General features: G+C 38.2%; 6 protein-coding genes across 23 annotated transcripts in view; 2 read left to right on the top strand and 4 right to left on the bottom strand.

Annotated features, from left to right (window-relative positions):
* Positions 1–36,417: 36,417 nt before the first annotated feature.
* LOC149845714 (uncharacterized) lies at positions 36,418–40,880 on the top strand. The gene is made up of 6 exons (XM_089989119.1): positions 36,418–37,494; positions 37,591–37,852; positions 38,083–38,136; positions 38,461–39,302; positions 40,074–40,349; positions 40,686–40,880. Exons 1-6 carry the CDS (start codon positions 36,418–36,420, stop codon positions 40,878–40,880), a joined length of 2,706 nt encoding a protein of 901 aa, XP_089845245.1.
* A 36,179-nt stretch (positions 40,881–77,059) lies between these two features.
* Positions 77,060–132,463, bottom strand: LOC149845711 (pentatricopeptide repeat-containing protein At1g74630-like). 13 transcript variants are annotated; one of them, XR_016430207.1, is made up of 6 exons: positions 131,989–132,463; positions 131,826–131,890; positions 124,840–124,896; positions 121,341–121,530; positions 119,413–119,463; positions 106,753–107,402 (listed from the first exon to the last, which is right to left on the bottom strand). XR_016430207.1 is itself a non-coding variant. In XM_089995931.1 (4 exons), exon 4 carries the CDS (start codon positions 131,329–131,331, stop codon positions 129,415–129,417), a length of 1,917 nt encoding a protein of 638 aa, XP_089852057.1. In that variant the 5' UTR covers positions 131,332–131,503; positions 131,596–131,630; positions 131,826–131,906; positions 131,989–132,463; the 3' UTR covers positions 129,314–129,414. The 13 variants fall into 13 exon arrangements, 3 of the variants coding, with proteins under 3 accessions (XP_089852057.1, XP_089852056.1, XP_089852058.1); XR_016430212.1 differs by lacking the exons at positions 106,753–107,402; positions 119,413–119,463; positions 121,341–121,530 and adding exons at positions 77,060–77,467; positions 121,663–121,793; XR_016430208.1 differs by lacking the exons at positions 106,753–107,402; positions 119,413–119,463 and adding an exon at positions 106,294–106,547.
* Positions 80,043–87,332, bottom strand: LOC149845713 (pentatricopeptide repeat-containing protein At1g74630-like). 6 transcript variants are annotated; one of them, XM_089995938.1, is made up of 5 exons: positions 87,072–87,332; positions 82,554–82,618; positions 82,324–82,358; positions 82,121–82,232; positions 80,043–82,027 (listed from the first exon to the last, which is right to left on the bottom strand). In XM_089995938.1, exons 4-5 carry the CDS (start codon positions 82,124–82,126, stop codon positions 80,234–80,236), a joined length of 1,800 nt encoding a protein of 599 aa, XP_089852064.1. In that variant the 5' UTR covers positions 82,127–82,232; positions 82,324–82,358; positions 82,554–82,618; positions 87,072–87,332; the 3' UTR covers positions 80,043–80,233. The 6 variants fall into 6 exon arrangements, with proteins under 6 accessions (XP_089852064.1, XP_089852059.1, XP_089852060.1 ...); XM_089995933.1 differs by having other exon boundaries at positions 80,043–82,232; XM_089995934.1 differs by having other exon boundaries at positions 80,043–82,232; positions 82,324–82,351.
* Positions 99,542–103,596, bottom strand: LOC149845712 (uncharacterized). The gene is made up of 8 exons (XM_089995939.1): positions 103,253–103,596; positions 102,091–102,172; positions 101,885–102,014; positions 101,676–101,805; positions 101,266–101,592; positions 101,079–101,183; positions 100,631–100,984; positions 99,542–99,730 (listed from the first exon to the last, which is right to left on the bottom strand). The coding sequence occupies exons 2-8, from the start codon at positions 102,167–102,169 to the stop codon at positions 99,644–99,646; spliced, it is 1,212 nt and encodes a 403-aa protein (XP_089852065.1). The 5' UTR covers positions 102,170–102,172; positions 103,253–103,596; the 3' UTR covers positions 99,542–99,643.
* Positions 132,464–134,563: 2,100 nt separating the features above from the next.
* LOC149845710 (Pentatricopeptide repeat (PPR) superfamily protein) lies at positions 134,564–136,981 on the top strand. Its single transcript, XM_089989109.1, has one exon. The coding sequence runs from the start codon at positions 134,564–134,566 to the stop codon at positions 136,979–136,981; it is 2,418 nt and encodes an 805-aa protein (XP_089845235.1).
* A 1,677-nt stretch (positions 136,982–138,658) lies between these two features.
* Positions 138,659–144,179, bottom strand: part of LOC149845709 (uncharacterized) — an 8,576-nt gene continuing 3,055 nt past the window's right edge. Inside the window, exons 2-7 of the mRNA XM_089995929.1 lie at positions 144,146–144,179; positions 142,842–143,050; positions 142,709–142,757; positions 142,515–142,604; positions 142,303–142,365; positions 138,659–140,768 (exon numbers count right to left, since the gene is read on the bottom strand). The exon at positions 144,146–144,179 is cut by the window's right edge and continues 275 nt beyond it. Coding sequence (XP_089852055.1) covers positions 139,122–140,768; positions 142,303–142,365; positions 142,515–142,604; positions 142,709–142,757; positions 142,842–143,050; positions 144,146–144,179 — 2,092 coding nt within the window. The 3' untranslated portion in view covers positions 138,659–139,121. The remainder of the gene's footprint in view (positions 140,769–142,302; positions 142,366–142,514; positions 142,605–142,708; positions 142,758–142,841; positions 143,051–144,145) is intronic.

Below are 144,179 nucleotides of genomic sequence, written 5' to 3'. Positions count from 1 at the left end.
GAGCAATGCAAGGGTTGATCTTTTGAATAAAAAGATTTGAAATCCATTTTGGAAGATAAGATCAATACAAGGATTGATCTTTGGAATATAAAGGTTTTGAAATCCACTTTGAAAGATAAGGGTTGATCTATAAAGATTTGAAATCCATTTTGAAAGATAAGACCAACACAAAGGTTGATCTTTGAATATAAAGATTTAAAATCCATTTTGAAAGATAAGATCAACACAAGGATTGATCTTTGAATATAAAAGTTTAAAATTCATTTTGGAAGATAAGACCAACATAAGGGTTGATCTTTCAATATAATGGTTTGAAAAACTTATTTTTGACGACATGATCAACACGAGGGTTGATTTTTTGTCAAAGGTTAGACCAAGGAATATTTGAACTCCTTGGTCATAACGAAGATTTTTAAAATTTCATGATTTTTGAAAAAGCCCTCATAGGTAATATCATTTCTCTCATGAATGATTTCAGGATTGCCCCGCATTCTGAAAAAGAACGGGAATTAAAATGCCCCAGTATGGCAAAAAGAAAAGATATAAAGGAAATTAACATTTCATTTGATAAGCAAAGGTTTGATAACAACTGAATATTTACAAGAACTTGAAAAAGAAAAGGACTCATAGAAGACTGGGCTGACTAGCCCCTACAAGACAACTGACAAAAAGAGACGAAAGCAAACAAAACTTTGGCTTTATCAATTCTTTGAGTGGTCCCAGAATGGTTCTGTCAGGACTGCTGGCTGCTTTTCTTCCTCGTCCTCTATCAGCTCACTTCTGTCGATGCAGTCTTGTATCATGTGCTTGAGGACGAAACAGTGTTCTGTGTCGTGCCCCGTTGTTCTATGGTATTTGCAAAATTGGTCCTTGAATTTTCCCAACATTACAGGAGGATCTGCGATTTTAGGGAGTTTGATCATCCCGTGCTTCAAAAGGTAATTCATAATCACTTCTAAACTCTCAGATAACGGAGTGAAGACTCGATCTTTCTCCCACTTGATGTACTTGGGCTTCTCTTGAAGATCACCCTTTTGCTGAAGGCCAATTAGAAGCGGCTTATTATTGTTTTTAAAGGATCCCTCCTTCTGCCCCTTGTTCTGGTCTACTCTCGGACCACTGCCACTGTTGTTCTTGTTTCCCTTGCTGCCGCTGCCAAGATTATTGCAAGAGGTATCAACTGAATGAGCAAACTGCGCCTTCTTCTTTTGGTCTTGGACATTCTTGACCAGAGGCATGCCCTCGTACAGTCCGCTTTCTATTCCTGCTTCGAGCCATTCAGCTCGCTCAATTAACTTGATGAAGGATTTCGCTGGGGAAGTGGCGATGAGGCTCCTTATGGGCTGAGAGAAATTGTTGAGGATCACCTGCAATGTGTGTTCCTCAAGAATAGGTACCTTCATCTTATTACAGGTGCTTCTCCACCTGTGAATGAAATCACCTGCTCTTTCAGTCTCTCCTTGCTTCAGGTTGTAAAGATGATTTAATGTAGGTGAGGCTTCAGTGTTGAATAAGAAGCGCTCGATGAACAAATTTACTACTTTATCGAACTCTCGTAGTTCGATAGGATTTACATGGTCAGTATACCATCTGGCTGCTACACCCTCCAAACTGCGGGGAAAACAGATGAACAGAGCCCTGTTATCTTTCCTAAAACGGCTGCACTCTGCATAAAATGTGGCCAAGTGGGCTTTAGGGTTGCCAGTCCCGTCAAATTTGAGAAACTTACGGGGAAGATTCTCCAAGTTATCGTTCCCATCTAGACCATCATAGAAACCTTCGCCGGTGTAGGTCTGCTTGCCCTTACCCTTGGCTTGAATATCCTTAATAGCTCGATTCATCTCCTTCATTTGCTTGCTCATCAGGTCCTCTGCTGGAGCCCCAGACTTGGGCTTGTTGACGGATTCAGGCTCTTCTGCAGCTATCTTTACAGTCTGTCTCGGAGGATTCCGTTTGTAGACAATCTGCTCTTCCTCTTCCGATTCTTCCTCGACTGACTCTGATTCCTCAGAAGTAGTGTCTGGCTGCGCCTTCTTCCTGATGATTCTGACTTGCTTTTTCACAGGCTTCTTCTTCAGCTTGCTTTTAGGAACTGCCTCTTTCAGCTTGGCCTCGGCTTGCTCTGACATCATCCTTGCCATCATCTTTTGGAACATGTCATACATAGCGGGGTCGATGTCATCTTTCTTGTTCTGACCCTGTCCCCTGACTGATTTAGGAGAGCTCATCTCTTCCGCCTCACTGTCGCTGAGTTGAGGATCTGTTTCTTTTCCCGCTCTTGTTGTAACTATTTTCGGATATCAGTGATCTCTCTGTAGAGGAAAGAGGAGGTTTTTTAGACCAGAGAAACTTTTGGAGAAGTTTTGACAAGAGGGAGGGTTTAGGTTGAAATCTAAACAATTGTATCCCATTACTAGGGATCGAGTCACCACAAAATTTGTGACAATTGCGTTGTTTACTCCACGAGGGAGAGTAACCAACTAAAATATGAAAGAAAATACCATTTTGAAAAGGATATCTCTTGACGAAAAGAGATTTTTATGAAAATATAAAAAACATAAAAAATGGAATTTGAGAATAAATGGTAAGGATTTAAAATTTGAAGAACTTGCAGGCAGGATCAGAAGAATTTTTGAAGAAATGTAGAAGAAGAAGAAAAAGAGAGAAAAAATACACCTGGGTTTTAAAACAAAGGAGATATTTTGAAAATATATACCCAGGTTTTTGGAAAATATAAGGAAGATATATATAAAATATCATACAATCACAGATATACAAGCAAGGATGCACAAATAGCACTCCCTAAAGCTGACTCTATATGCAATATTTGAAATGGCTGATAGGACCTTAATCCTAACTCTAAGATTTATATCATCTGATTTCAATCAAGGTACGCTGATATACTCAAGTCGAAGCTCAAAGTACGTGGCATATAAGATATCTCTTTGGTTTTAAGGCAATGGCTTCCCCAATATCCTTGAGCACCTACCGATATACCTCGGACTATGGCCCTTAGGTACGTGGTAGGGGGCGCGAACCCAAATAAGTGGTCCAGTTGTGAGGCTCTCTCCCGAACTATGGTTCAGTGAGACAGCCCAGCAACGTGAGGACCGGGACAATATAGGTAGGGATGTTTTCAAAATATGATCAACATGCAATAAAATCAGAAGGCTCTAATGCAAGTCTTAAAGAGATAGATTTAAATAAAGAGAAGCATACACTTGCATACATTGTTTGCATTCAATCCCTAGAATTGAGGAGAGTTGTATTTAAGACCTAAGTCTAATGTGAGCATGGAATAATCTCCTCAATATAGTCCTACCAAACCATACTTAGATCCTATATGCAATGATGTCAGCTTAGGACAAAATCTAGGCTTCCTAAGGTTTGCATGAAAATGTAGCTGACATATGTTAAAATAAAGACTTAGATTATATAAAAGCAAAGCAAAGCAAAGGCATCAATTCGACCAGACGAAGACGAGGTCCCATCACGGTCGCCAAAACTGTGATCATCGCAAAATTTTTCCTCTCTTGTGGTTTCTCTTTCTTCCTTCTCTTTTCCTTTTCCAACCTCTATTTTCCTCCTTTTTGAAGGGAGAAGAATAAAAGAAAGAAAAGAAAGAGAGAAGAGGAACTCTTTTGTGCGGTCTCACTTGACCTTGATTTGAAAATATTTAGAAATTTAACTTGCCTCCGTTTTGAAAATTTGCGGGAAAATGGAGAGACGGGATTCGCTCGTCGGTACGAGGTTCGACCGTTCCTGGCGCCTTTACCAGGGGTAATCAAACCAAGGATCGAATCTATGCCTTTTGCTTTGCCTAAATATAATCTAAGAATTTATTCTAACTCTAAATGCACAAAGAATCATGCTTGTGCAATGCAAGAATGTATGCTCCTTTTGAAAGATGTTTTGAAAATTTCCAAGTATTCTGAGATGAACTTGGTAAAAAAATGAAGAAGTGATTGAATTTAAGTTAGAGCTTGAGATAGATCAGAGAAGTTCTAAGTTTTTGGAGTAAATCAGGATTTGGAAGAATAAATGAGAAAGAATGACTTGAAGCTTTGAAATGAAAGGAAATGAAGTTTCAAAGTCAAAATCGACTTTGAATTTGGTTTTGAATTTAGAAAAGGAAATAAATACTTGAGATGGAATTGAATTTATATTTTTAAGTTTGGAATGGATCTGAGATAATCATATGGTATTTAAGAATAGAAATGGATTTAGGTTGTTCAGATGAGATCTGAAAATGTAATTGGATTTGAAATCTAGAATTGAGAATGGAATTGGATCTTAAAATGGATTTAAGATCTGAAATCTGAGATTCAATATAGAGTTGGGTTCTGGATCCTAAAATAGATTTGGATCTGAAGTCTGAGATCCAAAGTGGAATTGGATTCTGGACCCTAAAATGGATTTGGATCTGAAGTCTGAGATCCAAGATGGAAGTTGAATTCTGGATCCTAAAATGGAATTGGATCTGAAGTCTGAGATCCAAAAGTGGATTTGGATTCTGGATCCTAAAATGGAATTGGATCTAAAGTCTATGATCCAATGTAGAGTTGGACTCTGGACCCTAAGATGGATTTTGGATCTGAAGCCTAGGATCTAAAGTGGAGTTGGATTCTGGATCCTAAAATGAAATTCGATCTGAAGTCTGAAATCCAAAGTAGAATTGGGTTTTGGATCCTAAAATGGATTTGGATCTTGAAAGTCTAAATGGTACTTTCGAAGATGGATTTGGGTTTTTGAAAACCCAGATTGAATTTAAAATTTAGGAAAGGTCAAGTTTTGAGATTCAGAATCAATCTCAAACTTTGACTTTGGTTTTTTGAAGATGAACTTAGATTTGAATTTGAAGATGAATCAGAAGTTTCAAAGTTAATTTGAACTTTGAAATTTCATTTAGATTTTTGAATTTTGGATATACAAATGGATTTCAAAGTCAAATTGGACTTTGAATTTGAAGTTAGAAATTGAAATTTGGATATACAAATGAATTTCAAAGTCAAATTAGACCTTGAATTTTGAAGTTTGAATTTGGGATATACAAATAAATTTCAAAGTCAAATTTGGACTTTGAATTTAAAGTTAGAATCTGAAAATGATATCTGAATTTACGAGAGTTGAAAATTGATTTGAGAAGTGAAGAAGATATCTGAAGGAAATCACTTGGATTTTATGAAAAGGAATTTTGAAAATGTGATGTAATTCTATCCTAAATGATGAATGAATTAAAAGATTTTTGAAATTGGATTTGAAAATCATATTTCATTCTTTTCATGAATTGAAATAAGATTGAAAATATAATACATCCTTGACTATGGTCATTGAATGTATTATATAATAATCTATATTTAAATTCAAGTAAAGAATAAAACGTATTTTGGTGCTTTTATAGAGTTTAAAATGAAATTAACTCTCAATATACCCTGACTATGGCCATTGGTATATATTTTGAGCCAATTTTAAGTTAAACTCTAATAAAAGAAAGAAATATTTGAAAATATGATGATTTTTAAAAAGGATCCAGTGTGGATCCAGTGTTATTTTATAAAAGATAAAAATTCTAAGTTTTGTTTACATCCTGACTATGGCCATTGATGTAAATCATCAACTTAGGATTAATTTACCTCTTACGAAATGGTGCACGTGTCATTCGTGTTCCCATTTGTGAGATTTTGGAAAATAAAGGTAAAAAGTATGAAAATAAGCAATTTATAATGCTCATTCATTCTATCTAAAGCAGAAAATGTAATATTTCATTAAGATCTAACTATTACAATACACCCAAATTGAATTTACAACTTCCAATGGTGATATCTTCCGCATATTCCCTGGTTTTGGTTCGGCAGATTTCAAGTTTCACAACAACCCAGAAGTCCTGATTGTGAGTCCACAAGGCATCCGATCTCGGCTCAACATGCCATATGTTGCCACAGTAAGTTTAGAAACTTAGAATGAATTTTACAAGTACTTTGCAGATGGCAGAGATTATTGGGACCTTCTGAATACCCTTTACTCCAGCGTTCCCTGAATAATCTGGTTCTCCTCTCGAATTGCTCATTTCACAAACATGCCAGTAAAAGAGTTACTGATGGTTGCAATACTTGTTGCCAATCGTCTTATGAAGGCATAACATCCTTAGTTTTGGAGGAATCCTGAAGGAGGAAAGTAGAATCTTCTTCTGTGGAGGGGGAAGGAACACCAGGGGAAGAAGGGATCGAGTAGAAGAGAAAGATGCGCATGGAAGGGTAGGAGATGGATGCGTGAAGGAGAAGAAGGTGATGCGGTGGTGAAGAAGCGGGGGTTTCGAAGACTCCTGTGCGATCTCCTTTTAAAGACGAAGAAGAGAATTCCAGAAACGAGCTGTTGGAGATGGAGGGTCATCCAACGGGAGAGAGGCGATGGAGGGTGCGAACAGGAGTGGCCGTTATAAATTTTCTAAAATTCCCTACAGGGGTCTCCTTTTCAGGTTTTTCTAAAAAAATGGTTTTTATTTTCAAAAAGAGATTTCAAGAGAGGGTTTTTTTAAAAAAAAGGTTTAAAAAGGAACGTAGATTGCATATTTTCTGAAATTTTTGGATTTTTGATTTTATTATTTTTTGTTCTTTTCTTTTTAAACATATATTTGTAAAAAACAAAACTCAAAAACTAAGAAAATTAATACTAATTTTACAAAATTTCAAAATATTCATAAGAGAAAGGTTTTTCTGAAAGATCAGGGTTATTTTGGGGAAAGTTTCTTCAGAAGAATGGGTTTGAACCCAGGTTTTGAGAAAATGTTCGAGTTTTGACACTCGAATCGAGAAATACAATGTGATGGATCCAAACGGATGTCGAATGGACTATCCGAGCTATTTAAAGGCTATTTTTGGTATTTTCTATAATTTTAATTTAAAATTTAAACAATGAGACTCGGATTTGGATCTGGACAATGGATCCAGATCCGAAATCAATTTAAACATATAAAATAAATTTAATTTCAGTAAAACTTGAGAAATGAACTGGAATTTATATTCAAAAGTGGCTTAATTTCTCAGAAAATGATATTAAGGGCAAAAAGGGAATATTTAAAAGATTTTGAAAAATTTGGGGTGTTTACAATACACTAATAATCCTGGTCATCAACATTGAAATGTAGTGAACAAGATTCTTAGATATCTAAAACATACTTTAGACTATGGAATTCACTATACCGAGTTTCTTGCTATTATTGAAGGGTATAGTGATGCAAGTTGAAATACCGATTTTGAAGATTCCAAGTCTACGAGTGGATGGGTTTTTACCCTTGGTGGAGGAGCAGTTGCATGAGGGTCTAAGAAACAGACCTGTATAACTCATTCTACAATGGAATCTGAGTTTATTGCTTTGGCATCTGCCTGTAGAGAAGCTAAATGACTTAAGAATATGCTAGTGGATATTCCACTAGGTGAGAAGCCTATACCTGCTATTTCAATGTTTTGTGATAGCCAATCAGCTATATGTAAAGCAGGTAATATGAAATACAATGGGAAGTCTAGACATATTAGTCTAAGAAACAGTTTTATAAGACAAATGATTGATGACAATATTATTTCATTGAAATATGTGAAGTCATGTCAAAATTTGGCAGACCCATTTACGAAAGGCCTTTTGAGAGATGTCATCAATAAAACATCGAGGGGAATGAGAATTAAGCCAATTAAGTCATCACCTAAGGATACCCAACCTAAAGCGTTGGAGATCCCACATGCATAGGTTCAATGGGAAACAAATTGGTGAATGACAGATATTGAGCATATTTATGTAAGCCGATTACTGATGTGTGCTCATGAGCTGTAACTAATATGAGGGTTGAGTTAATAGCTCTTAATGAGTTTGTAGGCCTTAAGGCTAGGGTGTGTGTTACAGCACACCTAGACAAACTCACCTATATGAGTGTAGAAATGTGAGCCGTTTCTTATGAGAATTGACAATTCTCTAGAGCACTCATGAATCCAGGAAAGCACAAGGCTCTAAATGTGCCAACATGAAATCCACACAATCGAACTTTTGGAAACCTATGTATGATTGAAAACTTCGTTAACAATATAAGGAGCTAAGTTCAAGGTAAGTCCACTTAGCACCTTGGTTAATTTAGGTTTTCTTTTAAATAGTGGGGGTTCAAGTCATGCAGACACTCTCACTAATGCATAAGTTTCTATACAAGCCAAATATATTTTAAAACTAGTGGAGGATTGTTAAGAAAGTTTTAAAATATTAATGATTACTACCAAAAGTGTTTTGAAAAAGTTTAGTACCATATCTAAGAGAGAAAAGTTTTTCAAGAGGTTTAAATAGAGAGTTTGTTATCTATTCTTTACTTTGGTAAGCTTTGATTCTTTAGGTGGATTGCAGACGTTGTTGCGCATCGTGCAACAACGGACGCGCCGTTCGCGCACACGCGCGCGCGTGCGTGCGGAAGGGTGCTTGAGGCGCAATGTGGTGTTTTGATGGCGTACTTTGCACGCTTGCAGCGGTGCGAGGTGCTTATGAGGTGCAAATATCCGTTTTGACTTTTCAGTTTTGAGTTATTTGGCCGTTTGAAAAGCTTTAAGTTGCATGCATATCGAGTTAATGTTGCATTGTGACTGTTGGGCGGTTTTGGAGGCCTTTGATTGACAGTCAAAGGTGGGTGACCGTTCAGATACTTTTTCGTCCTATTTTCAAACCGTCAGATTTATGACCATTAATCTCATTTATCGCAAAACGTTTTGGTCTATCTAAAAGTTTATAAATATCTTCTATTTTCGTCTTTTGAGAGATACGAATTTTCTGACTCTCCAAAATCTTTTTCTTCCTTCTTCTCGATTTGGCTTGCAGAGTACAAGTGTGGTAGAGATCATTTGTCCTTGCGAAGCAGTGACTCTCTGGAGGTTCAAGCCTAGTTATATCCTGGGAACTCAGTTGCATCAAACCCCTTTTCGCATCTTCGGACTTCCCGGAGTGGGGTGATTGAAGTTCTAAAGATAGCGATCTTAAGAACGTGCCTCTAGGCTTGAGATATCTTTTCTGAAATCCATTTTCACAAGGTTGGAATAACAGAAACATGCATAGCCAAGCTGATCAGCCTCAAACCTTCCCTGGTTTTGCAGGCCTTGGCAGTAATCCCTGGATGGGGGGCATGCCAGATATTGTTCATGGAGTTCCTGGGATGGGCATGCTGAACCCACCAGATGGTTTGTCGAACCTACCTGGTGGGCTTGGTGGATGGCCTGGTATGCTGAATCCACCTGGGCTTAGTGTTGGTGGATGACCTGGCATGCTGAACCCACCTGGGGTTGGACATGGAGCAGGGTTTAGCACGTTAAACCCACCTACACTAAGTGGGCCTGTTACCTTCCCTGGCTTCGGAGGTGTGTCTGGCATGGTGGGTGCCATTCCACATCCCACTCAGCATGGTGGTGAGCAGAGAGCAGCTTCCCATGATCGTGTCGTGTCTGTTATGAGTATTTGAGTGTGTGTAATGTTGCCTGTGGCTGTGAGTGCAGTTTGTTGCATGGGTGGTCTTGGTAGTTCAGTCTGGTTTGTGCTATTTGGTATGCTTTGCAATGGTCAGTGCTTGGTGTGTGCAGTTGGTGTCAAAACGTTCTATGATGAGGATGGCATCTCTGCTGCGATATAGTATGTTTTGTTACATCTCTCTCTCTCTCTCTACAGCGTTAGGGATGGAGAAAAAGTTGAGTAACTCGTGGCTCGGCTCAAGAAAAGCTCATTGACATTTGCAAAATAGGCTTGACAAGCCAACCACAAGTAGCTCGTGAAGCATTACCCAGCCAAGCATGAACAAGGGGTACTTGACTCATATGAGCTCATCAAATAAATTATATAACGTCATACATACACATTTAATGATGTAGCACACTTGATTCTTATTCGATTGGGAACGAAGCCCTTTGAGTTCTTGGTTCCTAGCGTGTAGGGATGGCAGTGGACCGGGGTGGGGACGAGGGACAAGGTCTCATCTTAAAATTCCGCCCTCCATCCCCGCTTGCATCTTCACACGGGTTTTGATTTTAACCTCCATCCCCTTTTCATGTCCTCTATCCCTGGTCCAAACGGGGCAAAGTGGGGGCAGGGCCCGATTTCAACCTGGTCCACTGCCATCCCTAAAGGCATTTTAGTTATTTTACTAACAGGGGCGGGGCGGGAGAAAGTGTAAGTCCATCCCTGCACGGGTTTTAATTCTAACCTTCATCCCCATTTCATGTCCTCCATCCCCAGTCCAAACGGGGCAAGGTGGGGCGGGCCCCCGTTTTCCCCCAGTCCACTGCCATCCCTACTAGTGTGTTCAACATGAAATCAAACAAGCCTAGATCGGCTCAGCTCATCTAGCTCTGCTCATTATAAGCTCCAGCTCAGCTCCATTTGTTGGCCTAAACTGCTGAACTCAGCTCATTTACATCAACATTAGACCCAGACAGAGATTGAAACCCAGTTCCATTTAACATCCTTAAATGCTGGAAGACAGCGAACACCATATTCGTAGATAGATTCTTTCATTCCTCTAATATTCATAATACATGGAAAAACCTAACTTCAGATGCTTTTAAGAAAATAAAGACGGATCAATTTTGCTAAGTAATTTCCTTTGGGAAAGCAAGAAAAGAACTCCAAGCAAGTCCAATTCATTTTTCTATCCGGTGACGCACAATATATATGAGACAATATTCACTATATTTCCCTTTTTCCTTTGGCTAACACTCTTTGGAGGCATATGTTACCATAGTCACCTGTATCGCGCATTCATGGTAATTTATCAGAGCACGTGTTTCTCATTCTCAAAAAGTGAATTTTCTTGAGAAAATATCAGGCAAATCTAAAAAATATAAGAAATAATAGGTTTTGTAGCATTTTTCTTGCAAAAATATAAAGAAACAGCTTGAAGAGGTTTTAAAATACAAGAGAAACAAAAAAAGTTACTAAAATTTATTGTACCATCCTTGCAAATGGCACATTTTTCGAAATACCTAGCAATTTGACAAAATCTCCGGCATATCTAAAATTTTGATTCTCAAATTTTTAAGACATTTTTACCCCTTTGCAAATACAAATGTGTGAGAACATTCATGTGCAAATGTCAAGACATTCAGCCTTTAGCAATGCTTTTAAAGCATTGGCACTTCAAAACTTCGCTAAAACCAATTGAAAAAGTATGATGGGTGCGTCCCCACAAGTGCTTTTAGCGGCATTTTGAAACACCGCTAAAGGTGTAAGTAAAACCGAGACCTAATTTAGCGATGCTTCAAAAGTGCTGCTAAAACATCATTTTTGTGTTTTAAATCACTTTTGCATATTTTTGTGTGTTGACCATCCATTGGTCACCACGTGTGTGCTCCATTTAAGTAGCTATGGATCAAACAACTACAATTGTTTCGCAAATGTGAGAGCATAGTTGTAAAGGTCCCCAAATGTGTGAACCTCCTTTAACTAAATACTCTGACATTCGCATGCGAATGTTCTCACATTTACGAACATTCTCATAAAAAAATGGCAAAGGAAGGGGGACATTCGCAAATACAATATGACATTCACAACTCATACTTTTAAAAGTAGTATAATATTTGAGAATGTCTTACTGCTCGTGTTTTTTTTTTAAGGTTTGCAGATTTTGGGAACATTCGCAAGTAAGAGTTGTGAAGGTCATACTGTATTTGTAGAAGGGTAAAAATGTCTTAAAATTAAGAATCAAAATTATGGATATGCAGGAGATTTTGTCAAATTATTAGGTATTTTGGAAAATACACCATTTTACAAGGACAATACAATCATTTTCCAAAAAAGATACTTAAACTATATAAAAAAATGTTTTTTAAAAATATCGAGAATATCTCAAGAAAATATCATGATATTTTAGGTTTTGGCAATATGTTAAAATCTCAAAAAAAAATATTGGCTGAACTTGAAAATTTGACAATATCACGTTATATTTCAAAATATTTGTGATATCGATAACTATGTCTATTACACACCCAACCATGTGAGGCATCTTTCCCGTGAATGTCATGCCATGCTCACCATGGGGGTGGTTTGATCCCATTTTCATACGTAAACATAGATTTTGCATAATATGTAGACCCCACCACATATTTCCTACGTGAGAGTTTGTTTCACCCCTATGGGAAAGAGGGGTGTTTCCCCTAGGAAGTGAAACTATTGTGGTTTTAGGGTCCAAACACAAATTTAAAAAGATGTTCTAATTTGACAAGGTCTCAAAGAGGGAATATAAAAAAGCAATTAATCACAAGACAAGAAGATTTGCATGCACTCTAACAAACCAGTGGATTAGCGACGACCTAAATCCGTCGTTAATCTGCAGCTAATCCATCGCTAACCAGATTAGCGACGGCTTAGCATCGGAGTAGCGACATATATCTTTCATCGCAAATTTTTTTACGCTAATAAGCGACGGCATATATCCGTCGCCCGTTCTGTCGCTACGTAGCGACATACTGTATCTGTGGCCAGTTTCGTCGCTAAGTTGCGATAGAATAACGAATGACAACTTCCATCGCAAGGTCGTCGTTACTAAACAACGACTTTGGTTTGGCAACGGATTTACTTCCGTCGTTAATCCATCGCTAACTTTAATGGTAATAATAAATAGCGACAAATATATCCATCGCTAATCCGTCGCAAACAAGGAAAAAAATTATTTGAAAATTAAATATCGAGAAAAAATTTCTCGTGCTACAATTTATATTTACTGTACAATTTATATTTCCTGTGAATAAAAAACAAAGTACACATAAAAATACATATAAAAGGAAACTAAAACAATTAATCGTTTCACTTTCAAATTCGCAAGTTTTAATTATTTACAATTCAACATTTACATTTTTGAAACAAAAATAAAGTAGAACAAATCCAACACATTAATCTAATCATCACCAAGATTTTGTGCGTCTTCTTGTCCATTGCCTTGATCTGTCCATTCAGCTCCACTACGTTGATTATCGCCAGCAACCTACACAAGAAAAGAAATGTCAATATTAATAAACAAAATATATTGAAATAAATTATACACTATATGTGATTCTATCATGAATGATATGTGTTCTAAGACAGTAAAAAAACTCTATATGTAAGTATATCATGTTCATATGTGTTCTAAGGCAGTCAGAAAAACTCTATATGTGATTCTACCATGCTCATATGTGCTCTAAGGCATGCAAAAAGCTGTATATGTGATTCTATCATGCTCATGTGTTCTAAGGCAGTCAAAAAACTGAATATGTGATTATAGCATGCTCATATGTGTTCTAAGGCAGTCAAAAAACTGAATATGTGATTATAGCATGCTCATATGTGTTCTAAGGCAGTAAAAAAACTTTATATGTAATTTTATCATGCTCATATGTGCTCTAAGGCAGGCAAAAAACTTTATGTGATTTTATCATGCTCATATGTGTTATAATGCTGTCAAAAAACTGAATATGTGATTATATCGTGCTCATATGTGTTCTAAGGTAGTAAGAAAAACTCTATATATGATTCTACCATGCTTATATATGCTCTAAGGCAGACAAAAAGCTGTATATGTGATTCTATCATGCTCATATGTGTTCTAAGGCAGTCAAAAAACTGAATATGTGATTATAGCATGCTCATGTGTTCTAAGGCAGTACAAAAAACTTTATATGTGATTCTATCATGCTCATATGTGCTCTAATGCAAACAAAAAACTTTATATGTGATTCTATCATGCTCATATGTGTTCTAAGGCAGTCAGAAAACTCTATATGTGATTCTACCATGCTCATATGTGCTCTAAGGCAGGAAAAAACTGTATATGTGATTTTGTCATGCTCATATGTGTTGTAAGGCAGTCGAAAAACTGAATATATAATTATATTATGCTCATATGTGTTCTAAGGCAGTCAAAAAAACTGTATATGTGATTCTATCATGCTCATATGTGCTCTAAGGCAGGCAAAAACTTTATATATGATTCTATCATGCTCATATGTGTTCTAAGGCAAGCAAAAAAATGTATATGTGATTATATCATGCTCATATGTGTTCTAAAGCAGTAAAAAAAATCTATATGTGATTCTACTATGCTCATATGTGCTCTAAGGCAGTAAAAAGTTGTATATGTGATACTACCATGCTCGTGTTGTGTATGTGTTCAAAGGCAGTAAAATATTATACTTAAATAAATTATATTCAATGCACCTAAGTTAAGACAATCAAAGTTATATGAAATTTAACGATATGTAATATATCACATGAAACTTTCATACCTGAGAAACACCTGCAATCGAAGTTCCTTTGTTCAGCAAAAAACTGTTGAACTCAGCTCGGAGAACGTCGGCAATGGTTTCATAGAAGTAGTCACACATTGTGTCCTTAACGATCTGGCATACATCATCACCGAAAAAAAAAGGATGCATGGAGCTTATATCGACGGAAAAAGTCTGTGAGTCGTGACTGGAGGAAGCAACGACAGGTGAAGTATTCATATTACTCCCAAATCCGAACACATGACCCTTTTTAGGTTCACCTGCTGCAGTTGCCCATGCTGCAGGATCAAATGATGGATGCTGAGTAGAGTCATCGCCATATCGCTCTACCATCTGTTGCTCATATGCCTCCTAAAAAATGTTTACAGTATGCATTAATAATTAAGAATTATAATGTTTATGATAACGTGTATATTACAATGATTATTAATAGAATAAATACATACCGTTGTCGTTCTCGCCTTCTCTAATACGAAGTCTTTTGTGGTCTTCCGTTTACGTGTTTCAACAAACACATCCTTATATGGTACAATGCCTCATTTTTCTGCTTCCTGCGAAATTAAATGATAAAAGATTTAGTTAACAGGTTTGCAACAATACTTGTAAAATTAATAATATATATTGATGAGTTACCATTTTCTTTAGGTGGCTCCCAAAAGTCTTAGATCCACCTGTGTGTAGATGGACTTCGGACATTTTCGCTCGATTTTGTGCAGCCTTCGCAGAGTGATTTCGAAATGCATCCCCCGCCCACTTATCGCACATTCCCTTCCAATAATCTCTCCTGATAGTAATAGGGTCATGACCCTTCCACAGTAGTGGATCATCTATTCCGCCAGATATTTTTTTTGTAGCAGTCTTCATATTGTGCAGCATGTCTGCAAATCGATTGACAGTCACCCTCTGTCACACCTTCCTTGCATCATGTTCCTCCACCGTAGTCGTAAAGCGACTTGAAGCCTATATATATTTTCAGAAAGTTAGTAGACATGACTATAAAAAAAAAATTAAATATGAAACACATTACCTATGACAAACAACTGTATACCGTGAATGAAGACTACAATCTGTCTATCACCTCTTTTGGATACTCTTTTCATTTAGCAACCGATCCTGGTAGATGTTGAAGAAGTGAATTCCTAATCTCGCGTACTACTTCTTGTGGCTCAAACCTCATGCTGCACATGAATTGGTACACAGTAAATATCAATATAAAATATTTATAAGATATGTAATAAGTGAAAACGAAATACTTACGATCGATTATCAATATACACTATTCGAATGAGTCTTCTTGTGCCAGACTGAGAAGACTTTGCATCATGTATTGCCTCCTGACTTGTATGATCAACTGGTGTAGGTGGGTCATGTACAGGTGAAACATCATCTGTAAAAAAAACGTTAGAAATTCTCAAAATTAATCAAGCATCCAATTAGTTAAATGATATACCTATCACAGGAGCCCGTGAAGATGAAGGTTGGGCCTGGCTACTATTGGATGAACGACCACTGTAAGCTCCACGAATCATATTCTAACAAATAAAAAATGTCATATAATACATTCAAATAATTCACATGAAGTATTACAATACAATCAAATAATTCAAATTATTGGAATACTTGCAAATCATTCACATCAATGCAATACATTCAAATCATTCACATCAAGTATTGCAATACATTCAAATCATTTGCATCAGGTATTACAATACATTCAAATAATTTAAATCATTCACATCAAGTATTGCAATACATTCAAATCATTCGCATCAAGTATTACAATACATTCAAATAATTCAAATCATTCACATCAAGTATTGCAATACATTCAAATCATTCGCATCAAGTATTACAATACATTCAAATAATTCAAATCATTCACATCAAGTATTACAATACAACTCATTCATTTGCATCAAGTATTACAATACATTCAAATAATTTAAATCATTCACATCGAGTATTGCAATACATTCAAATAGAGGTTTGTATTACAAGATTTTGCTCACTAGCTTGAGAATTCTTCCTCATCACTTGTTTGACTTTCATATTATTCTTCTTCTTCTTCTTCTTCATTGTTTGCCCATCCACTTGGTATATCATTTGGATCGCATTCTTCTATGAATGTTTCATCGACAAATGGAGATATGACATGCATATCATGCGCAACATCGTGACCATAAGAGAAGTCATAGATATCATTTGATTGATAGTAATCACTGTCTTCAGCTAATTTGTCTTCATGTAACTGATCATACTCAAGGTATAGTTTGGACTTCACCTTGCAAACTGCCCACCATTCGTTTCAATCTGACTTTTTTGTACTCAGATATGAAGTATAATAAACTTGTTGAGCTTGCGAGGCAAATATGAATGGTTCATATGTTTCAAACCTTGATTTATAATTCACCTCCACAATGTCTGAGGCTTTGTCGAGTCTTGTTGCAGTTGGATCAAACCAATGACACTTGAATAAAGTTACCCTATTATTTATGCCTAAGTAAGTCAACTCCATTATTTCCTCTATAACACTGTAGTAATCATGTTCATTTTCACCGTAGCTGCTACCATTGACACACACGCCACTATTCATCATTGATTTGTTTATACCGTAATCTTTTGTATGGAATCAATAATCATTTACGATGTACCCGTTGTAACATTGCACAACTTTGGTCGGACCATTTTCTAAATCACATATTCTTTGATCTTTAACATCACCATGACGGACCTACACACAAACATAAACAATGATTGTAATCACGACCAATTAAGTAACTTAGTATTGTTTACAAGTACACAATTTATGTTAGCGTCCTTACAAACTGTTTCAATCACTCCACAAACTTAGTTCCACGTTCTTTCTGTACTTCTGCATCAGTGAGATGCGAAACTTATCTTCGCAACTCCAGATCAAATCGTCTGCAAACCACAAATACTTATATTACCGAACCATGTATGCACATATAGAATATAAAAGGATTTATAATTGTGTTGCGTCTACATATAATTACTCGATGTATGGGTCGATCACTGAGCAATTAAAAAGAATATAGATATGTGTTGTGTCTTGCTCTCGATCTGTCAAGAGTCTTGATCGGCAACTACCAAATGCATGCCCAAGCCCAAGTGGTTGAAATATCGACAGCTTGTCAGCTACAGTTACTTGTTCTCCATCATCGTTACGAGGCGGGCATGTGTAACGTGTTAGAATGTGAGGTTCAAATTACATAGATAAGAAATTTGAAATCTTTTCTAAAGTGTACGCCTCACAAATAAAGTCTTCTACTTTTACTTTATTACAAACCTTTTTTTTAGGTCAAACATGCATCTGTCAAAAATATACATTTCAAATTTGAAATATCTGTCATTGAAAAGACAAGTATAAGAAAACATATATCTTTCAAATGGGTACATCCATCGATATTGCACAGAGACACCAACTCTTAGTTCATATGGCAAATGTATGATCAAATATTTTATAACATCGAAAAATGTTGGCGGAAAAATACAATTTCTCATCTTTGGGCAACATACTCTTTATAATCATGCACAAACGGTCAAAACATGATTGACTCAAATTATACTCGGACTTCAAATTCATTAGTTGAAGAACTACAGACAAGATAGTGTGACTCTCACAACCGTTCCAAAGTGGCTCGTCAGCATCTTTAAGTAAATCATAAAATCTACTAGCTGCATCGTTTGGTGATTCTTCATCTACTGCAGTTCTTACATCACTAGAACTTATAGTAGAACTCAGTTATGTTCTTGCGACATCAAATATCAAATCCATATATGGATTATCGTGCACCACATTCACCCGTGCATCAAAATTGTTTCTAAATTCTTCGCTATGAAACGTCTAATTCTGATAATCACTCACAAAACCCTTCATGTATAGGTGATGTCTAATGTCATGGGGTTCTACAAATCGATTATTCTTACAAATCTTGCATGAACACCTAATCTGACCTGTGTGATCCACTGTACTGACACTTGCCGTTGCAAATTCAATAAAACTTTCAACATCATCTATATATTCATGCGATAACTTATTGTCAACTATCCTACAGTACATTCATTCACGGTTTGCAGTCATTTTGTCGTATGATGTCACGAATAGTATCCTAACCAGTTAAAAGTGAACCATCAGAATGTTATGATGAAGAAAATATCAAATTTATCATGTAATATATGATGTCATACAATCACAAGAATTATGATGCATGCATTGATAACTTAATATTTCATGTGCAAACTATTCATGACACGATACATTTATTTGAAGCATTCTTTCATTATACAATTTCACATTGAAGTCTTAATCAAACTGAAAGTAACTACATGCAAGCATGGATACAATCACATCAAACATTGCAATACATCGAAATCATTCATATTAAACAAATGTCAAACATGTACCTGCAGCAAACACACTTCAATATCCCGCTAACTACTATCATGCCTAGCATAGAATCCGTACTTCAAAAATAAGAACACTTTTATTCTCATACATTAAAATCATGCTCAGCATGATCTCCAAACTTCAATAAAGCAGTCCTAAATATCAACAATTAAGTGAGTGCGTGAACAATAAAGTGTTACATCCAATAAATTAAATAACATGTGATGTGTTTGTATCACTTACTCACCACGGGTATTTACCTGATTTGCATTGTTTGTCACTTACTTACCATGGGTGGTGGGGCACAAGCGGGTTCCGTTGAGAAATCTGCAAGAGACATTATGTTAAAATGAAGTCACCACCTACCGAAAAAAAAAACGAAGCATGGTCGCCCTCCTGCCGGAAAAGCAGGGGGTTGGGGGGCAACCCCCTGCCCGAATAAAAAACGGCAGGAGGGCGTCCCCCTACCGAATAAAAAAATGAGGCATGAGAGCAACCCCTACCGAAAAAAACAAACGAGGCAGGGGTCACCCCCTGCCAAAAAAAAAAAGGCACGGGGGCAACCCTCTGCTCGAATAAAAAAATAAGGCAGGGGCGACCCCCTGCCAAAAAAAAAATTAGGTACGGGGGCGACCCTCTGCCCGAATAAAAAAACGAGGTAGGGGGGCGACCCCTGCCGGAAAAAAAAAACGAGGCAGGGGGTCGACCCCCTGCCGAAAAAAAAAGTGGGAGGGCGACCCCTTGCCGGAAAAGCAGGGGCCACCCCCTGTCCGAATAAAAAAACGAGGCAGGGGGGTCGACTCCTGCCTGAATAAAATGAGGCAGGGGGTCCACACCCCCTGTCGAGAAAAACAAAACGCGGCAGGGGTCGCCCACCTGCCGGAAAAAAACAAATGAGGCAGGAGGGTCGACCCCCTGCCGGAAAAACCAAAATGCGACAGGGGGCGACCCACTAGAACGCGGCAGGGGGTCGCCCCCTGCTGAAAAAAACCAAATACGGCAGGGGGCGACCCCCTGCCAGAAAAAATAAAACGAACACAGCAGAGGGCGACCCCCTGCCGAAAAAAATAGAACGCGGCAGTGGGTGACACTCCTGCCGGAACAAAAATAGAAGGGGCAGGCGGGGGGCGACCCCCTGCTGGAAAAAAAAATTACCTGCGGTGGGCGGGGTGCGACGGGCGACGGTCGGGGAGTGCGTCGATCGGCGGGCCGGGCAGAACGAGGGGTGACGGGCCAGGAGTGCGCCGGGCGGCGGAGGAAGGCGTTGGGGACGGAGGAAGGCGTCGAGCGGTAGAGGGCGGCGTCGGGAGGGCGGGAGAGAGGAAACAGGAAAAGAGGGAAAAGGGCTTTAGTTAGGGATTTACGCGAAAATTAGCAACGGCTTTGGCGACAAAATTATTCTGTCGCCAAGCCATCATAAATTTACAGGAGCCTTTAGCGACGAAATATTTCTGTCGCTGATGTCGTCTCTAAGTAGCAACAAAAATCGTTTGTCGCCAAATATGTCGCTAATCATCGTGTGTCTTGCGACAAAAATGTGTTGTTGCTAATCCGTCGCTACGTAATGACGGATTTAGCGACGGAAGGTTTTTGGCCGCTACATCCATCAATATTACAAATCTTAGCGACAGAATAAATTCTCGCTAATCTGACACAAAGTTGCGACGAAAAAAATCCGTCGCTACGTCGCATTTTTCTTGTAGTGATGGTTCGAAGATGTGCCTACTTCCACGAAAAGAGTTTGAGATGCTCTTATTAATGAGAAACAATAATTGTACAAAAGAAATATGCAAAACCATAAAAGAGGAACAATAACACTTATTATCTAATTCACCAATAGGATCGATGTGTGCAGCCCAATCTCCCTCTTTCAATCACCTATATGTGCAGCCAAGGAAAATCCTCTATGCTAGTCTTCAATGGAGAAACTACTCTTGCACCTAGGGGTATCAACGGGTCGGGTTTGGTTCGAACCCAAGTGGAACTAGACTTGGACCAAATTTTCGAGTATGGTATCGGGTCCAGACTCGGGTCTAATCGAGTCTACTATAAGAGATAAGAGAAACCATACTTAGACCTGATAAGAACTACATGAACTAAACTCAGACCATACCTGGTAAAATAATATTTTTTAGCATTTTTACATTGAAAAATTATGTGTCTTAATCAAAACTTGGGTCGGCCCGAGTCAGGTATAAAATTCACAAACTATACCCGGGTCCATGTATTAATCAAACCTTTGAGTACGAACCCAAGTCTTAATCGGGTCTTTTTATTTGTCGTTGTACCGGGACCCTATAGGATTTGGTCTGGGTCGAATCCGGGTAAACTCGACTAGTTGACACCCCTACTTGCACCCAATGGCTTCTTCTCTCTCTTGACTCTCTTTTTTTTCTCACCCTCACAATGCCAACATCATACAAAACATGATATGTTTCCTCTCTCTAACATGTACTTTCCTTAATGTACAAGGAAAGTCAACAAAAGAAAAAGCAAATTAGAGTCTACACATGATGTGGCTTGAGGGTCCCATAATTGACTAATTCAAGCCACATCATCACAATCTCCATATTGGCTTGAATGTCTATAGTCGTTCAATCATCTCTCTCACCCTCTCCATAGGGCCAACAATGTCGAACTTGAGATGTTTATCAAGTCCAGGCAATACCTTTCAGCAGTCACTTGTTTCATCATCATATCTGCAGGTTCTCTCTGGTAGGAATCTTCTTTAATTGAATTTTCTCATTTTTAATGATCTCACAAATTTTATGGTATCGGATCTTAATATGCTTTGACCTTGGGTGATATATCGAATTATGAGCCAAGTCAATTGCAATCCTGTTATCAGGATGCACAGATACCTTCTCTTGTGACATGCCTAGTTCATTAACCACACCCTTCAACCAGACAAATTATTTTGTTGCCTCAATTGTTGCCATATATTCTGCTTCAGTCGTAGATAAAATAATGATGCCTTGCATAATGCATCTCCAACTGATAGGTTCACCACTAAAATAAACACATAATCTGTCAATGAACGTCTCCTATCAAAGTCACCCGCATAGTCAGAGAACATATCCAACCAATAAACCTTCACCTTTATCCTTTTGAAACAATAACCCAGTGTTTGTAATACTTATCAAATAGTGCATAATCTATTTGATTGCATCCCAATGAGCCTTACCTAGATGAGCTATATACCTACTAACAACACTTATCACAAGTGCAATATATACTAAAATTTAGAAAATACCCTTAATCGACTAGAGTGATTCTAGTCGATTTGAAGGGTTTGAGCCAAACACGTTCTAAACACTAATGCGCACTACCCTAAACTATCAGGATGAATTAACCTAATGTATACTATCTAAATAAAACCTAAATTCATGCTGAAAATCTAATTTTAATCGCAAATTAATAAACTAATGAACTATTCAAAGCTAATCATCAATAGGCATGTACCTAATCCTATTAATTCTTAACACCCTAGCTTACGAAGCCAACACGATGCTAAGCTATGCAATTCTATCACGTGCTAATTTACTGCAAAATTTTACATCAAAACTACTAAAAACCTGCTGCTACACACCCTCCAACCGAGTATCACTAAATACACTAACTACCTAACTCGGTTAGCAAGGAAACAAAACCATCTACCTTTAACTACCACTCAAACTACTTACATGCATCCGAAATTACAAAACATACCTAATGCCACCTAGCTGATCTAAATACAACAGGAAACCAATCACTGTAATTTTTGCTAAAACAGAGATTACGCAACGACGCTAATCCATACTATTTGCTGCAAAAACACCCAAACATATTGGAAAAAATTCCAATCAGAAGTGGATACTAAGAAAAACACCTACATTAGTAGCTACATTGTAAATTAATTCACCAACTACAATGATCGAATCTATGATGGATTTACTGCAAATGCTTAATAGAAACACAGAGAACTATTGTGTTGATCCATTTTGTGCACGACACCAAAAATCGGGTAGCATCAATCTACCCAATTTTTGTCTCTTGAATGCCTTTCAATCCAAAACAATGGTCAACAATCCTACAGTACTAAACTAATTTAACATATGTAACAACTCATTAATCTAGGTTGTTATAATGAACTAGAGTCTACAGCAAATGGCTCCAGCTGGTTTGAGCACTAACAATGAAACAAACATGCTATGACGAAATCCAAAAGGCTGAGCAATACTAACCAAAATTGTTTAACTCGACTTACAATGTCGGTTTAATCATTAACACCCTAAGCTACGACTGAGACAAAAAAATAGAAAAACACAGTCAAAGAAAAGAAAACATGTTGGGTGCTACACTAGAAGAAAGGGATGCGAAGAAAACTTATCGGGGGCCGGCCGGCAATCCGAGGAATGAAGTGGCACGAAAAGAGTGGTTCACGATGAGGAGAAATGTCTCCCACGCTGCTGGAAGTTCCGATTGCCACAAGATGTTGTTGCTGCAACTGATTTGGCTGCAGCCACCTGTAGACGCTGAGTGGTGAGAAGAAGAAACCAATTAGAATCCGATCACCCGCTGATTGCAAACGACACAACCAATGGATCAAGCATTCCACGCTGTTGAACCTGCACAGCACAACAAGCAACCGTTAATGTTAGGGGAAGAAAGGGAAGCAGAAGAAAGCACGGTAAGGAAGGAGTGTTGGGATTCCACGGTTGAGACAGCCAACCAATGGCGATAGAGGGTTGTGAAGAAGAAGAAGGAGAAGAGCTGAAGGGGAAGGAGGAGAAAACACAGAGGAAGAAGGAGAGGAAGGGAAGGGGAGAGTTGGGTGACGCCTTTCCTCGGACATGAACAATCGTGAATAGGGTTTTTTCATGTTTTTAAAGCCAAAACTTGTGTTTTGGAAAATTCCAAAACTAGGATTAAAAATCAAATATTTGTTAGGCGCCTATTTTGGAGGGGGTTTTCAGCAAAGGTTTTAAAAAAAATGAATTTGGGGTTGAAGTGGGTTGGATCCTAAGGTTTTTGCCCAGATCCAAGGCCTAGAATGGTCGTTTGGATCCAAATTAACTCATTTCGCCTTGAGGTTCGACCTGTTTCACTAAAAATGTTATATCTCTCTCGTTTTAAGTCTGATTCAAACGAATTTCGAACCATAGCTCAATGACATCTAAATGCATCTAAGTGAGGGTTCTAAACCTATAAATGATGCATTTTTGTAATAAAAATATATTATAATTACGAGTAATTTACGCATCATCAAAGTACTTTCTTTTGGAACACTCATTTGCACCCAATAATCTTTTATCCTTTGAAAGTTCCACCTAGTCTCATGTATGATTCTTATGCAAAGAATGCGTCTCATCTTTCATAGCATCCAACCACTTTGCATTGTTCTCAGTTTCAATGGCCTCTTGATAAGTGTACGAATTTCTATATTCAACTGAAAGTGCGTAAGCAATTACATCATCTTCTCTATAGCGAATAGGTGACTGAATTTTTCTTTTCGGTCTATAATTTGCAATCGAATATAGAGGTACCTCTTGATGTGAAACATCATCTCATGAATATGCTTGTGATGGTTATTCTCTAAATATTTCTTCATTCTTTTTGTTTTGTCCCTCTAGCTCTACCTGCACCGAAGCTCTATCACATTTTTTCTTATCTTCGGCTTTACTTCTATTTGCCTTCAACATGGAGTTCTCATTGAAGACCACATCATGACTAAGAATGATCCTTTTGGCAACAAGATCTCAAAGTTTGTAGTCCTTAACACTTTTCTCATAGCCCATAAAAATACATTGACGAGACTTGGGATCTAACTTAGTGCACTATCCATTCTGCACATGAACATATGCAGAACACCAAAAAATCTTCAAATTCGAATAATCTATAGGCTTGCAACTTCATACCTCTTTTGGAGTCTTCAAATCTTCATGTGTTGTAGTAGGTGATCTATTAATTATGTTGTTGTATTAACTGTCTCAACCCAAAACTCATTGCCAATATTTGCACACAATCTTATGCATTTGGCCCTCTCTAGCTGTTGAGGAGTCCTAGGAGTATTAAAGTGTCTCATGATCTCTTCTTTCTTGAAGAAGCTCTTGAACTCATAAGAAGTAAGTTCGCCCTCCATTATCTGATCTTAGGTACTTGTTATATTTTGTAATTTGTTTTTCTACCCCTACCTTTCATTTTTTACATTTCATAAATACCTTCAACTTGTACTTTAGAAAGTACACCCAGACCTTATGAGAGTAGTCATCTATGAATGACACAAAATACTCTGCACCACCTTTGGACTTCACTGGGGTGGGTTCACATACATTTGAATATATGTACTGAAGACAATACATGCTCTTATGCACACTTGTCTAAAATTTGTCCATGCATTGCTTGCCCAGAACACAATACTTGCAAAAAACTAACATGATTTTATTTTATGCAATAAATTCTTTTTATGCAATTCAAGCATGTCTTTCTTAGTCAAGTGACCAAGTCTCATATGACAAAAATTAATGTTGTCTTCCTCCACAAAAGATGACATAATAGCAACCCCGACTATAGCTTTGCTAATAAATCGATATAGGTTATTGATTTTTCTCCCTTCATCAATACAAAAGCACCTTTTGTAACTTTCAAAATCACATTAGTTGCATTAAATATGCAACCTTTAGAATCTAATGCACCTAAAAATATGAGATTCTTTTATAACTTCGGTACATGTCTCATATCAGAAAGAGTATAAATAGCCTCATCAAACATCTTTATCTTCATACTACCAATTCCTATAGTCCTTCTCCATGAAAACGGTACCACCATTCAATAAGGTATAGGAATCAAATACACTTTTATTGGGGCACATATGAAAAAAACATCCAGATTCTAAAATCTATGAATCAAAAAAAGAATTCATACATGAAGAAACTAAAAAACTTTCTCAAATTGACAATTGCTTGATCGAAATCTTTTGTTTTTACTTTCTTGGGTTTTTCTTGGAGTTTTTGACACTCTTTCATAAAGTGTCAACTTCTTGCAATAATGATATCTCAATTTAGATTTGTTCCTTGATTTGGACCTGCTACAACATGATGATTGCACACATTCCTTAGGTCGACCACTACTTTCATTCATAGTCTTCATAATCAACCCTTCACTTTTTTGACCATTTAAAGAAGCCTTATCAAGCATCTCATTCGAAAGCAATGCAGTACTAACATCATCAAATTTGATACTTTGTTTTTCATATAAAAGTGTGGTCTTCAAACTCGCATATTTAGGGGTAAAAGACTTTAAAAGAACTAGGGATTTGTCATCTCCTTTAAACACTATATCCATACTCATAAGATGACTCACAAATTAGGTGATCATGAACACTATGTCTTCCTTCATCTGAAACTCATAAAGTTGTTTTCAATACAACTTATTAGGTAAGGACTTGGTCATATATAAACTCTTTAATTTTTCTCATAACTCTTTGGTCGATTCAATTTTAAGAACATTATACATTATATTATTAGAAAGACACAGTCTGATTGTGCTTGCAACACTAAAATTGAACTACTCACAATCTTTATCACTTATTGTGGATGTTAAATTGATAATTTGTTGCCCATTAGCTGCCACCACTGGTTTCATTGGTTTACCTTATAGAGCTTTGTATAAACTTTGTTGTATCAAAAGATCCTTCACACTTGATATCTTTAGGGTCATACTAAATCCACCTAAAAAAATATGGTTCTGATATGAGCTTGTTGTGGTTTTAAGGCTTAAATACAAATCCAAAAAGATATTTGAATCCGATAAGGACTCAAAGAGGGAATACAAATTACTCAAAGTAAGCAAAGAAGCAATAAATCACAACACAAGAAGATTTACGTAGTTGGATGATGTGCCTACGTTCATATGGCGAGTTCGAGATGATCTTATTAATGATAAACAATCATTGTACAAGAGAAATATGCAAAACCACAAAAGATGAACAATATCACTTATCATTCGACTCACCAATGGGATCAATTTGTGCAACACAATCTCTCTCTTTTAATCACCTATATCTGCAGCCAACGAAACTCCTCTATGTTGGTCTTCAATGAAAGAACAACCCTTGCACCCAATGGCTTCTTCTCTCTATTGTCTTTCTTTTTCTTCTCACCAAAACCAACCTTCACAATGCGACCACCATACAAAATGTGAGAGGCTTTCTCTCTCTTATGTACTTTCCTTAATGTACAAGGAAAGACAATAAAACAAAAACAAAATAGAGCCCCATGAAAACCATATACATGACATGGCATGAGGGTCCCATAATGGACCAATTCAAGCCACATCATCACAATACAAACACTCCATTTAGGTAAGATGTGAAACTCCATTAGTTGCGCTATGATATCTACCCCAACTCACTATGATCATACTACATGACATACCATATTGCTCTCTATTTTTCAAACTCAAAACCATCAACAGTTATATTATCCACCTTGCTTTTATCATCTCGTCTCTACTAGCAAGATATTGTGAACCAACCAATAAAGAAAAAGATCTTTTATGCGTACATTGATGCCTTCATAATTTCATAGCTACCTTATGATTTTTCAAGGACCAATAAAGATAAAACACTTGAGTAGGTTTATCTCAAAATCAGTATCATCAACCCTGAATTGGTTGATTCAAATTGATGCCTAATTTACCTGAATTGTTTGGAAAATAATTCATAGCCCGAGATGATTCTTACAATATTGCTCAAAATGCCCAAGTCCACTACCCCAGACCAGAACCCAAACTGAGTTCCTAAACAGGCAGGTTGGTGCTAGACCAAGCCTAATCAAAACCAGATCACTTGGCATATTGTTGGTTAAACATACAGAGTTCCAAACAGGGTTATAGTGAAGCACCAAGCCCCTAAATACTCATGGCTTTGAAACTATTCAAGGGAATAGTGATAAAACTATAGAAGAGGCTTACCTACCTTGGTGGTAGAGGTGGCTAATGGGCCGGTTCGATCCATTAACCGGAGTGGAATCGGCCCGTTGGAACTCGGTCCGGCACGGCCCAAGAACTACAGTAACAATCCAGGCCTATAACATCCCTAAAAAATCTAACCTTTTAAAACTTTCTCAAATCTAAAATTTTTAGAAAAAATTAAAACTTTTTATTTATTAAAAACAATTCCCATGATTCTCGAAAGTAATATACCAACCAACTCGTTTATAGTCACATCCCAACCGTTTCAAATACTAGACGGTCCACCTGAGCGCAAGCACGAGTGTATGTTAGCCTCCTAGTATCAGATCCAATATGGGATCATCTATAAACACAACTCGATTGAGTTTATTACTCTATGGATTCTCATATGTGAAAAAGATGTGAAAGACAAAATGTATCAAAATTTAAGATAATTGAGGAGTTACGTAAAGATTTAAAGTTCCAAATCATATGCAGAAACATAGTAGAAATGAAATGACAGGATTTAGAAATATTCTCATTCCAAAATATTATACTTCTTCAAATGTAAGGATCCAGACGAAAAGTTAAATTTGCATAAGTTTATAACCATCCCAAAAATTTGCCTGGTCCCTCCAGGAATCATAGTAGGCAAGAGTGAAGCTTTCAGATGTACAACAACCCGCACTTTGCTTCAATCCTCTACGAGATTATCTGTAATATTATAGGGTATCAACCATATACCCGTAGAAAACAAAAAACTAAACTTGAAGAATGCAAATCAAGTTGAATGATGTAATAAGTATAATTTCCATCATTTTATAAATGAGAGTTAAGAGAATCCACATCACAACATAAAGATGATATTCAATCACATATGCTACCATTTATTCCATAGCATTTGTAATTACATCATTTGTATACATGAAAACTCAAAATCATTCTCATTTTAATTTATGGCATTCAATTTCATAACCATTCATATCCATGATAATCATTTGCATAAATATATGAAAACTAACAATTCATAGGATACTTCAAAGTGAAGTAAAAATGCAATCTATCATGCAACACAACCATTCAGTTTCTTCATGCTCAAAAGAAAATGCTCATGTCTAACTTTTGACTAAGGCTTGCTTTATTTTAATTATGAATTCACATGTCTATTCTCAGAACATTTATGCACTTTGTATTCAAATATAATAATAGAACATATCCTATCTTGACTCTGCCTGTGTGCCTCGCATACACAAGCACTTCACATGCATCAACCAAGCCCTTCGCTTGTAACAGGTCAAATCACATGACCAATCATAATCATATTTTTTTCATTTACATGTAATAAATTCATATGCAATAATCATGCAAAACCTTAGAAGTCTCTACATGTTCACAATATATGATTATGCATATGAAATCAGTTATCCTAAAAATCTAATTAATTGTTCCTCTTACTTATTCAAACTCATCTGGTATAATAAAGAGTATAGACATCCATAAACAACTATAACAATATTTATTATTCTATATATTTTATTAGCCCTCGTATAGCTTAATTGGTTCTTTTCTGAGCAATTCAACCCTGCAATGCAATGGTTGGGAGAATGAACCTATGGTCCCAGGTCTTGGCCTAAGCCAAATCAAAATCGTCGACAAAAAATTATGCATGCATCCCTAACTCTGCAGAGTTGTGGTACTACCACTTAGGAATCATTTATAGATTAGTCCTCTAACCTTCGTGGGATAGGGACAAGAGGCGCCTTCAACCCTCGAAAATACATGTCCTGTAAGGCTTGTACCGCCATTCTCTCTTCCAAGAGAATACAAGATCGGGACGGACCCAGCCATCTCAGACAGCCCGACCTTATCGATGCCTCAAATGGACCCATGGTCTGGGGTTATCTTTATTATTAAGTCATAGGTCAAAGTCAAACATTATAATCTCACCAGATAACTCTCTCATGCCCTCATGCATGAATATCAAAGTATATGTCACTTGCATAATTCAAATTTACATGCTCTCATGCATAATATCAAAGTCTATGTCACTTCATAATTCAAACTTACATGCTCTCATACATTATATCAAAGTCTATGTCACTTACATAATTCAAACTTACATATAGGGATGACAGTGGACCGAGGGTAAGCGGGGTCCCGCCCCGCCTCGCCCCGTTTGGACCGGGAATGAACGGTATGAAACGGGGATGGAGGCGAGGACGAAGGTTAAAATCCATCCCCGTCCGGGGATGGACGTGCACTTTTCCCCGCCCCGTCCCTGCCTCGACCACTTTTCCCCGCAATATCCCTGCCCCGCCTCATCCCCGTTTGAACCGAGGATGGAGGATAAAATTCATTCCCCGTCGATGATGGAAGCAGGGGTGGAGGATAAAATCTTGAGGCAGGGCGGGGGGGTGGAGACCTTGTCCCCCGCCCCACTGCCATCCCTACTTACATACTCTGATGCGTGATTCAATTCTAACGTGATTTCATGCATAATTTGATTTCAACATGCTTAAGACAAGATGCTCTCACATGAGCTATTATGCATGCATAGATAATTCTACTATTTCATGCACAAAATACATCACAGATATACAGAAAAATACAATCATATTTATAAGCATGATAGATTCATTTTAAGCATATTTTAATGATATAATTTTTACATGCATGGCAGGCTAAAAAAAATAACATCATGCAAGCATTTAATGCAGTCAATTCAAACATGGTAATACATTCAACCATTTATTTCACAACAATGTTAAACATGTACCTACAGCAAATACACTTTAATATCATGCTAACTATAATCATGACTAGCATGGTCTCCCAACTATAAAAATCATTTTTTTTCTTATACATTCAAATCATGCTCATTCAAATCATGCTTAGCATGATCTTCGAACTATAATTGTCAACAATTCTAGATATCCACAATTAAGTGAGTGTCTGAGCAAGAGAGTGTTGCAGTCAAGAAAGTAATTAACCTGCGATGTGCTTGCACCACTACTTACCATTTGCATGCTTTTGCATTTGTATTTTTTCTTCTCTTTGCATGACATTTCTAGCCGCATGTGATGTTTGGCATTAAGCATCGCACAATTTGCTCAGCTACGCACTTGTAACACACATTTATATTGACAATACAATACAATTCTAAACATTTTCTAGCAATGTAACTGTGCTACGAATTCAGTGCTAACTTTTAAAACTAACTTTTAGATTTCTATCATACAACATGAATTACATTCTAAAATTTTAGTTTGAATCCTTCATTTTCGATGCAACAAAAAGTAAAACGAAACTCGAGATCCTGAAGGTTCAATGCAATCCACATGACACAATATAATTGTTCCTCACCGAGAGAGAGCATTACAACTGCACACACAATGACAACTTATCGAATCTCGCTCTCGCATATGAGCGACAAAAATAAAAAATGTGAATCGGTAAACCGATTTGCAAAAATAAAAAAGTAATATGCCAACAAGTTCAAAGCAAATTGGACAGTCGTGTGGAGTAATCCCACGGCTGCACGTAGACCAAAGCATAGCTCCTCATGATGGCACAAAAGCTGAGGCATTCGGTTTCAAAAGGAATTTCGTATTCCTTTGGGAATACAAACCTAGATGGGGAAATCAAAACAAGACTGTCGTTAAAAATAAGAGATGTTCATGCTTTAGTGCAATGGCAACCTTGCATGATTCCCAATATCAGGAATCGAATGCGCAGGCTATGCAGTGAAGACAGCAAGACTCGGCTAGCATATTAAAAATAAAAAGAAACTCAGCAAATACAAATTTACTTTAACGCATACAAGTAATTTGGTCCATTATCAACATGAAAAGAAAATGATCCCAATTGGTTGGGCTTGGATTTCTAAGCAAACACGTATTCGTGATTTGCGAAACCCTGATTAGGGTCACGCGGCTAAGAAACAGAAAAACAATCTAAATGATTTTTTTATGAAGCAATGAAACCTCCCCCGACTGGGGGCCGTTTCCCAGCGGTATAGGGGTCTGGCCACCTATGGTGGTCTGAATCCTACGAAAATGGGGCAACTGAACCCCAAAAAACAAAAAAAAAAAATGCTAAACGGGCGTGCATTGCTAAACAGAGGGAAGAGAAAGAACAAAAATATTCAGACAAGGTGTAGCGGCTCACCAGGGTTCACCGACGTCGGTGGTGAAGCCGCAGTAGAGGCTATTCGCTTGCTGCACAGGGAGGGCGAGGCCAGGCAGTCCTGCGGCTTCAGATGTCGGAGTCAAAGGGTCATGTAATGGTGGCCAAACTCAGTGGCCGACGGCAATAAGGGTCGTAGTAGTGGTGGCCTCCGGTCGGTTCTCGGACGAAGGGGAAACACAGGAGAAAAAGGGAAGAGGGGGAAAGAAGAAGGGAAGGAGGAAGAGAGAATGTCGGCAAGGTAGAGGTCGGCGACGACACCCAGCTCCGACCGATCTTTGAACGGGAAAGGAAGGAGGAGGAGGATGGCTTGGGAGGCTGCGTGAAGGAGAAGATGAAATGGGGGAAAGAAAAGCTCGTTTAGGGCTTTTACGAGTTAACGTCGGGTTTGGTTCGACCTGACCCGAGGAACAAAAAGAAAAAAAAAAAACACACAAAAAAAGCATTCTTAAATTAAGACTAAATTTTTTTTTAATGAAATGGGTAAAATAAAACTAAGGATTAAATTATTTGGTGGCTAATAATCTTATTTTAGACAAAAAAATTTATTTTAAAGATAATATTCTATTAAATTAAAATATTTCTAAAACTAATTTTATGAATAAAATACCCTTTTTATGAAATTATTCTAAGAACCATTAAAATATTTTTTGTTAAGTTCGAAACACCTCAAAAATACCTAAATGGGTTTGTAACTCATTAAAATGATTAAATTGAATATTTTAGTAATATTTTATTTATAGCAATGATTAAACTGACCATTTTACCCTTCTTTGTCAAAAAGATAAAATTAAGTATATAAAACACACAAAATTGACAATAAAAGATAGAAACATATTTTTATTTCAAAATAAGGCAATTCCTTTATTTATTTTCTCTTAAAAATGTACAGGTTTTACAGGGCCCAACTCGTGAATCATGTACTGGGTGATGTCGGTTTCACTCCTCTGCCCAAAAACTCGTTATGACCCAGAACAACCTGCAAACCCGCCTCAATCCGTCCAATGAACCGTATCAGTTATAAAATGGCTACTTTCAGGTTTTTCCAAAAAAAACCTCCCAATAGCTATAAACAGCTAGTTTGAGAGAGGGGTTAGTTGTAATATTTATAATTTTATATTTTTTCTTTTTAATTTTAATTTTAATTTTAATTTTAATTTTAATTTGTAATCTACTTGTAAATTTTTTTCATAGTGAAATTTTGGACTTTCATCTTGTGATTTTTTTCCTTCCAGGATTTTAACTAAAATCATGGTGTCCATTTTTTTTTTTTTGAATTTTTTTCAATTCTGCCAGTTCGGTCTATTCAATCCGTGAATCAGCCCTCGTAAGCCCAGCCCAACCGTGCTGATTCCACTGGGCAGGTGCGGTTTGGCCTTCTCACAAACGGTCTGGTTCAATAAACCGGCCCGTTTCAGCTGGTCTGGTTCATGAACCAGGCCATTAATGGGCCTGAACCGGTGGGCCGCATGCTGGTTCAGGCTCGTCTGCCACCTCTACTCGGTGGTTAGGACTAATTGCGATCACCCATTGTACTCGGGCCTCCTATGTTCGGCTCCCAGTGAGGTTGTACCATGATTAACCTGTGAATATGCCTTGTGGGAAAGGTTACCACGGCTGGGGAATGGTGAGGGGTTGAACCAGGAGTTAGTGTAATAACTACGAAAATTAGGGAGATTCGGGTCTTGGATCCCTTCACTGGATCCAAATACAGTAGGCAGTAAGGTACGAATTATATGGGTCGGGTCAAATTCACTGTGGACCCAAATAGATCCACTTAAGGTTTTTGCCCAAGTGGTGTTAGTTCGGACTCACGTCAATGGATTCACATTAAAAATTACCGGGTTGAATGGGTTCATAGCATAGTACAGACCCGGATCCACTTTTGAGTGGATCTGGTACGGTGGGTTATTTGAAATCGGAACAGTTTGGGGGTTGTTGCTTTCCTTATTTAATTTATTCTCTGGAAAAAAAAACATTGATGTTTTTTATCGTATTCATTTGCTTGATAGAATGTACTTTATTTTCTCGATTAGAATTATTTTTCTTAATCATATTTGACGTTGTGATGAACAACTTTTCTTGATCTTGTATCTGTTTTTTTTATCTATAACTGTCTGCATTTACTTGTTCATCTACCTGCAAATGATAACAAATCGGAAATGATAAGTCACCGTATACATCTTTCTTTTCGGTTCATGGGTGGTTCTTGAGAATACAAACGTATTAATAGTTCCAAATATTGGCAATGCTGGGTGAAATATATATACTTATATATATTATCAACTACGCCCACACCTTTCTTGATTGACCTGTTGTATGGGCATTATGTTAACACAGATTGTTTGCTACGGTTTCGTCAATTTTTGTTCTATGCATGATTGAATTGAATCCTTTAATTTTGATTTACTGAAGATATTGATTCCCTGTTGACATACAATGGTAGTTCCAGAATTAGTTTATTTTTCATATCCAGTAGTGGTTAATTCCATCAGTTTATCTTAGCAGTAGGTAGTGAATCATGTCAGTCCATTAGTGACCTGCATATTGGTACATTGGAGCCATTATTACTTCTCATCTTAAATGGTTTATGATGGATTATTAAATATGGCTGAAACAGCAACTCTTGCCAATTGTGCTATCTGTTTCTTTGGAAATTGTTTATTACGGTATTGCACTTCTATGTATGAAATGTTATATTTCTGAACTAATTCCGTGTTCAACTGCCTTCTATATGGAACAAGTGACAACACAAAGTAGTTTACCACAAATTTCAAAATAGCTTAATGGTTATTTTTGAAAAGATATCTAGCTGGAAATAAATTTGGTTAGAACAAACTCTTAAGGTACATGATACCTCTGTTAACAAAGCAATTGGGTCATATTTATCAGATAGATACGTATGATATGGGGAATAATGAACATATCACGGGACAAGAAAATTGGGTATCAATCTTTGAGGGTGTGTGTATTACTAAAAAAAAAGGGTTAATGTTATGGCAATGATTAGAAGTTGTGAAAATGTTCTAAACTTCTGGAAAATAACTAAATTAATAAAACCCAATTAATCAATTGAGACCTACCTTGGAGAGGGTGGGTGGTACAAGACTTTGAGGACTTGTGTTTGGTGTCGAGCGTGAAGCAGCTCGTGGGTCCCCGTCCTCGGAGTTAGGGACCAGGACTACCTATGTGTTCTAGGGGGTAGTTTCACATCTTCTGCAGAAGTTAGGGATGCATCATGTCTTGAGTTGAGCCCTTGGGAGATTCTTTCGACTGTTGGTCACTCCCTTGGGGATTCAGTCTCCGTTAGAATGTTCGGGTTAATAAGTTACCTGTAATAATATACCATCGAACATTCTCTTCTGAGATGGTCACCTGTGCTCGTGTGTACCCACTGGATAAGATAATTAAACATCATGTTAGAAGAGTTAGGCGTCACAACTAGTGGAGATACTAGAGAGATATATGGAAGTGGTATTTCATATGCTTTATATTATCAACTTGTAAATTAGTAAAATTCTTAACTTGGTTGATACAAGGTAATTAAATTGTTATAGGAAAATGTACATGTTATTACATTGACTGTGGCATACCTCACCTGCTTATCAATGTTGCATATTTGTTATTGTTATATAACTGCTCACCTGCTCATGTACATGAATTTAGATATTTGTTACATAATGCTTACCTGTCTTGACATACACTAAAGATCAACCATGACACTCATACCACACACTCGATTCACGATATACTTGCACTATCAGTATAGAATTTCTGCTTAGATGTGGTAGTCTAATTCTTATTCGATTTTAACATTTTCAGGTCTGGAGTAGTCACCACAAGCGGTTACAGGAGAGGTTTCAACATCGGTTTGATCTACTGGTTTCCTGGCCAACTTGTAACTGATATGCCATCAGTGATTCGTTCTTTGTAAACATACTTTTGTAAAGTTCATGAACTGAAGTGAAATAAAGAATGTGTCGATTGTTTGAAGATCTTTTTACCTGTATCTCTCCATTCATTTAACCATGATTTATAAAATGATTTCGTTGTATAAAAAAAAATATTCTAGTGTTTCTGGGTTAAGTTTTTGGGGTGTTACAGTTATGGTATCAGTGCCGAGAACAGTACATCAAGCATCGAGGTCGAGCCACTTCCTGCAAGCGTTTTGTGAGTATATATATCTATGAATATATTTTTGGCTAGTATTGTGGGCATGATGCTAAGTAGTGTAACTTGATGAGTACAACTCTATTAAAGATTGACATATACTGTTATTTTTGTTAGATTTCTGAAAGATGTATCGGCGAAAGCAAAACTATTCTGACTCGCCCGACAAGTGGCAAGAACAAAGGGATTTTATGATGGATGCTCTTAACAACTTAGCGCAGACCTTGGATGTGCAAGTGCGGGTCTAGACAGAGATGGTTGCTACTACAAGTGCACGTCATGACCCCGAGATCGTGACATATGAGAAGTTCTTGAAGCTAAATCCGCCATCATTCGCTGGGGAAGCCGATCCAGAATGTGCCGACAATTGGATTGCCGAGATCGAGAAAGCCTTTAGAGTTCTGCCGGTTCCAGGCGACAGACAAACTGACTTTGGTACATACTGATTGATCGGGGATGCACAGAAATGGTGGGATACGGCTCGCACGGTTCAGTTCGCAGACATGGACATCATACCTTGGGAAAGGATTTCGGAAGGTCTTTTTGGAAACCTACTTTCCACAACATGCTCGCGATAGGAAGCGTCAAGAGTTCCTGGAACTGACTCAGGGTAATATAAGTCTGGTTGAGTATACTACTCATTTTTGCAGTTTGGAGCGATATTACCCGAACCTGTTCGGAAATGACAAAGCACGAGCAACTAAGTACGTTCGTGATCTTAAAGACGGGTTGCGAGTAAAAGTAATGACTAGCATGCCATCCACTTTTGCCTCGGCTATTGAAGCAACCACGACCTTGAATGAGGAATGGGAGCGATCTCGAAAGGATCTGGGTGGCATGTCTGGCAAAAGGGGGGTTTCCACACAGCAACAAACTGGTGGCAAGAAATATCAGTCACCACAGAAAAAACAACATATCTCGGGTGGAGATCGTCCTCCACAACATCGGGGACAGAACAAAGCATGTTCTAAGTGCAACCGATCTCACAATGGGCAACCTTGTCCTCGGGACACCGACGCATGTTTATACTGTGGCAAAATGGGCCACTATATCCGGCAGTGCCATAAGAAGACCGCTGACATGCAGAAGAGACAAGGTGGGGCTGCACCGCAACAATCTTCACCATCACAACCTACACCTCCATCGAATGTTCAAAAGCGAGTACCAGGACGGGTTTACGCTACTACTGCGGAAGAACTCAATAACACGAAATTGGTACAAGGTACAGTAATGGTCGGTGGTCATGTTGCACTAGTATTGTTTGATTGTGGTGCCACACATTCATTCATCTCTATTGAGTTTGCAAAACATTTAGGTGCACATACTGAAACTCTAAAATATGCTTTGGATGTGTACAACCCTATCGGATATAACTCCATATGCATAAATTTCATTCCTGAGGTAGCTATTGTGTTAGAAGGACAAATCTTTAATGTTGACTTAATCATTCTCGATATGACGGAGTTTGATGTTAGACTGGGAATGGATTGGTCATTTGAGCATTATGCTGAGATTTTATGTCGCCAAGGGAAGGTAATTTTGAACAGACCAGAGCATCCAAAGGTTGAGTTCCGACTCTCCCGACGGGTGGCAACCTCCAAAACTATATCGATATTAAAGGTTTAAAAGTATTTAAGGCAAGGAGGCAGAGCATTTTTGGTGAATATACTTTCCGGTGAATCAAAATCCATTCCTTTAGAAGAACTGGAAGTGGTGCGTGAATTTCCAGATGTATTTCCGGATGAATTGCCAGGATTACCTCCACGACGTGAGGTAGATTTTCAAATTGAGTTGGTGCCTGGGACTGCACCCATTTTGAAAGCACCATATCGCATGGCTCCGACAGAGTTAGAGGAACTGAAGAAGCAACTCCAAGAATTAATGGAACAGGGTTTTATCAGACCAAGTGTATCACCTTGGGGGCGCCAATTCTTTTCGTGAAAAAGAAGGATGGTTCCATGAGACTTTGTATAGACTATCGTCTGTTGAATGAGGCTACAATTAAAAACAAATATCCACTACCACGTATCGAGGATTTGTTCGATCAATTGTAGAAAGCTAAGGTATTTTCTAAGATTGACCTCAGATCTGGATATCATCAACTGCGGATTAGGAGTGAAGATATTCCAAAGACAGTTTTCCGGACTAGGTATGGTCACTACGAATTTGTAGTAATGCCTTTTGGACTTACGAGAGAATCGTTTATGGTGGTTTGGACATATTCGGCGAAGGCCTAATGATGCTCCAGTTAGAAGGTTGGAGAAATGGGAAAATATATTAGTTAAAAGAGGTCGGGGTAGGCCTAAGAAGACTTGGATGTAGATGATAGGAAAGGATATGAATGCTTTGAACCTCACCGAGGACATGGCATTGGATAGAAATGATTGGAGGAAAAGGATTCATGTGGAAGACCCAAAATGAATTTCTTTTTTTGGTTCATATCGCTGACCCCAATTGTTTTGGGATGAAGGCGTAGTTGTTGTTTGTGTTGTTGTTGTTTGCCTTTTGGACTTACGAATGCTCCTGCGGCATTTATGAAGATGATGAATAGGCTATTTCACGCTTATTTGGATACTTTTATGATTGTTTTTATTGATGACATTCTCATATATTCGGAGACTGCAGAACAACACAAAGATCATCTTAGAATAGTGTTGGAGACTCTCAGAAAACATAAACTGTTTGCAAAATTTTCTAAATGTGAATTTTGGCTGGAGAAGGTTATGTTTTTAGGTCATGTTATATCCCGTGATGGTGTATCTGTGGACCCGATGAAGGTTGAGGCTGTATTGAGTTGGAGTCAACCAAAGAATGTTGGTGACATTAGAAGTTTTCTTGGTCTGGCTGGTTACTATAGAAGATTTATTCAGGATTTTTCACAGATTGCTATGCCTATGACCAAGTTACTAAGGAAAGGAATTAAATTTGAATGGACGGACGAATGTGAAGAGAGTTTTCAGATACTAAAGAAGAAACTTACAACTGCTCCAGTCTTAGTGTTACCAACAGGTCAGGGTGGTTTTGTAGTCTACTCGGATGTGTCAAGAACAGGACTGAGATGCGTTCTGATGCAAAATGGGAAGGTAATAGCTTACGCTTCTCGCCAACTTAAGAACCACAAGCGTAATTATCCAACCCATGATCTTGAGTTAGCAGCAGCGGTTTTTGCCTTAAAGATGTGGCAACATTACTTGTATGGAGAGACGTTTGAAGTATTCACAGATCATAAAAGTCTTAAATATCTCTTTTCTCAGAAAAAGTTAAACATGCGACAACGACGATGGCTGGAATTTATAAAAGATTATGATTTTTCAATTTCCTATCATCCTAGAAGAGCAAATGTTGTAGCTGACTCTTTAAGTCGCAAAAAAAAGGGTGCACTGTCCAGTTTAGTGAGTAAACGATGGAACTTAATGGAAGCATTTATTGACTGGAAGTCGTACGAAAGCGACAAAGGAAACATCAGACTATCAAATCTAGTGGTTCTTTCTGAGATCCTTACTAGAATTATTGATGTTCAGAAGGAGGATCCACAATACGAGAAGTTTAGAATGTTGGCCCAACAAGGAACCTCACACTTTACCTTGAAAGAGGATGAAAGTATTTGGATGAAAAAGCGACTTTGGGTTCCTAGCAATCTCGAGTTGAGAGGAAAATTGTTAGAAGAAGCACATAAAACCAAATACACCATACACCCAGGGAGTACGAAAATGTTTAAAGATTTACAAAGGGGGTATTGGTGGAATGGTATGAAACATGAGGTTGCAAGTTATGTATCAAGGTGTCTGACTTGTCAGCAGGTCAAGATGGAACATCAGAAACCTGGAGAAATGATGCAGCAACTGGAGATTCCTCAATGGAAGTGGGAAGAGATCACTATGGATTTTGTGGTGGGTTTGCCCAAAACACGAAGACACCATGATGCTATTTGGGTAATAGTGGATCGACTTACAAAATCAGCTCATTTCCTACCCATAAGGATCGCCCAATCTCTGGAGAGTCTAGCAGATCTATATATTCGAGAGGTTGTTCGGCTACATGGGGTACCTGTATCGATCATATCGGATCGTGACCCCAGGTTCACTTCTCGGTTTTGGAGTCAGTTACAACAGGCTTTGGGTACCAAGTTGAAGCTGAGTACCGCCTTTCATCCCCAGACCGATGGTCAATCAGAAAGGACTATTCAAACGCTCAAAGACATGCTGCGAGCATGTATGCTGGATTGGAAGGGCGAATGGGATAAGCATGTGGTTTTGGCTGAGTATGCTTATAATAACAGTTACCATGCAAGTATTGGAATGACTCCTTTTGAAGCTTTGTATGGAAGACCTTGCAGATCACCGATTTATTGGGATGCAGTGGGTGAACGTTCTTTAGAACCACCAATCGTAATACAACATTATACTCAGCAGGTCAAAATGATTCGAGATAGATTAACATTCGCTCAGAGTCGCCAAAAGAGTTATGTTGATCGGAGGCATCGAGAACTTACTTTTGGTGTGGGAGATCGGGTTTTTGTGAAAATATCGCCCACAAAAAGTGTGTTTCGATTTGGTAAGAAGGAAAAATTAAGTCTGAGATATGTGGGACCCTTTGAGATTCTGGAACGGATTGGTGAAACAACATATCGAGTCACTTTACCTCCCAAGTATGCGCAAATACATAATGTGTTTCATGTTTCGATGTTGCGAAAATATCTACATGATATGTCTCATGTCATTCAGTATGAAGATGTAAATATAAAGGAAGACCTGACAATGGACGAAAAGCTGGTGGAAATACTGGAAAGAAGCGAGCGAGCCTTACTATCTAAAGTTATTCCTTTCGTCAAGGTGAAGTGGCAACATCATGGTATAGAAGAAAGCACGTGGGAGCCTGAAGCTAGTATGAGGGAGAAGTATCCCAAGTTGTTCGAGTAAAGTTTTGTCTTCTTTCAGATAAATTTCGGGGACAAATTTTTTTTTTTAGGGGGTGAGGATGTAATAACTACGAAAATTAGGGAGATTTGGGTCTTGGATCCCTTCACTGGATCCAAATGCAGTAGGCAGTAAGGTACGTATTATATGGGTCGGGTCAAATTCACCGTGGACCCAAATAGATCCACTTAAGGTTTTTGCCCAAGTGGTGTTAGTTCAGACTCACGTCAATGGATTCACATTAAAAATAACCGGGTTGAATGGGTTCATAGCATAGTACAGACCCGGATCCACTTTTGAGTGGATCCGGTACGATGGGTTATTGGGTTCGGACCCGTACCCGTTTCCCATTTTATTAAAAGCCGCGTATAAGAATCGTGCCTAGGGCACGATTCTTGCCCAAGAGTGCATATCGCAAGATCGGGAGAGGGGAGGGAAATCGGCTTCTCCGGTTCATCGGAGACAGGGGGTCGTCGTTGTACAAGAGGAAGGTGAGGAAGGTCTCAAACGACTGTTGTTTGATTTTTTACAGTCTCTTACCTCCCTCTTTCTTCCTCTCTGAAGATTCTGCGCACGTCGGTGGAGTTACCATTGTTGGAGGAACCTTGACCACCTGCTGTCGCCATCATCGACGTTCTTCTCACAGCAGGCATCGATACCGATTGAGGTAGGTTTTCTATCACTGATGTTGTTGGGTGTGGAATGAATCGAGTTGGGGTTGGGTCGGTCCAGGGAAACCGCGATCATTGGTGCGTGTACGAGTTTTTCCAAGATGTTTTTGGTTGTAGGAAAATCCCACGCGGTGTCTTGGGGTTACCGGTAAGGGTAACGACAACATTGGGAAGGGACGATGCTTTCGTGCCTAACCCTAAACCGTAAATCCCCAAATCAAATTGATTTGGGGGTTTTCTTTATAAACCATAAATCCTCTAATCAAATTGATTTGGGGGTTTTCTTTCTAAACCTTAAATCCCCAAATCAAACTGATTTGGGGGTTTTCTTGATAGACCGTAAAACCCCAAATCAAATCGATTTGGGGGTTTTCTTGATAAACCCTAAATATTGAAATCGGAACAGTTTGGGGGTTGTTGCTTTCCTTATTTAATTTATTCTCTGGAAAAAAAAACATTGATGTTTTTTATCGTATTCATTTGCTTGATAGAATGTACTTTATTTTCTCGGTTAGAATTATTTTTCTTAATCATATTTGACGTTGTGATGAACAACTTTTCTTGATCTTGTATCTATTTTTTTTATCTATAACTGTCTGCATTTACTTGTTCATCTACCTGCAAATGATAACAAATCGGACATGATAAGTCACCATATACATCTTTCTTTTTGGTTCATGGGTGGTTCTTGAGAATACAAACGTATTAATAGTTCCAAATATTGGCAGTGCTGGGTGAAATATATATACTTATATATATTATCAACTACGCCCACACCTTTCTTGATTGACCTGTTGTATGGGCATTATGTTAACACAGATTGTTTGCTACGGTTTCGTCAATTTTTGTTCTATGCATGATTGAATTGAATCCTTTAATTTTGATTTACTGAAGATATTGATTCCCTGTTGACATACAATGGTAGTTCCAGAATTAGTTTATTTTTCATATCCAGTAGTGGTTAATTCCATCAGTTTATCTTAGCAGTAGGTAGTGAATCATGTCAGTCCATTAGTGACCTGCATATTGGTACATTGGAGCCATTATTACTTCTCATCTTAAATGGTTTATGATGGATTATTAAATATGGCTGAAACAGCAACTCTTGCCAATTGTGCTATCTGTTTCTTTGGAAATTGTTTATTACGGTATTGCACTTCTATGTATGAAATGTTATATTTCTGAACTAATTCCGTGTTCAACTGCCTTCTATATGGAACAAGTGACAACACAAAGTAGTTTACCACAAATTTCAAAATAGCTTAATGGTTATTTTTGAAAAGATATCTAGCTGGAAATAAATTTGGTTAGAACAAACTCTTAAGGTACATGATACCTCTGTTAACAAAGCAATTGGGTCATATTTATCAGATAGATACGTATGATATGGGGAATAATGAACATATCACAGGACAAGGAAATTGGGTATCAATCTTTGAGGGTGTGTGTATTACTAAAAAAAAAGGGTTAATGTTATGGCAATGATTAGAAGTTGTGAAAATGTTCTAAACTTCTGGAAAATAACTAAATTAATAAAACCCAATTAATCAATTGAGACCTACCTTGGAGAGGGTGGGTGGTACAAGACTTCGAGGACTTGTGTTTGGTGTCGAGCGTGAAGCAGCTCGTGGGTCCCCGTCCTCGGAGTCAGGGACCCGGACTACCTATGTGTCCTAGGGGGTAGTTTCACATCTTCTGCAGAAGTTAGGGATGCATCATGTCTTGAGTTGAGCCCTTGGGAGATTCTCTCGACTGTTGGTCGCTCCCTTGGGGATTCAGTCTCCGTTAAAATGTTCGGGTTAATAAATTGATGATGGGGTCTACCTAGAGACCCTATCACCTATACTCATAGAGATCGAAACAACTTTAGAAGTGCTCTTGAAAGATATGATGATGCGAGTCCAAGTGCTCTTCAGAGCGAAGTAATCCCTCGTAGAACCGAAAGAAGTAGAAATACTCCTTCTAGGTTCATTTCCTATGACTCGTTTTCACCTAAATATAGAGTCTGTCTTAGTGCCATTCACTCTTATATAGAACCTAGAAATTTCGAAGAAGCACAAAAGTGCCCTGAATGGATTAGTGCAATGGACAATGAACTTGAAGCTCTGAGAAAAGCCAAAACTTGGGAGTTTCAAAATCTTCCTAAAGGTAAGAAAACAATAGGGTGCAGATGGGTTTTCAAGGTAAAGACTAAAAGTTATGGATCCCTTGAAAGATATAAAGTTCGATTGGTCACAAAAGGATATAGTCAAGAGTATGGCATTGACTATGAAGAAACTTTTGCTCATGTAGCTCGTATGGTCATTGTCCGATGTCTTATAACCATTGCTTCTATCAACAAGTGGAACATCTATCAAGTGGATGTTAAAAATGCCTTTTTAAATGGCGATTTAAACGAAGAAGTTTATATGGATGCTCCACCTGGAATGGAGACTCCCAAGGGAAAAGTGCTTTGCCTTCAAAAAGCACTTTATCGTCTAAAACAAGCCCCCAAGGCTTGGTATGATAGGTTTAACTCTGTAATGATTGAAAATGGTTTTTTCTCTTGCTTTACTAACACTGCTCTATTTGTTAGAAAATCCAATACAAGGATTGTGATTTTATTATTATATGTTGATGACATGCTCATCACTGGGAGTGATTCTAATAGGGTTAAGAGTATAAAATTTATCTTGAAAGATAAATTTGAAATGTCTGATTTGGGTTTTCTAACTTATTTTTTGGGGATCAAAGTAGCATACTCTCTTAGAGGATATTTTTTATCTCAAACTAAGCTTGCTTCTGAGATCATTGACAGGTCAGGCATTACAGATGAGAAGCTTTGTGAAACTCCTGCAGTAGTAGGGGCAAAAATGAAAATTGATGATGGGGTTCCTCTTTCGGATCCTACACCCTACAGACAGCTTGTAGGATCATTAATGTATCTGAGTATTATCAGACCAGATATATCCCATGCAGTCTATACTGCAAGTCAGTTTCAGCATGCACCTACATCAGTTCACATGAGTGTCATCTTGTGAGTCGTAAGATACATAAAGGGTACTCTAAATAAGGGAGTTTTTTTGTCCTCCTCTTCCGATTTAAAATTAATTGCTTATACCGACTCTGATTGGGGAGGCGACCCAAATAACCGTCACTCCACCACTGGTTTTTGTGTATTTTTAGGAGACTCACTAATTTCATAGAGATGCAAGAAGCAACAAAAGGTGTCGCTCTCCTCAACTAAAGCTGAATATCGTGCTATGACAACTACTACCATGGAGATTGTTTGGATTCATCAACTGCTAGAAAACATGGGGATCACAATTGAAGGGCCCACCAAACTATGTTGTGACAACAAGAGTGCAATCTACATTGCGAAAAATCACACCTTTCATGAGCGGACTAAGCACATCGAAATGGACTGTCACTATGTTCGTGAAGCATATCTCCGAGGAGTCATTGATCTACCTTATGTCACGTTCAAATATCACTTGGCAGATTTCTTTACTAAAGCCTTGTGCGCTCCGCGGTTCAACTTCCTTCTTGGCAAACTATCGGTCATCTTGCCCTAAGTTTGAGGGGGGTGTTAAATTATGTAAATCAAACTTGTAATTTCGTATATATATTATATATATAAGGTAATACATATACATATATTATATATATATGTATAGGTATCTACCTATTATATATAAAATATATATATTTCTATCTTTAGTCTTAGGGGTAGTTTAGGCATTTTACACATATTCCTTTTCGTGAATATGTTTTGTATTTTCTTTTTTTCGTTTTATTTCTTTTTCTTTTAATAAAGCAACTTGTACTCACCTTGAGAGGGGCCCAACACACTAGTTGTTGGACCCCTCCAACGGTCACATTTGTGACCGTTGGAGGGGCTCCAACGACTATGGGGAGCCCCTTCCAAGGTCTCCTTATGCCCTATAAATATGGGCACTCCCTCTTGTATCTTCTCAAGGTTTTCAGGATTATTGCCCAACCTTTTATTGTTTATGAAACTCATGAGTGCATTTGCACATTTGTGATTTCGTGCTTTTGTGCACAAGTGTTCCAAGTGTTCTTGGTGTGCGTATGTTCACACATTTATTCTCAAGAATATTGTTCTATCGATTGTAGTATCTTGTTGAAGATACTTTTATAGAAAACACACCCTATATATACAACATAAGGGGAAGGAGAGGGATCATTGGGAGTCCCAACGATTCTATGGTTATTTTGACCACCCCCCCACCCCCCAATGGTTCTCCAAAAGAAAAAGAAAAAGAAAAATAAATTGTTAAAAAATAGTTTTATTACATGTATGTGAAATAACTAAAATGTCTCTATAGGGCATTTACCTATATAACTATATATATGAATATATATAGATATATACATACATGTATACATATATTTTAACACATGGCCCATAGGGAAATTTTTGTATAGCATGTGTGCATGGTCCTAACACACTAGCCGCTTCAAACAACAAATAACTCGGATTGTTTCTATCTAGCACTACTGTTCTCCGGTGAGGGTGAGGTGGGAAACAGGTGGTTCTGACATTGGATCCAGATCTATATGGCGAAAAACTCATAGAAAACTCTACTTAGTATATGGTACACAATGGCAGCCAGACCCATTCCTTGTAACGCCCCGAAATTTAAACCCAGATTTTTGAAGGTTTTTTTTTTTTTGAAGCGGAAACAACAAATGATTCCAGGGTTAAGCATTTCAGAACGATACAGGAAGGTAAAAGCAAACCACACCATTTATTTATATTTCAATAATAATAGAATCCAACATCAGAGTTTTCACATTATGAGTCTCAAACTAAAATTTTCAATTTGAAAGAAAGTAGGACCGCCAGGGAACAAATAGATCAAGTCTTGGTCAGCGCCTCATCCCGCTTCGCTCATAGAACTACTATGTGCCTGAAAATGATAAAAGTTATAAGAATTAGACTACCACGTCTAAGTAAGAAAACTGTAATTATTCTTACAAGTAGATCATGTGTCAGGTGTGTGATGTGTGGGTCGTGTTTGATTTCCAGTCTATACATAAACACATAAAGAAGTCGATGCAACAGCAATAACGAACATATATCTAAGTAGAGGAGTAGATTATGCAACAGTTATAATTAAGCACGTAAAGCATTTTATGCAACTACAACAATTAAGTAAGGTATTAAGCAATTAAAGCATATTTTGTAACAGAACTAACAGTAACATGCATCACATCCACAATATGAATTCAATTATCTCATATCTGCACAATTTAGGATGTCGTTTCATCACAAACACTGAATATAAAGCATGCTGAAAAATATGCAATTGTCTTTTTAATGACTTCATCACAGTGATACCTAACTGTTCTAATTGATGTTTATCTTTTCTTATCTCGCGGGTACACACGGGCCAAGGCAACCATCTCAGAAGAAAACGTTCGGGGGTATATTATTCAAGGGTATTTTATTAGCCCGAGCATTCTAACCGAAACTGAAATCCCAAGGGAGCGGTCAGTGACCGAGAGAAACTCTCAAAGGCCAGAACCAAAACAGGATGCACCTCTAACTTCTGCAGAAGAACAAAAGAGCTACCACCTAGGATATATTGGTAGTCTGGGTCCCCCAACTCTGAGAAATGGGAACAACGAGTCGCTTTACGCTCGAAACCAAAACACGTGTCCCCAGAGTTTTGTACCACCTACCCTCTCCAAGGTAAGCCCAAGAACTGGGTGGGTTAATCTTTTCATTTAATTTATTTCCCGAAGTACAGGGCTTTTCCCCAACTTCCTTCTACTACCATGGCAGTAGAATTCTCAACCTTAGTCAATTTACCCAGGGTATAGAATCGTCTCAATCCTTTGTCATATTGATTGCATAACCCATCCAAAGTGCTCTGGTGCCTTTAAACCAGTCAAGCACGAATGTTAAAATTTATGTGGGTATTAACCTTTTTAACTTGAGTGCCAAGGTAAAGCCTTCAAGTACTAGGCTTGGTGGTTCACATGCCAGCCTTAAGCCATAACAATTACACATAAATGAAAATTTACTCTTATTTATCAATCACTACCATGGTTTTCTTAAACTAAAAGAGTGGTTACAACTCTCTTTGACTTGCATCATCATTAACTTAGCTCGGCCCTTTATAAGGATCAATGGTGATAAAATTTACTAAAATGATGATTGGCACATTCACAAACCACTATGAATAGTTCATTAATAGGAACGTAAGATTTCTATGCATCCTATTTAAAACATGTAAAAAGGGAAGTAGGCATCTCCTAAAGATCTTGAAGTATTTACAATTGTTGAAACTAACATATGCAGTGTCTATAGCCAATATGCCAAAACATAACCTTTTGATGTGCATCACAATGCAGGCCGAAATTAATAGAGTTTGTAACCTATTCTGCCTATCTCAGTTATACAACACAGGAAATTCAATGTACTAGATCACCCAATCATTACAATGTATATTTTTTTTTGAATAATTAAGTATAGCATAGTATGCTGAGTTACGCAAGAGACCAATAAACCCAACTAGACACTGTTCAGCCATATGAACTAAGTATCATTTAACATTTCAATTCACTAAAATACAGTATGTACAATAACTATCGGTTCAGCCAATTACCGTACTAAGTATAACATAGCATGTTGAGTTACGCAAGAAACCAATGAACCCAACTAGACACTGTTCAGCCATATGAACTAAGTATTATTTAACATTTCAGTTCACTAAAATACAGCATGTACAATAACTATCGGTTCAGCCAATTACCGTACTAAGTATAGCATAGCATGTTGAGTTACGCAAGAAACCAATAAACCTAACTAGACACTGTTCAGCCATATGAACTAAGTATTATTTAAGATTTCAGTTCATTAAATACAGTATGTTGTATTATGCAGAACAAAAACAAAAACAAACAACAGCTAGACATTCCTCCATGGTGTGCTTGTGTGTACCCACGGGATAAGATAATTAAACAATTGAGACCTACCTTGGAGAGGGTGGGTGGTACAAGACTTCGAGGACTTGTGTTTGGTGTCGAGCGTGAAGCAGCTCGTGGGTCCCCGTCCTCGGAGTTAGGGACCAGGACTACCTATGTGTCCTAGGGGGAAGTTTCACATCTTCTACAGAAGTTAGGGATGCATCATGTCTTGAGTTGAGCCCTTGGGAGATTCTCTCGACTGTTGGTCGCTCCCTTGGGGATTCAGTCTCCGTTAAAATGTTCGGGTTAATAAATTACCTGGAATAATATATCGTCGAACATTCTCTTCTGAGATGGTCACCTGTGCCCGTGTGTACCCACGGGATAAGATAATTAAACATCATGTTAGAAGAGTTAGGCGTCACAACTAGTGGAGATACTAGAGAGATATATGGAAGTGGTATTTCAGATGCTTTATATTATCAATTTGTAAATTAGTAAAATTCTTAACTTGGTTGATACAAGGTAATTAAATTGTTATAGGAAAATGTACATGTTATTACATTGACTGTGGCATAGCTCACCTGCTTATCAATGTTGCATATTTGTTATTATTATATAACTGCTCACCTGCTCATGTACATGAATTTAGATATTTGTTACATAATGCTTACCTGTCTTGACATACACTAAAGATCAACCATGACACTCATACCACATACTCGATTCACGATATACTTGCACTATCAGTATAAAATTTCTGCTTAGATGTGGTAGTCTAATTCTTATTCGATTTTAACATTTTCAGGTCCGGAGTAGTCACCACAAGCGGTTACAAGAGAGGTTTCGACATCGGTTTGATCTACTGGTTCCCTGGCCAACTTGTAACTGATATGCTCTCAGTGATTCGTTCTTTGTAAACATACTTTTGTAAAGTTCATGAACTGAAGTGAAATAAAGAATGTGTCGATTGTTTGAAGATCTTTTTACCTGTATCTCTCCATTCATTTAAACATGATTTATAAAATGATTCTGTTGTATAAAAAAAAATATTCTGGTGTTTCTGGGTTAAGTTTTTGGGGCGTTACAGTTAGGACACAACGATCGGTTAAGTGCCTACTTATGTGACACAGGCCAATCACACACGACTGCATTCAAAGTGGGGCCTGCGTTCTGTGGATGTGGGGCCCATGTAATGTTGTCTTGGCCTGTCACATAGTAGGCAGTCAAGCGATCCCTGGATCTCTCTCATTGAATAAGTGGACCCATTCTTCGGGAGGTTCCTTGTCACCAAACAATAAACTCATATAAGAGTACATTTGCCATCAGTAGTACATCATAGCACAAGGCTTACAAGCAAGTGTGGTATATCAAGTCCACAAAGTTGAATTGTCGAAATATAATGCTTAAGTAGAAAATTTGCCAACACCAGGCCATGTATTCAAGTGAGGATTAGGTCGAAAGTCAGTGAAAGCAGTCTCTCTTTTAGGGTATGTTTGATGCACCGTTCTGAGCCTTATTCGAACAAAAATTATGCTAAAAACGATGATTTTCAACAAATGTTGGATGCGGCAGACGACGTTCCGCGCATCCGCCGCGTTCTTATACGTCTGTTATTTTCGTTCCACCCTTCTCCTTGTTAAAAAAATAACAAGAATAAAAGGAACGAAAAATTCTCGATGTGCATGCCAAACCATCTCACGTGCCTGACACTCTCTCTCGAAGCTGTCTCTCCCTCTCCTGTGTAGCGGCCAGAGGGGCAGCGGTGGAGGGCGACATTGATGTTTTCGGCAGATATCAATCGGCCCCGATGATGGTGTCGATCGTCGATTCATCCTTTGCCATCACATCCTCCGCTGATTCACCCAGCACTGCTTGCCGCCCCGCTGCTCGCAGGCTGGCCCTCCGCCGATTGTTGGGAGATCCACTACGGAGCCCCAATCGCCCTCCCCGATCTTGTCTGCCACCGACACCCTCCCCCACCGGAAACCCTGATACAAAAGATTGAAAAGTTCATATGGCAGCTCGGCGCCACTTCCAAAGCTAAGGTTTACGCCGACATCAACGTCCTCTACCCCAAGGACTACTGGGACTATGAGAACCTCACCATTCAGTGGGGTCAGCCCCTCTCTCTCTCTCTTTCACTTGTGGTCGGATTTTAGTCATATTTGAGTCTCATTATGATGAGATCGTTGATCTGCAGACATATTTGGTTAAGCAGGTGTAAGATTTAGTTTTCTCAATGGAAATTTTGAGGGAACTAGGGTGTGACTTCATCTTTTTTCTTGTTGTTGGAGTTAGAGTTTTAAGATCGGAGTTTTAATTTCGTAATTGAATTCATATTTGGGCAAAAAAACATAATAAACTTATTAAAACATGTAAAATGGTAAGCGGATCGGGTCATACCATCCAAAATGAATTAATTCGACCCATTATCCATGACTGTCAAGTTATCCACACATCGTCATCAAACGGACATTTGAAACATAGCATCGGAGTACGATCCAAACAAACGTTGGACTTGGAATAGTTGTTACAGAACGGACAGAAACAATGTTCTGTTGCATCCTTTTTGTTCATTTTGTACAAACCCGAACCATCAAACATGCCCCTTAAGTTACTGTAAGTCCTTACAAGATCCGCATTAACTTGCATTGGCTTTTAAACCCACACGCCCCAACATGGCAACATGTAAGGTGTAGATGACAATCTTCACAGTTCAGACATTATAATTCAATGTTGTGATCATCGGTTTATGGATTGAATTATCTTTTTGACACGATTTAGAAAATCGACCTGAATCAGATCAGCATGAAGCGGTTATTTATAAAATTGATTTTAAAAAATCATAAAAGATAAAAATTTATCTAAAACAAGAAACATAGACACGTGAAATAAATGATATGACTAGTAGGGTCTAATCAAATTCTAAAACATGCATTCAATGCCTGAACAAAACAAATATCATGATTATCCAAAAAAAAAATTTAAACCAAACAAAAAAACGAAATCTGATTCAGGATGATTTGCGCTTAATTCGGTGAGGACCAATCCAGGCTATAATCCACCACCATCATACATCCTTGAACACTACGTTCTAAATTAAATCATGTTTAGCATTACATGGACGTCTATCCCAATGCTTAGTGCCTGAAGCCATGATCTTGGTCATGTTCCTTTGGGCCACTGAAAATGACAGTATCATCATAATCATAAACCCTACATGTGGCTAAAACATGGGGAAAGGCAGCTAAAAGCAGCAGCTTCATAACACTGCACGGTCCAGATGGCCCAACCACCAATTGCAAATTTTGGCCATGCAACCCACCATGACCAACCATAGTCATTAGGCCTTTTAACAGTGACCATAAATAGTATCACCATTGAAGACATGGAGGGAACCTTGGTCCCCATCACTGAGTTCTCGTCAGAAATATATGGTACAGAATTCCAGTGGCTCCACCGAGTCCAGATATCTTGGCCAACATTGTAACACGGAGCATTCCAATGTGCCTCGAGTGTTAGGTTGATGCTAACCATAATGCCACATTTAGCTGGATTGATCAGCAAGACCATGAAGATTTTGGATTTACATTGCTCAGTTTCTTGAGCTTCTGGAACATCAATCTCTCTGCATCAGCCTGAAAAACATTAGGATGACAAATGATCAGGAGATGGAACATTTTGTGCCATCATATATGCATTTACATGTGCACATGCATCACTTTGCCATCCAAAGGCAAACCGTGAGGAGGGCAGATAAAGAGAGGATTATGTTTGATTTAAATGCACCATGTGATGATACTCAGTGCTATCTAGTAGTGACATTCAGGAAACTGGTAGGGCCACATACAAGTTAGCCAGGACGGTTCAAGTTGGCGGGTTTTTAGCTGCCAAGATGGTGCCAGATCTGGGGGGAAGCTGATACGCCAGAACCAATGCTGGCCATCACCACCATGTTTTATGTATCCATTGAACAGAGTTTACCTTATAAATTTCAGCTAAATCTGCTGTAGTTATTAAATGGTGAACACCACGTTTATTTCCAGATCTGTGATGGAAGGAATTCAGTGTATTCATGCTATAAACTTGGGTCTCTAGCTGTACTATCAGACATTGTTGGATACAACAACAACAACAACGCCTTCATCCCAAACAATTGGGGTCGGCGTTATGAACCAAAAAGAAAATCATTTTGGGTCCTCCACAAGAATCCTTCTCCTCCAATCATTTCTATCCAATGTCATGTCCTCGGTGAGGTTCAAAGCATTCATATCCTTTCTTATCATCTCCATCCAAGTCTTCTTAGGCCTACCCCGACCTCTTTTAGCTAATAGATTTTCTAATTTCTCCATCCTTCTAACCGGAGCATCATTAGGCCTTCGCCGAATATGCCCAAACCATCGTAAACGATTCTCACTCATCTTATTTTCGATGGATGCAACGCCTACCTTCTTCTGTATTTCCTCGTTTCGAATCTTATCTTTTAGTGTATTTCCACACATCCATCGAAGCATACGCATCTCAGTTACACTCATTTTTTGCAAATGATGTCTCTTGGCAGCCCAACATTCCGTACCATATAGTAAAGCGGGTCTAATTGTCGTCCTATAAAACTTTCCCTTCAACCGCAATGGCATTCTACGATCGCACAACACTCCAATTGCACTTTTTCATTTCATCCACCCAACCTTAATCCTATGATTTACATCACCATCAATTTCTCCATTCTTTTGAATGATAGATCCCAAATATTTAAAACAGTCATCCACCGCTATTTGTTGCTCACCAAGCTTCACTACACTCTCATCACTACTTCGTTGCTTACTAAACCGACATTCCATATATTATGTCTTACTCTTACTCAACGTAAAACCTCTTGCTTCCAAAGTCTGTCTCCATAATTCTAACTTAGCATTAACCCCAGCTCTAGACTCATCAATCAAAACAATATCATCAACAAACAACATACACCACGGCACATTTTCTTGAATTGATCTCGTAAGTTCATCTATCACTATAGCAAAAAGGAAAGGGCTTAATGCAGATCCTTGGTGTAACCCAACCGTTATAGGAAAGTTGGTTGTCACCCCTTCATAAGTGCGGACATTGGTTACTACTCCTTCGTACATAGCTTTAATTATACTAATGTACTTGAGAGAGATACCTTTCTTCATCATTGTCCACCAGAGAACATCCCTAGGTACTCTATCGTATGCCTTCTCCAAATCAATAAAAACCATATGCAAATCTTTGTTCCCCTCTCTATATCTCTCAATAAGTTGTCTAAGAAGATGTATACCTTCCATAGTTGATCTTCCAGGCATAAAACCAAATTGATTCTCCGATATCATGTCCACCTTCCTCAACCTATACTCAATCACCCTCTCCCAAAGTTTCATAGTATGACTCATGAGTTTTATAACACGATAGTTTGCGCAATCTTGTATATCACCCTTATTCTTATAGAGAGGCACCAATGTACTCTTCCTCCACTCATTAGGCATCTTATTTGTCCGCCAAATCTTGTTAAAAAGATTTTTCAACCATACTAAACATTTCTCCCCCAAGCATTTCCAAGCCTCGATAGGTATACCATCCGGGCCAACTGCTTTTCTGGATTGCATTTTCTTCAAAGCATCTGCAATTTCTTTCTTTTGAATCTTGCGTATGAAGTCACGATTCATTTCATGTAAAGGAATGGAGAAGTCGCCAAGATCCTGGGCATGCCTTTCATTAAACAACTTATCAAAATAATCTTTTCATCTCTCCTTAATCTCCTCATCTTTAACTAAAACCCTTTGTGTTTCATCTTTGATACATCTAACCATACCCAGATCCCTCGATTTCATATCTCTCATCTTTGCAATAAGTTTTCTAAGAAGATGTATACCTTCCATAGTTGATCTTCCAGGCATAAAACCAAATTGATTCTCCGATATCATGACCACCTTCCTCAACCTATACTCAATCAACCTATATCAGACATTGTTTGATGTTTTTCCAAATTTTTGTAATTTCTGGATAATAGAATTTTTGAAGCATTATTCATGAATTTCAAGTTTACAGTTGTGTTTGTATTGAAATTTTGAAGAGAACGGTCTTTGTTTAGTCGAAAACAGAATTAATTTGAGTTTGGAGCAAGCCCGCCATGTTCTTGAGGTATTTTGGTCATTTCTAGAGAGTTTCAAGGGCATTTTAGATACAAGAGACATTGTCGTCCATTTTTGGATTGACTGAGCCACTCAACTTCGTGAGGGCATATATTCAGTATTATTAGAATTGTTCATATATCATCATTGGAGTTCTGGCTAAAGTGAGGGGGTAGTTTTTGGCTCTTTTGGCAATGATTGCCTTTTGGGGGCATTTATGTCTTTTTGAAGACTGAGCAGCTGCCCAGCTATGCCAACCCCACCTGCCAGCGTGACCTTGCCACGTGGGAAGCCCTTTTTAAGGTTTTGCTTTCTAGTTGGTTGAGCCAACTAGGTTGGGACCTATTAACTCAACTAGAGGGCTAACTAGAGCCCACGCTCGTCTATGGTTGAAATCTGGTTCTGAACCATTTGGATCCAGTCCTTGCCCAGACCCAGACCCAGGTGAGCAGAGTCCTATTTAGGCTCTAGGAGGGGAGGCTACGAAGTCCTTTTTTTCTCTCTTATGTTCCCTCCCCATGTCACGTACTACCCCCCCCCCCTTTGTTCCTCTATTCCCTCCATTTTTTGAGCCGTGAGTGCATCTTTTCCACCCATCATCTTCCTTGTGATGCCAGTACGCTGCACCCATCTTTTTTGTTGACCACCATTGGAGCTGAGCTTTAGAGCTCGCAAAACGTGGGTTGCTGGTGTGGATGTTGCGAGGAAGATTAGCAAGGAACGACCCAAGGTAAGCCGTCCATCCTCTTGATTCTTCTCCTAACTTGTTCTTCCATTTTCCCCATCCTTATCCCTTCAGGTTTTCCATTTTGGGGTGTCCTCGAGGCGGAGGATGAGTAGCAGCAAGAGTACTGCAAGGGACGAGAATGTCGTTCATTGCATTGAATTTTTTTCCTATCGGATCTAGTGATCAAAGGTAGGAGCTCAACTTCCCTCTTACGATAGTGGTATGTATAGGCATGGACTATGTTTCTGATGTGCAAAATTGTTGTGAAATCATGAAAGGTGTATCATACAAGATGAAATCGGTGAGGAAGCTCATGATTGAGCCTATGTTTTTCTGAAATTTGAATGTTGATATGTTTTAGAAAATAAGAACTATGATGTGTTCATCTATATGCTGAAATGATCCCTTTCGTATGAATAAGCATGCTAGAGTGTAATTTTTATAGGCTATGCATGTTGGATGATAGCATGAATGTTCTGTCAGCATGTTACGAAGGATTTTTGTGCGAGAAGTCTGCCAAAAACTGGACTTTCTGTGTTGTTGAGGGTTTTTGAGAATTCAAGAGTCGACAATTGCAGGAGTAACATTCAATTAGGAGCTTAAGTGAACACAGAAGTTGACCCCTATTCTGTAAGAGTTGACCCTTGTATGTTCAAGGAGTTTAAGGCAGCTTGAGGGCCGACCCTTGTTTTTGGAGAGTCTACTCTCAGGTTGTTTTGAATGACCCTGAGTCAGCAAGAGTCAATTCTTGCTTTTGAAGAGTCGATCCTTGTTGTTCTGTTTATGTTGCTATGGCCCGAGAGTTAATTCTTAATGTTGAAGAGACAACCCTTGTTGTGTTGTGAGTGTGTTTGTTGGGCAGATCCGAGAGGGTCGACCCCTGTGTTTCAAGGGTCGACTCTTGCTGGGTTCTGTGTGGATCCCTGACCCACGAGGGTTGACTCATGGTTCTAGGAGTCGATTCATGTTGAGTGTTGGGCTGATCCTAAAGTGTCTGGGCTGATCCTTGCTTAACACGAATCGATCCTTGCATTGTATGAATGAATTTTCAATGTTTTAAATTGTATTTCTACTATTTTTTGAAATAAACCTTGGGTTTTCAATTGTAAATATATGAACACATGACTTTAGAAAAAATCTCAAAACTCATGTTGTTGGAAATGATTGGGTGTTCTTGGAAACTAGGTTTTCTGAATACTTTGGAAATATTTTTCTATACTATGAAAGGTTTCAAATCCACTTATACTATGAAAACATTTTCAGAAATCTAGTATACTTATAGATTTGTTTGCTCTTTGAGACAATCCCTAGATTTTTGAAAAATTACTAAGTTGGCTTACTTACAAAGATTTTTCTGAACCTAGGAAACTTGATGACTTATGTATGCTTTTAGTTTTCCATATTCTTCATTGTAAAAATATGGTTGCATATAGAAAATGCATGTGTATTTCTTATTAGAAGTTTCTGTAAATTCTTGAATGATTGCTTTACAAAGAATTTTGGTTAAGAACATTGCTTGTTATGGAGTGTTTCGAAAGCTACCCGTTGTTGTGTAGAATAGGAGCCGAACTTTATGGTGTAGTAGTCAACCCCTATTATTTTATTGGGTACTGGGCAGACCTAAGGGTTGACTATTGTTGTAACGCCCCAAAAATCCAGGACTTGTAACTTTTAGAATAGTTTAGAAAGCTTTGAAATCATACAATAATCAGAGTTTAAATAATACTTCAGCGGAAAATGATATTTTTAAAACCACAAGTCAATGGACCTTGAGCGCATTACAACGTAAACTTTCCTTGGTCAAATCTCGCACAACCATTGAAATCAAATGGTTTAGAAATGGAGTTTCAAAAATTGAGAATTCATTTGTTGAAACCAAGAAGAAACTTACTAAAACAGTTTTATTAACTAACGGTTTAATAAAAGAGAAATTTTGAAACACACTTTATACCAAATTTACCAACATGTCCTCAGGAGCGAAACGTCAGGGAAAGAGCTCTATCTTGACCTCATCACGCCATCGTGCCATCGCAGATTGTATTACCTATCCATTACCTGCCCATAAAATGGGTCAATTTCGCTAAAAACTAGTAGGTGCACAGACATGACAATATTGAACATAATTAAGCAGAATAATTTAATATGTCAAGTAGACAGACAATTATATAGCAATTTAATTTCAACAGATTCACAGAGCAACTATCATGAGCACAATGCTAAAATTATTATAAGCATTTTACTGGCACAAGTAGGCTAACTATTACAAGCAAAGCACTGCACAAGAAAGTTAACTAGCAAAATACAATGCTTCATCAACCACACACACAATTCCATAAGTATTGAACCTGTTGTACCCTATAACTTTCATACGTGCATAACTGAACACATTGTGTGATCGGATTTAAATTATGTTTCGATATTAACTGGCCAAGTGGGTACGCACAAGGCACGACTCTAGAAACAACCTAGACTGATCCGGGGGTTTATTATGATATGTATTTTATGATAACCCGGATAGCTGACTGAGTCCGCACCTAAGGGGACGGTCAGTGACCAAGAGAGAAATCCCCAAAGCAGCATAAACAATGGATGCATCCCGAACATGAAGAGCTACCACCTAGGATAATTATGGTAGTCCCCTTCCCCTAACTCCGATGACTGGGGAAGCCGAGTCTTTTGTCCGTAACTGCCATTAATGGCCTGTCCATCGAAGTTTTGTACCTTCCTGTCCTCTCTCCGGACAGGAGTCAGCGGTCCGAACGAGTACATCAGGGATAGTTAACTAAAGACCCATTCTACATACTTTGGTCTTTCGACCAACTCGAGTATCTTGCCTGTGAAGGCGAAAACATCACTTATTTAAGTGATCACAACATTTTGTTATTTGCACTCATCGAGGTTGCCACAACCTACTCATCCAATCATCGCAACGTAAGAAGACATACTTGTCAAAAAGTACGATCATACTTGTCAAAAGTACGATCGTACTTGTCAAAAGTATGGTCGTACTTGTCAAAAGTATGACTACGATGAAAGGGAAATGGTTCCACAAAAGAAACCCCAACAGATATTATCTACAAAAGAATCAATACAACACAGTTTGGCAAGATAACTCTTAAATTCACTTCAACAACATTTTTCATATTTCATGATACAAGGTCATCTCGGATCTCTCGTCCGATCAACAAAGTACTTAACATGTTGTGCATGTCTAAAAGTACGCTATACTGAACCAGGGAGGTGTGTGGGCTTCTCAAAAGGAACACCCAACACACAACTTCATAACGATCCAAAGAATAAAGGAGTGCTCATTTGACACGATTCATCCTTAAAAGCCATAATGCCACATTAAGTCATTCTCACACAAGGCACAACACTATCAATCTTGCATCCAAAATTTATCTTAGTATCGACATGTGACACTTGATTGATAAATAAAGAATGGGTCCTTCAACAGAACCCCACTCATTCATATGCTCATGTCCCTGATCGGGGTTATTCGAATTGGGTCGCAACTCGAATCGGGGTTATAAAATATTTCTCCCAAGTGTGCAGACTTGGGAGGACTCAAATGTAACTTTGAAATCCTGCGAGGATTAAAACTTAACTTTGCAAAAGCTGTGTATTTTGAAGAGCCCTGGGTTTGCAGAAGGAAATCCTCTTTAAAAGAACTATACCGCACAAGTGCAACTTCTAGTCTTTTGAAAACAAGTGATAACAGGATAGGCACAAGACTACATTTATGTAAGTACATATTTACCATGAGTGTGAGCATATGCAGGTTATAACATGTCAACAAACAACTCTCGACTTGTGATGCCGCACATCGAGGGAAAAGCACATAAGTAATACACGAGGTATCAAAACCATACATTGACCACTTAGATAGGCAAACACATAAGGTCATAAGTAATACATGAGACACGAAGTCGTACCTCACTCAAAGGAAACGTGCAGGCAAAAATATATGCAAGCAAACGAGAGCATAGGTATTGCATGAAGTACGAAACCACACCTCAAACTCATAAGCAACTTATGCAAAATAATGATCGAAGAATGAAATTGTACCTCGACCCATGAGCATACAAACATGATAATACGCAATGCAAAAGCAATATAACTCTAAGCATATCTAGCATGGCATCTTAATCATTTCAACTTAAATACGTTCATCAATTGCCCTTTTGTGCGACTTTGCCCTACCTCGGGATGTCGTACAACTGTGTACGCCTATGCATGAGGATAATACGAGGGTCCGGCCGCAGAGCACGAACGGGACCTATTGCGTAAATCTGCAAGAGTGTGAGAGTTATAATGACGTACTTGACAAAAAGAACAAAAGGCCAGTGGTAAGACCTGCCCTGTCGGCGAAATCAAAAGAGTGGTAGGGGCATCGGCCCCTGACTGACCAAACAACGCATGACAGGGGCCTCGGCCCCTGTCTGACAGGACAGCGGATGGCAAAGGCCTCAGCCCCCACCAGACAAAGCAGTGAAAGGCAGAGGCTGAGGCCCCTGCTGGCCAAAACAACGATAGGGGTCTCGACCCCTGCCAACCAAAACAACAAACGGCAGGGGTCTCGGCCCCTACCTGCCACAACAACAAACGGCAGGGGTCTCGGCCCCTGCCTGCCAAAACATCAAACGGCAGGGGTCTCGGCCCCTGCCTAACGAAATAAATAAATGGCAGGGGCCTTGGCCCCTGCCTGACAAAACAGCCAATGGCGGGGGCCTCGGCCCCTGCCACACGAAAACAACAAATGGCAGGGACTTGGGTCCCTGCCTGACAATACTGGAAGGCAGGGGCCTCGGCCCCTGCAAAACAATGAATGGCAGGGGCTTCAGTCCCTGCCAGACAAAACAGAAACTGGCAGGGGCCTCGGCCCCTGCCTGACGAAACGAAATAATGACAGGGGGGGTCCGGCCCCTGCCTGACGGAACGAAAAATGGCAGGGGCCCCGGCCGCTGCCTGACGAAACAACAGCAAAACAAGGGGGAAGGTGCGGCAAGGGGGAATAAGAGGGCACGACACAGGCGGTATGTCGTCTGTCGGCCACTCGGCAAGCCCTCAAGGAGAGGGAAAAAAAAAGGAGAAGGGGGTGCCGCAGGGGTGACTGGCCCCCTGCTGGCTCTCCGGCAACCCCAAGGGAGAGGGGGAGACGAAAGGGAGGGACGGCGATGGGGAGGTCGTCAGCTCTGGTCGCCAAAGAAACGAGAGATGGGAGAGGCGAAGGAGAAGGAGACTGAGGAGATAGAGGGCGTACCTGGAAGGGGGGCGTCGTCGGCAGACAGACGAGAGAAGGAGCGAAGGCGAGGTGGCTGGCAGCTTTGCTCGCCGGCTACAGCAGTTGCAGGGGAGGGACGAGAGGAGACGGCGAGGTTGCAGGCGAGGTTATCGCCCGTAGGGAACGAGAAGGGGGCGGTGCACCGATCCTCCTCCTGCAATGCTCTTAAAGAGCTCGGGGAGGGGCGAGATCCGGGGAAACCCTCAAGGGGTTTCCTTATCCTGTCGAAAAGGTGGAGCAGCACGAGTGGGGGGTTGTTTTTAAACAAAACCTCCCCTGCGTCGGGTTTTAAAACCCTAACGAGGGCGGGCCTAGGTCGGGTCGGGACCCGACCCGGGTCCGGTAATTTTTTATTTTTATTTTTTTTTAAGGGGATTTTACAATTGTTTGTAATAGTCAACCCTAGAATGATGTGAGTCGATCCTTGCTCAACAGAACAGGTTTTTGTTCAGGAAGAGTTAACCCTCTCTGAACAGAATGGTATTATGTTCCAGAAAGAGTCGACCCTTGTAATGTTTGAGTCGACCCTTGCTGAACAGAATAGGTTTATGTTCAGGAAGAGTCAAGTCCTGAGTTGACAGAGTCGGCTCTTTCATACCAGATTTCATGATTTTGGTGTGTTGAACCCGGATGAAGGTTGTTTAGCCTGGGTAATGCATGGATTAACTTTAGATCGAGTCCAAGAACCTGTGTGTGATGTGATTGAGGGTTGTATGCATTATTTTGAGTTCGGTAGTTCGAAGAGGGACCCGATTCCCCTTAAGATAAGAATGTGATGCATATACCTGAACGTATGATTTTTGTTCCACTTAAGCATGCTACATATTTCTTGTATGACAGAGCTGATTTTCAGTTGTGTTGTGAATATGTTTCAGTAAAAAAGAACATATATACATGTATATATGTATGAACATGTATGCGATTAAGTTAGATCAATATGCGTACATATACTTATTAGGAAGCAACGATGATATGTATATGGAATCATGAACAAGTGTGGAATTGTCTTGCAACACTAGTTAGTGTGACTAAATTCACTTTCTAAAAATGGGCCAGAATTATGTAGGTCTATGTAGACTACATATTAGTTGTAAGGTTTTGTAAAAGGTTATTTTACAAGTTTACCCTTTTAATAAATAGATTAGTCTTTAAGAGATGAGATGTAATAACCTCAATTTTTGACAATTAATTATTTAAGCTTATTGAAAAATAACGGGTGTTTTTCTAAATTTGGGCCTCGGATCCGTTACCGGATCCATAAAAGAATGCGTAAATAACCCACAATGGGGCGTTAAATTATACTTATAATAGTAATTTTTAATTAAAACAAATAATTAATAGTATTTATAAAAATAAATAAAGTTTAGTAGGGAGGGTCGGACCCACAATTGGATCCACGGATCCAACTGAGGATCCAGCACTCGTAGGTGAAACCGGGTCCATTATTAAAATGGACCAAGCGTCGCGGGTCACGGGCTCAGACCCGAACCCGATTTCACTTATTAAGGGGGGGGGGGCATGAAACAGAAGCCAGATTCTTGTTTTCAAGAATGGGGAAACAGAAGGGGGAGGGAGGTTACGCAGGGCGTAACCAACCCCGCGTCCCGCCGATAAAAGGGGGAGTGGAGAGAGGGTTTTGCCCTCTCCACTCAGTCCCTCTCTTTCTTTCACTCGTTTCTCTCTTCCCCCATCTATCTCGTCTCTCCCTCTCATTTTCGTGCGCTCCGGAAAAGAGGTGGTCGCCGACGAACTTCGGCCACCAACAGCCACCACAGGCCACGACAAGCTCCCTCTGTCACGGCAGCAGCGTGGAGCGACACCAGCAACTTGGCCTTCGCGTCTCCAACCTTCGATCGTCGGGAAATCATCAAATAGGTATGGGTCTTCTTGGAATCGAGGTGAGGGATCGAACATGGGTTCGATTCCCTGTGTGGGTTTGAGGGGAGGCTCCACTGAAATTCCGTAGTGGGGATTTTTGTGAATCCCACATGGGAAAACCCCAAATATGGGATTTGGGGGTTTCGGTTGGCATGAATATAGGGGTGGGAGCAGGTTATGAGGGTTGACGAAAACCCTAATCAATCGGATTTGGGGGATATTGGTTGCCGAGTAGAAAGACTAAATCCAGCTAGGGAATATGGGGTTAATCGGTTGATCTTTACATTAGAAAGGGTAGGAAATGTTGTGTTCTCACTGTATATCCATGTTGTTCCAATTTTTTTTTTGTATTCGATTGTGGCATGGGGTTTCTTTTTCAATTCGTATGAGAAGTATTATGGATAAACTAATTTAAGCATGAATATAGGTGGGGAAGAAATAGAAATCTGAGTTCAAAAGCTATATATATACCTATACTTATTATTCATGAGTATTAATTTCCCTATCCTGGTAAATCTGAATAGATACTTAGATACATGCCAGGGTTGTCAGTTTACATAAAACCTGATTTTTTTTGCATGTTACATTTATGTGCATTGCACAATATAAATTGTTAGGAAGATTACAAATAGATTCTGATTTTGTGGGATTATAAATGGCATATGTTTTCCTTAGTGTAAAGTTGTTTGTGTGATTATTGTTTGACAGTTATTTTGTGGATTATCATCCAATCCGATTACCTAATACTTTGTTTCTTTGAACTGTAAACAAATTTGATTTCTATGAGATGTGTTATGTCATCAAACTAGGGTTTTTATTATTATAATGACTATATGTCTCTGTGCTGACTATATCAAATATGTTCCTATGCTGGTTTCTTAAATGACATCAAGTCTGATTTCGTGTGATCATGTATTGTCTTACACCGTTGTATATCATTAAAGCATGAATACTCTAAGGATAATTTCTTGGTAATCACATGAATGATCAAGGTCTGAAACTTTAGGGTGTTTAGTAGACTCTTGATTTGGGTATTTTCTGAATAGTTGGGTTTGGAGAAATCTGTATAGTGGTTAGTCTATTTCTGACCGAAAGAAAACAAATACTTGTTAGGTACCCACCTTCTGTGGGTTATTCCAGTGCTAACCAGAAAATAAAACTCTTGTGTATGTGGGCTATTTTGACGTGTAATTTGTGAAGGTAAACAGCTTGAATGTGTGTTGCGCATTAAGCTAAATATGGTGGTCATGACACTAAATCTATTCATGGGTAATAGCTGGAATTATTACTTATGCTGGAGATTTCCTCTTTGTTCTGTTCTTGCAACACATGAATATATCTGGTTTGCTCAAACAGATTGTTATTTGAATCACGAAATTGCTTTAAAGTATCTCATGCTGGTTCTTAAGTGTGGCTTAAGCACCTATTTGTAAGATGCCGCGTGAAATCATTGAATCATAAACTGAAAATTTTCAGTTGAGTATAATAGTCATGTTACACTGTTTAGGGAGGAAGGATATATAAAACTGAAATTATATATGGAATGTATCTTGCTTGGATGTCTCTAGCTGAACATTATATTTTTGTCTAGAGTCCATGTGTTATTTAAAAGCTTGTGTATTGGATTGTATGGAAACACTTGTCGTGGAGGTTTATGCTTTCACTTGACTGTTAGGATTATGGTACACATGAGTGTGAGCATGATTCAATTATTAGTAAGTCTTCTTGAACATGTACACTCATACACTTAAAGAAACCATGGATTTGGTTAATGCCCATATGTGATATAGGTAACACACACATATTGAAAATGCATATGAATGAATTATGACATGCATATGTTTGGGTTATGATTTCATAAGTGCACATGCTTTTGGCACTTTGGCCTAGTGTGATGAATGAAACACTAATTTGGTTTTATTATGTGGTGCATTGATGGCCTAAATGGACCATTATCGGCCTGGAGAGCCGTGGGTTTGGTTTTCTTTCACATATGTTTTTAATTGCATCACTTAAACCACATAAGATGGTTTGGCACATTACTACACTGTTCTAGTAGTTTATACGGACTGGAGTCCCGAATGGGTCCCTGCAACGGAGGATACGGGGTTTTTCAGTTTACTTTTGCATATGGTGTTGCAAACTTAAAGAATTAACTTTAATAAAAAGAATAAGAACAGTGTAATATACATTCTGGGATATCTCATCTGGAGTATGAGAATCTTGGATATCCGGTCTTGGGGAGACTGTGAGGATACAAAAACTGTGTGTGCGTGAATTTGGTCCCCAAAACCCGATATTGAGGTTCTTTCTCCTGGCCACGATTTTAGGGAGAGTCCGCCACTTTACCCGAAAGTGGTGTGTTTGACACAACTGTTGTTTATGGTACCAAGGAAGTGACACTTGTGGGCGTGAGATGTCCCTTGTGTCCCCGACATTAGATGTGGAGGTCTAATGTTCCGATGGATGGTGTTGTTTCCTGATATCGGTCGAGGGCTAAGTTGGAACCCAGTAATAAAATACAAATTGTGTGTTAAGCTACCCTGGAAACCTACTTGACCTCGGGGTTTGTACTCGTTTGGTGTATCTGCGGGTCACGGTAATTGAAAAGAGGAACTTAAGGATGTGTGCATCTAATAGGGCATGCATATGGAAAGATGAAACTTAAATGAAAGATAACAGAAGAAATCATGCATTGCACATAATCATGCATTTTTCTGTTATGCATTAGATCATGCATGATTGAATCATTCTCGATATCATGACATCATTTGGTGGTAGCATATGATTTACTTTGTTAAATCATGCTGAAAGGTTTGATTATTTAGTTATTGATATATGACACTGCTTTACTGTTCTTGACTGGTGAGTATATGCAATTATTGGTAGTTATGGATATTTGAATGTTGCAAATTTTATATCTGCACTCACTCAAATCATTGCATGAAATCTTATCCATGTTCTTTCTCTCACCTGGTTTCTTTAGAAGTAGTTGTGCTCAGAATTTCGGTTCTGACACCCTACTTTGTTGGTTTTTCACAAGATATGGTGAACAGTGAAGTTGGACATGCATCTGGGGATGGATAGTCATACTTGAGCCTAACGGCTTCAACAGAGGACAGAGTGTCTCTTTCTTAAATTCTTCTTGCTTCTTTCCAGTTGTCGCCTTATTTTCAGTTGAATAAAACATTGTCTTTGAAATTTACTCTTACTCACTAATAAAAGAGTTTTAGTTGGCTGTTATGGATGATGATTGCAACTTCGTTTGTGGTGGTTGGGCTATCCAATGGAAAGTGGAACTGTGAGGACCCCAGATCTCTGGAAAGTTTTCCACAACTCTTAGAAAAAAATTTATTTCGCATTTTCAAAGGGTATAAATTGGGGTCGTTACATGAGATATGTCTATGTGTGAGCTTATTGTGGTTAACGATAATGCTTAAAAATGACATGCTACTGTTGGGACACGGTGGCGGCCTAAGTGTTTAACTTGGTATTGGCATGAGAAATTAAGAATCTAATAAGAACTTAATATAAGTTGTTGGGCAAGGCCCTATGTACCCAAGGGATATTATGAGAATTTAATTAATAATGCATATTAATTTAAAGATAAAACAAGTTATACAGAATTGAGAGTCACGCCCTGAAAGATAGGGTGACCTTTAAATGAACTCGACTCGCTGAGCAAATTAGCACCAACCCCGTAGGATGCTGAGTTGTCAGCAATGATGGCTCTTGAACCCCGTCTTGATAGGGTAGACCAGTCCCTAACCATAATGGCTTAGGAGATGAGGATTCCTTACGAAGAAAGCCCAACTACGTACGCTAACAATAGTGCACTACATCTTTCCAGAAAAAGAAACGCCTTGACGAAGGGTTTTGGACTCCAGGTGTCAATGTAATTGTGTGCTCATGTGGTAAAAAAAAAAAAAGATGTAACTTACAAGTGTCCCCAGAGCGGCTTGGGCCGTGGTGCCCCCATGAAAATATTGTACCTAATATTGGAATAAGTGTAATTGCATCATGTAGAGAAAACGAAAAAAATTAATAAAAGATTATTAAGCTATGCTCATGCACTTAGTTTATGCATATGTATTGCTCTCCCTCTTAGATAGAGATGAAGCTGGGTCAAATCCAGGTGTTGGAACTCATATTGAGCCATGAACTTTGGTTGGAGTCAGGTTTGGCTGTGACCTATCCTCTAGCTATTACGAGATAGGTGGTTGAGTTTTTGGTGTTATACAATTTAACTTTTTTCAGGTACCCCGAGTAGGCAACATCAATGGGCTATGGATGCGAAGGACCTCAGATGCACTAAAGCGAAACTTGGACTCTTTTATTCTTGCGACCGTTACTTGTTTTGGGTAATGTTTGTGTTTTGAGACCCTTATATTTTGAAATAAACTATTGTAATCCTTTATGGATTGTTTTTGCAAACAATGTAGATAGTTCACCAAAATTTTGTATGGAATTTGGAAATATGCATATAAAATAGTTTTCTTCCCCTGTGCAAATGAGATTCTGATTGTAAATCATTTCCTTTCCATCACTTGAGTTTTAAAAAGCTAATTTAAAATATTTTGTCTCCCACTGTGTTTAAAACTGAAACCTTTTAAGTATGTGTCCTTCGGCTGTGCCAATCACTTTTAAGTTATTTAAAAAAAAAAGAGGCTCAAATTTTGTTGGTTCAACACACTAGCACCATGGTGTCATGAAATAGCCCAACTACTAAAAACAATGCCACTAAGGGTTCAAAAGATTGCAATCACAAAAGTTAACGAGCACAACCCAATGCCACTAAGGGCTAACAATATCACACTCACAATATGTAGGACAACACAAATAGTCAACAAAAGGCAAACACAAGAGTAAAATATTGAGGAAATGCTTGAGCAAAAAAGCATAAAAAATAGGGGGAAAATGTTAAATTATGTAAATCAAACTTGTAATTTCGTATATATATTTTATATATATAAGGTAATACATATACATATATTATATATATGTATATGTATCTACCTATTATATATATATATATAATATATATATTTCTATCTTTAGTCTTAGGGGTAGTTTAGGCATTTTACATATATTCTTTTTCGTGAATATGTTTTGTATTTTCTTTTTTTCTTTTTATTTCTTTTTCTTTTAATAAAGCAACTTGTACTCACCTTGGGAGGGGCCCAACACACTAGTCGTTGGACCCCTCCAACGGTCACATTTGTGACCGTTGGAGGTGCTCCAACGACTATGTGGAGCCCCTTCCAAGGTCTCCTTATGCCCTATAAATATGGGCACTCCCTCTTGTATCTTCTCAAGGTTTTCGGGATTATTGCCCAACCTTTTATTGTTTATGAAACTTATGAGTGCATTTGCACATTTGTGATTTCGTACTTTTGTGCACAAGTGTTCCAAGTGTTCTTGGTGTGCGTATGTTCACACATTTATTCTCAAGAATATTGTTCTATCGATTGTAGTATCTTGTTGAAGATACTTTTACATGGTATCAGAGCCTCGTTGAAGAAGAAGAATCGTGATTCTCCTCCGTTTGAATACCTCGAAAAGCGTGCCTTCAAGCTTTTTGAGATTAAAGTGGATCATCTACTTCGGGCAATATTTTAGAAGCCTCTTTTATCCAAAAAGACGTGAAAAATACTTAAGGTACGTATTATTTCTTGTCTTATTTCCTCTGTAATGGGCAAAAAAGACTCACATTTCTCTCTCGGATTTAAGCTTAATGGCTCAAACTATCATGTTTGGGCCGGTAATATGGAAGCCCATATTAAAGGAAATGGGCTTTGGGGTTACATTCATGGATCAATACCGGAACCGGAACCCAAAATCACCATCATTGAAGGAGGGGATATTAAGATCCTTGAAGGGGATGAAAGACAAAAGGCTCTTGAAGAATATTTTAAAAAGCATGATGATTGGGAAATGAAGAACTTCAAGATCTTATCTTGGATTTTTTCATCCGTTGAGACCAAGATAAACACCAATATCATCAAATTTAAAAAAACTTCCGAAGCTTGGTTGTATCTTGAGAGAATGTACACTTCAAGAGACCTATCTCACAAGTACTTTCTCCAAAAGAGGGCTTTGACCCTCCAACAAAATGAAATGACCATTCGGGAGTACTTTGCCGAATTATCCTCTATTTGGGACGAGCTTGCCGTCCTTGAACCAAAATGGAGTGAAGAAGCAATCGAATTAAGGCACAAACAACTTGAGGAAGACCGGTTCTTCAATTTTCTAAATGGGCTTAGACCCGAATTTGAACAAGTTGGGTCCTCTCTTCTCTCCGCTTTCACATCTCCCTCACTTGAAGATATAATCACCAAACTAAGTGGTGAAGAAACCCGTATGGGGATTAGCAAGAATAATCCTAGCATTCTTGTTACCTCTTCTACTCAAGAAGATAGTGAAATGGTTAATGTCGTGTCAAGACCGGGGAATAACGTGAAGACCTATAGACCTCCTCATTTCAAGAACCAAGGTCAAGGAGGAAATAATCAGTATGGCAAAAGAGACTATAGCAAATTGACTTGCCACTTTTGTAAAGAACCAGGACATATCAAACCTATGTGTCCTAAATGGAAGAAATTAATTGCAACGCCTATGGCATCCCAAGCAGAAGAACGACCTTCATCATCAAATGAGTCTCTCTCCCTTCAACAAATCGTAGAGGCATTGCAACCTCTTCTCAAGAGAAGCGTTTCCGGAACTGCTATGTCATCTTCTTCCCCCGGTAAGACATCTTGGCTTTTAGATTCCGGGGCATCCTTTCACATGACCCCAAGTACTTGCTCTCTTTCAAATTTTTCTAAAAATTCTCTTCCATCCTTTGTCTCAACCGCGGATGGTACACCTCTTGAGATTAAAGGAATAGGAAATTTTGAAAAGCAAGACTTCTTTGTTCCAAAAATTCGTCTTATCCCAAAACATAATCTAAATCTTCTTTCCGTCTCCCAACTCTCGGACCATGGATGCGATATAAAATTCTCTCCTAATAAATGTTGGATACAGGATCGTCAGTCCGGGAGATTGATTGGGGAAGGCTCTAGAAGAGGAAACCTCTATTACGTTGATTTTCTTCAAGTTCTCAAGAGTCAATTTTGTAATGTTGTTCAAAACAAAAATATTCATGTATGGCATAAGAGATTGGGTCATCCCAATATTGTTAAAATCTCCTATTTGCCTTTTATTAAACATCTTTGTAAAAGTGATTTTCTATGTAATGAATGTATTCTTGGGAAAATGAAAAGTTTGCCTTTTCCTCAAAGATCCATGTTTACAACAAAACCATTTGAAATTGTCCATTCCGATGTATGAGGTCCGGCTCGTGTAATGTCAAAAGGAGGATTTTCATACTATGTGATTTTTGTGGATGACTACACTAGGTTTTGTTGGATCTATTTTCTTAAACATAAACATGAAGTTTTTTCAACCTTTAAAAGTTTTCATATGATGATTTTAAATCAATTAAATGGATGTCTAAAAATCCTTAGGTCCGACTCTGGAGGAGAATACCTCTCAAATGAATTCAAAAGATATCTTGAAAATTTTGGTATTCTTCACCAAAAATTCTGTCCGAAAACCCCCCAACAAAATGGGTTAGCTGAACGAAAGCATAGGCACATCATTGAAACAACTAGGACTTTACTCATTTCACAAAACATTCCAAAGAATCTCTGGGCTGAGGCGGCCCTTACCTCTGTCTATCTTATAAACAAACTTCCATCAAAAAATTTAAGCAAAATTTCTCCCTTTAAAAAATTATACGAAAAGGAACCTGGTTATAGCAGGTTAAGGGTCTTTGGGTGTAAATGTTTTGTTCTTACTGATAAAAATGACAAACTTTCTCCTAAGGCCATTTCTTGTGCCTTTCTTGGCTATTTTGAAACCCATAAGGTTTTTCGTTGTTATGAAGTCAAAAGTGATAAACTGTATGTTTCCAGAAATGTGAGTTTTTTGAAAAATCTTAGTGCATTCAAACATTGTGAATCTCATAATGAGAATGCGGATTATTCTTTTCTATTTGATTTACTGAATAAAGACGATGATACTAGTGATGATGAGTCAGATCAAAGTAACTCAAATGAATTTGAAACTGAGGAAAACATTCCCTTGCTCCCTTCATCACATCAACATGAAGGATTACCTAGAGACCCTATCACCTATACTCATAGAGATCGAAACAACTTTAGAAGTGCTCTTGAAAGATATGATGATGCGAGTCCAAGTGCTCTTCAGAGCGAAGTAATCCTTCGTAGAACCGAAAGAAGTAGAAATACTCCTAGGTTCATTTCCTATGACTCGTTTTCACCTAAATATAGAGTCTGTCTTAGTGCCATTCACTCTTATATAGAACCTAGAAATTTCGAAGAAGCACAAAAGTGCCCTGAATAGATTAGTGCAATGGACAATGAACTTGAAGCTCTGAGAAAAGCCAAAACTTGGGAGTTTCAAAATCTTCCTAAAGGTAAGAAAACAATAGGGTGGAGATGGGTTTTCACGGTAAAGACTAAAAGTTATGGATCCCTTGAAAGATATAAAGTTCGATTGGTCACAAAAGGATATAGTCAAGAGTATGGCATTGACTATGAAGAAACTTTTGCTCATGTAGCTCGTATGGTCATTGTCCGATGTCTTATAACCATTGCTTCTATCAACAAGTGGAACATCTATCAAATGGATGTTAAAAATGCCTTTTTAAATGGCGATTTAAACGAAGAAGTTTATATGAATGTTCCACCTGGAATGGAGACTCCCAAGGGAAAAGTGCTTCGCCTTCAAAAAGCACTTTATCGTCTAAAACAAGCCCCCAAGGCTTGGTATGATAGGTTTAACCCTGTAATGATTGAAAATGGTTTTTCCTCTTGCTTTACTGACACTGCTCTATTTGTTAGAAAATCCAATGCAAGGATTGTGATTTTATTATTATATGTTGATGACATGCTCATCACTGGGAGTGATTCTAACAGGGTTAAGAGTATAAAATTTATCTTGAAAGATAAATTTGAAATGTCTGATTTGGGTTTTCTAACTTATTTTTTGGGGATCAAAGTAGCATACTCTCTTAGAGGATATTTTTTATCTCAAACTAAGCTTGCTTCTGAGATCATTGACAGGTCAGGCATTACAGATGAGAAGCTTTGTGAAACTCCTGCAGTAGTAGGGGCAAAAATGAAAATTGATGATGGGGTTCCTCTTTCGGATCCTACACCCTACAGACAGCTTGTAGGATCATTAATGTATCTGAGTATTATCAGACCAGATATATCCCATGCAGTCTATACTGCAAGTCAGTTTCGGCATGCACCTACATCAGTTCACATGAGTGTCATCTTACGAGTCGTAAGATACATAAAGGGTACTCTAAATAAGGGAGTTTTTTTGTCCTCCTCTTCCGATTTAAAATTAATTGCTTATACCGACTCTGATTGGGGAGGAGACCCAAATAACCGTCACTCCACCACTGGTTTTTGTGTATTCTTAGGAGACTCACTAATTTCATGGAGATGCAAGAAGCAACAAAAGGTGTCGCTCTCCTCAACTGAAGCTGAATATCGTGCTATGACAACTACTACCATGGAGATTGTTTGGATTCATCAACTGCTAGAAGACATGGAGATCACAATTGAAGGGCCCACCAAACTATGTTGCGACAACAAGAGTGCAATCTACATTGCGAAAAATCACACCTTTCATGAGCGGACTAAGCACATCGAAATGGACTGTCACTATGTTCGTGAAGCATATCTCCGATGAGTCATTGATCTACCTTATGTCACGTTCAAATATCACTTGGCAGATTTCTTTACTAAAGCCTTGTGCGCTCTGCGGTTCAACTTCCTTCTTGGCAAACTATCAGTCATCTTGCCCTAAGTTTGAGGGGGGGTGTTAAATTATGTAAATCAAACTTGTAATTTCGTATATATATTATATATATAAGGTAATACATATACATATATTATATATATGTATAGGTATCTACCTATTATATATAAAATATATATATTTCTATCTTTAGTCTTAGGGGTAGTTTAGGCATTTTACACATATTCCTTTTCGTGAATATGTTTTGTATTTTCTTTTTTCAAGGTTTTCAGGATTATTGCCCAACCTTTTATTGTTTATGAAACTTATGAGTGCATTTGCACATTTGTGATTTCGTACTTTTGTGCACAAGTGTTCTTGGTGTGCGTATGTTCACACATTTATTCTCAAGAATATTGTTCTATCCATTGTAGTATCTTGTTGAAGATACTTTTATAGAAAACACCCCCTATATATACAACATAAGGGGAAGGAGAGGGATCATTGGGAGTCCCAACGATTCTATGGTTATTTTGACCACCCCCCCACCCCCCAATGGTTCTCCAAAAGAAAAAGAAAAAGAAAAATAAACTGTTAAAAAATAGTTTTATTACATGTATGTGAAATAACTAAAATGCCCCTATAGGGCATTTACCTATATAACTATATATATGAATATATATATAGATATATACATACATGTATAAATATATTTTAACACATGGCCCATAGGGAAATTTTTGTATAGCATGTGTGCATGGTCCTAACACACTAGCCGCTTCAAACAACCAATAACTCGGATTGTTTCTATCCAGCACTACTGTTCTCCGGTGATGGTGAGGTGGGAAACAGGTGGTTCTGACATTGGATCCAGATCTATATGGCGAAAAACTCATAGAAAACTCTACTTAGTATATGGTACACAATGGCAGCCAGACCCATTCCTTGTAACGCCCCGAAATTTAAACCCAGATTTTTGAGGTTTTTTTTTTTTTGAAGCGGAAACAACAAATGATTCCAGGGTTAAGCATTTCAGAACGATACAGGAAGGTAAAAGCAAACCACACCATTTATTTTTATTTCAATAATAATAGAATCCAACATCAGAGTTTTCACATTATGAGTCTCAAACTAAAATTTCCAATTTGAAAGAAAGTAGGACCGCCAGGGAACAAATAGATCAAGTCTTGGTCAGCGCCTCATCCCGCTTCGCTCATAGAACTACTATGTGCCTGAAAATGATAAAAGTTATAGGAATTAGACTACCACGTCTAAGTAGGAAAACTGTAATTATTCTTACAAGTAGATCATGTGTCAGGTGTGTGATGTGTGGGTCGTGTTTGATTTCCAGTCTATACATAAACACATAAAGAAGTCGATGCAACAGCAATAACGAACATATATCTAAGTAGAGGAGTAGATTATGCAACAGTTATAATTAAGCACGTAAAGCATTTTATGCAACTACAACAATTAAGTAAGGTATTAAGCAATTAAAGCATATTTTGTAACAGAACTAACAGTAACATGCATCACATCCACAATATGAATTCAATTATCTCATATCTGCACAATTTAGGATGTCGTTTCATCACAAACACTGAATATAAAGCATGCTGAAAAATATGCAATTGTCTCTTTAATGACTTCATCACAGTGATACCTAACTGTTCTAATTGATGTTTATCTTTTCTTATCTCGCGGGTACACACGGGCCAAGGCAACCATCTCAGAAGAAAACGTTCGGGGGTATATTATTCAAGGGTATTTTATTAGCCCGAGCATTCTAACCGAAACTGAAATCCCAAGGGAGCGGTCAGTGACCGAGAGAAACTCCCAAAGGCCAGAACCAAAACAGGATGCACCTCTAACTTCTGCAGAAGAACAAAAGAGCTACCACCTAGGATATATTGGTAGTCTGGGTCCCCCAACTCTGAGAACTGGGAACAACGAGTCGCTTTATGCTCGAAACCAAAACACGTGTCCCCAGAGTTTTGTACCACCTACCCTCTCCAAGGTAAGCCCAAGAACTGGGTGGGTTAATCTTTTCATTTAATTTATTTCCCGAAGTACAGGGCTTTTCCCCAACTTCCTTCTACTACCATGGCAGTAGAATTCTCAACCTTAGTTAATTTACCCAGGGTATAGAATCGTCTCAATCCTTTGTCATATTGATTGCATAACCCACCCAAAGTGCTCCGGTGCCTTTAAACCAGTCAAGCACGAATGTTAAAATTTATGTGGGTATTAACCTTTTTAACTTGAGTGCCAAGGTAAAGCCTTCAAGTACTAGGCTTGGTGGTTCACATGCCAGCCTTAAGCCATAACAATTACACATAAATGAAAATTTACTCTTATTCATCAATCACTACCATGGTTTTCTTAAACTAAAAGAGTGGTTACAACTCTCTTTGACTTGCATCATCATTAACTTAGCTCGGCCCTTTATAAGGATCAATGGTGATAAAATTTACTAAAATGATGATTGGCACATTCACAAACCACTATGAATAGTTCATTAATAGGAACGTAAGATTTCTATGCATCCTATTTACAACATGTAAAAAGGGAAGTAGGCATCTCCTAAAGATCTTGAAGTATTTACAATTGTTGAAACTAACATATGCAGTGTCTATAGCCAATATGCCAAAACATAACCTTTTGATGTGCATCACAATGCAGGCCGAAATTAATAGAGTTTGTAACATATTCTGCCTATCTCAGTTATACAACACAGGAAATTCAATGTACTAGATCACCCAATCATTACAATGTATATTTTTTTTTTGAATAAGTATAGCATAGTATGCTGAGTTACGCAAGAGACCAATAAACCCAACTAGACACTGTTCAGCCATATGAACTAAGTATCATTTAACATTTCAGTTCACTAAAATACAGCATGTACAATAACTATCGGTTCAGCCAATTACCGTACTAAGTATAACATAGCATGTTGAGTTACGCAAGAAACCAATGAACCCAACTAGACACTGTTCAGCCATATGAACTAAGTATTATTTAACATTTCAGTTCACTAAAATACAGCATGTACAATAACTATCGGTTCAGCCAATTACCGTACTAAGTATAGCATAGCATGTTGAGTTACGCAAGAAACCAATAAACCTAACTAGACACTGTTCAGCCATATGAACTAAGTATTATTTAAGATTTCAGTTCATTAAATACAGTATGTTGTATTATGCAGAACAAAAACAAAAACAAACAACAGCTAGACATTCCTCCATGGTGTGATCAAGATAACTCGGTTGGACCCAAAAACAAAAGCAGCTACCTGTTAAGTTCTCCCACCGGTTCAATTAGTAAAGTCAATAACTCATACACATATCAGTGCACACGGTAGTAAGACATGAATGCTACACATAAAGAAACTATTAATTGAAGGCATGCGGTATTCATCATTTAAGTATCCAAAATTATTTCAGCGATGATTTAACACAATATCAGACCTAATTTGAAACAGTCATACACATTTCAGAGTTGAAAGGATTGAAAAAGACACACAGACTCTTAGTTAGGGCTTTCAATACCAAGGTCAAGAAAAACCCAATTCGAACTAGGGTTTTCGATTAAAAAGGAGATAGATTTTCCATCTAAATTTCGGACAAAATAACTAATCCGAGAATGAAGGATGAATTCTTCAAGCAAACACCCAATTGGTTAAAAAAAATAGTCTCCCCCAATCTCCGATCTTATTGACTGTCCGGCAACAACCCCCCCCCCCCAAAAAAAAAAAACATAAAATACCTACATAAATAAGCACAGTAACCTACCATTATCCGGCGAGGGTGTTGCGGCATCCACGAGAGGAGGTTGGTCGGCGTCTCCTGACAAGTCTTCGAACAGCAGGCCAAAACACGGAGGGCGATCTGAGGGTTAGAGAGAGAGAAAAATAGGATAGTGAGAGAGGGAGAAAGAGGGGTTCGGGGTCCCCTTTTGTAGGTGGGTGGCCTCCCGAAAAGGGAGGAAATCTTACCACTCTGGCGGCTGCGGTGTGCTCCCCCACCTCCCCATCCTTACGCGTTAGGGTTCCACTGAACCCTAACTCCCGATATGTCGGGGGAGGGGTTTTCCCACCTTTTGTTACGTTTATCGGGCAACCCATATCGGGTTGCCCCCCCCCCCCCCCCCCACCCCCACCCTTTTTATCCCTTCCTGTATTAAACTTTACAGGGAGTGGGTCGGGTCCGGGTCCGACCCGCGATGCTGGACCCAAATTCGATTTGGATCCGGGTCGCGTGAATAGCAGTGGACCCAGGGGTTGGATCCACTTGGGTCCGACAGTGGATTTGAAAAAATTTACTATTATTAGATATTTATTTATAAAGTATTACTAAAATACTCTAATATGCACATTTTTCTTTTGGATCCGATAACGGATCCCAGGCCCAAATCAACATAATTTTTTTTTTGTTCAATATAAAATTTGTGGTTGTTACATTCCTAGTTTAATGACTGACTGACGTATCCTGTTCGACTGCACCACTCGGACACAAGCTGGGCTAAGTATCAATTTATGGAACCACCTGCAATAGATGATGTCATCCATTTCTTGTGGTCAAGCTAGTGCTAAATGATGCCATAGAATGCATCCCGTATGTGTACGGTATTTGTGGCCTGACCTCACAAACTTGGAATACCCTAACCTTTTAAAATTTCTCTGTTTGTGCCTTGCATTATTTCGCACAACCCAGGGTACATAGGTGGAACTATGCAAAGAATAACTACATATACCAAGTAGAATATTGTTCTGGATACAATCACCACCAATAAGAATGAAAACCTACATTAGAATGTAACAATATTAAGACTCCCAAAGAACTCAAGTCTTTCAGATTGCCCCTTTCTTCTTTCATCTCAGCAGTGCAGATTACAGTTTATTAAATAAGCAAAAGAGAAAAGCTAAGGTCTCACATGTATTTTGACTTACTGGACGTATGGGTGAAGCAGCAGACAAATGACCAAATTTCAAGGCGTTGCAACCAATCCAGACATAGATCTACTCATTTAAACAAATAAATTAGTAAGGTTCCCATCTTAAATTGCCAGAACTTGATCCCCAAACAGCATTAAGCAGCCATGTTGAAGAAGAATGAAAAAGAATGTGCCTAATAAGCTTCCTGCATAAAAATCAAATAATGACAGTGTAATCTTCTACGTATGAGTGTTAGCTTTGGTACTGTTTTAAAATTGGTCATACAAATGAACTATTAAGGCACATAGAAAGTAATATGCCAGGAATATGAACTGACCTTTGCATTTGGAGTTGTATGCCTGCATAGAAGGTTGCATTACAATAGTGGCAAAAGTATAAGTATACAACAGGTTTATAATGCATAAATTATGTGTAAAGACCATGATGAAGGATAAAAAGATTGTAACCTATATGGCAAGACAAACAAGAAATTATAATTGCACAAATTAGGGAGGATATCAATCAGGATCCAAATACGTGGATGAGCAAAAAAAAAACATATCGCCCACAATTTTGTTACCAAGTATCGAAACCCTGTTTGTCAACAAGTGCAGCAATCTCAAGAGAAAGACTCGGGCCGACTACATGCACCTAACTGAAATCATCACCATTAGGTGATTTATACACGCCATTACACGTTCGAGGCAACCACACACCTCTCATCCTACTCACCGTAGTACGCAACGTACATTTTCAAAAGTACAACCACGATGAGAGAGGTCAAGTTATTGTGAGGGTAAAAATATCACCATTTTGTAGTCTCAAACATGTGTCATTGCACGTTCAAGGTAAACATAGATCTCTCATCCTACTCATCGTAGTTTGCAATGTACCTGTTTAAAAGTACAACTACGATGAGAGGGGATGAGAGGTCTATGTTTACCTCGAACATGCAATAGCACGTGTTTGAGACCACAAAATGATGATGTTTTCACCTTCACGATAAGTTGACCCTTCTCATTGTGGTTGTACTTTTGAACAGGTACGTTACGTACTGCAGTAAGTAGAATGAGAAGTGTATGGTTGCCTCAAACGTAAAATGGCGTGTATAAATCACCTAATGGTGATGATTTCGCCTTCACAGGCAAGATGCTCGAGTGGGTCTAGCAAACCAGAGCATGTAGAATGAAACGGCGGTTAAGAAACCTTTGTCGTGCCCATTCGACCAAGAGAGAGGACGAGATATTACAAAACTCTGATGGACAGGCCATTAATGGCTATTTCGAGCAAAAGACTCGACTTCCCTCAGTCATTAGAAGGAAGAAAAATAGGCTACAAAAGATAGCTTTCAAGCCACTTCTGCAAAAGTTTAGATACATCCACGGGCCACCCATGCCTTTGAGAATTTACTCTCTTGGTCACTGGTTGTCCCCTTAAGAGCACTCAGTCAGTCACCTGAAGTATTATAAAACGCATAGCATAATAAACCCCGGACTGGTCTCGAATGTTTCTACGTTTCGTGCCTTGCGCATACCCGTCTGGCCAACTAATATCGAAACATAAGTTAACCTATTCACATTATTTAAGATGTGTATGTTGTGACATTACTTGCTTGTTTGCTCTATAATTCAGCGTATTACTTGTTAAATTATGCACGTCTGTTGTAACAGTGCTCTACTTAGTTGAACTACTTACGCAGTTTTTTGCTAGTAATAACTAGCAGCTCGTACTAGTTAAATATTTATGATAATAGCATTATGCTAGTTGCAATATGATATATGTGACTTGCTTTCCTACTTGGTCGAACTATTCGTGCTTGTTGTAATATAACACTTATTAGCTTGAGTCTTTTATGACTAATGTAACTGCTTACAGCTAGTAATCTATGAACTGTTTATAACTAAAACTAATGTAGTTGTTTGTCTTATAAGCTGACTACATCGTGTGATTGATATACAATTGTTGTTGTGTGACTAATTATCGTGTGCAGCTTATAAATTGCTTATTGTGCAATGGCTTGCACCTTATAAATAATGTATTTGTTTGCCGTGAAATTGTGTATGTCTTGTGTGAAAATGAACTCTTACTGAGTGATAGTTGATAGCTCACTTGATTTTACAGTAAATTGCTCACATTGAAAACCTTTATTTGTTTACATACTTAATTATTCAAGTTAGAAATACTTATTCATTTGCATAGTCTATTGCACATGCTAGCTATAACTCATTTTTTGTTATAATAGTTTATTTCAATTTTATATTGTCTCACTTGTGCACCTACCAGTTTTTAGTGAAACTGACCCATTTTATGAGCAGGTGATGTTTTGGACTGCGATGACACAAATGACGTGATGAGACTCTTTCCCTGATGTTTCGCTCACGAGGACATTTATGTAAGTTGGTATAAAGGTTTTCTTGAAAATCTTTCATTTGTACAAGTCTTAAACTACTAAAAATTGCATTTTCATAATCTATTTGGTTTCTTAAATGTAAGGATTTCAAAACTGTTTGTGAAAGGAAGTTTGCGTTGTAATGCGCCCAAGGTCCATTGACTTGCTTTTTCAAACATTATTTTTGGATGAATTACTATTTAAAAACTCTGATAAATGAATGATTACAAAGCTTTCAAACTTTTCATAAAAAGTTAAGTCTTGAATTTTGGGGCGTTACAGGGCTTTAATCCTTTTTTTTGTTTATATTTCTTTCTTGCATTCCTCTAAAAGCTGAGTTGCTGACGTATCTTATAGAATAGAGAGAAAGAAAAGGAAAAAAAAATCCAAGTTTCTTTTGGCAAAAGTTATCCTTTTAATGCCCTTCAACCTTTGTATTCCAAGAGCACGATTTTGCTTTGTTGTCTTCTCTCTATAATTTCTTCACTACATTCACCAAAAATCTCTACAAGAGCAAGAACCCTCCTTGAAGACATGAAATCTGCTTCTGTCTCTAACAACAATCTCCCTTTCATATACTCCTCATATGAGCTTCATCATTGTATGGCAATCCTTGCAAATCCTCAAGTTCTTCACAATCCTGATAACGCAGCCTCCGTGCAGTCTAGCCATTCCAAAAGCAACAGCAAGCTTCTCACTGTGTTGAGAAACAGAATCTTCCTTGTCTTCTGCCTCTATGTCGTGCAAGACAAGATGAATATCAGCAGTGTATCCTTCACATCTCAACTTTGTAATTATCTCACTCAGCTTTTCATAGGCAATTTCTGCAACTGGGTTCAGTCTGTCACCTGCAACAAAGCTGAAGACCACCTTGTCAACTTCTATCATACTCCAACCTGGTGTCTTTCTGATTTTCCTCTCAGCCATCCACTTCCTCACAACAGCTACATCCTGCCATTTTCCAGCAGTCGCATATATATTTGACAACAGTATGTAATCACTAGAATTCTCAGGGTCAATTTCAGACAGTCGTTTCTTTACATGCTCAGCAAGAATAACATCACCATGTATGCTGGATGCTCCAAGCAGAGTTCTCCAAATTACAGCATTAGGCTTTATTGGCATGTGAATTATGAACTCATATGCATGATTTAGCAAACCAGCTCGACCATAGAGATCCACCATGCAGCCATAATGCTCCATAGATGCTTCAATATGATAGAACTCTTTCATCATCTCAAATAACTCCATTCCTTTTTGTGTTAGACCCGCATGACTACATGCATATAAAACAGCAATGAATGTAACACTGTCCGGTTCTACTCCTGAATGCACCATCTTGTAGAAAAGCTCAACAGCCTCATCACCATGCCCATGCATGGCAAGCACTTCAATCATCACAGTCCAAGATATGAGGCCCTTGTTCGTGATACAACTAAAAATATGGCTTGCCACATTGATATTTCCGCATTTACCATATAAATCAATAAGTGCATTATTTACAGTGACAGTATGGCTGAATCCAGCTTTGACAATATACCCATGAATTGTTTTACCAAATTCTAGTGCTCCCATCTGTGAGCAAGATGAGAGCACCCCGGTGATACTCACTTCATTTGGTTGCAAACTTTTCAATCGCAACTCCGTAAATAATTCCAAAGCCAATTTGAGGTTCCCATTCTGCACATACCCAATGATCATTGTATTCCATGAGACCAAATCACTATGAGGCATGTCATCAAATAACTGAGCTGCCAGCTTCATTTCGTTTGCGTGCATATACCCAGAAAGCATTATATTCCAGGACGTGATATTCCGCCAAGGCATTTGATCGAAGATTATTCTCGCTTGTCCTATTTCTGAACATCGCAGGCAGGCAGAGAGTATTGCGTTGTATGAGACCAAATTTGGTCCTTGCATTTCAACAAACAGTTGGTGAGCACACCTAATACTTCCAGAAGCAGCATAAGCAGTGATAAGTGTTGTTCGGACAAAACTGTGAGAGTCTAAACCATGCTTGATAGAATCACAGTGAACTTGCATTGATGCATTTAAAGATCCAAAATTGATGAGAGACTTGAGGAGAAACGCAAAAGTGAAACTATCTGGCCTGGTTCCATGTTTCTGCATCTGGGTATATGTGAAAATGGATTGTTGGGGCATATTTGACTCTGAGAACCCGCGAATGAGAGTATTAAACATGAATGCATCAGGTTTGGGAATGCTTTGGAAAAGAAGGCAAGCATAATCAATGGCATCAGAAAAGGTGATTGCAGAGCATAACAAGAATTTACTTAAGAGAAAAGGGTCACTGTCCCACCCTGTTTTGATTGTGTAACCATGGATTTGCAGAAGACCATTCAAAGTTTTGCATTCCTTCAACAAAGAAATGCACCTCTGCTCAGACATCACTCGATCTCAGTTCAAATAGAGTTGAAATAACCTTAAGTAAAGATAACTTATAACAACCATCATTCCTTCTATAGTGGTTCGTGAACAGCAAGAGGTGCAAGTTCTACCTCACCAAATCAACAGAGCAATGGTTAAGGATTCTGTTTGGAACCAACAATGCCAAAATCACCTAATTAAGCAATCAAATCAGTGAAGAAAAAGAAATGAAAAAAAAAAACCAAATGCACCAACAGGAATCTTCTATTAAACTTCAACCTCACCTAACACACTTGCAGCTGCAGTCTTTGGCTGCAACCTTTTCATGCGATCACCAGAACAACATATCCCATGAAAATAAAAACCAAAAAGACAACACGACATCTACTTTAGATACAACAGAGACCCACAGCCTGAGGGAAACAGAAGGAAAAAAAAGTAGATAAAAAAAGATAAGCATAACAAAATAAAGAAATTAGATAGTGAAAAGACAAAGGGCAAAGCGAGAGCCTACCGTCCACTGGATCCTCTTGGTATGCCCTGTCCCAGAAACAAAAGGAAAAGAGAGAAAGCCTTTACCTGCTAAAAGAAAGCACTGGTATAAGGAACAAAAGTGTGATGATCAATTGAGCGCCTGAATGGTGGCTCTCAACCACTATGGGAGAAACTTCTCTCACCTGAAAAATGTTTCCAACTTACTCCATGAACGTTGGGAACTTAAGGGCACGATTTGAAGCGAGAAAAATTCTCATATGAGAATAAATTTTGCCTATTGAGAAGTTTTCATATGATAATTTTTCTAAAAAAAAAATCACTTGTTTGAGTGCATGGATGGTGGCGGATGGTGGAAGGAGGGCCTCAAACAGAGAAAGGAAGAAGGTTCAGATGAACCCTCGACATATACCAAGAGAGAGAGGACCCTCAAAATTTTCCTGGAAAACATTTTTCACTTTCTGGAGGAAAAATTGCTCGTTTGGAAGAGTAAAAAAAACTGTAAAGAAAAGAAACTAGAAAAGAGAAAAGGGAAAAATGTCAAAGAAAAAGTCTTGCGAAAACAAATTAAGGATTTCTGCCACATTGCTTCCAAAAGCCAAAAATTGTTAAACATTGTTAGCAAAACAAATTCTTGCATCAGGTATGAGAGCATTCTCCACCATCCATCTCATGCTTTCTCGAGATGGGCAGTGTACAACATGTTGACTTGGCAACTTTACGGGCAACCATGAATAGCCAGTAAACCAAATAAAAAAAGAAAACAGCCAGTCAGCAAGAGTATGTTTGATTGCTGTCCAAGCATGGATGGAACACTTATCCATCCATAACATGAACAATTGTGCTTGTCCAGTATTTGCTTCAACTGGACAAAGACATGTGTTCTTTGTGTCTTGTGCAGACAGTTCGGACACATCAAAAATTGGGATGGATAGCTTTGTTTTGAATAGTACGATCTGATCTGCCCCACTATTTCAGTGTTTGAACATGTATGGATTGAATTTTATCTCTAAATATAGATCTTGGATTGGATCTAAATACTAAATAATGTTTAAAATTTGAATAATTTGTCAAAAAATATCAATTCATATTTTTGGATATACAACTGCTTTAAGAGTATGTCAAAAAATTATGGATTTTAACCCCAAATATGGTTCTCCTACTACTAGAAATATCAAACAATGTTTAAAACTTGTGTATTTTGGCCACAAATAATATATTCAAATTCAACTCCAATCCTGTGAGTTTCATTTTTCATACATCAATGATTCCTTGAAGCATCCATGCCTAACATTATCCACCAATCATGCAATTCCATGTTGTGGTATCGGGTTCAACGATTTCATCAAATGCACATCGAGCGTAACTCAAACAGCAATTGTTAGCATACATATCAAAAATGTAAGTCCTAACATTCGTTGGCAAACCAAACCAATGCTTATTACACAAGCCACGAAAGGCTTCCCCTCTAGCAAGACCACCTAAATCACCAATGCCTTCATAACCAGACAGTAGAACAAAGATGCTCATATCGCAAACTTTGACTTCCTCACTCAAACACATCTTGCAAAACAGATCAAAAGCCCATCAAGACATTCCAAGAGACAAAGTCGCTCTCAAGCATTTCACCAAACACTTGTTGGGCACTACCAATCCACTTGTGAACCGCATACATACCCATCATGGTGTTCTGAATACGAAAAAAGTGTCTCAAAGCGAGTCAACAGTTGCGGTGAGGGCGTAACAAGGGTGAGGAGAGGAGAGCACGTGTAGGGGTGATTAGGAAAGGCGAAGATGCCCTGGACATTGAGATAGAGATAGAGAGAGTACATCTGGGGATAGCGTACAACTGAAGAGATTGTTATCGCCAGAACAAGTCTGCAAGAGGATATTCCTACAACTCACACAAGCAAACATCAATCTTTAATTTAAGAATACATACAATGCAATGCTTTACACAATTACCAATCATACACACTCATATTTTTTTCAATCATAAACATTCAAATATCCATGAACATTTAAGTATGCATGACTAGTTAAGAATGCATGTACTTACCATTGCAAAACAATCAGTCATTTATGCATAAGTTATATGCCATGACTAACTAAATGCATAATCAATTTAAGTTGTCACTTCTTATTCTCGTGGATATGAACACAGGCTTAAACCTGAATCAGGAACAAAACGCAGGAAGTGTATTCATATAATTGTGTCTTTGAACTGGCCGGACACCTTTCACCAATCTGGGTGAAGGAGAACCATATCAAGAGAGCACTCTCAATACCGTTATCCTAATGCATCAGTTTAGTTTTTAAACATCCACCCTGCAGTCTATTGTGGAGGCTTTTCCTATCTTCGTAGCTGGGGAGGATCAACCTTTTGTGTTCAAAAATATTATCCACAAAGTCAGATGTACTGCTTACCTTCTCTTTGTAAGCATCATATTCTAATGTTACATGGTTAACCTTTTTTAAATTCATTAGATCTATGCAACTCACACTACGAATCAAATTTAAAGATTCAACCTCTTTCAATCTCATGGATGCACATACTTTAAATGCAAAATTAACAGTCATATATCATTGCACATTTTTACATTTCGACTTAAGCATTCATTCATCAATAGGCAATGACCATAAACAAATAAATGCATCCGAAAACATTCATAATCTATGTACATTTCATTCACTTCGATATTAAATTCAGTCATGCATGAAAATCACAGATCTAATCATAAATAATATTAAGATCATATTGTACATGATTCACACAAAATATAACAACATATGAAATGAACACTATGTGTACTAGCAATTTGTGCCTTTTTTCAAGATTTTATAAAAAGGTTTCTTTTTAAAATACGGTGGAAGATAAAAATAAATAAATTTCTTTTTTGAAAAACCCAAATAATAGAAAGAAAATACCTCATAACTAGGACCTCATTCGCACAATGGAATCCAAAACATTCCATTTATATAAATCCAAATTTCATACTAAATTACAATAAACTATATCATTTATAAAATAAATCCACATAGGATAACAATAGTGATAGATTCAAAATACAAGATTCTCGAAACCAGAAACAGACCCAAAGTGCAAAATAGCAATCTCAAGAATAGAAGAGTGCAAGTCCAGCTCCAGTGGTGTCCGAAGCCCTCCTGCATCCATTGCCATCGACACCGCCAACTTGTGGGTACCTAAAAAAATTCAAACTATAAGGCGGTGACACCAACCACCGTCTCACCGAAAACTCAACCACCCATCTCACAATAGTGAATAATTAGGTCTCAGCCTGACTCCAACCAAGTCTGTGGCTCAACACGAGTCCCAACACCCGACTGTCTATGGGATCTAACTCAGCTCCACATCTATCCAAGAGAGAGAACAACACACGCTTCCTGAATGAAAGAACAAAATCTATTGCTTTCTTAATAAGCTTTTCTCAACAAATATCTATTGCTTTCTTATTAAGTTTTTCTCTTTTGTTAAATATAAAGTATTTAAAATAAAGGAATACATGTCAAGTAAATGATACAAGAACGAAGGTCTATAGAGTAAAGTTTTACCTTCGCCTTCTGCAACCGATCGAATAGGTCTTCGATACGAGGCAAATGGTACTTGTTCTTAATGGTAACTTGGTTAAGCATATAATTGATGCATAACCTCATCGATACATCTTTCTTCTTTACAAAGAGATCGGGTGCTCGATTAAATCTATGCTCGATCGGCACACCTAACAAGGCGGGGACAACAGCAGCTCAAAGGCGGCAATGACTGCAACCCAACACATATGCAAAAGAAGCATGAATTCTAAATTAATAAACTAATAAAAATCCATGGGTGGTCATAGCCAATCGCAGCGACATAACATAACGGTTGCGGCTCCAGCATCAGCGGGACCCACTCGGCAGCTCTGCAAGTGTGGACCGCACCTAGCCAGTACTGTCTTACGACAGCAGGGACTACATCACAGTTTTGGCAGTGGCTGCAGCGACTATATATATATATATATATATATATATATATATATATATATATATATATATATATATATATATATATATATATATATATAGTTTTAAAGAAATAAACTCCTCACCCACTACCAGCCCCGATGAGAACCGAATACAGAGAAAGAGGAAACAGAAGGGGATCAGATGGAGGGAAGGGGTGCAGCCCCTTCCTCCCATTTCTCCTCCTCACAACTAACTGCCATGAGGTTCAACCAAGGGAGAAACAGGACACCGACGACCTTTGCTGGTGACTGGCGAACGGTCGGAACGATGGGTTCGGCTGGTTCCCTTGCATCCTCGAAACCAAAGGGAATAGAGAGAGCTAGGGTCAGCGGAAACAGGGGAAGGAGGGGGAGAGATGAGGTGTCATCCGGTGGTAGGGCTCTCTGGCGTGAGGTGATCCCGGCGATGGTAGAGGTCTGGAGGAACAGGGGAGGTCGGCAGGTGTTGCTCGGCCAGGAGAACCGAGAAAGGTGATGGTGGTGGGCGTCGGCAAACCCAAAAAGAGAGAGAGGGTTACCTGGAAGTGGTTGGGGCTACCGTCAAAGATGAGATGGTGGGTGGTCCGGTGGTGGATGCCAGCTACGGAGGAGGTGGCCGGCAATTCTGGCGGTTGGGTCGTGGCTGCAATCCCCAGCGGCAACCAAGAGAACAAGAGAGAGGGAGATGGCATTGGATAGGGTGTGGCCGGAAGGATGGCCCGACTATAGGTGGTGGTTGTGTATGGCGGGGGTAGGTCGAGATTTTGTGAAAGAGAGAATGAAGAAGAGATGGAATGGAGAGAGATAGGAGAGGAGGAGGGAAAGGTCGCGAGTTTTGACCTAAGGAAGGGGAGGGTTGGGTGTCAACCCTCCAAACAGAGAATGAGGGACGTCGCCACTGTTAAATTATATAAATCAATCTTGTTTTTTCGTATATATATTTTATATATATAAGGTAATACATATACATATATATTATATATGTATATGTATCTACCTATTATATATATAAAATATATATATATTGCTAAGGGTAGTTTAGGCATTTTACACATATTCATTTTCGTGAATATGTTTTGTAATTTTTCTTTTTCTTTTTCTTTATTTCTTTTCTTTAATTAATACAACTTGTACTTGCCTTGGGAGAGGCTCAACCCACTAGTCGTTGGACCCCTCCAACGGTCACATTTGTGATCGTTGGAGGGGCTCCAACGACTATGTGGAGCCCCCTCCAAGGCCTCCTAAATGCCCTATAAATATGGGCTGCTCCTCTTGTATTTCTTCAAGGGTTTTGGGATTATTGCCCAACCTTTTCTTGTTTATGAATCTTATGAGTGCATTTGCACATTTGTGATTTTGTGTTCTTGTGTTTTTTACACAAGTGTTCTAAGTGTTCTTGGTGTGTGTATGTTTACACATTTATTCTCAAGAAATCGATTATAGTATCTTGTTGAAGATACTTTTACATGGTATCAGAGCGAGGTTAAAGAAGAAGGATTGTGATTCGCCTTCACTTGCGTTCCTCGAAAAACGTGCCTTCAAGCTTTTTGGAATCGAAGTGGATCATCTTCTTCGGGCAATATTTTAGAAGCTTCTTTTGACAAGAAAGACGCGAAAAAGATTTGAGGTACATATTATTTCTTGTCTTCTTTCCTCCCTAATGGGCGAAAAAGACTCCCATTTCTCTCTTGGGTTTAAGCTTAATGGCTCAAACTATCATGTTTGGGCCGGGAATATGGAAGCCCATATTAAAGGAAAGGGGCTTTGGGGTTACGTTCATGGATCTATACCGGAACCGGAACCGGAACTCAATCACCATCATCGAAGGAGGAAATATTAAGATTCTTGAAGGGGAGGAAAGACAAAAGGCTCTTGAAGAGTATTCCAAAAAACATGACGATTGGGAAATGAAGAACTTCAAGATCTTATCTTGGATTTTCTCATCCGTTGAAACCAAGATAAACGCCAATATCATCAAATTCAAAAAGGCTTCCGAAGCATGGGTGTATCTTGAGAAAATGTACACTTCAAGAGATCTATCCCACAAGAACTTTCTCCAAAAGAGAGCCTTGACACTTCAACAAAATGATATGAGCATTCGGGAGTATTTTGCCGAATTATCCTCTATTTGGGACGAGCTCGCAATTCTTGAACCAAAATGGAGTGGAGAAGCTATCGAATTAAGGCACAAACAACTTGAGGAAGATCGGTTCTTCAACTTTTTAAATGGCCTTAGACCAGAATTTGAACAAGTTCGGTCCTCTCTTCTCTCCGCGTTCACATCTCCCGCACTTGAAGATGTTATCACCAAACTAAGTGGTGAAGAAACACGTATGGAGATTAGCAAGAATAATCCTAGCATTCTTGTTGCCTCTTCTACTCAAGAGGATGGTGAAATGGTTAATGCTGTGTCAAGATCGAGGAATAACATGAAGACCTATAGACCTCCTCATTTCAAGAACCAAGGTCAAGGAGGAAATGATCGGCATGGCAAAAGAGACTATAACAAATTGAATTGCTACTTTTGTAAAGAATCAGGACATATCAAACCTATGTGTCCTAAATGGAAGAAATTGATTGCAACGGCTATGGCATCCCAAGCAGAAGAACGACCTTCATCATCAAGTGAGTATCTTTCCCTTCAACAAATCGTAGAAGCATTACAACCTCTTCTCAAGGGAGCCACTTCTGGAGCCGTTATGTCATCCTCTTCCCCCGGTAAGACATCTTGGCTTTTAGATTCCGGGGCATCCTTTCATATGACCCCTAGCTCTTGCTCTCTTTCAAATCTTTCTAAAAATTATTTTTCATCCTTTGTCTCAACCGCGGACGGAACATCTCTTGAGATTAAAGGAATAGGTAATTTTGAAAGACAAGACTTCTTTATTCCAAAAATTCGTTTTATCCCAAAACTTAATTTAAATTTTCTTTCCATCTCCCAACTCTCGGACCATGGTTGCGATATAAAATTCTCTTCTAATAAATATTGGATACAGGATCGTCAGTCCGGGAGATTGATTGGGGAAGGCTCTAGAAGAGGAGACCTCTACTACGTAGATTTTTTTCAAGTTCCCAAGAGTCAATTTTGCAACGTCGTTCAAAACAAAGATATTCATGTATGGCATAAGAGATTGGGTCATCCAAATATTGTTAAAATCTCCTATCTGCCTTTTGTTAAACATCTTTGTAAAAGTGTTTTTCTATGTAATGAATGTATTCTTGGGAAAATGAAATGTTTGCCTTTTTCTAAAAGAACCATGTTTACGACAAAACCATTTGAGATTGTTCATTCCGACGTATGGGGCCCGGCTCCTGTGATGTCAAAAGGAGGTTTTTCATATTATGTGATTTTTGTAGATGACTACACTAGGTTTTGTTGGATCTATTTTCTTAAACATAAACATGAAGTTTTTTCAACTTTTAAAAGTTTTCATATGATGATTTCAAATCAATTCAATGGATGCCTAAAAATCCTTAGGTCTGACTCTGGAGGAGAATACCTCTCAAATGAATTCAAAAGATACCTTGAAAATTTTGGTATTCTTCACCAAAAATCTTGTCCGAAAACCCCTCAACAAAATGGGTTAGCCGAACGAAAGCACTGGCACATCATTGAAACAACTAGGACTTTACTTATTTCACAAAACATTCCAAAGAATCTCTGGGCTGAGGCAACTCTTACCTCTGTCTATCTCATTAACAAACTTCCATCGAAGAATTTAAACAAAATTTCTCCCTTTGAAAAACTATACGATAAGGAACCTGATTATAGCAGGTTAAGGATCTTTGGGTGTAAATGTTTTGTTCTTACTGATAAGAATGACAAACTTTCGCCTAAAGCCATTCCTTGTGTCTTTCTTGGCTATTCTGAAACCCAAAAGGGTTTTCGTTGTTATGATGTCAAAAGTGATAAACTGTATGTTTCCAGAAATGTGAGTTTTTTGGAAAATTTAAGTGGATTCGAACATAGTGACCCTCATAGTGAGAATATGGATTATTCTTTTCTATTTAATTTACTGAATAAAGACGATGATACTAATGATGATGAGTCGGATCAAAGTAACCCAAATGAATTTGAAACTGAAGAAAACATCTTCTTGCTTCCTTCGTCACATCAACATATTGATGAAGGATTACCTAGAAACCCTATCACCTATACTCATAGAGATCGAAGCAACTTTAGAAGTGCTCTTGACAGATATAATGATGCTAGTCCCAGTGCCGCTCAGAATGAAGATATCCCTCGTAGAACCGAAAGAAGTAGAAGGCCTCCTTCTAGGTTCATTTCCTATGACTCCTTTTCACCTAGATATAGAGTCTGCCTTAGTGCCATCCACTCCTATATAGAACCTAGAAGTTTTGAAGAAGCACGAAAGTGCCCTTAATGGATTAATGCAATGGACAATGAACTTGAGGCTCTAAGAAAAGCCAAAACTTGGGAATTTCAGAATCTTCCTAAAGGTAAGAAAACAATAGGGTGCAGATGTGTTTTCAAAGTTAAAACTAAAAGTGATGGATCCCTTGAAAGGTATAAAGCTCGTTTGGTTGCGAAAGGATATAGTCAGGAATATGGTATTGACTATGAAGAAACTTTTTCTCTTGTAGCTCGTATGGTCACTGTCTGATGTCTTATAACCGTTGTTTCTATCAACAAATGGAACATCTATCAAATGATATTAAAAATGCCTTTTTAAATGGCGATTTAAGCGAAGAAGTTTATATGGATGCTCCACCTAGAATGGAGACTCCTAAGGGAAATGTGCTTCGTCTTCAAAAAGCACTTTATGGTTTAAAACAAGCCCCCAAGGCTTGGTATGATAGGTTTAACTCTGTAATGATTGAAAATGGATTTTCCTCTTGCTTTACTGACACTGCTCTATTTGTTAGAAAATCTAATGCAGGTATTGTGATTTTACTATTATATGTTGATGACATGCTCATCACCGGGAGTGACTCTAATGAGGTTAAGAGTATAAAATCTATCTTAAAAGATAAATTTGAAATGTTTGATTTGGGTTTTCTAACTTACTTTTTGGGGATTGAAGTAGCATACTCTCTTAGAGGACATTTTTTATCTCAAACTAAGCTTGCTTCTGAGATCATTGATAGGTCAGGTACTACAGATGAGAAGCTTTGTGAAACTCCTGCCGTAGTAGGGGCCAAAATGAAAGTTGATGATGGGGTTCCACTTCTGGATCCTACACCCTACAGACAGCTTGTAGGATCATTAATGTATCTGAGTATTACTAAACCAGATATATCTCATGCAGTCCATACTGCAAGTCAGTTTCAGCATGCGCCTACATCAGTTCACATGAGTGCCATCTTACGAGTCGTAAGATACATAAAGGGTACTCTAAATAAGGGAGTTTTTCTGTCATCTTCTTCCGATTTAAAATTAATGGCTTATACTGACTCTGATTGGGGAGGTGATCCAAATAACCGTCACTCCACCACTGGTTTTTGTGTATTCTTAGGTGACTCATTAATTTCATGAAGATGCAAGAAGCAACAAAAGGTGTCACTTTCCTCAACAGAAGCTGAATATCGTGCCATGGCAACTACTACCATGGAGATTGTTTGGATTCATCAACTGCTAGAAGACATGGGGATCACAATAGAAGGGCCCACCAAGCTGTGTTGCGACAACAAGAGTGCAATCTACATTGCGAACAATCACACCTTTCATGAGCGGACCAAACACATTGAAATGGACTGTCACTATGTTCGTGAAGCATATCTCCAAGGAGTCATTGATCTTCCTTATGTCACGTCTGAATAACAGTTGGCAGATTTCTTTACTAAAGCCTTGTGCGCTCCGCGGTTCAACTTCCTTCTTGGCAAACTATCGGTCATGTTGCCCAATGTTTGAGGGGGGGTGTTAAATTATGTAAATCAATCTTGTTTTTTCGTATATATATTTTATATATATAAGCAATGCCATTGCGATTGAAGGGAAAGTTTTATAGGACCACTATTAGGCCTGCTTTACTATATGGTACGGAATGTTGGGCTGCCAAGAGACATCATATTCAAAAAATGAGTGTAGCTGAGATGCGTATGCTGAGATGGATGTGTGGAAATACAATAAAAGATAAGATTCAGAACGAGGAGATACGTAAGAAGGTAGGCGTTGCACCCATTGAAAATAAGATGAGAGAGAATTGTTTACGGTGGTTTGGACATATTCGGCGAAGGCCTAATGATGCTCCAGTTAGAAGGATAGAGAAATGGGAAAATATATTAGTTAAAAGAGGTCGGGGTAGGCCTAGGAAGACATGGATGGAGGTGATAGGAAAGGATATGAATGCTTTGAACCTCACCAAGGACATGGCATTGGATAGAAATGATTGGAGGAGAAGGATTCATGTGGAAGACCCATAATGATTTTCTTTTTTGGTTCATATCGCCGACCCCAATTATTTTGGGATGAAGGCGTACTTGTTGTTGTATATATAAGGTAATACATATACATATATATTATATATGTACATGTATCTACCTATTATATATATAAAATATATATATATATATATATTGCTAAGGGTAGTTTAGGCATTTTACACATATTCATTTTCGTGAATATGTTTTGTAATTTTTCTTTATTTCTTTTTCTTTATTTCTTTTTCTTTATTTCTTTTCTTTAATTAATACAACTTGTACTTGCCTTGGGAGGGGCCCAACCCACTAGTCGTTGGACCCCTCCAACGATCACATTTGTGACCGTTGGAGGGGCTCCAATGACTATGTGGAGCCCCCTCCAAGGCCTCCTAAATGCCTTATAAATATGGGCTGCTCTTGTATTTCTTCAAGGGTTTTGGGATTATTGCCCAACCTTTTCTTGTTTATGAATCTTATGAGTGCATTTGCACATTTGTGATTTTGTGTTCTTGTGTTTTTTGCACAAGTGTTCTAAGTGTTCTTGGTGTGTGTATGTTTACACATTTATTCTCAAGGAATCGATTATAGTATCTTGTTGAAGATACTTTTACAGCCACGTGGTGACCTCTCATTGGGCAACGGTCCCATCTATGTAAAATGTCCCTATTGCCTCTTCTCTTTCCTCAAATTACTTTCCAAAATACTCTCCTACTTTGATTTCTTTCATAATTTCTCTTTTCGGGCTCTGTTTATTTAGATCAAAATACGAGTTGCGTACGCACCCGATCCATTTATTGTTAAACAAATTTTTTGGAGTCTCGGTAGATCCAAATCTAGTTTGGATCCGTCTTCGTTTCAGACCAGATTTCTCATTCTAGATCCTTCCAACTCAATTCTAACCCACTGCTAACTGGTTTGGAATAGTCACAGATAGGGGTGGCAATCAGGTCTGGTTGGCGGGTCAGCACACCTCAACCCGAACCCGACCCGTTTATTAAACGGGTCGGCTGTGGCAAACACGAACCTGACCCGTTTATTAAACGGGTAAACGGGTTGGCGGGTCAACCGGCCCGCCTAACTCGTTTATTAAACGGGTCAGCCGGGTTAGCGGGTTGGCATACCCCTAACCCGAACCCGACCCGTTTATTAAGCGAGTTAGGCGGGTCGATCCGTTTATTAAACAGGTTAGTTTAAGCCCAACCCGAACCCGCTAAGAGGCGGGTTGGCAGGTCGTGTCAGGTTTTGCCACCCCTAGTCACAGATCCTCTATGAAATTTATATAAATACCCTTGATTTGGCATTTAAAAAATTTCAAATATTACAAATCTACCAATGGTTACTCGTACTTTTATCTTTATAATTAGAAGCCTACTTATATGTATGGCTATCTGTGTAAGGACATGACATGACACATTAAACGTGCCTCTGACACATACGCTAATTATCTCATTGAAAATTTTCATTTAGGTGCAAACTGTTTGCTCTAATTTTAGAAATAAGCCAGCTCAGAGGTTTCTTGAAAACTACCAAATAGAGACTCGAATTAGGATTTTCATGGATTATGTTTTATCCCATATTTGACTGAATTCAACTCTATTTGGTTGCATTTGAGAAGCCAAACTATATTCGATTACAATATGACAAATATCCAAAATTTGATGGATATGCAAAAAAAAACATATTTGTATGAGTTTTTTAATTATCTGAATCTGAATCCAAATTAGAATTCATTTAGCTAACATTCTATTAGTTGGATATGGTATTTGGTCACATCCAATCCAAATTAGAACCATTTACATCCTTACCTCAAATGTTCATCATCTTGAGAATAGCAACCTTTTTAGTTTCCCACATTGTTTTTTGGAGTAAGTTGTTAAATTCATAGAAGCAATGTTGGATCCAAGTACCAGATCTAGTGCTGTCTCACAAATGGAAACCCAAGAGCTGCTAAAATGATGGGCCCATTAAGGAAAGGTTATATGGAATCAAGGTTTCAACTATCATATTATATTATGTTAATGGTTGCATGTATAACCTATCTAATGGTTAGGGAGGGGTTATTGAGTTTCATGGAGCATCATCTACAAGATTAATGAGGAAATTAATTCAGTCCTTGGTTTCCTATATAATAAGACCATGGGAATGGCAAGAAATATAGAACAACAAGTAAGCTCTAATAGAGGATTGTGAAAGCCCATGTTTGGAGGGTACTGTAATAGCTTAATGGAAGAGCATGTGTTTTTCACAAGGTTGGAGGTTCAAACCCCCCTAGTTTACATGCCCCATTCAATTTAGTGATCTTATTTATACCAAATTTATGAACCATCGGGTTCCAACAAGCAAGGAAACAAAAAGTAAGAAAAACATAACAGAGAGCTCAGCTCAATGAGGGAGCTGAGCAAATAGCATGTTAAGGAATCGTTGGATCAGCCCTATCAGGATCCAAGTTCACATCAAGGAAGGAAAACCAGGCTAGCTGGGACTCTGAGGAGTCTTGTTGGCACTGAATACCAAGAGGGTCAACCAGCTCAGAGTCCTACGCTAGCTTAGAGAGAGAAATATATTTCATCTAGGACTCCTGCAGAAGATAAGAGACTGGAAGACAAACCAGACTCAAATAAACTGAAGAGTGCAACATGTATTCAAGTTGTATTGAGTCGGGATGTTAAAGCATAAGGGGACATCTGGGACTCCTTTGAAAAATTGTGTACTATATCTATAAATTCAATGGAACCTCTAATCTCAGTGTAAAGGTAAGTTAGAAAGAAAATATTCTTCACCACGGACATGGATCTATTCTAGATCAAACCACGTTAAATCTTGTGTTTTGTGTATAATTGTATGATCTTTTATAGTATCAGAGTGTGGCACGAGATTCTTCTACTTCAGTGTTGGTGGTGCTCTGTAAGTTGATCATCTCCTCTCTCTTCTTCGAACAGTTCTACATCAGGTTCAAACAAATTTTTTTCTTTTATTTCTGCTCCTTCAAGCCTGCAACACTTTTTGTCTGTAAAATTGTCTACGAACAAATTCTTATTATTAGAATCTCAATTTATCTCATTGTTGAAAAGGTATGAAAAGGTACAATTTAATGGGGCTTGTGAATGGAACAAAACACTGGCCCAATATGTTTATTATGGAGCCTAATAAAAAGGTCATGAAAAGTCCATAATTTGAGGAATGGGAAAGGATGGATCAATTGTTATTAAGCTAGATTTTGTCATCTCTTACGGACATTGTATACTGTCAAGTTGTGGGGTTGACAACCTCATATAGCATGTGGAACACGTTGAAAAGAGCTTATGCTGCTCACTCTAAGGCCAGAGTGCAACTCAAATCTCAAATACAGAATTTGAGAAAGGGAGCTAACAATATCACAAACTATTTTCATAAAGCCAATAGTATATCACATTAATTGGGTATTGCAGAAAAGCCCATATCTAATAAAGACCTAATTATGCATATTCTTTCTAGTCTTCCTATGAGTGAATATGGCTCTTTGAGAACTGTGTTAAATACAAGAGATGATCCTATATCTCCAAAAGATTTATTAAGGATGCTATTGATTCATGAAGCCCAGTTGAATGAAATTGATAATCTAGAAACACTAATGACCAACTTGGCCCTAAGACAATAAAATCAAGGCCATGAAAATCATGGTCCCCAAAACTGATTTAATTTTTCTAGTGGAAGAGGAGGTGAACGACAATCCAACAGATATGGCCCAAATAAAGGAAACTTCAATAATCAGGGAAACCCTACAATCTGCCATTCATGTGGAAATCAAGACCATATTGCTACCCAATGCCGAACTACATGTCAAGCTTGCAGAAAACATAGAGATGGTGCAGTACAGTGCAAGATTTATAAGTTCCAGAAAGATAAAGCCTCTCCAGAAGCATATAATGCTACAACAATGAATCATGTTTATGATTGAGCATGGTTTTCAGACTCTTGTGCCACTCACCATGTTAATACAGATCTAAACAATTTTTCTTTGCAGTCAAAATTTCATGGTCATGATTGCATTCAAAGTGGTAATGATGCTCAGCTAAAGATTCAAAATATTGGTAATTCTGTGTTTGGTGGTTCTCAATCTAAATTTATCTTGAATGATAATTCTGCATGTCCATGCTGTTACAAGATATTTATTATCAGTTCACAAGTTTACTAAAGATAATGATATGTTTCTTGAATTTCATTATGATTGATGCCATGTTAAGGATCGCAAAATGGGGAAAGCTCTTCTGCAGAGTACCAATGAATAGGGTCTTTACAAGTTAGACATACCCAAAGTACATTAGTCAGCCAATGACTCTTTTGCTTCAGCTTATGTTAGAGAATGTGCCTCCGTGGTGCAGTGGTATAATCAATTGGGACATCCTTCTTTACGTATAGTGCAGTAAATTTTAAATAAACACATTTTACCAGTTTTGAATAATAGTGATAAAGTTGTTTGTGAAGCATGTCAAATGGGTAAAAGTCATTATTTACCCTTTAAACTATCTATGCATAAAGTCAAAAGTCCTCTTGAGTTAATTTATTCTGATGTTTGTGGACCTACATCTATTTCAAGTAGTAGATGACATTTATATTATATGAGTTTTGTAGATGGTTTTTTCAGATTTACTTGGTTATTTCTTATTGAAAGAAAATCTCAAGCTTTCCCTATCTTTCAAAGTTTTCAAAATCTTGTAGAAAATAAGCTTGGTTGCAAAATCAAAGCCTTGCATATTGATTGGGGAGGAAAATATAAGTCATTTTCTAACTACTTGAAATCGTGTGGTATAGAACATCGGGTTACATGTCCTCACACATATAAACAAAATGGTTGTATTGAACGTAAGCACAGTTGAAACTGCTCTTACTCTTTTGGATCAGGCAGGGATACCTAAAAAATATTGGGATTATGCCTTTCTCACTGTTGTATACCTTATTAAAAAACTTTCTTCTCCAACCATAACTAATAAGTCTCCTTTTCAAATCCATACCTGATTATAAGTTCTTTAAAACTTTTGGTTATGCCTGCTATCCTTGACTTCATCCATATAATGGACATAAATTAAATTTCCAAAGCAAGAAGTGTATCTTCCTTGGGTATAGTAATCAACACAATGGTTGCTATTGTTTAGATCCTATGACTCAAAAAAAAATTATCAGTAGAAATGTCCAAATTGATGAACAAACCTTTCCCTTTTAGACGTATGTACCTCAATGTAGCCTTGACGTACAACCTAGTTCACATATTCCTCTTTTGCCTTAAGTTAGCCAACCAACATCTTTATCCCCAACACTGATCACCCTTCGTTTGAGTCCTCACTTGTTTTATCTCCTATAGTGTTGTCCCCACCTGTTGAAGTGTCGTCCCCACTTGTTTCATCTCTTGTTCAACCTCTGCACCTACTCCATGGTTACCAAATCCCAAACTGATTTTCTCAAACCCAAGACGTATAGTGCAACTTGGTATCTCCTACCTGTGGTCCTTCTTACTGAGCTTAAACAAGAAAGAGAACCTAGTTGTTTCTCTTAAGCACAAAAAGTGTTTTATTGGCACCAAGCCATGGCAGATGAGTTTTCTGCTTTATTAAAGAATGGTACTTGGGGTTTCATTTCTCTCCCATCTGATGCAAATGTCATTGGTTGTAAATAAATCTATAAGATCAAGAAGCATGCTGATGGTAATTTGGAAAGATATAAGGCCAGACTTGATGCAAAAGGGTATAGTCAAGAGGAAGGCATTAACTATTTTGAGACTTTTAGCTATGTTGTTAAACCTACTATTTGAGTAGTATTGGCTATTGCTTATTAGTTGGGATGGTCAATTAGTCAATGAGATGTGCATAATGCCTTTGGTATGGTGTTCTTTTAGAAAAAAATTATATGGCACAACCTCAGGGCTTGTTAATCCATAATTTTCTCATCATATTTGTAAATTGCATAAAGCTATTTATGAACTTAAAAAAGATCCACGTGTGTGGTACTAGGGGTTAAGCATGTTTTTAGTCAGCATTGGTAAATTTGCTCTCAAGGATTGGGTCTTTTGTATTGTTTTTTGGGCATCAGGGTTACAATGATCACTTATGCTTTATATTTGACTAAGCAAAAATACTCGGTGGATTTACTAGACAAAATTCGAATGGTTGGGGTTAAACCAGTCTCTATCCCAATGCCCTCTTCTACAAAATTGTCTACCAATGATTGCACCACAACAAAGCACTGGATTAGCGACGACCTCATTCCGTCGCTAACCGGCTTAGCGACGAAGAGGCGACGGACAACTTACGTCGCGAATTTTTCGACGCTAACTGGTGACGGAATAAATCTGTCGCCAGTTCCGTCGCTAATTGCGACGGAATAACGAACGACGGATTCCATCGCAAATCCGCCGATACTAAACGGCGAACTCGGTTTGGCGACGGATTTACATCTGTCGGTAAGTCGTCGTTAGATTTATATATATAGCGACGGAAAAATCCGACGCTAATCCATCGCACACACGAAAAAAATAAAAAAAATTATTTGAAAATTAAATATCGAGAACGCTACAATTTATATTTTCTGTACAATTTATATTTCCTGTAATTAAAAAACAAAGTACACATAAAATTTCATATAAAAGGAATCTACAACAATTAATCGTTCCACTTTAAAATTAACAAGTTTAATTATTAATAATTCAACAATTACAATTTCGAAACAAAAACAAATAGAACTCCTTCAACACATTAATCTAATCATCGTCAAGATTTTGTGCGTCTTCTTGTTCATTGCCTTGATCTGTCCCTTCAGCTCCGCTATGTTGATTATCGCTAGTAACCTATACAAGAAAAAAACTGTCAGTATTGATAAACAAAATATATTGAAATAAATTATACACTATATGTGATTCTATCATGTGCTCATATGTGTTCTAAGGCAGTAAAAAAACTTTATATGTGATTCTATCATGCACATATGTGCTCTAAGGCAGGCAAAAAACTCTATATGTGATTCTATCATGAATGATATTGTTCTAAGACAGTAAAAAAACTCTATATGTGATTATATCATGCTCATATGTGTTCTAAGGCAGCTAGAAAAACTCTATATGTGATTCTACCATGCTCATATGTGCTCTAAAGCAGGCAAAAAGTTATATATGTGATTCGATTATGCTCATATGTGTGCTAAGGCAGTCAAAAAATTGAATATGTGATTATAGCATGCTCATATGTGTTCTAAGGCGGTCAGAAAAACTCTATATGTGATTCTATCATGCTCATATGTGCTCTAAGGCAGGCAAAGCAAAAAACTTTATATGTGATTTTATCATGAATGATGTGTTCTAAGGCAGTAAAAAAACTGAATGTGTGATTCTAGCATGCTCATATGTGTTTTAAGGTAGTCAAAAAACTGAATATGTGATTATAGCATGCTCATATGTGTTCTAAGGCAGTTAAAAAACTAAATACGTGATTATAGCATGCTCATATGTGTTCTTAGGCAGTCAAAAAAACTTTATATGTGATTCTATCATGCTCATATGTGCTCTAAGACATACAAAAAACTTTATATGTAATTATAGCATGCTCATATGTGCTCTAAGGCAGGCAAAAAACTCTATATGTGATTCTACTATGCTCATATGTGCTCTAAGGCAACCAAAAAGTTATATATGTGATTCGATTATGCTCATATGTGTTCTAAGGCAGTCAAAAAACTGAATATATGATTATACCTGAGAGGGACCTGCAATCGAAGATCCTCTATTCAGCACAATACTGGTGATCTCATTTCGGATAAAGGGGGCGACGGTGTTATGGAAGTAGTCATTCATTGTGTCCTTAATGATCTGGCGTACATCTTCACCGGAAAGAATAGGTTGCTGCTTGGAGCTTATGTCGGCAGAAGAAGTCTGTGAGTCGTAACTGGAAGAAGCAATAACAGGTGAAGTATTCATATTACTCTCAAACCCGAACACGCGACCTTTTTTGGGTTCACCTGTTGCAGTCACCCATGTTGCAGGATCAAATGATGGATGCTGAGTAGCGTCATCACCATATCGCTCTACCATCTGTTGCTCATATGCTTCCTACAAAATAATGTTTAAAGTATGCATTAATAATTAATGATAACATTATGATAACTTGCATATTGCAATGATTATTAATAGAATAAATACATACCATTGTCGTTCTCGCCTTCTCTGATACGAAGTCTCCCGTGGTCTTCTGTTTATATGTTTCAACAAACACATCATTATATGGTACAATGTCTCCTTTTTCTGCTTCCTGCGAAGTTAAATGATAAAAGATTTTGTTAACAAATTTGCAACAATACTTATAAAATTAATATTATATATTAATGAGTTACCATTTTCTTCAGGTGGCTCCCAAATGTCTTAGATTCACCTATGTGTAGATGGGCTTCGGGCATTTTCGCTCGATTTTGTGTAGCCTTCGCAGAGCAATTTCGAAATGCATCTCCCGCCCACTTATCGCACATTTCATCCCAATAATCTCTCCTGATAGTAATAGGGCAATGGCTCTTCCACTGTAGTGGATCATCTATTCCACCGGATGCTTGTTTTGCTGCAGTTTTCATATTGTGCAGCATGTCTGCAAATCGATTGGCAGCCACCTTCTGCCACACCTTCCTTGCATCATTTTCTTCCATCGTAGTTGTGAAGCGATTCGAAGCCTATAAATATTTTCAGAAAGTTAGTAGACATGACTAAAAAAAATAAATATGAAATACATTAAATATGAAAAACAACTGTATACCGTGAATGAGGACCACAATCTGTCTAACACCTCCTTTGGGTACTCTTTCCATTGAGCAACCGGTCCTGGTAGATGTTGAAGAAGTGAATTCCTAATCTCGCGTACTACTTCTTCTGGCTCAAACCTCGTGCTGCACATGAATTGGTACACAGTAAATATCAATATAAAATATTTATAAGATATGCAATAATTGAAAATGAAATACTTACGGTCGATTATCGATATACACTATTCGAATGAGTCTTCCTGTGCCAGACTGAGAAGACACTGCTTTCTGTGTTGACTCCTGACTTGTGTGATCAACTGGTGTAGGTGAGTCGTGTACAGGCGAAACATTATCTGTAAAAAAATATGTTAGAAATTCTCAAAATGCGCATTTGAACTAATCAAGCATCCAATTAGTTAAATGATATACCTATCACAGGAGCCCGTGAAGATGAAGGCTGGGTCTGACTACTACTGGATGAGCGACCACTGTAACCTCCACGAACCATATTCTAACAAATAACATATGTCATACAATACATTCAAATAATTCGCATCAAGTACTACAATACATTCAAATCATTCGCATCAAGTATTGCAATACATTCAAATGATTCACAACAAGTATTGCAATACATTCAAATAATTCAAATCATTCACATCAAGTACAATACAACTCATTTATTCGCATCAAGTATTACAATAATTCAAGTCATTCACATCAAGTATTATAATAATTCAAGTCATTCACATCAAATATTACAATACATTCAAGTCAATTACATCACTGAGAGAGAGCATTACAACTGCACACACAATGACAACTTATCGAATCTCGCTCTCGCATATGAGCGACAAAAATAAAAAATGTGAATCGGTAAACCGATTTGCAAAAATAAAAAAGTAATATGCCAACAAGTTCAAAGCAAATTGGACAGTCGTGTGGAGTAATCCCACGGCTGCACGTAGACCAAAGCATAGCTCCTCATGATGGCACAAAAGCTGAGGCATTCGGTTTCAAAAGGAATTTCGTATTCCTTTGGGAATACAAACCTAGATGGGGAAATCAAAACAAGACTGTCGTTAAAAATAAGAGATGTTCATGCTTTAGTGCAATGGCAACCTTGCATGATTCCCAATATCAGGAATCGAATGCGCAGGCTATGCAGTGAAGACAGCAAGACTCGGCTAGCATATTAAAAATAAAAAGAAACTCAGCAAATACAAATTTACTTTAACGCATACAAGTAATTTGGTCCATTGTCAACATGAAAAGAAAATGATCCCAATTGGTTGGGCTTGGATTTCTAAGCAAACACGTATTCGTGATTTGCGAAACCCTGATTAGGGTCATGCGGCTAAGAAACAGAAAAACAATCTAAATGAAATTTTTATGAAGCAATGAAACCTCCCCCGACTGGGGGCCGTTTACCAGCGGTATAGGGGTCTGGCCACCTATGGTGGTCTGAATCCTACGAAAATGGGGGAACTGAACCCCAAAAAACAAAAAAAAACAACGATAAACGGGCGTGCATTGCTAAACAGAGGGAAGAGAAAGAAAAAAAATATTCAGACAAGGTGTAGCGTCTCACCAGGGTTCACCGACGTCGGTGGTGAAGCCGCAGTAGAGGCTATTCGCCTGCTGCACAGGAAGGGCGAGGCCAGGCAGTCCTGCGGCTTCAGATATCGGAGTCAAAGGGTCATGCAATGGTGGCCAAACTCAGTGGCCGACGGCAATAAGGGTCGTAGTAGTGGTGGCCTCCGGTCGGTTCTCGGACGAAGGGGAAACACAGGAGAAAACGGGAAGAGGGGGAAAGAAGAAGGGAAGGAGGAAGAGATAATGTCGGCGAGGTAGGGGTCGGCGACGACACCCAGCTCCGGCCGATCTCTGAACGGGAAAGGAAGGAGGAGGAGGATGGCTTGGGAGGCTGCGTGAAGGAGAAAATGAAATGGGGAAAGAAAAGCTCGTTTAGGGCTTTTACGAGTTAACGTCGGGTTCGGTTCGACATGACCCGAGGAACAAAAAGAAAAAAAAAATAAAGACACAAGAAAAAAGCATGTGTAAATTAAGAGTAAAATTTTTTATAATGAAATGGGTAAAATAAAACTAACCTAACGCTCTAGGATTAAATTATTTGGTGGCTAATAATCCTATTTTAGACAAAAAAAATTTATTTTAAAGATAATATTTTATTAAATTAAAATATTTTCAAAACTAATTTTATGAATAAAATACCCTTTTTATGAAATTATTCTAAGAACCATTAAAATATTTTCTTTTAAGTTCGAAACACCTCAAAAATACCTAAATGGGTTCGTAACTCATTAAAATGATTAAATTGAATATTTTAGTAATATTTTATTTATAGCAATGATTAAACTAACAATTTTACCCTTCTTTGTCAAAAAGATAAAATTAAGTATATAAAACACACAAAATTGACAATAAAAGATAGAAACATATTTTTAACTCAAAATAAGGCAATTCCTTTATTTATTTTCTCTTAAAAATATACGGGTTTTACAGGGCCCAACTCGTGAATCATGTAGTGGGTCGTGCCGGTTTCACTCCTCAGCCCAAAAACCCGTTATGACCGAGACCAACCTGCAAACTCGCCTCAATCAGTTATAAAATGGCTAGTTTCAGGTTTTTGAGAGGGGGGTTAGTTGTAATATTTATAATTTTATATTTTTTCTTTTTAATTTTAATTTTAATTTGTAATCTACTTGTAATTTTTTTCATAGTGAAATTTTGGACTTTCGTCCTATGATTTTTTTCCTTCCAGGATTTTCACTAAAATCATGGTGTCCATTTTTTTTTTTTCTTATCATTTTTTTTCAATTCTGCCAGTTCAGCCTATTCAACCCGTGAATCAGCCCTCGTAAGCCCAGCCCAACCGTGTCGGTTCCACTGGGCAGGTGCGGTTTGGCCTTCTCACAAACGGTTTGGTTCAATAAACCAGCGCATTTCAATTGGTCTGGTTCATGAACCAAGCCGTTAATGGCCCTGAGCCGGTGGGCCGCATGCTGGTTCAGGCTCGTCTGCCACCTCTACTCGGTGGTTAGGACAAATTGCGATCACCCATTGTACTCGGGCCTCCTATGTTCGGCTCCCACTGAGGTTGTACCATGATTAACCTGTGAATATGCCTTGTGAGAAAGGTTACCACGGCTGGGGAGTGGTGAGGGATTGAACCAGGAGTTAGGACACAGGGATCGGTTCAGTGCCTGCCTATGTGACACAGGCCAATCACACACGACTGCATTCAGAGTGGGGCCTGCGTTCTGTGGATGTGGGGCCCATGTAATGTTGTCATGTGATTGGCCTGTCACATAGTAGGCAGTCAAGCGGTCCCTGGATCTCTCTCATTGAACCAGTGGACCCATTCCTCGGCAGGTTCCTTGTCACCAAACAATAAACTCATATAAGAGTACATTTGCCATGAGTGGTACATCATACCACAAGGCTTACAAGCAACTGTGGTATACCAAGTCCATAAAGTTGAATTGTCGAAATATAATGCTTAAGTAGAAAATTTGCCAACACCAGGCCATGTATTCAAGTGAGGATTAGGTCGGAAGTTAGTGAAAGCAGTCTCTCTTTTAGGGTATGTTTGATGCACCGTTCTCAGCCTTATTCGGACAAAAATTATGCTAAAAAAGATGATTTTCAACAAATGTTGGATGCGGCAAACGACGTTCCGCGCATCCGCCGCGTTCTTATACGTATGTTATTTTCGTTCCACCCTTCCCCTTGTTACAAAAATAACAGGAATAAAAGAAACAAAAAATTCTCGATGGGCATGCCGAACCATCTCACATGCCTGACACTCTCTCTCGGAGTTGTCTCTCCCTCTCCTGTGTAGCGGCCAAAGGGGCAGTGGTGGAGGGCGGCAGTGATGTTTTCGACAGATATCGATCGGCCCCGATGATGGTGTCGATCGCCGATTCATCCTCTGCCATCACATCCTCCGTCGATTCATCCCGCACCGCTTGCCGCCCCGCTGCTCGCAGGCCGGCCCTCCGCCGATTGTTGGGAGATCCGCTGTGGAGCCCCAATCGCCCTCCCCGATCCTGTCTGCCACCGACACCCTCCCCCACCGAAAACCCTGGCACAGAAGATTGAAAAGTTTGTATGGCAGCTCAGCGCCACTTCCAAAGCTAGGGTTTACGCCGACATCAACGTCTCTACCCCAAGGACTACTGGGACTATGAGAACCTCACAGTTCAGTAGGCCCCTCTCTCTCCCTTTCGCTTGTGGTTGGATTTTAGTCATATTGAGTCTCATTATGATGAGATCGTTGATCTGCAGACATATTTGGTTAAGCAGGTGTAAGATTTAGTTTTCTTGATGGAATTTTTGAGGGAACTAGGGTGTGACTTCATCTTTTTTCTTGTTGTTGGAGTTAGGGTTTTAAGATCGGAGTTTTAATTTCATAATTGAATTCATATTTGGGCAAAAAACAATAATAAACTTATTAAAACATGTAAAATGATAAGCGGATCGGGTCATACCATCCAAAATGAATTAATTCGACCCATTATCCATGACTGTCCAAGTTATCCACACATCGTCATCAAACGAACATTTGAAACATAACATCAGAGTACGATCCAAACAAACGTTGGACTTGGAATAGTTGTTACAGAACGTGCATCCTTTTTGTTCATTTTGTACAAACCTGAACCATCAAACATGCCCCTTAAGTTACTGTAAGTCCTTACAAGATCCGCATTAACTTGCATTGGCTTTTAAACCCACACGCCCCAACATGGCAACATGTAAGGTGTAGATGACAATCTTCACAGTTCAGACATTATAATTCAATGTTGTGATCATCGGTTTATGGATTGAATTGTCTTTTTGACACGATTTAGAAAATCGACCTGAATCAGATCAGCATGAAGCGGTTATTTATAAAATTGATTTTAAAAAATCATAAAAGATAAAAATTCAGGAAAAATTATCTAAAACAAGAAACATAGACACATGAAATAAATGATATGACTAGTAGGGTCTAATCAAATTCTAAAACATGCATTTAATGCCTGAACAAAACAAATATCATGATTATCCAAAAAAAAAAATTAAACCAAACAAAAAAAAGAAATCTGATTCAGGATGATTTGCGCTTAATTCGGTGAGGACCAATCCAGGCTATAATCCACCACCATCATACATCCTTGAACACTACGTTCTAAATTAAATCATGTTTAGCATTACATGGACGTCTATCCCAATGCTTAGTGCCTGAAGCCATGATCTTGGTCATGTTCCTTTGGGCCACTGAAAATGACAGTATCATCATAATCATAAACCCTACATGTGGCTAAAACATGGGGAAAGGCAGCTAAAAGCAGCAGCTTCATAACACTGCACGGTCCAGATGGCCCAACCACCAATTGCAAATTTTGGCCATGCAACCCACCATGACCAACCATAGTCATTAGGCCTTTTAACAGTGACCATAAATAGTATCACCATTGAAGACATGGAGGGAACCTTGGTCCCCATCACTGAGTTCTCGTCAGAAATATATGGTACAGAATTCCAGTGGCTCCACCGAGTCCAGATATCTTGGCCAACATTGTAACACGGAGCATTCCAATGCGCCTCGAGTGTTAGGTTGATGCCAACCATAATGCCACATTTAGCTGGATTGATCAGCAAGACCATGAAGATTTTGGATTTACATTGCTCAGTTTCTTGAGCTTCTGGAACATCAATCTCTCTGCATCAGCCTGAAAAACATTAGGATGACAAATGATCAGGAGATGGAACATTTTGTGCCATCATATATGCATTTACATGTGCACATGCATCACTTTGCCATCCAAAGGCAAACCGTGAGGAGGGCAGATAAAGAGAGGATTATGTTTGATTTAAATGCACCATGTGATGATACTCAGTGCTATCTAGTAGTGACATTCAGGAAACTGGTAGGGCCACATACAAGTTAGCCAGGACGGTTCAAGTTGGCGGGTTTTTAGCTGCCAAGATGGTGCCAGATCTGGGGGGAAGCTGATACGCCAGAACCAATGCTGGCCATCACCACCATGTTTTATGTATCCATTGAACAGAGTTTACCTTATAAATTTCAGCTAAATCTGCTGTAGTTATTAAATGGTGAACACCACGTTTATTTCCAGATCTGTGATGGAAGGAATTCAGTGTATTCATGCTATAAACTTGGGTCTCTAGCTGTACTATCAGACATTGTTCGATACAACAACAACAACAACGCCTTCATCCCAAACAATTGGGGTCGGCGTTATGAACCAAAAAGAAAATCATTTTGGGTCCTCCACAAGAATCCTTCTCCTCCAATCATTTCTATCCAATGTCATGTCCTCGGTGAGGTTCAAAGCATTCATATCCTTTCTTATCATCTCCATCCAAGTCTTCTTAGGCCTACCCCGACCTCTTTTAGCTAATAGATTTTCTCATTTCTCCATCCTTCTAACCGGAGCATCATTAGGCCTTCGCCGAATATGCCCAAACCATCGTAAACGATTCTCACTCATCTTATTTTCGATGGATGCAACGCCTACCTTCTTCTGTATTTTCTCGTTTCGAATCTTATCTTTTAGTGTATTTCCACACATCCATCGAAGCATACGCATCTCAGTTACACTCATTTTTTGCAAATGATGTCTCTTGGCAGCCCAACATTCCGTACCATATAGTAAAGCGGGTCTAATTGTCGTCCTATAAAACTTTCCCTTCAACCGCAATGGCATTCTACGATCGCACAACACTCCAATTGCACTTTTTCATTTCATCCACCCAACCTTAATCCTATGATTTACATCACCATCAATTTCTCCATTCTTTTGAATGATAGATCCCAAATATTTAAAACAGTCATCCACCGCTATTTGTTGCTCACCAAGCTTCACTACACTCTCATCACTACTTCGTTGCTTACTAAACCGACATTCCATATATTCTGTCTTACTCTTACTCAACGTAAAACCTCTTGCTTCCAAAGTCTGTCTCCATAATTCTAACTTAGCATTAACCCCAGCTCTAGACTCATCAATCAAAACAATATCATCAACAAACAACATACACCACGGCACATTTTCTTGAATTGATCTCGTAAGTTCATCTATCACTATAGCAAAAAGGAAAGGGCTTAATGCAGATCCTTGGTGTAACCCAACCGTTATAGGAAAGTTAGTTGTCACCCCTTCATAAGTGCGGACATTGGTTACTACTCCTTCGTACATAGCTTTAATTATACTAATGTACTTGAGAGAGATACCTTTCTTCATCATTGTCCACCAGAGAACATCCCTAGGTACTCTATCGTATGCCTTCTCCAAATCAATAAAAACCATATGCAAATCTTTGTTCCCCTCTCTATATCTCTCAATAAGTTGTCTAAGAAGATGTATACCTTCCATAGTTGATCTTCCAGGCATAAAACCAAATTGATTCTCCGATATCATGTCCACCTTCCTCAACCTATACTCAATCACCATCTCCCAAAGTTTCATAGTATGACTCATGAGTTTTATAACACGATAGTTTGCGCAATCTTGTATATCACCCTTATTCTTATAGAGAGGCACCAATGTACTCTTCCTCCACTCATTAGGCATCTTATTTGTCCGCCAAATCTTGTTAAAAAGATTTTTCAACCATACTAAACATTTCTCCCCCAAGCATTTCCAAGCCTCGATAGGTATACCATCCGGGCCAACTGCTTTTCTGGATTGCATTTTCTTCAAAGCATCTGCAATTTCTTTCTTTTGAATCTTGCGTATGAAGTCACGATTCATTTCATGTAAAGGAATGGAGAAGTCGCCAAGATCCTGGGCATGCCTTTCATTAAACAACTTATCAAAATAATCTTTTCATCTCTCCTTAATCTCCTCATCTTTAACTAAAACCCTTTGTGTTTCATCTTTGATACATCTAACCATACCCAGATCCCTCGATTTCATATCTCTCATCTTTGCAATAAGTTGTCTAAGAAGATGTATACCTTCCATAGTTGATCTTCCAGGCATAAAACCAAATTGATTCTCCGATATCATGACCACCTTCCTCAACCTATACTCAATCAACCTATATCAGACATTGTTTGATGTTTTTCCAAATTTTTGTAATTTCTGGATAATAGAATTTTTGAAGCATTATTCATGAATTTCAAGTTTACAATTGTGTTTGTATTGAAATTTTGAAGAGAACGGTCTTTGTTTAGTCGAAAACAGAATTAATTTGAGTTTGGAGCAAGCCCGCCATGTTCTTGAGGTATTTTGGTCATTTCTAGAGAGTTTCAAGGGCATTTTAGATACAAGAGACATTGTCGTCCATTTTTGGATTGACTGAGCCACTCAACTTCGTGAGGGCATATATTCAGTATTATTAGAATTGTTCATATATCATCATTGGAGTTCTGGCTAAAGTGAGGGGGTAGTTTTTGGCTCTTTTGGCAATGATTGCCTTTTGGGGGCATTTATGTCTTTTTGAAGACTGAGCAGCTGCCCAGCTATGCCAACCCCACCTGCCAGCGTGACCTTGCCACGTGGGAAGCCCTTTTTAAGGTTTTGCTTTCTAGTTGGTTGAGCCAACTAGGTTGGGACCTATTAACTCAACTAGAGGGCTAACTAGAGCCCACGCTCGTCTATGGTTGAAATCTGGTTCTGAACCATTTGGATCCAGTCCTTGCCCAGACCCAGACCCAGGTGAGCAGAGTCCTATTTAGGCTCTAGGAGGGGAGGCTACGAAGTCCTTTTTTTCTCTCTTATGTTCCCTCCCCATGTCACGTACTACCCCCCCCCCTTTGTTCCTCTATTCCCTCCATTTTTTGAGCCGTGAGTGCATCTTTTCCACCCATCATCTTCCTTGTGATGCCAGTACGCTGCACCCATCTTTTTTGTTGACCACCATTGGAGCTGAGCTTTAGAGCTCGCAAAACGTGGGTTGCTGGTGTGGATGTTGTGAGGAAGATTAGCAAGGAACGACCCAAGGTAAGTCGTCCATCCCCTTGATTCTTCTCCTAACTTGTTCTTCCATTTTCCCCATCCTTATCCCTTTGGGTTTTCCATTTTGGGGTGTCCTCGAGGCGGAGGATGAGTAGCAGCAAGAGTATTGCAAGGGATGAGAATGTCGTTCATTGCATTGAATTTTTTTCCTATCGGATCTAGTGATCAAAGGTAGGAGCTCAACTTCCCTCTTACAATAGTGGTATGTATAGGCATGGACTATGTTTCTGATGTGCAAAATTGTTGTGAAATCATGAAAGGTGTATCATACAAGATGAAATCGGTGAGGAAGCTCATGATTGAGCCTATGTTTTTCTGAAATTTGAATGTTGATATGTTTTAGAAAATAAGAACTATGATGTGTTCATCTATATGCTGAAATGATCCCTTTTGTATGAATAAGCATGCTAGAGTGTAATTTTTATAGGCTATGCATGTTGGATGATAGCATGAATGTTCTGTCAGCATGTTACGAAGGATTTTTGTGCGAGAAGTCTGCCAAAAACTGGACTTTCTGTGTTGTTGAGGGTTTTTGAGAATTCAAGAGTCGACAATTGCAGGAGGAACATTCAATTAGGAGCTTAAGTGAACACAGAAGTCGACCCCTATTCTGCAAGAGTTGACCCATGTATGTTCAAGGAGTTTAAGGCAGCTTGAGGGCCGACCCTTGGTTTTGGAGAGTCTACTCTCAGGTTGTTTTGAATGACCCTGAGTCAACAAGAGTCAATTCTTGCTTTTGAAGAGTCGATCCTTGTTGTTCTGTTTATGTTGCTATGGCCCGAGAGTTAATTCTTAATGTTGAAGAGACAACCCTTGTTGTGTTGTGAGTGTATTTGTTGGGCAGATCCGAGAGGGTCGACCCCTGTGTTTCAAGGGTCGACTCTTGCTGGGTTCTGTGTGGATCCCTGACCCACGAGGGTCGACTCATGGTTCTAGGAGTCGATTCATGTTGAGTCTTGGGCTGATCCTAAAGTGTCTGAGCTGATCCTTGCTTAACACGAATCGATCCTTGCATTGTATGAATGAATTTTCAATGTTTTAAATTGTATTTCTACTATTTTTTGAAATAAACCTTGGGTTTTCAATTGTAAATATATATGAACACATGACTTTAGAAAAAATCTCAAAACTCATGTTGTTGGAAATGATTGGGTGTTCTTGGAAACTAGGTTTTCTGAATACTTTGGAAATATTTTTCTATACTATGAAAGGTTTCAAATCCACTTATACTATGAAAACATTTTCAGAAATCTAGTATACTTATAGATTTGTTTGCTCTTTGAGACAATCCCTAGATTTTTGAAAAATTACTAAGTTGGCTTACTTACAAAGATTTTTATGAACCTAGGAAACTTGATGACTTATGTATGCTTTTAGTTTTCCATATTCTTCATTGTATAAATATGGTTGCATCTAGAAAATGCATGTGTATTTCTTATTAGAAGTTTCTGTAAATTCTTGAATGATTGCTTTACAAAGAATTTTGGTTGAGAACATTGCCTGTTATGGAGTGTTTCGAAAGCTACCTGTTGTTGTGTAGTATAGGAGCCGAACTTTATGGTGTAGTAGTCAACCCCTATTACTTTATTGGGTACTGGGCAGACCTAAGGGTTGACTATTGTTTGTAATAGTCGACCCTAGAATGATGTGAGTCGATCCTTGCTCAACAGAACAGGTTTCTGTTCAGGAAGAGTTAACCCTTTCTGAACAGAATGGTATTCTGTTCCAGAAAGAGGCGACCCTTGTAATGTTTGAGTCGACCCTTGCTGAACAGAATAGGTTTTTGTTAAGGAAGAGTCAACTCCTGAGTTGACAAAGTCGGCTCTTTCATACCAGATTTCATGATTTTGGTGTGTTCAACCCAGATGAAGGTTGTTTAGCCTGGGTAATGCATGGATTAACTTTAGATCGAGTCTAAGAACCTGTGTGTGATGTGATTGAGGGTTGTATGCATTATTTTGAGTTTGGTAGTCCGAAGAGGGACCCAACTCCCCTTAAGATAAGGATGTGATGCATATACCTGAACGTATGATTTTTGTTCCGCTTAAGCATGCTACATATTTCTTGAGCTGATTTTCAGTTGTGTTGTGAATATGTTCCAGTAAAAAAGAACATATATACATGTATATATGTATGAACATGTATGCGATTAAGTTAGATCAATATGCGTACATATACTTATTAGGAAGCAACGATGATATGTATATCGAATCATGAACAAGTGTGGAATTGTCTTGCAACACTAGTTAGTGTGACTAAATTCACTTTCTAAAAATGGGCTAGAATTATGTAGGTCTATGTAGACTACATATTAGTTGTAAGGTTTGTTAAAATGTAAAACTGTACATATATGTATATATAATAATATTATATTATTATTATTATATATATATAAATACATTTTTGATTTCTGTAATTTTTTCCTTTATTTTTATTTTTTGTCTTTATGTCATCTAGTTCAGTTTGAACTAGAATGACTGTTGCTAGTCAAGTCCTGTCCAGACTTGACTAGCAATAGAGTTGTTGGACTGACACAGTCCAACAGCTCTTAATAGAGTTGTTGGACTGACACATTCCAACAGCTCTAAATAGAGCTGTTGGACTCTGTCCAACAGCTCTATTGAGTCCTCTTTCAGCTGTGTATATAAAGGGGTGCAGCCCCTCTTGTATTTTATTCCAATGCTTCTTAAGCAATTGGTTTTTCATATCAATAAAGAATACATTTTTATTTTTATTTTCTTTCCAGTTATACCCTTTTTAAGGGTTATACTTTAGTGTCATTCTTGACACTTGCCCTTGTTAATCTAAGCTCGTGTTTCAAAGATCCCCATTTCATTTCATGGTATCAGAGCCGCGGAAGTACTAAATCTTGAAGAAAAGCTGCCTCGATTTCCGTGCCCGTTTGCAAAAGTGTTCGCCACTTGAAGAGAAGTGTTTTATCACTTCATTGGAGAAGATTTCACATCTTGTTGTATTGTTTTTTTTTCCTTCTTTCTTTTTCATTTTCCTTCTTGTTTCTCTTCTATCCCTATTCTTTCTCTCCTTGTAATCGATGGATGACAATGATAAAGTCACCATCATGCCTATGAAACTAAGTGATACGAACTATGTAACATGGGCTTCAATCATGAAGCACCATATATGGGGAAAAGGCTTATGAGGGATTGTGGATGGTTCCGATTCGGAACCTAAGCTATCTCTTACTAAAAAGGAGGGAGATAAAGAGGTCCCTCTATCGGAAGAAGAGAAAATCAAGGCTATTGCCTCATACGAGAAGAAATGGAAAGAATGGAGAATATCTCATGCAAAGATAATGTCATGGCTTATCAATAGCGTTGACATTAAAAAATGCTCAAGTCTTGCCAAATTTGATCATGCCGATAAGGCATGAGAATACCTTAAGAATATGTATTCCCTTAAAGATATTGCACACGTGTGCAACCTCCAAGAAAAAGTTCGAATGATGACACAAGGAGACAAAACTATTCGTGAATATTACAATGGGTTGTCCGAACTTTGGGAAGAACTTTCCCTTTTAGAACCAAAGTGGCATTGTGTCGAAGACATCGAGCTTCGTCAGAAACAACTCGATGCTGAACATTTTTACCAGTTTATCACTGGATTAAGGCCGGAATTTGAAACCACTAAATCGGCCCTACTTCATCGGGGAAAAATTTCTTCTATTATTGAAACTATTGAAGAGTTAACAATGGAAGAAAATCGTCTCCGGAAAGGTTCTTTAAAAATTGAAGATGATTCCGTTTTAGCCGTGTCTAGACCAGGGAATCATATTCGATCATATAGGCCTCCACACTTTAACCGACAAAATGGTGACTATGATAAGAAGAAAGTTATTTGTCATCACTGTCATGAACCGGGACACTACAGGCCACAATGTCCCAAACTTAAGGAGCTGAGAGAAAAAAGAGCTGCAATTGCTAGATCGAAGCCTAAAGATCAGGATGCACCAGTTTTCCTGGCCCAACTAATGGAGATTCTTCAGACTCTCATCAAAGGTGCCTCTTCCTCATCTGAAGCTTCAACTGGCGCAGCAGCCTCATCTTTTTCTGATCTAGGTAAAATTTCTTGGCTTCTTGAATCTGGTGCATCTTTTCATATGACCCCAAATAATCAAAGTCTATCCAAATGTGTTAAAAATAAAACAAGTGTGTCAAAGGTCTTTACTGCTGATGGGACTTCTCTTGAAATAGAAGGAATAGGAAATTTTGAAAAAATTTATAAAACAAAAAAAAAATTATTCCAGAAATTAGACATGTTCCCAAATTAAATTTAAATCTTTTATCAGTATCTCAAATTTCTGATTATGGGTGTAATATTTCTTTTTCTTCTCATGGTTGTTGGGTACATGATCGCTAGTCAGACAAGCTGATTGGGGAAGGCCATAGAGAAGGAGGACTCTATTACATGGATTTTTTGGAAATGCCGAAGAAAGCTTTTTGTTATAATATTCAAAAAATAGAGTTGGAACTATGGCATAAGAGACTTGGTCACCCACATATAGCCAAAATCCAACATTTTCCAAATCTAGGGAAATTTTGTAACTTTGAATCATTTGATTGTAAAGATTGTATTCTCGGCAAAATGAAAAGATTACCATTTCAGAACAGAACCTTTTTCTCTTCAAGACCACTTGAATTAATACACTCAGATGTTTGGGGTCCTGCACCAGTAATTTCTAAAGTAGGATTTGATTACTATGTTATTTTTGTCGATGATTTCTCCCGACATACGTGGATGTACTTTCTCAAACATAAGTCTGAAGTATTTTCATACTTTCAAACTTTTCATAATATGGTTAAAAACAAGTTTCAAAATGATATTACTATTTTTCGCACAGATTCAGGGGGAGAGTTTCTATCCACAGATTTTCAAAATTATCTTAAATTGCATGGCATCACACATCAAAGATCTTGTCCTTATACACCTCAACAAAATGGACTAGCAGAACGAAAACATCGTCATATTATAGAAACCACTAAGACTTTATTAATAGCAAATCAAGTCCCGAAAGACTTTTGGGCAGAAGCTGCCTTAACTGCCACCTATCTCATTAATAGGATGCCATCTTCTTCGTTACAAAATATCACTCCCATTGAAAAACTTATGAACATTTCTCCAGACTACTCTAGACTAAGAATATTTGGGTGCAAATGTTTCATATTTATTGACAAAAATGATAAACTTTCCCCTCGTGCGATTCACTGTGCCTTTTTAGGATATGCTGAAAACCAGAAAGGTTATAGATGTTTTGACTTCAAAAATAATAAACTATATGTGTCTAGAAATGTTTCCTTTCTTGAAAAGGAGAGCTTCTTTGATTTTAGAAAATTAAAAGACGTCACTGAGTACTCCTTTTTGCTAGATCTAACATCAACATCTGATGAATATGACCTTGACTGTAACTTTGATGATGATCAAAGAATTATTGATCTTAATGTTGAAAATGAAGAAGTTCATAGAGATACTAGTATTCAATATTCCAGGCGACAAGAGTCTAATCCTCCATGTGCACTTGAGAAATATTCTAACATTCCAACTAGACAATCATCCCGAATCTCGAGGCCTCCAGGAAAGTTTGTATCATACGAGTCTTTCTCACCCACATGTAGGGCAGTTATTGCATTAATTCACTCATACGAAGAACCATCCACATATTTTCAAGCAAAAAATGATATCAAATGGATAGAAGCCATGAAAGCTGAATTAGATGCACTTGAAAAGGCTTCTACATGAAATATTCAAGATCTTCCTCCAGGGAAGAAAACTATAGGATGTCGATGGGTTTATAAAATTAAAACCAAGAGTGATGGTACTCTTGAAAGATATAAAGCTCGTTTAGTAGCCAAAGGTTATGCCCAAGAATATGGGATTGATTATGAAGAAACCTTTGCTCCGGTGGCTCGTATGACTATTGTCCGAACCTTAATTGCCTTAGCTTCTATCAAAAAATGGTCTATTTTTCAAATGGATGTCAAAAATGTTTTTTTAAATGGAAAGCTAGTTGAAGAAGTATATATGGAACCCCCTCCAGGAAAGTTTGTATCATACGAGTCTTTCTCACCCACATGTAGGGCAGTTATTGCATTAATTCACTCATACGAAGAACCATCCACATATTTTCAAGCAAAAAATGATATCAAATGGATAGAAGCCATGAAAGCTGAATTAGATGCACTTGAAAAGGCTTCTACATGAAATATTCAAGATCTTCCTCCAGGGAAGAAAACTATAGGATGTCGATGGGTTTATAAAATTAAAACCAAGAGTGATGGTACTCTTGAAAGATATAAAGCTCGTTTAGTAGCCAAAGGTTATGCCCAAGAATATGGGATTGATTATGAAGAAACCTTTGCTCCGGTGGCTCGTATGACTATTGTCTGAACCTTAATTGCCTTAGCTTCTATCAAAAAATGGTCTATTTTTCAAATGGATGTCAAAAATGTTTTTTTAAATGGAAAGCTAGTTGAAGAAGTATATATGGAACCCCCTCCTGGTCTAAGTATTCCTAAGGGTAAAGTCCTTCGCTTAGAAAAAGCTCTTTATGGACTTAAACAAGCACCAAAAGCTTGGTATGATAGGTTTAGTCGTGTTATGATTGATATTGGTTTTCAATTCTGTTTAACTGACACTGCTTTGTTTATTAAGAATTCTGATGCAGGGATCATTGTGCTTCTTTTCTATGTGGATGATATGATCATCACCGGAAGCGATAAACAGGGAGTTGAAACAATCAAAACACTTCTTAAATCTCATTTTGAAATGACTGATTTGGGCTTGTTGAGATATTTTTTAGGCATTGAAGTTGCTTATTCTCCTAGAGGATATTTATTATCTCAGACTAAATTTGCTTTTGATATTGTTTTCAGGTCTGGTATTACTGATGATAAGAAAGTTGACACTCCAGAAGTTGTTAATGTTAAAATGAAGATTGATGATGGAGAACTTCTTGCAGACCCTACTCCTTACAGACAGCTTGTCGAGGCACTTTCCTATCTATCCATTACCCGACCAGATATAGCACATGTTGTTCATACAGCAAGTCAATTTCAACATGCTCCTACTTCTGTTCATATGGAAGCAGTCATGCGTATTATCAGATACATCAAGTCCTCTCTTTCACGAGGACTTTTCTTATCTTCCTCCTCTTCTCTTGATTTAATTGCATATACTGATGTTGATTGAGGAGGTGATCCCAATAACTGACACTCAACCACTGGCTTTTGTGTCTTTTTAGGGGAATCATTGATCTCGTGGAGGTGTAAAAAGCAGTAGAAGGTATCTCTCTCATCCACCGAAGCTGAATACAGAGCCATGGCAACCACGACCATGGAAGTAGTTTGGCTCCGACGACTGCTTGCTGACATGGGAGCTGAAGCAACAAAGGCTTCACAAATGTGTTGTGACAACAAAAGTGCGATCTACATTGCCAGTAACAAAACATTCCACGAACGCACCAAACACATCGAAATGGATTGTCACTACGTCAGAGAGGAATATCTACACGGGATAATTGATCTGTCATATGTCACTTCAGAATATCAGTTGGCAGACTTCTTTACAAAGCCTCTCGCTGCTCCCCGATTTCACTTTCTCTTAGACAAACTTTCGCTCATTGTACCGTAAGTTTGAGGGGGAGTGTTAAAATGTAAAACTGTACATATATGTATATATAATAATATTATATTATTATATATATATATATATAAATACATTTTTCATTTCTTTCTTTTCTGTAATTTTTTCCTTTATTTTTATTTTTTGTCTTTATGTCATCTAGTTCAGTTTGAACTAGAATGATTGTTGCTAGTCAAGTCCTGTCCAGACTTGACTAGCAATAGAGCTGTTAGACTGACACATTACAACAGCTCTAAATAGAGTTGTTGGACTGTGTCCAACAGCTCTATTGAGTCCTCTTTCAGCTGTGTATATAAAGGGGTGCAGCCCCTCTTGTATTTTATTTCAATGCTTCTTAAGCAATTGGTTTTTCATATCAATAAAGAATACATTTTTATTTTTATTTTCTTTCCAGTTATACCCTTTTTAAGGGTTATGCTTTAGTGTCATTCTTGACACTTGCCCTTGTTAATCTAAGCTCGTGTTTCGAAGATCCCCATTTCATTTCAAGGTTTTGTAAAAGGTTATTTTACAAGTTTACCCTTTTAATAAATAGATTAGTCTTTAGGAGATGAGATATGCCTATGTGTGAGCTTATTGTGGTTAATGGTAATGCTTAAAAATGACATGCTACTGTTGGGACACGGTGGCGGCCTAAGTGTTTAACTTGGTATTGGCATGAAAAATTAAGAATCTAATAAGAACTTAATATAAGTTGTTGGGCAAGGCCTTATGTACCCAAGGGATATTATGAGAATTTAATTAATAATGCATATTAATTTAAAGATAAAACAAGTTATACATAATTGAGAGTCACGCCCTGAAAGATAGGGTGACCTTTAAATGAACTCGACTCGCTGAGCAAATCAGCACCAACCCCGTAGGATGCTGAGTTGTCAGCAATGATGGCTCTTGAACCCCGTCTTGATAGGGTAGACCAGTCCCTAACCATAATGGCTTAGGAGATGAAGATTCCTTACGAAGAAAGTCCAGCTAAGTACGCTAACAGTAGTGCACTACATCTTTCCAGAAAAAGAAACGCCTTGACGAAGGGTTTTGGACTCCTGGTGTCAATGTAATTGTGTGCTCATGTGGTTAAAAAAAAAAAGATGTAACTTACAAGTGTTCCCAGAGCGGCTTGGGCCGTGGTGCCCCCATGAAAATATTGTACCTAATATTGGAATAAGTGTAATTGCATCATGTAGAGAAAAAGAAAAAAATTAATAAAAGATTATTAAGCTATGCTCATGCACTTAGTTTATGCATATGTATTGCTCTCCCTCTTAGATAGAGATGAAGCCGGGTCAAATCCAGGTGTTAGAACTCATTTAGCCATGAACTTTGGTTGGAGTCAGGTTTGGCTGTGACCTATCCTCACGAGATAGGTGGTTGAGTTTTTGGTGTTATACAATTTAACTTTTTTCAGGTACCCCGAGTAGGCAACATCAATGGGCTATGGATGCGAAGGACCTCAGATGCACTAAAGCGAAACTTGGACTCTTTTATTCTTGCGACCGTTACTTGTTTTGGGTATTGTTTGTGTTTTGAGACCCTTATATTTTGAAATAAACTATTGTAATCCTTTATGGATTGTTTTTGCAAACAATGTAGATAGTTCACCAAAATTTTGTATGGAATTTGAAAATATGCATATAAAATAGTTTTCTTCCCCTGTGCAAATGAGATTCTGATTGTAAAGCATTTCCTTTCCATCACTTGAGTTTTAAAAAGCTAATTTAAAATATTTTGTCTCCCACTATGTTTAAAAATGAAACCTTTTAAGTATGTGTCCTTCGGCTGTGCCAATCACTTTTAAGTTATTTAAAAAAAAAAAGAGGCTCAAATTTTGTTGGTTCAACACACTAGCACCATGGTGTCATGAAATAGCCCAACTACTAAAAACAATGCCACTAAGGGTTCAAAAGATTGCAATCACAAAAGTTAACGAGCACAACCCAATGCCACTAAGGGCTAACAATATCACACTCACAATATGTAGGACAACACAAATAGCCAACAAAAGGCAAACACAAGAGTAAAATATTGAGGAAATGCTTGAGCAAAAAAGCATAAAAAATAGGGGGAAAACACCCCCTATATATACAACATAAGGGGAAGGAGAGGGATCATTGGGAGTCCCAACGATTCTATGGTCATTTTGACCAGCCCCCCCCCCCCCAATGGTTCTCCAAAAGAAAAAGAAAAATAAACTGTTAAAAAATAGTTTTATTACATGTATGTGAAATAACTAAAATGCCCCTATAGGGCATTTACCTATATAACTATATATATGAATATATATAGATATATACATACATGTATACATATATTTTAACACATGGCCCATAGGGAAATTTTAGTATAGCATGTGTGCATGGTCCTAACACACTAGCCGCTTCAAACAACCAATAACTCGGATTGTTTCTAACCAGCTCTACTGTTCTCCGGTGATGGTGAGGTGGGAAACAGGTGGCTCTGACATTGGATCCAGATCTATATGGCCAAAAACTGGTAGAAAACTCTCCTTAGTATATGGTACACAATGGCAGCCAGACCCATTCCTAGTTTAATGACTGACTGACGTATCCTGTTCGACTGCACCACTCGGACACAAGCTGGGCTAAGTATCAATTTATGGAACCACCTGCAATAGATGATGTCATCCATTTCTTGTGGTCAAGCTAGTGCTAAATGATGCCATAGAATGCATCCCGTATGTGTACGGTATTTGTGGCCTGACCTCACAAACTTGGAATACCCTAACCTTTTAAAATTTCTCTGTTTGTGCCTTGCATTATTTCGCACAACCCAGGGTACATAGGTGGAACTATGCAAAGAATAACTACATATACCAAGTAGAATATTGTTCTGGATACAATCACCACCAATAAGAATGAAAACCTACATTAGAATGTAACAATATTAAGACTCCCAAAGAACTCAAGTCTTTCAGATTGCCCCTTTCTTCTTTTATCTCAGCAGTGCAGATTACAGTTTATTAAATAAGCAAAAGAGAAAAGCTAAGGTCTCACATGTATTTTGACTTACTGGACGTATGGGTGAAGCAGCAGACAAATGACCAAATTTCAAGGCGTTGCAACCAATCCAGACATAGATCTACTCATTTAAACAAATAAATTAGTATGGTTCCCATCTTAAATTGCCAGAACTTGATCCCCAAACAGCATTAAGCAGCCATGTTGAAGAAGAATGAAAAAGAATGTACCTAATAAGTTTCCTGCATAAAAATCAAATAATGACAGTGTAATCTTCTACGTATGAGTGTTAGCTTTGGTACTGTTTTAAAATTGGTCATACAAATGAACTATTAAGGCACATAGAAAGTAATATGCCAGGAATATGAACTGACCTTTGCATTTGGAGTTGTATGCCTGGATAGAAGGTTGCATTACAATAGTGGCAAAAGTATAAGTATACAACCAGGTTTATAATGCATAAATTATGTGTAAAGACCATGATGAAGGATAAAAAAATTGTAACCTATATGGCAAGACAAACAAGAAATTATAATTGCACAAATTAGGGAGGATATCAATCAGGATCCAAATACGTGGGTGAGCAAAAAAAAAAACATATCGCCCACAATTTTGTTACCAAGTACCGAAACCCTGTTTGTCAACAAGTGCTGCAATCTCAAGAGAAAGACTCGGGCCGACTACATGCACCTAACTGATTCAAATTTTCCTGGACTCTTCATAATTTCATACATTGAATAGCATTTTTCTTTTGCTTCATGTATTCTGCTAGGCAAACCTCTTCCTCTAATCAAAATGAAGGCCTTTCATAATTGTAAACTGATAACCCCTCTGTTTTTCCAAAAGGAAGCCGTTAGGATAGGTCTGACACATGATGGTTCAGAAAACACATCTCACTCTTGATTAACCCGGTTCCTTTCAGGTTTCGATAACGATCGACACTGACAAAACTTTCTAGAATAAACTGAACCAAAGGGAGAACTGTTAAGTTGTAATATATATATATATAGAGAGAGAGAGAGAGAATCACTAAAATATGTAGAATAAACTGAACCAAAGGGAGAACTGTTAAGTTGTAATATATATATATATATATATAGAGAGAGAGAGAGAGAGAGAGAGAATCACTAAAATATGCGAACTGAAATATGGGAACTAGAAATATGGGCATTTCCAACACTTTTTTTGCAACCATGTGGATGTGCTTAACATGGTGAATTTGATAGGAATCAACCATTGGATCGTGTATTTTCGGTGAAAAAATGTGATTTTTGAATGCTGGGATATTTATGAAGATTATGAGCCAATGATTTTAAAGCCTTAAAAAAATCTCATTTATGCATCAAAATCGGATGATTTAAGTGTGTTCTTATAAAACCAAGCATGTAGATCACATCCGTATGGTTATGTTCAAGAGAAAAGAACAAAACACCATGAAAATCGTGATTCACACATAGTTCTCATATTTCCAGTTCTCATAATTAAGTGACTATATATATAGAGTGATGGTAGGTGCGTGACATTTTTTTGTGCCTACCGCGTGCCTACCGAGCTTTGGAAAGACTTTATATTTTTTATAAAATCTGACCATACAGATGTGATTTTGTGGGAATCACCGTTTGGAATGTCCGATTCCAACACCAAGTTAGGTTTTTATAAGATTAAAAATTGAACGGTCTATAATTTTAAAAATTATTCAATGCTTAAAAATCATTTTTTCCTCAAAAAAACATGATCCAAGTGTGATTTTCTAGCAAATCAATCATGAAGAACACATCTGTATGGTCAGAATTTTGAAAAACAACCTGAAAACGATTTTTGTCATTTCACTGATATGTAATAGGTTGTGCTCATTAGGAGCACATATGTTATTTTATATTTTTGCTTTCTTTATTTTTTGGTTTTGTACTTTCTACTTTTGTAATGGGAATTTTTGTCAAATGCCACATATAGTGATTGGCAGCTCCCAACAGTTATATCTATAGCCATTGGGTTGCCGCCAACGGCTCTATAGGGCCTCATGTGTGTATATAAATGTGTGTTCCCCCTTGGTTGGGTCATGCTTTCTCAAGCACCCTCACTCTATAAAATCTTATATTTTTTACTTGTGCTTTGGTCACTTATAGTTATAGAATTTGAAACCATGCCGCCTACAAATGAGAGTTACGAAATAAGATCCATAATTGTAAACATAGAGATAAAAGTGTTAAAGATTATTATAGAATTCTAAAAACACTTTGGGACCAAATGGAAAAAATGGAGTCTATTTGGGATACACCTAATGATGCTCTTCTAAGAAGTAATTAAATTCTAGAAGAGAAATTTTCTCAATTTATGAAAAGCCTTAAACCAGAATTTGAACAAGTGAGGGTCACTATCACTCATCGTAATAAGGATGAGCCTCCACCCACACATGAAGTTTTGAACAAAGTATGTAGGGAAGAAACAAGACTAAAAACCATGTCCGAGCCCAAGGAATCCAAGGACATTGGTCATATCAAGACCCGAAGCTAACAATAACATTTACAAGCCTCCTCATTTCGCAAAGTTCAATTTCGAGAGACAACGTAATGATGGAGGAAAAAGATTGTGTTATAATTGTTAAGAACCGGGGCACATTAAGCCTTATTGCCCTGAATTCAAAGGAAGGGATGAGCAAACAGCAGCAAGCGTAAATGCATCACATGGGCATAATGAAACCAATAGGGATTCCAAATCCATTGAAACCATGTCTTTGTCCCAACTAGTGAAGGCCCTACAACCGCTTCTCAAGGGTTCATGTTCTTAAAACAACAACTCTAATTGATTTCTTCGAATGACTGATAGTAATGAAAAGTTTGTTATGGGTTACATATACGAAAAAATGGACCATGTAAAGCAACAAATAAAGGTATAGCGTAATAGGTATATTTGTGCAATGATGAAGGAAAATATAGCCTAGTTTAGGAGATAATCGATAGAAGATGGTATCATCAATTGCATAAACCTTTGCATGCAGCAAGATTATATTTAAATTCAGCTATATATTATGAGTATATAAATATCGAGTCAAATGAGAAAATAAAAAGTGGCTTATATGATTGCATTAACCGTCTTGATTAAAGTGAAGAGGATCAAAGTGAACTAGTGGTAGTGGGCCTTTGGGGATAGAGTTAGCAAAGAAGAATAGAAAAGTGTGTTTGTCATATCAAATAACCTAAGGTCCTAAATCAATCATAAAGGCTAGAAAAAACAAGTTTTGTTAAATATGATTTATACTTGGCTAATTTCAACATCTAAAATGCAACATCATACATTTATTGCATATGCAATCATAATAAAAAGATGCTAATGATTCAAAAAATGTTTGTTGAGCATTATATCTTCAACTAATCTCAACATCAAATATGTATCATCATATATTTATGATAGTGAAGACATCATAATTAACTTACTACATATGCATTCATAATCAAATGAGAAAATTTTTTAAAGGATAAACAAAAATTATACAAAAGAACAAATAGATTATATATAAATAAAAATATAAAACAGATTTGTGAAGTACATACCTTTGAAGGTCTTAAGCTACATTGATCAAATTGGCAAGGTTTTAAAATTTTTACAACCTATTGATAAATCCAAAATAAACACAATGTTAGCACTAAAAAATACACTTGACTAACAAAATGACACATTCAATACCTTCACGAGCATCAATAATAAGAAAAAAACATTTAAAAATCTATAATTTTTATCAAAATAGATAGCCAAGTAAGCAGCCATCAAGAGGACAAAAACATTGATAAAACCATACAATTAGCCTTCCATAGTTTCGATTTCACACACACACACACACACATGTACACATAGGAAAAACTTGAATCAAACGTATTTGTGACCATAGGTGCCATTGCGGAGAAGAATTAATGAAAACCCCTATGAAAAATTTCAAGTTTTTCTGTTAAAGTAGTGATTTTCAGTTCAAGTTCTGAAATTTTCAAATTTTCAAGTTTTTCTATTAAAGAATCAATGAAAATTGAAAACCTCTTTGAACGTAGGAAATGCTTAGTGCATAACAATGTGAAGCATACATCTCATGAATTGAATTCCAAAGGGAAAAATGCAAAAAAAATACCAAAGAAAAGGGCATAACCGCAAAAGAGCATCACCGGAGAGAGAGAGGTTACCTCCATTGCCGACTGGCCGAAAATAGCCTGACTGGAATAGAGGCGTTAGCCGGAGGGGAACGAGACGCAATAGGTAAGACGGAGAGAGTACCATGTCCGTGAGAGTCGAGAGAAGGCCCAGGGAGAGGACTAGGTTTTTTATTTTTGAACTTCAAACTTTACGAAGACTGATTCGGCTGATTGTGTTAGCATCGGGCTTGTAACGCCCCAAAATCCAAGACTTGTAACTTTTTATGAAAAGTTTGAAAGCTGTGTAATCATTCGTTTATCAAAGTTTTTAATTAGTAATTTAACGAAAAATAATGTTTAAAAAAACAAGTCAATGGACCTTGGGCGCATTACAGCGCAAACTTTCTTTCACAAACAGTTTTGAAACCCTTACATTTAAGAAACCAAATAGATTATGAAAATGCAATTTTTAGTCGTTTAAGACTTGTACAAACGAGAGATTTATGCAAACTTACAGAAATGTCCTCAGGAGTGAAACGTCGAGGAAAGAGTCTCATCACGCCATCGCAGTCTGAAATATCACTTACCCATAAAATGGGTCAGTTTCACGAAAAACTAGTAAGCGCACAAGTGAGACAATATGAAACTGAAATAAGCAATTATAACAAGAAATGAGTTATATCTAGCATGTGCAATATACTATGCAAATGAATAAGTATTTCTAACATGAACAATTAAGTATGCAAACAAATAAAAATTTTTAATGTGAATATTTTACTATAAAATCAAGTGAGTTATCAACTATCACAAGGTAAGAGTTCATTTCCACACAAGACATACACAATTTCACGACAAACAAATACATTAATCATAAGGTGCAAACCATTACACAACAAGCAGTTTATAAGCTACACGCGATAAGCAATCACACGACAACAGTTATATATTAATCACAATATGCAGGCAACTTATAAGACAAACAGTTACATTAGTCCTAATTATAAGCAGTTCATAGATTACGAGCTGTAAGCAGTTACATTAGTCATAAAAGACTCAAACCAACACATACTACATTACAAAAAGCACGAATAGTTCAACTAAATAGTAAAGCAAGTCACATATATCATATTGGAATTAGCATAATATTATTATCATAAGCATTTAACTAGTATAAGCAGTTAATTACTACTAGCAAAGAACTACGTAAGCAGTTCAACTAACTGGAGCAACACCACAACAAGCGGTACATAGTTCAACGAATAATACGCTAAACTATAGAGCAAACAAGCAATTAATGTCACAGCACACACATCTCAAATAATGTGAATAGATTAACTTATATATCGATATTAGCTGGTCAGGCGGGTACGCGCAAGGCACAAAACGTAGAAACAGTCGAGACCAGTCTGATCGTTTATTATGCTATGTGTTTTATGATACCCCGAGTGACTGACTCAGTCCGCTCTTAAAGGGACTGTCAGTGACCAAGAGAGTAAATCCCTAAAGGCATAGGTAGCCCGTGGATGCATCCAAACTTTTGCAGAAGTAGCGTGAAAGTTATCTTTTGCAACCCATTTTTCATAACTCTGATAACTAGGAGAAGCTGAGTCTTTTGCCCGAAATAGCCATTAATGGCCTATCCATCAAAGTTTTGTACCATCTTGTCCTCTCTCTTGGCAGGAGTCAGCAGGTCAAACGAGCACGATAGAGGTTTCTTAACTGTCACCCCATTCTACATGCTCGGGTCTGCTAGACCCACTCGATCATCTTGACCGTGAAGGTGAAACCATCACCATTAAATGATTTATACACGCCATTACACGTTCGAGGCAACCACACACCTCTCATCTTACTCACTGTAGTACGCAACGTACCTTTTCAAAAGTACAACCACGATGAGAGAGGTCAAGTTATTGTGAGGGTAAAAATATCACCATTTTATAGTCTCAAACATGTGTCATTGCACGTTCAAGGTAAACATAGATCTCTCATCCTACTCATCGTAGTTTGCAATGTACCCGTTTAAAAGTACAACTACGATGAGAGGGGATGAGAGATCTATGTTTACCTCGAACATGCAATGGCACGTGTTTGAGACCACAAAATGATGATGTTTTCACCTTCACGATAAGTTGACCCCTCTCATCGTGGTTGTACTTTTGAACAGGTACGTTACGTACTGCGGTAAGTAGGATGAGAGGTGTATGGTTGCCTCGAACGTACAATGGCGTGTATAAATCACCTAATGGTGATGATTTCGCCTTCACAGGCAAGACGCTCGAGTGGCTCTAGCAAACCAGAGCATGAAGAATGGGGCGGCGGTTAAGAAACCTCTGTCGTGCCCATTCGACCAAGAGAGAGGACGAGATATTACAAAACTCTGATGGACAGGCCATTAATGGCTATTTCGAGCAAAAGACTCGACTTCCCTCAGTCATTAGAAGGAAGAAAAATAGGCTACAAAAGATAGCTTTCAAGCCACTTCTGCAAAAGTTTAGATACATCCACGGGCCACCCATGCCTTTGAGAATTTACTCTCTTGGTCACTGGTTGTCCCCTTAAGAGCAGACTCAGTCAGTCACCTGAAGTATTATAAAACGCATAGCATAATAAACCCCAGACTGGTCTCGGATGTTTCTACGTTTCGTGCCTTGCGCATACCCGTCTGGCCAACTAATATCGAAACATAAGTTAACCTATTCACATTATTTAAGATGTGTATGTTGTGACATTACTTGCTTGTTTGCTCTATAATTCAACGTATTACTCGTTGAACTATGCACGTCTGTTGTAACAGTGCTCTACTTAGTTGAACTACTTACGCAGTTCTTTGCTAGTAGTAACTAGCAGCTCGTACTAGTTAAATATTTATGATAATAGCATTATGCTAGTTGCAATATGATATATGTGACTTGCTTTACTACTTGGTCGAACTATTCGTGCTTGTTGTAATGTAACACTTATTAGCTCGAGTCTTTTATGACTAATGTAACTGCTTACAGCTAGTAATCTATGAACTGTTTACAACTAAAACTAATGTAGTTGTTTGTCTTATAAGCTAACTACATCGTGTGATTGATATACAATTGTTGTTGTGTGACTAATTATCGTGTGCAGCTTATAAATTGCTTATTGTGCAATGGCTTGCACCTTATGAATAATGTATTTATTTGCCGTGAAATTGTGTATGTCTTGTGTGAAAATGAACTCTTACCGAGTGATAGTTGATAGCTCACTTGATTTTATAGTAAATTGCTCATATTGAAAACCTTTATTTGTTTGCATACTTAATTATTCAAGTTAGAAATACTTATTCATTTGCATAGTCTATTGCACATGCTAGATATAACTCATTGTTTGTTATAATAGTTTATTTCAATTCTATATTGTCTCACTGGTGCACCTACCAGTTTTTAGTGAAACTGACCCATTTTATAAGCAGGTGATGTTTTGGACTGCGATGACACAAATGACGTGATGAGACTCTTTCCCTGATGTTTCGCTCACGAGGACATTTATGTAAGTTGGTATAAAGGTTTTCTTGAAAATCTTTCATTTGTACAAGTCTTAAACTACTAAAAATTGCATTTTCATAATCTATTTGGTTTCTTAAATGTAAGGATTTCAAAACTGTTTGTGAAAGAAAGTTTGCGTTGTAATGCGCCCAAGGTCCATTGACTTGCTTTTTCAAACACTATTTTTGACTGAATTACTATTTAAAAACTCTGATAAATGAATGATTACAAAGCTTTCAAACTTTTCATAAAAAGTTAAGTCTTGAATTTTGGGGCGTTACAGGGCTTTAATCCCTTTTTCTGTTTATATTTCTTTCTTGCATTCCTCTAAAAGCTGAGTTGCTGACGTATCTTATAGAATAGAGAGAAAGAAAAGGAAAAAAAAATCCAAGTTTCTTTTGGCAAAAGTTATCCTTTTAATGCCCTTCAACCTTTGTATTCCAAGAGCACGATTTTGCTTTGTTGTCTTCTCTCTATAATTTCTTCACTACATTCACCAAAAATCTCTACAAGAGCAAGAACCCTCCTTGAAGACATGAAATCTGCTTCTGTCTCTAACAACAATCTCCCTTTCATATACTCCTGATATGAGCTTCATCATTGTATGGCAATCCTTGCAAATCCTCAAGTTCTTCACAATCCTGATAACGCAGCCTCCGTGCAGTCTAGCCATTCCAAAAGCAACAGCAAGCTTCTCACTGTGTTGAGAAACAGAATCTTCCTTGTCTTCTGCCTCTATGTCGTGCAAGACAAGATGAATATCAGCAGTGTATCCTTCACATCTCAACTTTGTAATTATCTCACTCAGCTTTTCATAGGCAATTTCTGCAACTGGGTTCAGTCTGTCACCTGCAACAAAGCTGAAGACCACCTTGTCAACTTCTATCATACTCCAACCTGGTGTCTTTCTGATTTTCCTCTCAGCCATCCACTTCCTCACAACAGCTACATCCTGCCATTTTCCAGCAGTCGCATATATATTTGACAACAGTATGTAATCACTAGAATTCTCAGGGTCAATTTCAGACAGTCGTTTCTTTACATGCTCAGCAAGAATAACATCACCATGTATGCTGGATGCTCCAAGCAGAGTTCTCCAAATTACAGCATTAGGCTTTATTGGCATGTGAATTATGAACTCATATGCATGATTTAGCAAACCAGCTCGACCATAGAGATCCACCATGCAGCCATAATGCTCCATAGATGCTTCAATATGATAGAACTCTTTCATCATCTCAAATAACTCCATTCCTTTTTGTGTTAGACCCGCATGACTACATGCATATAAAACAGCAATGAATGTAACACTGTCCGGTTCTACTCCTGAATGCACCATCTTGTAGAAAAGCTCAACAGCCTCATCACCATGCCCATGCATGGCAAGCACTTCAATCATCACAGTCCAAGATATGAGGCCCTTGTTCGTGATACAACTAAAAATATGGCTTGCCACATTGATATTTCCGCATTTACCATATAAATCAATAAGTGCATTATTTACAGTGACAGTATGGCTGAATCCAGCTTTGACAATATACCCATGAATTGTTTTACCAAATTCTAGTGCTCCCATCTGTGAGCAAGATGAGAGCACCCCGGTGATACTCACTTCATTTGGTTGCAAACTTTTCAATCGCAACTCCGTAAATAATTCCAAAGCCAATTTGAGGTTCCCATTCTGCACATACCCAATGATCATTGTATTCCATGAGACCAAATCACTATGAGGCATGTCATCAAATAACTGAGCTGCCAGCTTCATTTCGTTTGCGTGCATATACCCAGAAAGCATTATATTCCAGGACGTGATATTCCGCCAAGGCATTTGATCGAAGATTATTCTCGCTTGTCCTATTTCTGAACATCGCAGGCAGGCAGAGAGTATTGCGTTGTATGAGACCAAATTTGGTCCTTGCATTTCAACAAACAGTTGGTGAGCACACCTAATACTTCCAGAAGCAGCATAAGCAGTGATAAGTGTTGTTCGGACAAAACTGTGAGAGTCTAAACCATGCTTGATAGAATCACAGTGAACTTGCATTGATGCATTTAAAGATCCAAAATTGATGAGAGACTTGAGGAGAAACGCAAAAGTGAAACTATCTGGCCTGGTTCCATGTTTCTGCATCTGGGTATATGTGAAAATGGATTGTTGGGGCATATTTGACTCTGAGAACCCGCGAATGAGAGTATTAAACATGAATGCATCAGGTTTGGGAATGCTTTGGAAAAGAAGGCAAGCATAATCAATGGCATCAGAAAAGGTGATTGCAGAGCATAACAAGAATTTACTTAAGAGAAAAGGGTCACTGTCCCACCCTGTTTTGATTGTGTAACCATGGATTTGCAGAAGACCATTCAAAGTTTTGCATTCCTTCAACAAAGAAATGCACCTCTGCTCAGACATCACTCGATCTCAGTTCAAATAGAGTTGAAATAACCTTAAGTAAAGATAACTTATAACAACCATCATTCCTTCTATAGTGGTTCGTGAACAGCAAGAGGTGCAAGTTCTACCTCACCAAATCAACAGAGCAATGGTTAAGGATTCTGTTTGGAACCAACAATGCCAAAATCACCTAATTAAGCAATCAAATCAGTGAAGAAAAAGAAATGAAAAAAAAAAAAACAAATGCACCAACAGGAATCTTCTATTAAACTTCAACCTCACCTAACACACTTGCAGCTGCAGTCTTTGGCTGCAACCTTTTCATGCGATCACCAGAACAACATATCCCATGAAAACAAAAACCAAAAAGACAACACAACATCTACTTTAGATACAACAGAGACCCACAGCCTGAGGGAAACAGAAGGAAAAAAAAGTAGATAAAAAAAGATAAGCATAACAAAATAAAGAAATTAGATAGAGAAAAGACAAAGGGCAAAGCGAGAGCCTACCGTCCACTGGATCCTCTTGGTATGCCCTGTCCCAGAAACAAAAGGAAAAGAGAGAAAGCCTTTACCTGCTAAAAGAAAGCACTGGTATAAGGAACAAAAGTGTGATGATCAATTGAGCGCCTGAATGGTGGCTCTCAACCACTATGGGAGAAACTTCTCTCACCTGAAAAATGTTTCCAACTTACTCCATGAACGTTGGGAACTTAAGGGCACGATTTGAAGCGAGAAAAATTCTCATATGAGAATAAATTTTGCCTATTGAGAAGTTTTCATATGATAATTTTTCTAAAAAAAAAATCACTTGTTTGTGTGCATGGATGGTGGCGGATGGTGGAAGGGAGGGCCTCAAACAGAGAAAGGAAGAAGGTTCAGATGAACCCTCCACATATACCAAGAGAGAGAGGACCCTCAAAATTTTCCTGGAAAACATTTTTCACTTTCTGGAGGAAAAATTGCTCGTTTGGAAGAGTAAAAAAAACTGTAAAGAAAAGAAACTAGAAAAGAGAAAAGGGAAAAATGTCAAAGAAAAAGTGTCTTGCGAAAACAAATTAAGGATTTCTGCCACATTGCTTCCAAAAGCCAAAAATTGTCAAACATTGTTAGCAAAACAAATTCTTGCATCAGGTATGAGAGCATTCTCCACCATCCATCTCATGCTTTCTCGAGATGGGCAGTGTACAACATGTTGACTTGGCAACTTTTACGGGCAGCCATGAATAGCCAGTAAACCAAATAAAAAAAGAAAACAGCCAGTCAGTAAGAGTATGTTTGATTGCTGTCCAAGCATGGATGGAACACTTATCCATCCATAACATGAACAATTGTGCTTATCCAGTATATTGAATTTTATCTCTAAATATAGATCATGGATTGGATCTAAATACTAAATAATATTTAAAATTTGAATAATTTGTCAAAAAATATCAATTCATATTTTTGGATATACAACTGCTTTAAGAGTATGTCAAAAAATTATGGATTTTAACCCCAAATATGGTTCTCCTACTACTAGAAATATCAAACAATGTTTAAAACTTGTGTATTTTGGCCACAAATAATATATTCAAATTCAACTCCAATCCTGTGAGTTTCATTTTTCATACATCAATGATTCCTTGAAGCATCCATGCCTAACATATCCACCAATCATGCAATTCCATGTTGTGGTATCGGGTTCAACGATTTCATCAAATGCACATCGAGCGTAACTCAAACAGCAATTGTTAGCATACATATCAACAATGTAAGTCCTGACATTCGTTGGCAAACCAAAACAATGCTTATTACACAAGCCACGAAAGGCCATAATCAAGAATTTCAGAAACGTGAAGCCTGTTTTTGGAATTGAAGGCAAAAGGCTGGCTTAAGTGGAATTTCTTCTTTGTGCAGGTGCCTTTAATTGGCGGGCTCCTTGCACGTTTGAAAGCAAGACACGAAAAAAAATTGTTTATAAGAAGTTTTGATACAACTTTTCTAAATGAAAAATTTTCACTTGTTTTTGTAGTATGAGAAAAACAGAATAGAGAATGCAAGAAAATGAGAGAGAAAGAGGGAGGGTAGGAAGAAGATGAAGATGGAGAAAGCTTTTCTTGTAGTTTTCCATGCGATGAGATGTGTTGCGGGTGCTTGGTTACCGTAAGTAAAAAGATTTTTTGATAGAAATTTTTTCTCTGCTACCTTAGGTGAAAGAATTTTTCCTATCAAAAAACACACTTTTTAAAAAAACTTTTCTTTCAAAAAATTTCTCTTGTTTGGAATGGTTGGAAAAGTTGTCATTTTTCTTTTTGCCTTTTTTTCTTCTTCTTGTTTCCAAACGTGTCCGGATTTAGTTGTGGGTAACCCCACCCGAGGTTTACCTCACTTAGAGGCGGGCCCATTAAGTGATCTGGTTGTCGGCCGGGGTTTCTCATCATTAAAAAAAAAAATATCAGTAAAATAATGTGTCGTCGTGTCCTATTTTGCAAGGAGGCATGATTCGTATCCGTGTCTGTGTACTCTTATGCAAACTCATCCTAAGCGTACACCCTTGCTCAAGGTCAGCTCATTTAACATCACAAGTTCATGCTGAATCTCCAGGATATGGCATAATTTCTATCGAGGTTCGTTTCTCATATCTTCCAAAAACCTAACGGCTAGTAGTTTATATGGAAATGTGGGTGACAAAGGTATGCCCTTGTCCCTTGTTCAAGCTCAGCTCATTTCCATGTTGGATGTTTTTGCTTTTGTTCCTTTTCAGATCCTTGTTTTGTGGATATTTACACACATTATAGATCCCATTAGTTAGTGATATGGAGAGCTGTTAGAATTTACACCCAGGTTTACTTTTTAGTATGAATCACATTCTATTTCACACTTATTGCCCCAAACTGCTACCCATCTTCCCTACAAACCATATTCTTTCATTGATTAAGAAGAATTCTAGAAGCGTTCTTTCTTATAGTGGCCATCTCAGTAGCCAAAACCCATCTTTCATTTCTAATGAAAAGGCCAGAATTCAAATTTTAGAACCTCCACAACTTTTGCAGTGTGGTGCCCATCAAGACTCAAGTTATGTTTCTGAGGAGCACTGTTCATGGGTTGTTTCAGTATGCAACTCGAGGGCTTTGGGAGTGGGTTTCGCTGTTCATAGCCTTGTGATAAAGCTGGGACTTCAGCATAATGTGTTTTTAAAAAATAATCTGCTCTCTCTGTATGTGAAATGTTATGACATCAGCCATGCTAGCAAACTGTTTGATGAAATGCCTCAAAGGGATATAGTTTCATGGACTGGAATGATATCTGCTTACGTTAAGTATGGAGAGAATGAGAAGGCGTTGGATTTGTTTGATGTGATGCTTTCAACTGGTTTGATCCCTAACAAGTTCACATTTGCTACTGCTGTGCGTGCTTGCACTTCTATTGGGGCATTCGAGAAGGGAATACGTACTCATGGTTGGATGATAAAATGTGGGTTCATCTCAAATATGGTTTTAGCAAGTGCGCTGATTGATTTCTACTCAAAGTGTGAGAGATTCATGGATGCCTATGATGTTTTCTTGGAGATGCAATTTCATGACATAATCAGTTGCACAACAATGATTGCTGCACTTGTCCAAGCACAGGATCCCAGTGGGGCACTTAGATTGTATTTTCAAATGCAAGAGTGGGGAATGCCTCCTAACCAATTCACTTTTGTCAATCTATTAACAGCATCATTTTTTCTTGGTTATGAGTATGTTAAGTTAGTTCATTCTCATACTCTTCTACTGGGAATTGAACTTAATTTAGTCTTGAAAACTGCCCTTGTTGATATGTACTTGAAATGTGAGGTGATAGAAGATGCCATCAAAGTCTTGAATCAAACACCAGAATCTGATGTATTCTTGTGGACAGCTGTGATTTCTGGGCACAACCAAGCTGAAAATTTTGTTGAAGCAATAGATACTTTTCGTCACATGGAAGCTATTGGCATATCTCCAAATTCCTACACATACGCTGGCATTCTTAAAGCCTGCTCATGTATTCCAGCATTGGAGTTCGGAATGTTAATCCATTCACGGATAATGAAGGTTGGATTACAAGAGGATGCATCTGTTGTTAATGCACACGTTGACATGTACATGAAATGCTTGAAATATGAAGATGCTTTGACTGTTTTCAAAGAGGCAAATGAGCCTGATGTTATCTTGTGGACATCTCTCATTACTGGCTTCGCACTGCAGAGCAAAGAACGTGAAGCTATTCAAGCATTTAATGATATGAAAGTGACTGGAATCCACCCAAATTCATCCACATTTTCTAGCTTACTTAAGGCTTGTTCCAGCATACAAGTACTAGACCAAGTAAGACAATTTCATGCTTGCATAATCAAGAGTGGAGTGGCTACAGATATTGCTGTTGGAAATTCACTAGTTGATGTTTATGCTAGATTCAGGATGATTAAGGATGCTTGGGATGTCACTAAAACAATGACACAGAAAGATGTAGTTACCTATACAAGCTTAGCTAAGGGAAACAATCAGATGGGTCATCATGTAGAGGCCCTAGAGATTATTAAAGTTTTGCTAAATGATAATATCAAAATTGATAGTTTCTGCTTAGCAAGCTTTTTATCTGCTTCTGCTGGTTTGCCAGCAATGGAAGTAGGGAAGCAGATCCACTGCTGTGCTGTAAAGACGGGGTTTGAGCACTGGATTTCTGTCGGAAACAGCCTTATTGACATGTATGCTAAGTGTGGAAACATAAGGGATAGCCAGAGAATCTTCGCATTAATCCCCAGGCCCAACATTGTCTCATGGAATGCATTAATGGCTGGAATGGCATCAAATGGGCAGTTTGCCAGTGCCCTTCATTGCTTCGAAGAGATGCAACTAGTAGGGTTGAAGCCTGATGACATAACTTTCTTGTTAGCTCTATATGCTTGCAGCCATGGTGGTTTGGTTGACCGAGGGCGTCAAATTTTCAATCAAATGCATGAAATTCACAAAAACACAGCCGCATCGGATCATTATGTATGCATGGTTGATCTTCTAGGCCGTGCTGGGCATCTAGAGTCTGCAGTGGAGCTTATACAAAGCATGCCTTTCCAACCCGATGCACTTGTATATAAAACATTATTGAGTTCTTGTAAATTGCACCAGAATTTAGCTTTAGGAGAGTATGCAGCTGGTCAAGCTCTTGAGTTAGATCCAGTTGACGCAGCTACCTATGTTTTGCTGGCCAACATGTATGATGATGCTGGAAAGTCAGATTCTGCAGACAGAGTCAGGCTGATGTTGAATGAAAGAGGTTTAAGGAAAATTCCTGGACAAAGTTGGATAGAGATAAGGAACAAAATGTACCACTTCACTTCTGGTGATAGATCACACCCTCAGACTGTTGAGATGTATGCAAAGTTGCAGAAGTTGAGTATTGACATGAGGAGTTTGGGATATACAGAGGTCAACAGGAGGGAGAACTCATTGTATCATAGCGAGAGGCTTGCAATTGCCTTTGGGATGCTTAATACACCGTCTTCGGCTGCCATTCGTGTAATTAAGAATTTACGCATCTGTAATGATTGCCATTCTTTCACAAAATTTGTTACCATCTTGGTTGATAGAGAGATCATTGTTAGGGATGGAAATCGATTTCACTTGTTCAAGAACGGAGAATGTTCTTGTGGGGAATACTGGTAATACTTATCAAAAATGTTTATTTCCTGGTTCTAAATATAGTTTTTATGTTCATTCACTCCTTAAGGAAATTGCTCCATGCCCACAATAAGTGGCATTGAACCTTTTACTCTTTCAGTATCTGATGTATGCTTATGATCAACTCCAAAGCTTAATCAATCCAGTTTTGTTATAGTGGGCCTTGTCCTAGGCCCCCAATCTGCCATGTAAAACTTCAGGAGAAAGACAAGGAAATTATGATTATTATTGAATCTGTTGCATCCAACAATCATTGCTTTATTTTTCAATATAATCTAGTGGAGTTTTTCATTGAAAAAATCAGGCACACCTGTAACTTTCAATGGATATCATTTTTACCATGGTGGGTTATGTCATTGACTGATGCACATCTGGGGAAGGACGCTTGCTGCTCAACCTGCCACCAATTTCATTTTAACCACTGGGCCCTGGGTTCATTTTCAGGTTTAAGACCTCAACAGAGCCAGCATCTACAGTTCAGGTACGCTCAGCTCTGTGACACAGAGATCGGGGCCTCCCTTGACCAAGGAGGGCCCCCACATGCAGCTAGTACGGTTCAATAGAGACCCCAAGTTGAGTCACCAGGTGAAGTAATCCAATGACTAATAAAGCGTACACTATCAATGCTACTTAGTAGCCACAACTTTTAAGAACGAATATGATCAAGCAAAGACCAGGAATTTCAAATGCAGGTCAAACTTTCATGATTCTGTAATTCCATATTACCATCTGTGATTTCTTAAAGATCAAATTACCCCCAGCTTTTTGTGGGCAATTTTCTTCATTTCAAGGCATAAACGAACTTAAGATGCCATGAAGAATAAACCAGCAGCTTGCCATTGTGCTAGACAAGGTTTCTCCAGCATATTATAGGATGCTTTGAACATTTTATACAAACAGCAGTCTCCAATTCGACTCCAGAGCAAGCCCCACAGACTATATTTTAATACCGGGGAATAACAGTAACAGCCACAGATGGATAACAAACGAGTGTCAAAAGTAGCAAACAGTCCGAAGGACAAATATGTATTTAAGACAGCAGTAAGAAATTAGTATGTGGTTTGAGGTCTGTCCAAAAATTGCCTTAGGGTGCGTTTGAGTCCCTCAGATCTCAAATCCAAGATCCTTGAACTTAAGGTTCGAGGATTCAAGAAATGTTGATGAAAAGTATATTTTCAATAGCCGTGAAAGTCTTTTATATTGGAAGATGTAAGCTTCTCATAAAATTTTGGAAGCATAAATGAAGTACGTTCTGAACTATTGAAGTTTTTAGAAAGTGCTGGCAACTATTCAAGGCACTCCATGCATCTTACACTCATGGTCATGATCCTGCCAAAAAAGTTTAGAATACTTTGGAGCGAGCCATCCTTGGTCTATACAACAGTAGGCTTGGATTAGGCCCAAAAAGGTCATGCTCACAGATACTGATGAATTTATTAGAGAGCCTGGTACGGCAATCGGAGTCTATCTTTTGTAAAGGCTCATTTGGAAACGTTGATGACAGTGGCAATGGGTGATTCATGAAATCCCCATCATCTCCTGTTTTGGGAGAGGGACGGAGATCATCGTGGCGTTGGGAAGGGCAACGTTGTTAAAAACCCGTGGGTTTTAACTGTCAGGATGATGAATATTTGGCTAGACATGACATATAGGCAGAATCCATTTAGAAAGCAGAAAAAATTCTCATCTTTCTATGCCAATATGGCTTCAGTAACAACTTATGAGCTGTAGTATCGTCCACTCTTGTAGATAGCAGCCTTCTGAATATAACATTCACATTTCAAAGCAGTTCTATCACAAAATCAATATTCCCAAGAGACAAAAAAAGATGGCTGCTTCAGGAAATAACCTAAGGACCACTGAAAATCACAAGGGTAACAAGGTAACAAAATATGCCTTCTCTTTGCTGATCAGGCCATCAGAAAAGAAGACTTTTCTAGCATGTACTTTAACCATTCTGCCATGTCCCACATACTTCACCATCATCAGCTCACTTTTTCTCCACAGAAGCAGGATAACATTTACAGCCAAGGCCGGAGCTAAGAAGGCAGAAGAGGGAGCATGGGTTCTTAAACCATGCACGGGTATCTATGAAATCAATTGGAAGAAAAACAGCCTTCCCATGTCATTTTGATGGTTGTTTCAGAGTCATGGCCATGAGCCTCTGACCACCACCATTCCTCCAAGCTCCACGAACAGGAATGTTTTTGCCACCACCCTTGTCTGATACAGCCTCTGCTTGATGCCTAGGACTAATTTCTGGTTGTAGAAGGTCAAGCAATGCTTCTACAGTACCATCATTGAGACGAACTCTATGAAATTTTGAAGTCCTTTTGGTTTTACCTGTTCCCATATCACCAGAATTTGACGATGCACCACTTTTCAAGCTACAGGCAACACATTTTGAGCTCGTACTCTCGTTTAAGAGAGCACATGCACTGCACGACCACCGACCACCACTGTCTAAAGCATGAGCTTGATCAGCAAGAAGGGAATCACTTTGTCTACTTGAACCAGTAGACTGCTGGGTAATCAAATTTGACTCTGTTCGATCTTCAACAGGCAAAACCTTCGCTTTTCCTTTTGAAGATTGGTATCCATCTTTTGAGAGTACTGCAACCTCTCCATCCCATGGTTTATTAGTGGATTGCAGCCTCCTAACCGTTTCTATAACACTATCTGCCAGTGAACCCCGGGAATCACCACTGTTGCCAGCATCACCAATGACTGCAACCCTTCCCTTCACCGATCCATTACCATGCCCTGAGCCATGCTTAGTTATCCCCTGACCAATTCCTGGAAGCATGCCATTATTCTTCAATTTGGCATCATAGGCATCCAAAAGCTCCCTCTGCTTATGTGGGTCAGGACAAAGCCGAGCAAGCTCAAGAACCAGATGAGATAAACCAAACTGCTGGACATGCATCAAGTAGCCCCTCGTATCAATCTGACCTTGTCGGTATTGAGCAGATATTTCTTTGAATGAAGCATACCTTTCCTCATTGAAGTCCAAACCAGACCGAATCTTCTCCACCAAAGATTTGTTTGCAGCTTCAACATCCTCAGGCGAGGGGCTACTGCTTTGGGGCATTTGGTTCTTAGGAACAGGAGCATAAAGTGAACCTTGAGATACTGAAGAATTTGAAGATGCTCTTTCGACAAATTTGAGTGCTGATGCCAAATGGCTTATTGTACTGGTATTACTTGATTCCCTTGAAGAACCTGAGGAACTAGGTGATGCTCCATGATTCATAGTTCTTGTTTGGGCAGAGTTGAGAACAGGAGTAGATGGTGAAACCATAGGTAATCTTGCTTGGAAAGAGTCGAGAACTGTTACAGATCCCTTGTTGCGAGAGCGAAGACGAGCAGCCATTGAGCCCTGACTCTGCGTTCTCTGGTATGGTATATTCTGTTTACTGTTTCTTTGCACTGCAGGGAGCGGAGGGAAGAAAGACTCTTCAAGAGGTGCATTCTTTAATCTTTGGCTAAGGGCCTCAAGATACCTAGAAGAAAACATTTGAGGTTCTGAATCAGATGAGGTTGTCAACGCTTCAAAAGGACCCACGACTGAGCCAACATTCTCCCCTTCGTCATGATTACGGCCTGCTTGAGCACTAGCTGATTCATTAATTGTGCTTTCCATGTTCACTGCTTCGATACTCTCACTAGCCACTGAGCGTTGATGATCAGAAGTGCCTGAACCATATCCGCGACGTCTTCCTCTCCGAAAACCATTATTGTTACTTGGCCGATATTGGAAACTAGTTGGTATCTGGAAAAAATAAAAATGACTTATATTTAATCTCAGCAACAACTGAAAAATGGATTTTGCAAACTAGAGGAAAAAAAAAAGGTTGCTGGTTCTTCATTGTACCAGGGAATAAATAAAAGTCACACCTTTTTCTTCTACTCTAGAACACAAGCAGCTCTGTGCAAATAAAAATAGTTCCCACTGGAATTTCCTTTCACAATTTTCTTCTTTTTCGAGATCATTTGTTCTAGATAATAACTTTCTAGATGCAGTTCTTACATTGAAAACCATGGCATTAATTGATTAACACTATAGCCCAACCATCACGTTGATAGTTTACTTTTTCAAAAAATAAAGTTAATAGTTTAATATTTCACCACATAACACAAAAGATCCAAACATGCATCCTTCCTCCAAAAAAGTAGAAAAAGCAGGAAATTTAAAAAAAAATGCAAGAGCATGGTTCTTTAGTGACATGATGAAGAGCATGCTAAGAAAAAGGGTAAACATTTATGAGGCTTTCTTTAGGAGCCAGCAGTTGGGGTAGCAAATGCACAGTCCAAAAACTGGAAGAAGAGGGAGTTGGATTCGTAGATTTGTGAATTCCACCTCTACTTGGAAGGACACAAATAGTTCCTACTAGATTCCTGGCAGAAAACTACCATTTCCTATTTAGGCTGTTTGGGATCAATTTTTTGAGGTGGAAAAAAGTTCAATCCATAGACCAAGTGGTGAAGATGATGGGCAACTGTGATATATTAAAAGACTGTAACCAATGTATAAACTTATCAAAGCAAATATTTAATAAGAGTTTATTATAATAGTTGTATAGCCCTTTCTCTTCAACAATATATACACTTCATAAAAAGTGAAAGATAATAAATATAAACAGTGGCTTGCTGTTTTCAGGAACAAATTGTCATAAATATTTGCAGGAAATTCCTGGATCCTTTTATTTTTTGGTATTTTTCCTGTCAATAAACTGAACATAAATAACCTGATCATATTACCCACAACAATAATGTCATGGAAGAGGTGCTCAACCATGGTATTCTCTAGCTATTAATGTTAGAGAGATGTGATTGAAAGACTGAGAGAAGATGAGAAGAAAAGAAGGGGTCAAGAAATTAGGGCTCTTTCCACTGTTACAGTCATCGTGTCGAACACGAAAGGGGTCATAAATGATCAAAATAACACCCCCCTCCCAAAAAAAAAAAACAGGTGACAATTACATATTCTCTAATACATCCAAAATCTGAGTTTTTTCTTTTCTTTTTTTCCACCCACGCCACCCTTCCACCCCCCCCCCCCCTCCCCCCCAAAAACAAAAAAAAAAAGGAAAAAACATTCCACTTCAAACAAGAGAATGAGATTAATCTGCAAAAGTTAGTCCGGGCTCAGAGATAAGTAACTTCATCCAAACATCAAACCATCCCAGTGATTATAAGGAGTCTAACTATGGTTATGCCTTCATTCAAGACTCCCAGAATTGTAATAAATGATAAAATTAAAAGCCTTCAGATAAGTTCTAAAATATCATTAATTATGTACACACCTGAAGTACTGCATTGCGCTTAGAGCGAGACATACGACCACCATGTTCAAGAGCATTATGCCTCTGGGATAAACAAAAAAAATATACAAGACAATCAATATATACAAAAATTGAGATAAGTAAATAAAAATATCTTGCAAAAGAATGATACTTCTTCAGTAACAACTATGCATACATGGCTCATGCATCAATCATAAAGATAAGAAACTCACCTTCATTTCAGACTCAGATGCAAAGACGATAAATTTCTTTGCGAGGCATGCTTCATCTTCACAAAGGAAATGTTCCCGTCGAAAATGTATCTGCAAATAATGATTTGGAAACACTAGAATTATATAGAAAGTTCAGACTAAGAAAAATAACAAAACCAAATATATGTACTAGAAATGGTCAAATAGACACTAGCCTCCAAATCATCATAGTTTTTATAGTAGTCATACTGCCCTGGATGCATCCTGAAGTTTCAAGGGGAAAAAGAAAAGGTTAAAATGAAATATGGGTGAAAAGTCACATATCCGCAAAAAAATATGAATGAGTACCTTTGACACATATGGCAAGTATAATGTTCTGTAGACATATGTAAGTAAAGCTCATTATCCCCATAAAATCGCTTTCTACAGAAGTCACACATTGGATGACCTAAAAAGCCACCCCTATCACTTTCACTTCCATCCACCTCAGAGTCACCAGTATTCATATGTTGATTCAATTGGGCCCTGGAATAGAGTTTTTGCTCACAGATAAATACCTGCTTCAAAATACTAAATAGCTTCAGCAACATCATCAACTGAACAAGAGAATGCATTCGTAACCCAAACAACTTATTATAAATTGGCTTAGATGAATAGGTATTTGAAGCAGTCAAAGAAAGAAAGCATAAAAACTGCACCACATTTATGACATTTTAACTTAAGTTTCCTGATTCATCAAGATCGATTAAATTATGCCTATGCTTCTTCTGATTGTTTAGCAAGCATGCAGGCACACACACACACACAGGCATGCTAGCACAGAACCCATGCAAAGTGCATGGCGAGGGATGAGAGAAAAAGAAGATTGGGCACGTGAAAGATGAGTACTTAAGATATTAAGAAAAACACAGTTGAGTTGAGTTGAGTATATGAGAGCGAGAGAGAGAATGAAACTTGGCAACCCAAGCCAAGGCCAATATATATATATATATATATATATATATATATATATATATATATATATATATATATATATATATATATATATATATATATATATATATATATAGATAGATATATATATAGATATATATATAGATATATATAGAGAGAGAGAGAGAAACTTGGCAACCCAAGCCAAGGCCCATCCTTGGATACATCTAATCTGATTGGATCCAAAAAATGGGCCATAGCCAGCCCATCCTAGGCCTGGTACTAAGAGCTTATAAGGCTACTTGGCCAATTACCTCATAAAAAGGAACTCACACCCATATAATTGGGATTGATCCAACTAGTGCTGGGCTGCCCATGGCTATCCCATTTGGGCTGTTTCTGGGCCAGTATTTTGAGACCTAGCTTGGCCATGCTAAAGGGCAGGCAGCCTGTGGCCCAGTTTGTCTGTGTCGAACTTTGGCTGGGTTTTGAGCCCTGGCCCATGCAAACAGGCCAGTTTGATCAGTCCACACCTGCCCGTTGCCCACCCCTCCTGATAAGAGTCATCTCCTAAAACCATTGGGACAAAGATTCAAGAACTAGGACTGCCACCTAATGGGTAAAACCTAGCTACCATAGCCACCGCACAAGAAACCCATGAAATTCCAAAAAACACACGATGGTTAACAATACAAATTGCATAAGCTTATTAGTCTCACCTTTCGTCCTTCCAAACATAGGCCACACATAAAA

This window comes from Nuphar pumila, chromosome 2, assembly GCF_984573655.1.
Source record: "Nuphar pumila chromosome 2, dmNupPumi1.hap1.1, whole genome shotgun sequence".
Lineage (NCBI taxonomy): Eukaryota > Viridiplantae > Streptophyta > Magnoliopsida > Nymphaeales > Nymphaeaceae > Nuphar > Nuphar pumila.
The sequence above is the reverse complement of the archived record's forward strand: the minus strand, read 5'-3'. Positions and strand labels throughout refer to the sequence as shown.

What these genes read in the sequence shown, in the direction of transcription:
- LOC149845714 (XM_089989119.1), top strand. Translation starts at nt 36,418, where the DNA reads ATGCACAGAAATGGTGGGATACGGCTCGCACGGTTCAGTTCGCAGACA. An exon ending in TCACTACGAATTTGTAGTAA is followed by an intron (nt 38,137 to 38,460) that starts TGCCTTTTGGAC and finishes GTTGTTGTTGTT; the next exon opens with TGCCTTTTGGACTTACGAAT. An exon ending in GTTCTTTAGAACCACCAATC is followed by an intron (nt 40,350 to 40,685) that starts GTAATACAACAT and finishes CATGTCATTCAG; the next exon opens with TATGAAGATGTAAATATAAA.
- LOC149845713 (XM_089995933.1), bottom strand. Translation starts at nt 82,060, where the DNA reads ATGTCTGAGCAGAGGTGCATTTCTTTGTTGAAGGAATGCAAAACTTTG.
- LOC149845712 (XM_089995939.1), bottom strand. Translation starts at nt 102,169, where the DNA reads ATGGTTCGTGGAGGTTACAGTGGTCGCTCATCCAGTAGTAGTCAGACC. An exon ending in TTCACGGGCTCCTGTGATAG is followed by an intron (nt 102,015 to 102,090) that starts GTATATCATTTA and finishes ATTTTTTTACAG; the next exon opens with ATAATGTTTCGCCTGTACAC. An exon ending in GGAGCCACCTGAAGAAAATG is followed by an intron (nt 101,184 to 101,265) that starts GTAACTCATTAA and finishes TTAACTTCGCAG; the next exon opens with GAAGCAGAAAAAGGAGACAT.
- LOC149845711 (XM_089995931.1), bottom strand. Translation starts at nt 131,331, where the DNA reads ATGTCTGAGCAGAGGTGCATTTCTTTGTTGAAGGAATGCAAAACTTTG.
- LOC149845710 (XM_089989109.1), top strand. Translation starts at nt 134,564, where the DNA reads ATGCCTCAAAGGGATATAGTTTCATGGACTGGAATGATATCTGCTTAC.